This window comes from Drosophila pseudoobscura, chromosome X (assembly GCF_009870125.1).
Source record: "Drosophila pseudoobscura strain MV-25-SWS-2005 chromosome X, UCI_Dpse_MV25, whole genome shotgun sequence".
Classification (NCBI taxonomy): domain Eukaryota; kingdom Metazoa; phylum Arthropoda; class Insecta; order Diptera; family Drosophilidae; genus Drosophila; species Drosophila pseudoobscura.
The window spans coordinates 620612-748896 of NC_046683.1; the positions used below are offsets into that span (position 1 = coordinate 620612).

General features: G+C 49.7%; 13 protein-coding genes across 19 annotated transcripts; 4 read left to right on the plus strand and 9 right to left on the minus strand.

Moving 5' to 3' along the window:
* Window positions 1-23512: 23512 nt before the first annotated feature.
* LOC6901050 (protein valois-like) lies at window positions 23513-25219 on the minus strand. The gene has a single exon (XM_002134493.3). It carries the CDS (start codon window positions 25103-25105, stop codon window positions 23966-23968), a length of 1140 nt encoding a protein of 379 aa, XP_002134529.2. The 5' UTR covers window positions 25106-25219; the 3' UTR covers window positions 23513-23965.
* A 587-nt stretch (window positions 25220-25806) lies between these two features.
* Rip11 (Rab11 interacting protein) lies at window positions 25807-38402 on the minus strand. Of its 5 annotated transcripts, none has more exons than XM_033384227.1 (7): window positions 30519-30673; window positions 30202-30346; window positions 28053-30112; window positions 27382-27536; window positions 27149-27309; window positions 26662-26697; window positions 25807-26137 (listed from the first exon to the last, which is right to left on the minus strand). In XM_033384227.1, the coding sequence occupies exons 3-7, from the start codon at window positions 30001-30003 to the stop codon at window positions 26131-26133; spliced, it is 2310 nt and encodes a 769-aa protein (XP_033240118.1). In that variant the 5' UTR covers window positions 30004-30112; window positions 30202-30346; window positions 30519-30673; the 3' UTR covers window positions 25807-26130. The 5 variants fall into 5 exon arrangements, 4 of the variants coding, with proteins under 4 accessions (XP_033240118.1, XP_033240116.1, XP_015042230.2 ...); XR_004470435.1 differs by lacking the exon at window positions 30519-30673 and adding an exon at window positions 38023-38402 and having other exon boundaries at window positions 25887-26137; window positions 26413-26697; XM_033384225.1 differs by lacking the exon at window positions 30519-30673 and adding an exon at window positions 38023-38402 and having other exon boundaries at window positions 25887-26137.
* A 62-nt stretch (window positions 38403-38464) lies between these two features.
* Window positions 38465-39859, plus strand: Nup35 (Nucleoporin 35kDa). Its single transcript, XM_001354355.4, has 2 exons — window positions 38465-38773; window positions 38836-39859. Exons 1-2 carry the CDS (start codon window positions 38623-38625, stop codon window positions 39675-39677), a joined length of 993 nt encoding a protein of 330 aa, XP_001354391.2. The 5' UTR covers window positions 38465-38622; the 3' UTR covers window positions 39678-39859.
* Hou (GID complex subunit 8 homolog protein Houki) lies at window positions 39760-41007 on the minus strand. Its single transcript, XM_001354354.4, has 2 exons — window positions 40666-41007; window positions 39760-40502 (listed from the first exon to the last, which is right to left on the minus strand). The coding sequence occupies exons 1-2, from the start codon at window positions 40781-40783 to the stop codon at window positions 39943-39945; spliced, it is 678 nt and encodes a 225-aa protein (XP_001354390.1). The 5' UTR covers window positions 40784-41007; the 3' UTR covers window positions 39760-39942.
* Window positions 41008-41151: 144 nt separating this feature from the next.
* Ing3 (Inhibitor of growth family, member 3) lies at window positions 41152-43706 on the minus strand. Its single transcript, XM_002134492.3, has 2 exons — window positions 43479-43706; window positions 41152-43411 (listed from the first exon to the last, which is right to left on the minus strand). Exons 1-2 carry the CDS (start codon window positions 43576-43578, stop codon window positions 41289-41291), a joined length of 2223 nt encoding a protein of 740 aa, XP_002134528.2. The 5' UTR covers window positions 43579-43706; the 3' UTR covers window positions 41152-41288.
* An 850-nt stretch (window positions 43707-44556) lies between these two features.
* fu (STKc_STK36 domain-containing protein fused) lies at window positions 44557-52374 on the plus strand. Of its 2 annotated transcripts, XM_001354351.4 has the most exons (5): window positions 44557-44604; window positions 48753-48998; window positions 49085-50472; window positions 50542-51116; window positions 51186-52374. In XM_001354351.4, exons 2-5 carry the CDS (start codon window positions 48888-48890, stop codon window positions 51545-51547), a joined length of 2436 nt encoding a protein of 811 aa, XP_001354387.3. In that variant the 5' UTR covers window positions 44557-44604; window positions 48753-48887; the 3' UTR covers window positions 51548-52374. The 2 variants fall into 2 exon arrangements, with proteins under 2 accessions (XP_001354387.3, XP_033240119.1); XM_033384228.1 differs by lacking the exon at window positions 44557-44604 and having other exon boundaries at window positions 48750-48998.
* On the minus strand, window positions 44602-48612 carry LOC6901048 (C-mannosyltransferase dpy-19 homolog). The gene is made up of 8 exons (XM_015186743.2): window positions 48522-48612; window positions 48361-48460; window positions 47974-48235; window positions 47565-47886; window positions 46022-47494; window positions 45753-45946; window positions 45519-45644; window positions 44602-45453 (listed from the first exon to the last, which is right to left on the minus strand). The coding sequence occupies exons 2-8, from the start codon at window positions 48404-48406 to the stop codon at window positions 45249-45251; spliced, it is 2628 nt and encodes an 875-aa protein (XP_015042229.1). The 5' UTR covers window positions 48407-48460; window positions 48522-48612; the 3' UTR covers window positions 44602-45248.
* On the minus strand, window positions 51497-53813 carry LOC4814392 (zinc metalloproteinase nas-7). The gene is made up of 4 exons (XM_001354350.4): window positions 53585-53813; window positions 53343-53516; window positions 52840-53276; window positions 51497-51761 (listed from the first exon to the last, which is right to left on the minus strand). The coding sequence occupies exons 1-4, from the start codon at window positions 53772-53774 to the stop codon at window positions 51594-51596; spliced, it is 969 nt and encodes a 322-aa protein (XP_001354386.2). The 5' UTR covers window positions 53775-53813; the 3' UTR covers window positions 51497-51593.
* Window positions 53814-79481: 25668 nt separating this feature from the next.
* On the plus strand, window positions 79482-82062 carry phtm (cytochrome P450 enzyme phantom). The gene is made up of 3 exons (XM_001354349.4): window positions 79482-80003; window positions 80069-80217; window positions 80540-82062. Exons 1-3 carry the CDS (start codon window positions 79607-79609, stop codon window positions 81929-81931), a joined length of 1938 nt encoding a protein of 645 aa, XP_001354385.4. The 5' UTR covers window positions 79482-79606; the 3' UTR covers window positions 81932-82062.
* A 504-nt stretch (window positions 82063-82566) lies between these two features.
* On the minus strand, window positions 82567-87542 carry Cyp18a1 (Cytochrome P450 18a1). The gene is made up of 5 exons (XM_001354348.4): window positions 86509-87542; window positions 85148-85269; window positions 84573-85002; window positions 84182-84446; window positions 82567-83688 (listed from the first exon to the last, which is right to left on the minus strand). Exons 1-5 carry the CDS (start codon window positions 86900-86902, stop codon window positions 83280-83282), a joined length of 1620 nt encoding a protein of 539 aa, XP_001354384.1. The 5' UTR covers window positions 86903-87542; the 3' UTR covers window positions 82567-83279.
* Window positions 87543-102023: 14481 nt separating this feature from the next.
* CCKLR-17D1 (Cholecystokinin-like receptor at 17D1) lies at window positions 102024-123639 on the minus strand. Its single transcript, XM_002134489.3, has 5 exons — window positions 122796-123639; window positions 109073-109273; window positions 108655-108969; window positions 104454-104787; window positions 102024-104376 (listed from the first exon to the last, which is right to left on the minus strand). The coding sequence occupies exons 1-5, from the start codon at window positions 123262-123264 to the stop codon at window positions 103953-103955; spliced, it is 1743 nt and encodes a 580-aa protein (XP_002134525.3). The 5' UTR covers window positions 123265-123639; the 3' UTR covers window positions 102024-103952.
* On the plus strand, window positions 105176-106923 carry Cyp308a1 (Cytochrome P450 308a1). Of its 2 annotated transcripts, none has more exons than XM_015186741.2 (4): window positions 105176-105306; window positions 105361-105907; window positions 106027-106487; window positions 106554-106923. In XM_015186741.2, the coding sequence occupies exons 1-4, from the start codon at window positions 105248-105250 to the stop codon at window positions 106828-106830; spliced, it is 1344 nt and encodes a 447-aa protein (XP_015042227.2). In that variant the 5' UTR covers window positions 105176-105247; the 3' UTR covers window positions 106831-106923. The 2 variants fall into 2 exon arrangements, with proteins under 2 accessions (XP_015042227.2, XP_001354383.3); XM_001354347.4 differs by having other exon boundaries at window positions 105361-105903; window positions 106005-106487; window positions 106554-106922.
* Window positions 121815-122717, minus strand: LOC26532636 (mitochondrial import inner membrane translocase subunit tim13). The gene has a single exon (XM_015186739.2). It carries the CDS (start codon window positions 122316-122318, stop codon window positions 121830-121832), a length of 489 nt encoding a protein of 162 aa, XP_015042225.2. The 5' UTR covers window positions 122319-122717; the 3' UTR covers window positions 121815-121829.
* Window positions 123640-128285: the final 4646 nt, after the last annotated feature.

Genomic DNA, 128285 nt, shown 5'->3' on the forward strand with positions numbered 1-128285 from the left:
CGCAAAATTTAATGATGTAACCATCATGATTTTTTGCGAAAATCGTGAAAAAATGGATGTCCTTCATTCCGATTTCAGTCGATTGGCAGGACTCTCCCGATCACGGAAAGACATGCCTCGCCCAGATCGGCCGCCCTATTGCAGAGATATAGCGTGCAGAAGAAACCAGTATTTCAATTATACGCCAATCTTCGGTAGGCTATATCTCAGACAATTAGAGCCAGATCGGTGAAGGACCAACTCTCCCAGGATCGCGAGGATCCAGACTGTCGATCGGTGTCAAAATCTCGACTTCGAAAATGAGGCCGATTTTCGCAAAATTTAATGATGTAACCATCATGATTTTTTGCGAAAATCGTGAAAAAATGGATGTCCTTCATTCCGATTTCAGTCGATTGGCAGGACTCTCCCGATCACGGAAAGACATGCCTCGCACAGATCGGCCGCCCTATTGCAGAGATATAGCGTGCAGAAGAAACCAGTATTTCAATTATACGCCAATCTTCGGTAGGCTATATCTCAGACAATTAGAGCCAGATCGGTGAAGGACCAACTCTCCCAGGATCGCGAGGATCCAGACTGTCGATCGGTGTCTCGCCCAGATCGGCAGCCCTATTGCAGAGATATAGCGTGCAGAAGAAACCAGTATTTCAATTATACGCCAATCTTCGGTAGGCTATATCTCAGACAATTAGAGCCAGATCGGTGAAGGACCAACTCTTCCAGGATCGCGAGGATCCAGACTGTCGATCGGTGTCAAAATCTCGACCTCGAAAATGAGGCCGATTTTCGCAAAATTTAATGATGTAACCATCATGATTTTTTGCGAAAATCGTGAAAAAATGGATGTCCTTCATTCCGATTTCAGTCGATTGGCAGGACTCTCCCGATCACGGAAAGACATGCCTCGCCCAGATCGGCCGCCCTATTGCAGAGATATAGCGTGCAGAAGAAACCAGTATTTCAATTATACGCCAATCTTCGGTAGGCTATATCTCAGACAATTAGAGCCAGATCGGTGAAGGACCAACTCTCCCAGGATCGCGAGGATCCAGACTGTCGATCGGTGTCAAAATCTCGACTTCGAAAATGAGGCCGATTTTCGCAAAATTTAATGAAGTAACCATCATGATTTTTTGCGAAAATCGTGAAAAAATGGATGTCCTTCATTCCGATTTCAGTCGATTGGCAGGACTCTCCCGATCACGGAAAGATATGCCTCGCCCAGATCGGCCGCCCTATTGCAGAGATATACGTGCAGAAGAAACCAGTATTTCAATTATACGCCAATCTTCGGTAGGCTATATCTCAGACAATTAGAGCCAGATCGGTGAAGGACCAACTCCCCCAGGATCGCGAGAATCCAGACTGTCGATCGGCATCAATATCTCGACCTCGAAAATGAGGCCGATTTTCGCAAAATTTAATGAAGTAACCATCATGATTTTTTGCGAAAATCGTGAAAAAATGGATGTCCTTCATTCCGATTTCAGTCGATTGGCAGGACTCTCCCGATCACGGAAAGACATGCCTCGCCCAGATCGGCCACCCTATTGCAGAGATATAGCGTGCAGAAGAAACCAGTATTTCAATTATACGCCAATCTTCGGTAGGCTATATCTCAGACAATTAGAGCCAGATCGGTGAAGGACCAACTCCCCCAGGATCGCGAGGATCCAGACTGTCGATCGGTGTCTCGCCCAGATCGGCCGCCCTATTGCAGAGATATAGCGTGCAGAAGAAACCAGTATTTCAATTATACGCCAATCTTCGGTAGGCTATATCTCAGACAATTAGAGCCAGATCGGTGAAGGACCAACTCCCCCAGGATCGCGAGGATCCAGACTGTCGATCGGTGTCTCGCCCAGATCGGCCGCCCTATTGCAGAGATATAGCGTGCAGAAGAAACCAGTATTTCAATTATACGCCAATCTTCGGTAGGCTATATCTCAGACAATTAGAGCCAGATCGGTGAAGGACCAACTCTCCCAGGATCGCGAGGATCCAGACTGTCGATCGGTGTCTCGCCCAGATCGGCAGCCCTATTGCAGAGATATAGCGTGCAGAAGAAACCAGTATTTCAATTATACGCCAATCTTCGGTAGGCTATATCTCAGACAATTAGAGCCAGATCGGTGAAGGACCAACTCTTCCAGGATCGCGAGGATCCAGACTGTCGATCGGTGTCAAAATCTCGACCTCGAAAATGAGGCCGATTTTCGCAAAATTTAATGATGTAACCATCATGATTTTTTGCGAAAATCGTGAAAAAATGGATGTCCTTCATTCCGATTTCAGTCGATTGGCAGGACTCTCCCGATCACGGAAAGACATGCCTCGCACAGATCGGCCGCCCTATTGCAGAGATATAGCTTGCAGAAGAAACCAGTATTTCAATTATACGCCAATCTTCGGTAGGCTATATCTCAGACAATTAGAGCCAGATCGGTGAAGGACCAACTCTCCCAGGATCGCGAGGATCCAGACTGTCGATCGGTGTCAAAATCTCGACTTCGAAAATGAGGCCGATTTTCGCAAAATTTAATGAAGTAACCATCATGATTTTTTGCGAAAATCGTGAAAAAATGGATGTCCTTCATTCCGATTTCAGTCGATTGGCAGGACTCTCCCGATCACGGAAAGACATGCCTCGCCCAGATCGGCCGCCCTATTGCAGAGATATACGTGCAGAAGAAACCAGTATTTCAATTATACGCCAATCTTCGGTAGGCTATATCTCAGACAATTAGAGCCAGATCGGTGAAGGACCAACTCCCCCAGGATCGCGAGGATCCAGACTGTCGATCGGTGTCTCGCCCAGATCGGCCGCCCTATTGCAGAGATATAGCGTGCAGAAGAAACCAGTATTTCAATTATACGCCAATCTTCGGTAGGCTATATCTCAGACAATTAGAGCCAGATCGGTGAAGGACCAACTCCCCCAGGATCGCGAGAATCCAGACTGTCGATCGGCATCAATATCTCGACCTCGAAAATGAGGCCGATTTTCGCAAAATTTAATGAAGTAACCATCATGATTTTTTGCGAAAATCGTGAAAAAATGGATGTCCTTCATTCCGATTTCAGTCGATTGGCAGGACTCTCCCGATCACGGAAAGACATGCCTCGCCCAGATCGGCCGCCCTATTGCAGAGATATAGCGTGCAGAAGAAACCAGTATTTCAATTATACGCCAATCTTCGGTAGGCTATATCTCAGACAATTAGAGCCAGATCGGTGAAGGACCAACTCCCCCAGGATCGCGAGGATCCAGACTGTCGATCGGTGTCTCGCCCAGATCGGCCGCCCTATTGCAGAGATATAGCGTGCAGAAGAAACCAGTATTTCAATTATACGCCAATCTTCGGTAGGCTATATCTCAGACAATTAGAGCCAGATCGGTGAAGGACCAACTCTCCCAGGATCGCGAGGATCCAGACTGTCGATCGGTGTCTCGCCCAGATCGGCAGCCCTATTGCAGAGATATAGCGTGCAGAAGAAACCAGTATTTCAATTATACGCCAATCTTCGGTAGGCTATATCTCAGACAATTAGAGCCAGATCGGTGAAGGACCAACTCTTCCAGGATCGCGAGGATCCAGACTGTCGATCGGTGTCAAAATCTCGACCTCGAAAATGAGGCCGATTTTCGCAAAATTTAATGATGTAACCATCATGATTTTTTGCGAAAATCGTGAAAAAATGGATGTCCTTCATTCCGATTTAAGTCGATTGGCAGGACTCTCCCGATCACGGAAAGACATGCCTCGCACAGATCGGCCGCCCTATTGCAGAGATATAGCGTGCAGATGAAACCAGTATTTCAATTATACGCCAATCTTCGGTAGGCTATATCTCAGACAATTAGAGCCAGATCGGTGAAGGACCAACTCCCCCAGGATCGCGAGGATCCAGACTGTCGATCGGTGTCTCGCCCAGATCGGCCGCCCTATTGCAGAGATATAGCGTGCAGAAGAAACCAGTATTTCAATTATACGCCAATCTTCGGTAGGCTATATCTCAGACAATTAGAGCCAGATCGGTGAAGGACCAACTCCCCCAGGATCGCGAGAATCCAGACTGTCGATCGGCATCAATATCTCGACCTCGAAAATGAGGCCGATTTTCGCAAAATTTAATGAAGTAACCATCATGATTTTTTGCGAAAATCGTGAAAAAATGGATGTCCTTCATTCCGATTTCAGTCGATTGGCAGGACTCTCCCGATCACGGAAAGACATGCCTCGCCCAGATCGGCCGCCCTATTGCAGAGATATAGCGTGCAGAAGAAACCAGTATTTCAATTATACGCCAATCTTCGGTAGGCTATATCTCAGACAATTAGAGCCAGATCGGTGAAGGACCAACTCCCCCAGGATCGCGAGGATCCAGACTGTCGATCGGTGTCTCGCCCAGATCGGCCGCCCTATTGCAGAGATATAGCGTGCAGAAGAAACCAGTATTTCAATTATACGCCAATCTTCGGTAGGCTATATCTCAGACAATTAGAGCCAGATCGGTGAAGGACCAACTCCCCCAGGATCGCGAGGATCCAGACTGTCGATCGGTGTCTCGCCCAGATCGGCCGCCCTATTGCAGAGATATAGCGTGCAGAAGAAACCAGTATTTCAATTATACGCCAATCTTCGGTAGGCTATATCTCAGACAATTAGAGCCAGATCGGTGAAGGACCAACTCCCCCAGGATCGCGAGGATCCAGACTGTCGATCGGTGTCTCGCCCAGATCGGCCGCCCTATTGCAGAGATATAGCGTGCAGAAGAAACCAGTATTTCAATTATACGCCAATCTTCGGTAGGCTATATCTCAGACAATTAGAGCCAGATCGGTGAAGGACCAACTCTCCCAGGATCGCGAGGATCCAGACTGTCGATCGGTGTCTCGCCCAGATCGGCAGCCCTATTGCAGAGATATAGCGTGCAGAAGAAACCAGTATTTCAATTATACGCCAATCTTCGGTAGGCTATATCTCAGACAATTAGAGCCAGATCGGTGAAGGACCAACTCTTCCAGGATCGCGAGGATCCAGACTGTCGATCGGTGTCAAAATCTCGACCTCGAAAATGAGGCCGATTTTCGCAAAATTTAATGATGTAACCATCATGATTTTTTGCGAAAATCGTGAAAAAATGGATGTCCTTCATTCCGATTTCAGTCGATTGGCAGGACTCTCCCGATCACGGAAAGACATGCCTCGCACAGATCGGCCGCCCTATTGCAGAGATATAGCTTGCAGAAGAAACCAGTATTTCAATTATACGCCAATCTTCGGTAGGCTATATCTCAGACAATTAGAGCCAGATCGGTGAAGGACCAACTCTCCCAGGATCGCGAGGATCCAGACTGTCGATCGGTGTCAAAATCTCGACTTCGAAAATGAGGCCGATTTTCGCAAAATTTAATGATGTAACCATCATGATTTTTTGCGAAAATCGTGAAAAAATGGATGTCCTTCATTCCGATTTCAGTCGATTGGCAGGACTCTCCCGATCACGGAAAGACATGCCTCGCACAGATCGGCCGCCCTATTGCAGAGATATAGCTTGCAGAAGAAACCAGTATTTCAATTATACGCCAATCTTCGGTAGGCTATATCTCAGACAATTAGAGCCAGATCGGTGAAGGACCAACTCTCCCAGGATCGCGAGGATCCAGACTGTCGATCGGTGTCTCGCCCAGATCGGCAGCCCTATTGCAGAGATATAGCGTGCAGAAGAAACCAGTATTTCAATTATACGCCAATCTTCGGTAGGCTATATCTCAGACAATTAGAGCCAGATCGGTGAAGGACCAACTCTTCCAGGATCGCGAGGATCCAGACTGTCGATCGGTGTCAAAATCTCGACCTCGAAAATGAGGCCGATTTTCGCAAAATTTAATGATGTAACCATCATGATTTTTTGCGAAAATCGTGAAAAAATGGATGTCCTTCATTCCGATTTCAGTCGATTGGCAGGACTCTCCCGATCACGGAAAGACATGCCTCGCCCAGATCGGCCGCCCTATTGCAGAGATATAGCGTGCAGAAGAAACCAGTATTTCAATTATACGCCAATCTTCGGTAGGCTATATCTCAGACAATTAGAGCCAGATCGGTGAAGGACCAACTCTCCCAGGATCGCGAGGATCCAGACTGTCGATCGGTGTCAAAATCTCGACTTCGAAAATGAGGCCGATTTTCGCAAAATTTAATGAAGTAACCATCATGATTTTTTGCGAAAATCGTGAAAAAATGGATGTCCTTCATTCCGATTTCAGTCGATTGGCAGGACTCTCCCGATCACGGAAAGACATGCCTCGCCCAGATCGGCCGCCCTATTGCAGAGATATACGTGCAGAAGAAACCAGTATTTCAATTATACGCCAATCTTCGGTAGGCTATATCTCAGACAATTAGAGCCAGATCGGTGAAGGACCAACTCCCCCAGGATCGCGAGGATCCAGACTGTCGATCGGTGTCTCGCCCAGATCGGCCGCCCTATTGCAGAGATATAGCGTGCAGAAGAAACCAGTATTTCAATTATACGCCAATCTTCGGTAGGCTATATCTCAGACAATTAGAGCCAGATCGGTGAAGGACCAACTCTTCCAGGATCGCGAGGATCCAGACTGTCGATCGGTGTCAAAATCTCGACTTCGAAAATGAGGCCGATTTTCGCAAAATTTAATGATGTAACCATCATGATTTTTTGCGAAAATCGTGAAAAAATGGATGTCCTTCATTCCGATTTCAGTCGATTGGCAGGACTCTCCCGATCACGGAAAGACATGCCTCGCCCAGATCGGCCGCCCTATTGCAGAGATATAGCGTGCAGAAGAAACCAGTATTTCAATTATACGCCAATCTTCGGTAGGCTATATCTCAGACAATTAGAGCCAGATCGGTGAAGGACCAACTCCCCCAGGATCGCGAGGATCCAGACTGTCGATCGGTGTCTCGCCCAGATCGGCCGCCCTATTGCAGAGATATAGCGTGCAGAAGAAACCAGTATTTCAATTATACGCCAATCTTCGGTAGGCTATATCTCAGACAATTAGAGCCAGATCGGTGAAGGACCAACTCCCCCAGGATCGCGAGAATCCAGACTGTCGATCGGCATCAATATCTCGACCTCGAAAATGAGGCCGATTTTCGCAAAATTTAATGAAGTAACCATCATGATTTTTTGCGAAAATCGTGAAAAAATGGATGTCCTTCATTCCGATTTCAGTCGATTGGCAGGACTCTCCCGATCACGGAAAGACATGCCTCGCCCAGATCGGCCGCCCTATTGCAGAGATATAGCGTGCAGAAGAAACCAGTATTTCAATTATACGCCAATCTTCGGTAGGCTATATCTCAGACAATTAGAGCCAGATCGGTGAAGGACCAACTCTCCCAGGATCGCGAGGATCCAGACTGTCGATCGGTGTCAAAATCTCGACTTCGAAAATGAGGCCGATTTTCGCAAAATTTAATGAAGTAACCATCATGATTTTTTGCGAAAATCGTGAAAAAATGGATGTCCTTCATTCCGATTTCAGTCGATTGGCAGGACTCTCCCGATCACGGAAAGACATGCCTCGCCCAGATCGGCCGCCCTATTGCAGAGATATACGTGCAGAAGAAACCAGTATTTCAATTATACGCCAATCTTCGGTAGGCTATATCTCAGACAATTAGAGCCAGATCGGTGAAGGACCAACTCCCCCAGGATCGCGAGGATCCAGACTGTCGATCGGTGTCTCGCCCAGATCGGCCGCCCTATTGCAGAGATATAGCGTGCAGAAGAAACCAGTATTTCAATTATACGCCAATCTTCGGTAGGCTATATCTCAGACAATTAGAGCCAGATCGGTGAAGGACCAACTCCCCCAGGATCGCGAGAATCCAGACTGTCGATCGGCATCAATATCTCGACCTCGAAAATGAGGCCGATTTTCGCAAAATTTAATGAAGTAACCATCATGATTTTTTGCGAAAATCGTGAAAAAATGGATGTCCTTCATTCCGATTTCAGTCGATTGGCAGGACTCTCCCGATCACGGAAAGACATGCCTCGCCCAGATCGGCCGCCCTATTGCAGAGATATAGCGTGCAGAAGAAACCAGTATTTCAATTATACGCCAATCTTCGGTAGGCTATATCTCAGACAATTAGAGCCAGATCGGTGAAGGACCAACTCCCCCAGGATCGCGAGGATCCAGACTGTCGATCGGTGTCTCGCCCAGATCGGCCGCCCTATTGCAGAGATATAGCGTGCAGAAGAAACCAGTATTTCAATTATACGCCAATCTTCGGTAGGCTATATCTCAGACAATTAGAGCCAGATCGGTGAAGGACCAACTCCCCCAGGATCGCGAGGATCCAGACTGTCGATCGGTGTCTCGCCCAGATCGGCCGCCCTATTGCAGAGATATAGCGTGCAGAAGAAACCAGTATTTCAATTATACGCCAATCTTCGGTAGGCTATATCTCAGACAATTAGAGCCAGATCGGTGAAGGACCAACTCCCCCAGGATCGCGAGGATCCAGACTGTCGATCGGTGTCTCGCCCAGATCGGCCGCCCTATTGCAGAGATATAGCGTGCAGAAGAAACCAGTATTTCAATTATACGCCAATCTTCGGTAGGCTATATCTCAGACAATTAGAGCCAGATCGGTGAAGGACCAACTCTCCCAGGATCGCGAGGATCCAGACTGTCGATCGGTGTCTCGCCCAGATCGGCAGCCCTATTGCAGAGATATAGCGTGCAGAAGAAACCAGTATTTCAATTATACGCCAATCTTCGGTAGGCTATATCTCAGACAATTAGAGCCAGATCGGTGAAGGACCAACTCTCCCAGGATCGCGAGGATCCAGACTGTCGATCGGTGTCAAAATCTCGACTTCGAAAATGAGTCCGATTTTCGCAAAATTTAATGATGTAACCATCATGATTTTTTGCGAAAATCGTGAAAAAATGGATGTCCTTCATTCCGATTTCAGTCGATTGGCAGGACTCTCCCGATCACGGAAAGACATGCCTCGCCCAGATCGGCCGCCCTATTGCAGAGATATAGCGTGCAGATGAAACCAGTATTTCAATTATACGCCAATCTTCGGTAGGCTATATCTCAGACAATTAGAGCCAGATCGGTGAAGGACCAACTCTCCCAGGATCGCGAGGATCCAGACTGTCGATCGGTGTCAAAATCTCGACCTCGAAAATGAGGCCGATTTTCGCAAAATTTAATGATGTAACCATCATGATTTTTTGCGAAAATCGTGAAAAAATGGATGTCCTTCATTCCGATTTCAGTCGATTGGCAGGACTCTCCCGATCACGGAAAGACATGCCTCGCCCAGATCGGCCGCCCTATTGCAGAGATATAGCGTGCAGATGAAACCAGTATTTCAATTATACGCCAATCTTCGGTAGGCTATATCTCAGACAATTAGAGCCAGATCGGTGAAGGACCAACTCTCCCAGGATCGCGAGGATCCAGACTGTCGATCGGTGTCTCGCCCAGATCGGCAGCCCTATTGCAGAGATATAGCGTGCAGAAGAAACCAGTATTTCAATTATACGCCAATCTTCGGTAGGCTATATCTCAGACAATTAGAGCCAGATCGGTGAAGGACCAACTCCCCCAGGATCGCGAGAATCCAGACTGTCGATCGGCATCAATATCTCGACCTCGAAAATGAGGCCGATTTTCGCAAAATTTAATGATGTAACCATCATGATTTTTTGCGAAAATCGTGAAAAAATGGATGTCCTTCATTCCGATTTAAGTCGATTGGCAGGACTCTCCCGATCACGGAAAGACATGCCTCGCCCAGATCGGCCGCCCTATTGCAGAGATATAGCGTGCAGAAGAAACCAGTATTTCAATTATACGCCAATCTTCGGTAGGCTATATCTCAGACAATTAGAGCCAGATCGGTGAAGGACCAACTCCCCCAGGATCGCGAGGATCCAGACTGTCGATCGGTGTCTCGCCCAGATCGGCCGCCCTATTGCAGAGATATAGCGTGCAGAAGAAACCAGTATTTCAATTATACGCCAATCTTCGGTAGGCTATATCTCAGACAATTAGAGCCAGATCGGTGAAGGACCAACTCCCCCAGGATCGCGAGGATCCAGACTGTCGATCGGTGTCTCGCCCAGATCGGCCGCCCTATTGCAGAGATATAGCGTGCAGAAGAAACCAGTATTTCAATTATACGCCAATCTTCGGTAGGCTATATCTCAGACAATTAGAGCCAGATCGGTGAAGGACCAACTCCCCCAGGATCGCGAGGATCCAGACTGTCGATCGGTGTCTCGCCCAGATCGGCCGCCCTATTGCAGAGATATAGCGTGCAGAAGAAACCAGTATTTCAATTATACGCCAATCTTCGGTAGGCTATATCTCAGACAATTAGAGCCAGATCGGTGAAGGACCAACTCTCCCAGGATCGCGAGGATCCAGACTGTCGATCGGTGTCTCGCCCAGATCGGCAGCCCTATTGCAGAGATATAGCGTGCAGAAGAAACCAGTATTTCAATTATACGCCAATCTTCGGTAGGCTATATCTCAGACAATTAGAGCCAGATCGGTGAAGGACCAACTCTCCCAGGATCGCGAGGATCCAGACTGTCGATCGGTGTCAAAATCTCGACTTCGAAAATGAGTCCGATTTTCGCAAAATTTAATGATGTAACCATCATGATTTTTTGCGAAAATCGTGAAAAAATGGATGTCCTTCATTCCGATTTCAGTCGATTGGCAGGACTCTCCCGATCACGGAAAGACATGCCTCGCCCAGATCGGCCGCCCTATTGCAGAGATATAGCGTGCAGATGAAACCAGTATTTCAATTATACGCCAATCTTCGGTAGGCTATATCTCAGACAATTAGAGCCAGATCGGTGAAGGACCAACTCTCCCAGGATCGCGAGGATCCAGACTGTCGATCGGTGTCAAAATCTCGACCTCGAAAATGAGGCCGATTTTCGCAAAATTTAATGATGTAACCATCATGATTTTTTGCGAAAATCGTGAAAAAATGGATGTCCTTCATTCCGATTTCAGTCGATTGGCAGGACTCTCCCGATCACGGAAAGACATGCCTCGCCCAGATCGGCCGCCCTATTGCAGAGATATAGCGTGCAGATGAAACCAGTATTTCAATTATACGCCAATCTTCGGTAGGCTATATCTCAGACAATTAGAGCCAGATCGGTGAAGGACCAACTCTCCCAGGATCGCGAGGATCCAGACTGTCGATCGGTGTCTCGCCCAGATCGGCAGCCCTATTGCAGAGATATAGCGTGCAGAAGAAACCAGTATTTCAATTATACGCCAATCTTCGGTAGGCTATATCTCAGACAATTAGAGCCAGATCGGTGAAGGACCAACTCTTCCAGGATCGCGAGGATCCAGACTGTCGATCGGTGTCAAAATCTCGACCTCGAAAATGAGGCCGATTTTCGCAAAATTTAATGATGTAACCATCATGATTTTTTGCGAAAATCGTGAAAAAATGGATGTCCTTCATTCCGATTTAAGTCGATTGGCAGGACTCTCCCGATCACGGAAAGACATGCCTCGCACAGATCGGCCGCCCTATTGCAGAGATATAGCGTGCAGATGAAACCAGTATTTCAATTATACGCCAATCTTCGGTAGGCTATATCTCAGACAATTAGAGCCAGATCGGTGAAGGACCAACTCCCCCAGGATCGCGAGGATCCAGACTGTCGATCGGTGTCTCGCCCAGATCGGCCGCCCTATTGCAGAGATATAGCGTGCAGAAGAAACCAGTATTTCAATTATACGCCAATCTTCGGTAGGCTATATCTCAGACAATTAGAGCCAGATCGGTGAAGGACCAACTCCCCCAGGATCGCGAGAATCCAGACTGTCGATCGGCATCAATATCTCGACCTCGAAAATGAGGCCGATTTTCGCAAAATTTAATGAAGTAACCATCATGATTTTTTGCGAAAATCGTGAAAAAATGGATGTCCTTCATTCCGATTTCAGTCGATTGGCAGGACTCTCCCGATCACGGAAAGACATGCCTCGCCCAGATCGGCCGCCCTATTGCAGAGATATAGCGTGCAGAAGAAACCAGTATTTCAATTATACGCCAATCTTCGGTAGGCTATATCTCAGACAATTAGAGCCAGATCGGTGAAGGACCAACTCCCCCAGGATCGCGAGGATCCAGACTGTCGATCGGTGTCTCGCCCAGATCGGCCGCCCTATTGCAGAGATATAGCGTGCAGAAGAAACCAGTATTTCAATTATACGCCAATCTTCGGTAGGCTATATCTCAGACAATTAGAGCCAGATCGGTGAAGGACCAACTCCCCCAGGATCGCGAGGATCCAGACTGTCGATCGGTGTCTCGCCCAGATCGGCCGCCCTATTGCAGAGATATAGCGTGCAGAAGAAACCAGTATTTCAATTATACGCCAATCTTCGGTAGGCTATATCTCAGACAATTAGAGCCAGATCGGTGAAGGACCAACTCCCCCAGGATCGCGAGGATCCAGACTGTCGATCGGTGTCTCGCCCAGATCGGCCGCCCTATTGCAGAGATATAGCGTGCAGAAGAAACCAGTATTTCAATTATACGCCAATCTTCGGTAGGCTATATCTCAGACAATTAGAGCCAGATCGGTGAAGGACCAACTCCCCCAGGATCGCGAGGATCCAGACTGTCGATCGGTGTCTCGCCCAGATCGGCAGCCCTATTGCAGAGATATAGCGTGCAGAAGAAACCAGTATTTCAATTATACGCCAATCTTCGGTAGGCTATATCTCAGACAATTAGAGCCAGATCGGTGAAGGACCAACTCTCCCAGGATCGCGAGGATCCAGACTGTCGATCGGTGTCAAAATCTCGACTTCGAAAATGAGGCCGATTTTCGCAAAATTTAATGATGTAACCATCATGATTTTTTGCGAAAATCGTGAAAAAATGGATGTCCTTCATTCCGATTTCAGTCGATTGGCAGGACTCTCCCGATCACGGAAAGACATGCCTCGCCCAGATCGGCCGCCCTATTGCAGAGATATAGCGTGCAGAAGAAACCAGTATTTCAATTATACGCCAATCTTCGGTAGGCTATATCTCAGACAATTAGAGCCAGATCGGTGAAGGACCAACTCTCCCAGGATCGCGAGGATCCAGACTGTCGATCGGTGTCTCGCCCAGATCGGCAGCCCTATTGCAGAGATATAGCGTGCAGAAGAAACCAGTATTTCAATTATACGCCAATCTTCGGTAGGCTATATCTCAGACAATTAGAGCCAGATCGGTGAAGGACCAACTCTCCCAGGATCGCGAGGATCCAGACTGTCGATCGGTGTCAAAATCTCGACTTCGAAAATGAGGCCGATTTTCGCAAAATTTAATGATGTAACCATCATGATTTTTTGCGAAAATCGTGAAAAAATGGATGTCCTTCATTCCGATTTCAGTCGATTGGCAGGACTCTCCCGATCACGGAAAGACATGCCTCGCCCAGATCGGCCGCCCTATTGCAGAGATATAGCGTGCAGAAGAAACCAGTATTTCAATTATACGCCAATCTTCGGTAGGCTATATCTCAGACAATTAGAGCCAGATCGGTGAAGGACCAACTCTCCCAGGATCGCGAGGATCCAGACTGTCGATCGGTGTCTCGCCCAGATCGGCAGCCCTATTGCAGAGATATAGCGTGCAGAAGAAACCAGTATTTCAATTATACGCCAATCTTCGGTAGGCTATATCTCAGACAATTAGAGCCAGATCGGTGAAGGACCAACTCTTCCAGGATCGCGAGGATCCAGACTGTCGATCGGTGTCAAAATCTCGACCTCGAAAATGAGGCCGATTTTCGCAAAATTTAATGATGTAACCATCATGATTTTTTGCGAAAATCGTGAAAAAATGGATGTCCTTCATTCCGATTTCAGTCGATTGGCAGGACTCTCCCGATCACGGAAAGACATGCCTCGCCCAGATCGGCCGCCCTATTGCAGAGATATAGCGTGCAGATGAAACCAGTATTTCAATTATACGCCAATCTTCGGTAGGCTATATCTCAGACAATTAGAGCCAGATCGGTGAAGGACCAACTCTCCCAGGATCGCGAGGATCCAGACTGTCGATCGGTGTCAAAATCTCGACCTCGAAAATGAGGCCGATTTTCGCAAAATTTAATGATGTAACCATCATGATTTTTTGCGAAAATCGTGAAAAAATGGATGTCCTTCATTCCGATTTCAGTCGATTGGCAGGACTCTCCCGATCACGGAAAGACATGCCTCGCCCAGATCGGCCGCCCTATTGCAGAGATATAGCGTGCAGAAGAAACCAGTATTTCAATTATACGCCAATCTTCGGTAGGCTATATCTCAGACAATTAGAGCCAGATCGGTGAAGGACCAACTCTCCCAGGATCGCGAGGATCCAGACTGTCGATCGGTGTCTCGCCCAGATCGGCAGCCCTATTGCAGAGATATAGCGTGCAGAAGAAACCAGTATTTCAATTATACGCCAATCTTCGGTAGGCTATATCTCAGACAATTAGAGCCAGATCGGTGAAGGACCAACTCTTCCAGGATCGCGAGGATCCAGACTGTCGATCGGTGTCAAAATCTCGACCTCGAAAATGAGGCCGATTTTCGCAAAATTTAATGATGTAACCATCATGATTTTTTGCGAAAATCGTGAAAAAATGGATGTCCTTCATTCCGATTTAAGTCGATTGGCAGGACTCTCCCGATCACGGAAAGACATGCCTCGCACAGATCGGCCGCCCTATTGCAGAGATATAGCGTGCAGATGAAACCAGTATTTCAATTATACGCCAATCTTCGGTAGGCTATATCTCAGACAATTAGAGCCAGATCGGTGAAGGACCAACTCTCCCAGGATCGCGAGGATCCAGACTGTCGATCGGTGTCTCGCCCAGATCGGCAGCCCTATTGCAGAGATATAGCGTGCAGAAGAAACCAGTATTTCAATTATACGCCAATCTTCGGTAGGCTATATCTCATACAATTAGAGCCAGATCGGTGAAGGACCAACTCTCCCAGGATCGCGAGGATCCAGACTATCGATCGGTGTCTCGCCCAGATCAGCAGCCCTATTGCAGAGATATAGCGTGCAGATGAAACCAGTATTTCAATTATACGCCAATCTTCGGTAGGCTATATCTCAGACAATTAGAGCCAGATCGGTGAAGGACCAACTCTCCCAGGATCGCGAGGATACAGACTGTCGATCGGTGTCAAAATCTCGACTTCGAAAATGAGGCCGATTTTCGCAAAATTTAATGATGTAACCATCATGATTTTTTGCGAAAATCGTGAAAAAATGGATGTCCTTCATTCCGATTTAAGTCGATTGGCAGGACTCTCCCGATCACGGAAAGACATGCCTCGCACAGATCGGCCGCCCTATTGCAGAGATATAGCGTGCAGATGAAACCAGTATTTCAATTATACGCCAATCTTCGGTAGGCTATATCTCTGACAATTAGGGCGAGATCGGTGAAGGACCAACTCTCCCAGGATCGCGAGGATCCAGACTGTCGATCGGTGTCTCGCCCAGATCGGCAGCCCTATTGCAGAGATATAGCGTGCAGAAGAAACCAGTATTTCAATTATACGCCAATCTTCGGTAGGCTATATCTCAGACAATTAGAGCCAGATCGGTGAAGGACCAACTCTCCCAGGATCGCGAGGATCCAGACTGTCGATCGGTGTCAAAATCTCGACTTCGAAAATGAGGCCGATTTTCGCAAAATTTAATGATGTAACCATCATGATTTTTTGCGAAAATCGTGAAAAAATGGATGTCCTTCATTCCGATTTCAGTCGATTGGCAGGACTCTCCCGATCACGGAAAGACATGCCTCGCCCAGATCGGCAGCCCTATTGCAGAGATATAGCGTGCAGATGAAACCAGTATTTCAATTATACGCCAATCTTCGGTAGGCTATATCTCAGACAATTAGAGCCAGATCGGTGAAGGACCAACTCTCCCAGGATCGCGAGGATCCAGACTGTCGATCGGTGTCAAAATCTCGACTTCGAAAATGAGGCCGATTTTCGCAAAATTTAATGATGTAACCATCATGATTTTTTGCGAAAATCGTGAAAAAATGGATGTCCTTCATTCCGATTTCAGTCGATTGGCAGGACTCTCCCGATCACGGAAAGACATGCCTCGCCCAGATCGGCCGCCCTATTGCAGAGATATAGCGTGCAGAAGAAACCAGTATTTCAATTATACGCCAATCTTCGGTAGGCTATATCTCAGACAATTAGAGCCAGATCGGTGAAGGACCAACTCCCCCAGGATCGCGAGGATCCAGACTGTCGATCGGTGTCTCGCCCAGATCGGCCGCCCTATTGCAGAGATATAGCGTGCAGAAGAAACCAGTATTTCAATTATACGCCAATCTTCGGTAGGCTATATCTCAGACAATTAGAGCCAGATCGGTGAAGGACCAACTCCCCCAGGATCGCGAGAATCCAGACTGTCGATCGGCATCAATATCTCGACCTCGAAAATGAGGCCGATTTTCGCAAAATTTAATGATGTAACCATCATGATTTTTTGCGAAAATCGTGAAAAAATGGATGTCCTTCATTCCGATTTCAGTCGATTGGCAGGACTCTCCCGATCACGGAAAGACATGCCTCGCCCAGATCGGCCGCCCTATTGCAGAGATATAGCGTGCAGAAGAAACCAGTATTTCAATTATACGCCAATCTTCGGTAGGCTATATCTCAGACAATTAGAGCCAGATCGGTGAAGGACCAACTCCCCCAGGATCGCGAGGATCCAGACTGTCGATCGGTGTCTCGCCCAGATCGGCCGCCCTATTGCAGAGATATAGCGTGCAGAAGAAACCAGTATTTCAATTATACGCCAATCTTCGGTAGGCTATATCTCAGACAATTAGAGCCAGATCGGTGAAGGACCAACTCCCCCAGGATCGCGAGGATCCAGACTGTCGATCGGTGTCTCGCCCAGATCGGCCGCCTTATTGCAGAGATATAGCGTGCAGAAGAAACCAGTATTTCAATTATACGCCAATCTTCGGTAGGCTATATCTCAGACAATTAGAGCCAGATCGGTGAAGGACCAACTCCCCCAGGATCGCGAGGATCCAGACTGTCGATCGGTGTCTCGCCCAGATCGGCCGCCCTATTGCAGAGATATAGCGTGCAGATGAAACCAGTATTTCAATTATACGCCAATCTTCGGTAGGCTATATCTCAGACAATTAGGGCGAGATCGGTGAAGGACCAACTCTCCCAGGATCGCGAGGATCCAGACTGTCGATCGGTGTCTCGCCCAGATCGGCAGCCCTATTGCAGAGATATAGCGTGCAGAAGAAACCAGTATTTCAATTATACGCCAATCTTCGGTAGGCTATATCTCAGACAATTAGAGCCAGATCGGTGAAGGACCAACTCTCCCAGGATCGCGAGGATCCAGACTGTCGATCGGTGTCAAAATCTCGACTTCGAAAATGAGGCCGATTTTCGCAAAATTTAATGAAGTAACCATCATGATTTTTTGCGAAAATCGTGAAAAAATGGATGTCCTTCATTCCGATTTCAGTCGATTGGCAGGACTCTCCCGATCACGGAAAGACATGCCTCGCCCAGATCGGCCGCCCTATTGCAGAGATATAGCGTGCAGAAGAAACCAGTATTTCAATTATACGCCAATCTTCGGTAGGCTATATCTCAGACAATTAGAGCCAGATCGGTGAAGGACCAACTCTCCCAGGATCGCGAGGATCCAGACTGTCGATCGGTGTCTCGCCCAGATCGGCAGCCCTATTGCAGAGATATAGCGTGCAGAAGAAACCAGTATTTCAATTATACGCCAATCTTCGGTAGGCTATATCTCAGACAATTAGAGCCAGATCGGTGAAGGACCAACTCTCCCAGGATCGCGAGGATCCAGACTGTCGATCGGTGTCTCGCCCAGATCGGCAGCCCTATTGCAGAGATATAGCGTGCAGAAGAAACCAGTATTTCAATTATACGCCAATCTTCGGTAGGCTATATCTCAGACAATTAGAGCCAGATCGGTGAAGGACCAACTCTCCCAGGATCGCGAGGATCCAGACTGTCGATCGGTGTCAAAATCTCGACTTCGAAAATGAGGCCGATTTTCGCAAAATTTAATGATGTAACCATCATGATTTTTTGCGAAAATCGTGAAAAAATGGATGTCCTTCATTCCGATATCAGTCGATTGGCAGGACTCTCCCGATCACGGAAAGACATGCCTCGCACAGATCGGCCGCCCTATTGCAGAGATATAGCGTGCAGAAGAAACCAGTATTTCAATTATACGCCAATCTTCGGTAGGCTATATCTCAGACAATTAGAGCCAGATCGGTGAAGGACCAACTCTCCCAGGATCGCGAGGATCCAGACTGTCGATCGGTGTCAAAATCTCGACTTCGAAAATGAGGCCGATTTTCGCAAAATTTAATGATGTAACCATCATGATTTTTTGCGAAAATCGTGAAAAAATGGATGTCCTTCATTCCGATTTCAGTCGATTGGCAGGACTCTCCCGATCACGGAAAGACATGCCTCGCACAGATCGGCCGCCCTATTGCAGAGATATAGCTTGCAGAAGAAACCAGTATTTCAATTATACGCCAATCTTCGGTAGGCTATATCTCAGACAATTAGAGCCAGATCGGTGAAGGACCAACTCTCCCAGGATCGCGAGGATCCAGACTGTCGATCGGTGTCTCGCCCAGATCGGCAGCCCTATTGCAGAGATATAGCGTGCAGAAGAAACCAGTATTTCAATTATACGCCAATCTTCGGTAGGCTATATCTCAGACAATTAGAGCCAGATCGGTGAAGGACCAACTCCCCCAGGATCGCGAGGATCCAGACTGTCGATCGGTGTCTCGCCCAGATCGGCCGCCCTATTGCAGAGATATAGCGTGCAGAAGAAACCAGTATTTCAATTATACGCCAATCTTCGGTAGGCTATATCTCAGACAATTAGAGCCAGATCGGTGAAGGACCAACTCCCCCAGGATCGCGAGGATCCAGACTGTCGATCGGTGTCTCGCCCAGATCGGCCGCCCTATTGCAGAGATATAGCGTGCAGAAGAAACCAGTATTACAATTATACGCCAATCTTCGGTAGGCTATATCTCAGACAATTAGAGCCAGATCGGTGAAGGACCAACTCTCCCAGGATCGCGAGGATCCAGACTGTCGATCGGTGTCAAAATCTCGACTTCGAAAATGAGGCCGATTTTCGCAAAATTTAATGATGTAACCATCATGATTTTTTGCGAAAATCGTGAAAAAATGGATGTCCTTCATTCCGATTTCAGTCGATTGGCAGGACTCTCCCGATCACGGAAAGACATGCCTCGCCCAGATCGGCCGCCCTATTGCAGAGATATAGCGTGCAGAAGAAACCAGTATTTCAATTATACGCCAATCTTCGGTAGGCTATATCTCAGACAATTAGAGCCAGATCGGTGAAGGACCAACTCTCCCAGGATCGCGAGGATCCAGACTGTCGATCGGTGTCAAAATCTCGACTTCGAAAATGAGGCCGATTTTCGCAAAATTTAATGATGTAACCATCATGATTTTTTGCGAAAATCGTGAAAAAATGGATGTCCTTCATTCCGATTTCAGTCGATTGGCAGGACTCTCCCGATCACGGAAAGACATGACTCGCCCAGATCGGCCGCCCTATTGCAGAGATATAGCGTGCAGAAGAAACCAGTATTTCAATTATACGCCAATCTTCGGTAGGCTATATCTCAGACAATTAGAGCCAGATCGGTGAAGGGCCAACTCCCCCAGGATCGCGAGGATCCAGACTGTCGATCGGTGTCTCGCCCAGATCGGCCGCCCTATTGCAGAGATATAGCGTGCAGAAGAAACCAGTATTTCAATTATACGCCAATCTTCGGTAGGCTATATCTCAGACAATTAGAGCCAGATCGGTGAAGGACCAACTCCCCCAGGATCGCGAGGATCCAGACTGTCGATCGGTGTCTCGCCCAGATCGGCAGCCCTATTGCAGAGATATAGCGTGCAGAAGAAACCAGTATTACAATTATACGCCAATCTTCGGTAGGCTATATCTCAGACAATTAGAGCCAGATCGGTGAAGGACCAACTCTCCCAGGATCGCGAGGATCCAGACTGTCGATCGGTGTCAAAATCTCGACTTCGAAAATGAGGCCGATTTTCGCAAAATTTAATGAAGTAACCATCATGATTTTTTGCGAAAATCGTGAAAAAATGGATGTCCTTCATTCCGATTTCAGTCGATTGGCAGGACTCTCCCGATCACGGAAAGACATGCCTCGCCCAGATCGGCCGCCCTATTGCAGAGATATAGCGTGCAGATGAAACCAGTATTTCAATTATACGCCAATCTTCGGTAGGCTATATCTCAGACAATTAGAGCCAGATCGGTGAAGGACCAACTCTCCCAGGATCGCGAGGATCCAGACTGTCGATCGGTGTCTCGCCCAGATCGGCAGCCCTATTGCAGAGATATAGCGTGCAGAAGAAACCAGTATTTCAATTATACGCCAATCTTCGGTAGGCTATATCTCAGACAATTAGAGCCAGATCGGTGAAGGACCAACTCCCCCAGGATCGCGAGGATCCAGACTGTCGATCGGTGTCTCGCCCAGATCGGCCGCCCTATTGCAGAGATATAGCGTGCAGAAGAAACCAGTATTTCAATTATACGCCAATCTTCGGTAGGCTATATCTCAGACAATTAGAGCCAGATCGGTGAAGGACCAACTCCCCCAGGATCGCGAGGATCCAGACTGTCGATCGGTGTCTCGCCCAGATCGGCCGCCCTATTGCAGAGATATAGCGTGCAGAAGAAACCAGTATTACAATTATACGCCAATCTTCGGTAGGCTATATCTCAGACAATTAGAGCCAGATCGGTGAAGGACCAACTCTCCCAGGATCGCGAGGATCCAGACTGTCGATCGGTGTCAAAATCTCGACTTCGAAAATGAGGCCGATTTTCGCAAAATTTAATGATGTAACCATCATGATTTTTTGCGAAAATCGTGAAAAAATGGATGTCCTTCATTCCGATTTCAGTCGATTGGCAGGACTCTCCCGATCACGGAAAGACATGCCTCGCCCAGATCGGCCGCCCTATTGCAGAGATATAGCGTGCAGAAGAAACCAGTATTTCAATTATACGCCAATCTTCGGTAGGCTATATCTCAGACAATTAGAGCCAGATCGGTGAAGGACCAACTCTCCCAGGATCGCGAGGATCCAGACTGTCGATCGGTGTCAAAATCTCGACTTCGAAAATGAGGCCGATTTTCGCAAAATTTAATGATGTAACCATCATGATTTTTTGCGAAAATCGTGAAAAAATGGATGTCCTTCATTCCGATTTCAGTCGATTGGCAGGACTCTCCCGATCACGGAAAGACATGCCTCGCCCAGATCGGCCGCCCTATTGCAGAGATATAGCGTGCAGAAGAAACCAGTATTTCAATTATACGCCAATCTTCGGTAGGCTATATCTCAGACAATTAGAGCCAGATCGGTGAAGGGCCAACTCCCCCAGGATCGCGAGGATCCAGACTGTCGATCGGTGTCTCGCCCAGATCGGCCGCCCTATTGCAGAGATATAGCGTGCAGAAGAAACCAGTATTTCAATTATACGCCAATCTTCGGTAGGCTATATCTCAGACAATTAGAGCCAGATCGGTGAAGGACCAACTCCCCCAGGATCGCGAGGATCCAGACTGTCGATCGGTGTCTCGCCCAGATCGGCAGCCCTATTGCAGAGATATAGCGTGCAGAAGAAACCAGTATTACAATTATACGCCAATCTTCGGTAGGCTATATCTCAGACAATTAGAGCCAGATCGGTGAAGGACCAACTCTCCCAGGATCGCGAGGATCCAGACTGTCGATCGGTGTCAAAATCTCGACTTCGAAAATGAGGCCGATTTTCGCAAAATTTAATGAAGTAACCATCATGATTTTTTGCGAAAATCGTGAAAAAATGGATGTCCTTCATTCCGATTTCAGTCGATTGGCAGGACTCTCCCGATCACGGAAAGACATGCCTCGCCCAGATCGGCCGCCCTATTGCAGAGATATAGCGTGCAGATGAAACCAGTATTTCAATTATACGCCAATCTTCGGTAGGCTATATCTCAGACAATTAGGGCCAGATCGGTGAAGGGCCAACTCCCCCAGGATCGCGAGGATCCAGACTGTCGATCGGTGTCTCGCCCAGATCGGCAGCCCTATTGCAGAGATATAGCGTGCAGAAGAAACCAGTATTTCAATTATACGCCAATCTTCGGTAGGCTATATCTCAGACAATTAGAGCCAGATCGGTGAAGGACCAACTCCCCCAGGATCGCGAGGATCCAGACTGTCGATCGGTGTCTCGCCCAGATCGGCAGCCCTATTGCAGAGATATAGCGTGCAGAAGAAACCAGTATTACAATTATACGCCAATCTTCGGTAGGCTATATCTCAGACAATTAGAGCCAGATCGGTGAAGGACCAACTCTCCCAGGATCGCGAGGATCCAGACTGTCGATCGGTGTCAAAATCTCGACTTCGAAAATGAGGCCGATTTTCGCAAAATTTAATGATGTAACCATCATGATTTTTTGCGAAAATCGTGAAAAAATTGATGTCCTTCATTCCGATTTCAGTCAATTGGCAGGACTCTCCCGATCACGGAAAGACATGCCTCGCCCAGATCGGCCGCCCTATTGCAGAGATATAGCGTGCAGAAGAAACCAGTATTTCAATTATACGCCAATCTTCGGTAGGCTATATCTCAGACAATTAGAGCCAGATCGGTGAAGGACCAACTCTCCCAGGATCGCGAGGATCCAGACTGTCGATCGGTGTCAAAATCTTGACTTCGAAAATGAGGCCGATGAGCCATGTTTTTCCGTGATCGGGAGACTCTTGCCAATCGACTGCCATCAGAAAAAAGGACATGAATTTTTTCACGATTTTCGCACAAACTCATGATGGTTACATCATTAAATTTGCCAAAAATCGGCCTCATTTTCAAAGTCAAGATTTGCATTTGATAAAAATACTGGATCTGGTCGGGAGAGTCCTGCCAAGGATCAAGGATATTTTTCTGATCAGTGTGAGCCATGGCACGCCCCGATCGTTTCCCGCATACAGGATACAGCAAGGTTGATTTTTTTTCCAATAGTTTTATTCATCAAAACTTAGTTTGACATAAATAAATAAATAAGAAGAACGACTTTTGTATCTACTATCACATCCTATGGACCCCCCGAGAGGACGAGGAGCTAGGGTGGAATCACCCGCGGAGCATGGCTCATGATGACGTGGCGGTAACCGAACGCCAGATCCGAAGAGCCTGGGATCTAATCCAGGAAGTTCGTTTGCGATATGTTCGGTGTATGAACTAGCACATCTATATACTGCATTAGTGCTATACAGTATCAGAATCAGAACTCCAGAATGTTTTAAATATTTTATTTCCTTAATTAGTTTCAGACGCAAAAACTAGTTTTAATCGTTATTGTCATCGTTACGTTACATATTCTGCAATTTAATAAACATTTACTTGAAACATTTGCGATTTCTGTAGACATTATTCGTTTTGTTATGACCAGCACCTGTTTTTTGAGGTGCCCATATCAGATCAGTCTTATAGAAGGAGGCGCATCCGTCGTTTATAAAAAGATTGAATCATGGGTTTTATTGAACCTGATGTAAACAGCCAGTTTATCAGACTTTATTTTAGAGCTTAGCCCTGTTTGACTCTTTACGATAAGGCACAATAGAACAACTAAATAGTTTTTGCACTGGAGGCTCTGAGGGATCAGATCACAGGCATATTTTAGAGCTGAGTGATTCCTGTCCGCTTTTACGGATCATTCTCAAAAATGTAGGGATAATGCAATACAGGTTTAGTCGCCGCAATCCACAGCAGAGTTGGCGAGTTCCAGTTGATGAATGGCCATTTTGCGGCCGTGTCCAACGGTGAGGAGTGTGCGTGAATCGGTCCATATGGCGTCCGTTTGGCGCTTGTGGATGTTTTCCTTGGTGTAGATAAATTCGGGTTTTCCGTCTTCGTTTACTCTGGCGATCTTCACGGAAGCGGGCATATTGCTCATGACCGCCAGATGAGCTCCATTGATCTCGAGCTGTGACACGATGCCGTTCTCAAAGCATTGGATCGTCTCCTGCAGCTTGCATGGCACACGAATGTCCGCTATATGGACATTTCCATCAAAGTCCCCCAGATATACGTGATTTTCGCCCTGGAGCTCTGAGGGAGCGGCCCAGGCGGCGCAAGTGAAGCTCAACGCACGATCAGCGTCGTTGAAGAGGGTCGTCGAAGAGGGCGATCCTGCACGGGCATCCCATAGGCGGGAGCATCCACTGCGATCGCAAGTAACGAACTGGCTGGCAGTGATAGCGGGCGTGGCCAGGCCCGAAAATTTGTCTGAATGTGAGACGCGAGCGTGATAGAAGCTTTTCAGACCGGCTTCGATAATAGACCACATTTTCAAGTGCCCACTGGCACACGCGGACACACACTTTTGTGGATCCGCTTTGAACACGCTCATGTGGCTAATCGGCGAATTGTGGGCTACGGCTTTGTCCAGTTCGAAAAGAAAGAAAGGGTCCTTCGAATTATAGACGGCCGAGCGTGTTGACCATGCCTGCAGTTGTGTGTCTCCCGGAGCCACCAGCAGCACATTGTTGTCCGCATAGCGTACAATGTTGACGACGTGATCCGATTGCAGCTTGAAGTCCGCATTTTCGACGGTCATGTGACCGACGTTACTCTCCGAGTAGCCAAAAAACATACCCCGCCAATCGCATCCATGGCGACGGTTGGTGGCGAGCACATACTCCTTCTCCTCACTAATGGCAATGCTGTCCCAACATTCGTGCAGCTGGGGCGAAATATTGGCCGGCTGTGCACGTACATCGGCAGCATTGAGATTTGGATACTCCAGGTTGCCGGCCAGGTTTTTGTCTGCCGGTGGCTGATGGTCACCAGGCGTACGGTATACTTCTGATAATTTTTGCGGAAACATATTTACAGCAAGTTAAAGCAATTAAATTAAACAACAAAACAAGCAGGAATGGAAAAATCGCGCCAATTTAGTGGAAGTGCAAAAGCAACAGCTTTGTATGCCGGCGCTTATTGATTATATTACGGCTGATGGTCCCGAATGCAACCCTAAATATCTTCTGAGGGCGCCACAACGATAATTATTTAAACTTTAAAGAATCGGACGATTCCAGAAGGGAAGAGGAAAGCAAAATATGGTAAAAGTATCATGATAATACCCAACTTTCCGCTGCAAAATCAGGTAAGAATCAATGAGTGGTGATTGTATATTAATATTAAAAATGTTTTTATTCTGGTTTGGGGGGTGTATATATCAATAGGTAAAATCATTTTATGTATCAACATATTTCAACTGCAGCGACTCCTCTTTCTCTTTTCACTTAATCGCTAAAACATAAATAATTTAGGGCTTACTTCACTAAAAAAGGGTAGCGCCGCTTCCGCTTACAAAATTTGACATACATATGTATAAAAGGAAGAAACAAAAATAAGAACAAACAGACAAAAAAAAAAAACAAATACTTTTGGGATAATTTCAATCAATCGATCAATCGATGGGGACAAACAATCCAATTTGGGGTAAAACAAATCAAAAATTGCCGTCTCTGGCGATCGTTACATAGGTTACATGGTATATGGTACAAATAATTTAATTTAGTTTACGGTTTATAGTTTATGTTCGGAGTACGAGGGGAATCAATTCAATTATCAGTTTTAAAAATACATCGCCTCCCCCTTGTGTCCCTCTTTTCCTGCTTAAAATCTATGTGATTGCGTGTAAAATTTAGTTTTTCTTTTTCTCAGATACGAGGAGTACTTAAATTAGTGTAAGAAAGCACTTGAATTTCGCTGTTTGGCGACAAAGGCAACTTGGTGTTTCATTGATTTACATTTAATACGCAATCGCCACTGCAACTGCAACTGCAACTTCTCCACGGACCCGCCACGCGGCTACTGGAATCTGCTGTATCTGCTGCGACGACACTCTCAACCACTGCAAGACAGAACCAAATTCGGGGATTAATATCACAGATGTTCGGATAAAGTCAGGATCGATGAATGCTACGAACAGTACGAACAAGAGGAGAAGGAAACCATCAGAAGACCACCAACAACAGTTAAGCGAAAGAGAGAGGAGAGCCACAAACAGAGATGCGAGATGCAGGAGAGAGATGTTAGACAGAAAGACTGAGAGATGGCGTGGGGATCGTGGCCCCCTTGGTATGGATAATGTGCAACAAACACTTGGGCGACAGACAGGACGCTTACTTCATCCTCGACTGGACTTCAGTGGAGGCTGGGGCTCCATCTGTTATGTTCCTTCTGGGTGTACTGCCGGGACTTCTGGTTGTCTGCTTTCTTCTTTGTGTCGCGCATTGTGGTGGTTACTTTTTTGTTTTGTTGGGGTCGTTTGGTGGTTCTGGTTGTGGTGTAGTTGTTGTTGTTTTTGGGGGTCGTGGTGGTTAAGTGCTACTTAAATGCAACTTTGCAACATGCACGGCGGCGTCGGCCACTTACTTTAGAAAGTCATTCATATTGATGTAGTTTTTATAACTAAATATAAAAGAGGAGAGAAATCACAAAAATGCATTCGGTTAAAAAAACAGAAGAAACGAACGCAACAGAAAATTCACGTGTGGGTTTGTGTGTGTGAGGATAGTGGCTAGTGGAAGGTGAAAGGTGGGTTTACGAGTGGGTGGGTAGGTGGATGGTTGGATTAGACACAAACAAAGAGCACGAAAAAGAGCAAGTGAAAGATCCAAGAGATCTTTAGGTCCCCGTGGGAGGATTGTTCTTTTTTCCATTTTTGTTTGGTACAAAGGGAAACCAACTTGGAAACAAAATCAATTTGAAATAAAACAAAAATATATAAATTTCGATCTGTAGCATCGTCCTGCACTCCTTTTACCTCCTAGGGAGAGAAGGCAGGCGGATGCCCTTTAAGGAGAATGAATGCAGTGCACAGGAGCGGGCTTTGGCAAGGCCACAGACAGGGACGACGAACCTTTTGGCGGAGGTGGTGCGCGAGTAAGGGTTCTGCAGGATCTTCGGGTGCGTCTCCATCACTCGCAGCAGCAGATTGTCCAGATAATCCTCCAGTTCCTTGACGCGCTGCCGCTGCAGCAGAGCTTCGTTCTCCATGCCATTGGCAATCAGCATCAGCTCCTGCGGAACAGTTAAGATCGGATCGGAGTTTAGAGATTGCAGAGTCCAAAGAGAGAGAGAGAGAGAGCTTACCTCCCGCGACTTTCCCTCGTACTTCTTCGCCAGCTGTGCCGAGATCTCCGAACGGCGTTCCGCGTGCGATCCCCCGGACTTCTCGTGGCCGATGATGATTCGCTCTGAGGACTTGGGACTCGGCGAGTTGCTCCCATTGTCGTTGCTATATTTTTCTGTGTCGGAGAGGGAGAGAGAGAGATAAAGAGGGAGTGTTAGTTTGCAACTGAACTCGGGGCAGGACACGCGGATGAGTGGGGGGGTTTTGGGTGCTCGGAGCCATAAGCTCCAATGCAAAATCACTGGCGGATGCAAAAACAAAACGGAAACAACAGAAAACAAAGATGATAGCAGGACAAATAGGACGGAGGAGGAGGGATATAAAGGATGATGGGATGATCGGAAGATAAAGGGAAATGACGCTTCAGAGCAGAATGACGCGCGACAATGACAAGAGCGTTGACTGGAAATAGCTTGGTTCGGTTTCGGTTTCATTTTGGATTTTGGATTATGGATTTCGGGATCCGCCAGCGTTTGCTTGTCGCACTGCACCCTATCGCACTCCCTGCCCGCATGTCCGCCGTAGAGTGAGAGGAACACTTCAACAGAGGAACGGATTGTCTTGTTCTTGGATTGGTTTGGATCGGTTCAGATCTGTTCGGATCTGTTCGGTTCGGGGTACAACAGCTCACCTCGCTTATTGCCGTATTTGAACTTTCCCAGACGCTTTTCCCTGCCGTTGCCAGTGCCGCCGCCGTTTGTTTGAAACTCCTTGGGTGACTGTTCGGGCGTTAGGAAATTGTGCTCTGGCTCGAGTTCTAGTTCTAGTTCTGCCTCTGGCTCTGGCTCGCCATACTGCTCCTCCGCTATCTGAATGTGCCGCTGTTGGTGCGGCTGCTCCACCTCCTCTATAGACGTGGATCGCTTGGCAAAGCTGAGCAGCCTCTGGTCCTCCTCCCACCGCTTGGCCTCGCGCCGCCGCTGCTCCTCCAGTAGCTCCTTCTGGCGCTGCTCATCCTCCAGCTCCTGCCTGAGGGCCGCCTCTTCTACGCGCAGCCGCTGCTCATTCAGCCGCAGCTCTGCCTCCAGGCGGGCGTCTTCCTCGGCTCGCTGCTGGCGCGCTTCCTCTTCTGCTCTCTCTGCCCTCTCCGCCTCCGCCTTGAGATCCACCAGAGAACGAGGCTGCGGCTTCGGGCGGGTCGTGGGGGTGGGGCTAGGCTTCACCACCTCCACATCCACATCCAGATCCTCCAGCTCTGGCTCATCCGCAAAGATGGCTGTGCTATTGCGCTGCTCGAACTTTGCAAAGCTCGCGTTGAATTCGTCAAAGTTGCGCTGCTCCACGTCTGGGGAGAAGAGCGAAGAGGAGGTCACAGTGGACACAGATGCTACTGGGACTGGGACTGCGACTGCGACTGAGGCTGGGACAGAAGTTGGAGCCCGAACCGAAACCGGAACTGGGGGAGCAGCTGCCTTGATTGTCTTCGGCTTCGGCTTGGGCTTGGGCAGTGGCAGTGGCTCCTCCTCGTCCTCATCGCTGTCCGAGGAGCTGGACGAGGACATCGATGGAGGAGGGAGCGGTGGCGGTGTCTCATCCACGCTGGCAGGGAGCGGAACACGCGATTCCCAGCTGCGGCGCTTGAGGGAATCACTGGTCCCGATCTCCAGGCCACCGTACAGTTTCGTGGCCCACTCATCCTTGTCGTTCTCCGTCGTCTCTTTATCCTTATCCTTCTCCTTCTGCATCTCATTTTCCCTTCCTATCTTCGTCTCCTTCTGTTTCTGCTGCTGCTGCTCCTTTTCCTTTACAGCCTCCTGCTGGTACTGCTCGTCCTTCTCCTCATCCAGCTGGAGCTGGGGGATGCGCGGCGGCTTCGAGGGAGGCGGTAGGGTGCGAGCGCGGACACTGAAATCGAGCTCAAGCTGTTCCATCTCCGCATCGATGGGCGGATCTTCATCGAGCGTCTCTGGCTTTTTGTTGGGCTTACCTCCATGATGGACCTTTCCCACGCCGTTCCCGATTACCAGACCATTGCCCAGTCCGTTGCCATTGCTCAGCAGGGGCGAGGGGTTTCGTGGTGCAAAGTTAGGCGCTCCTCCCCCCATGGTGGTGGGTGGCGGCTGGAGGCCAGACCGCTGGATGTTCAGGGAGCTGCCGGAGCTCTTGTGCGACAGATTATCGAACACGAACTCGTCCTCGTCCTCGCTGATAACGCCGGGATCGGCCTCGCCCGCACGCTGGCCTCGGCGGCGGCCGCTGCCCCCTTGGCCGCCGGTGGAGCTGTTCGGGGTGCCGATGCTGACGAAGGAGCCGCTGAAGGAGCTGTTGTCGTCGCCGCCGGCGTCCGGGTGCTTCTTCTTGCTGCGCAGATGCAGCTTGGAGCTGAGCGACCCCGCCAGCTTCTTGATGCTCTTCCGCTTCTCCCCGTTGCCGATGGAGAGGAGGCTGCCGCCCACGGAGCTGGCCAGCTGCCCGATGGAAGACTTGTGCTTATCCTTCTTGCTGAGGTCTGTCAGGGAGCCCGACTTGACCACGAACCCGATGCGCACCTCGAGCTCCCCGCGCTCCTTGTTCTTCTTCTCCTTGCCCGGCTTGCTCTCCAGCTTGAACCACTTGGAGCGCGGCCTGTCGTACACGTCCATCTCGTTAAGGGGAAGTGTCGCCTGCCCCAGGAACTCGTCAATGCCCAGGTTATTGCGGTGCAAGCAGGTGAGCGTCAGCTCTGCCCGATTGCCCTGATCGGGGATTTTTCTATTCAAAACAAAGAGAAGACAAGATAAAGCATAAAGGATACATAGGAATCTGGATCTGGATCTGGATAGGGATGTCATCCCACTTACAGCTCGCACTCCTCGTTCCAGTTGACATTGGTCTCCGACTTGTCCTTGACCGACGTCTGGTACTTCTCCTTACCCAAGGCGATTGTGACGAAGCAGTTGTTGGTGCCATTCTTCCCCTTGGTGAGCAGACCCCTCGCTCGCTGCACTGTAACGAAATGGGAGAACGGGGATTAGCTCTGGATCGGAATCAACTGGATTACGGATTTGGGATGGGATGGGATGGAATGGCATCTCGTGCAGAGAGAGAGAAAGAGATCCATGCATAAATGTAACTGGAGGAATCGTCGCTGGGTGCAAAACAATGCTGGGATTGAAACCTTGGAATGCGAATGCGAATGCCAATGGAAGTGGGGCGTCGAGTGGGAGTTGGTGCCAAATTTTGTGCGGTGGCTGTGCGGTTGCGTGGCTTTCATATCTCAGCCTCTGCCCCGCTGCCGGATGCCGAATCTCGAGGTCACGAGGCGCTCGAGTGAAACTTTAAGTTTGCTTTCGGGTCTCATTTCCATTTCCAGTGCCGTTTCGGGGAGTGAATCACTCGAGCGGGCGCTGCAACAAACGCTGGCTTAGATTTTTGCCATCATTTCGGCAGAGACCTCGCGCTGGTTGTGCCACTGGCACTGGCTCTGACTCTCGATCCAATTGCGAGCCTCCGCTGTGTGTGTGTTCTGCTCTCTGCTCTCTGCACAGTTGCCGGAAATGGAAATTTAATTGAAAACGAAGACGCCAGAGGGCAGACGACAGCCAGATGGCAGGGCGACAAAAAATTAAGTCATTGCCAGAACAGACTTTCAGACAGCCACAGAGGTTCGGGCCAGGCCAGGCCAGGCCAGAAAGGGCCAGAACGAGTCTATTTTTAGGCTTGTGCAGTGGCGGGAATGGCGAGAATGGAATGAACTCCAGATGCGGAACTCTTAAAAGCCTCCCCATGGTTCGATTTTTCGATTATTCAATTACGGAGCATAATCATGCTTTTGCGCAATCCGATGTCGCTCCCCCCTCTCTCCATCTATCCGGAGAAATTGCGCCAAAGTTTCATAACAACAAAAACAATTACGGGGCAAAAGCGGCAAAGTGAAAAGCGTTTGCGGCGGCGCTTACCTCCGTGTGCATGAGCAGACACGAATATGTCGCTTTAAAATACATGCCACATACTATGTACATACATACATATGTACATATGTATGTAAGCATGTGTCGCATGTAAACTAGAAGAGTAACATCACATGGCAGATGGCAGATTTCGTAATATTTTTCCAATTTCCGTTAGGATTTTGGGGAGCGACACTTGGCGGGTCGGGCAGGGGTAGGGGCAGGGGCAGGCCCCACCTGCATCTCCTCTTGAGACTGTGTGGGGCCCGAAGGGTGGGGGGTACGCCGCCTCATAATTATTATCGCATTAACAGTTTTTCCTTCCATCTGCCGCCCGTTAGCAGACATTTTGCTTTGGCCAGCAAATTCGCGTCGCGGGAATAACTTAAGCCAATTTGGGAAGTTTTCTGTCTCCTCTTCACTCTTTTTTTGTTGTTGTTTTTTTTTGTTGTTTTGCTTCGTCTCCATAATTGAGGTTAAAGACGATCCGAAACAGACAAGAAGTCTAGGCGCCATAGATAATCCACCATCCCCGCTCTCATTACAGCTACTCCGCAACTCCCCCTCCCCGTAACAACTTGCAGAGACTATCGATCGACAGCAATAATCGGCCCCGGCACCGGCACCGGCACCGGCACCGGCCCCATGCTCATCTTCAATCTTTCTTTTGCTCTTTCTCCCTCCCACTGCCTTCGCCGACCAACGGTAACCGGAGTGAACTGTAATAGACGAGAAGATGGATGGATGGATAGGCTTTCAATGGCTGTCAATAACCCGCCGGGCGGCGTCGGCGGTGGCGGTGGCGGCTGCAATTTTCCGCAATTTCGAGAGCGGTGGCTCATCAGCGCGAGAGACATGCAAATCCAGAGATCGATGGACTCTTGTATGAGCAGCATACGTACATACATATTTACACACACAAATGAGTGCATGCCTACATATGTATGTACATATGTATGTGAATATGGAAAGGCGTCGCGTCGTCCCCCCACCCCGAAAATAGAAATGCCAAATGCTAAATGGCAAATGGCAAAAGGTAATGAAATAAACATGGTAAACAGCGCCAAAAAAGAAACGGCAGAAGATGGAACGGGCTGAGGGAGGGGCGAGGCGCGATCCACCGTTAAGTCGGTCCGCTTTTCTGGCAACCTCTCTCAGCCGCCGCACAGTGGGTCAAGAGTGCTGTTCAGCGGTCGGACACTCTCCTCGAACCATTGTCGAATGTGTGCGCTGAGCTGATCAAACCAACTGATTAATGCCGGCCCACTGTGTGCCGAGACGTGGGGGCATTGCTGCGCATTTAGCATTTAGTTTTCGCTTTTCGTCGCGCCACGGGACCCCGGCCTGGTGCGGAGCAATGTGGGCCGCCGCGAGCCGCGAAGCCCAGAGCTTTGTGAATGCTTCGATCTGATAGAGACGCGATAAAAGTACTGCCAAAACAGAAGCCCAACCACTTTTTGCACTCATTCATTCCTCAATTAAATTCGCGAGAGGCAGAGGCGAGGGGAAGGGACGGGGAGGGGGAGGGGGTTTCGTAATTGAGAGTTTGTTTGGTCCGAGAGCAAATAGAGGGCCGACTCGCTGGCTGGCTGGCTGGCGTCATCCACGAACGTAGGTGCTCCCACACTCACACACACACACACTGATGAGACACTCGGGTGGGGGAGGGAGAGCGAGAGCGCTTTCATACGAGAAGGTCGAATCGAATTGCTTTCCATGTTGGAGGATCCTCCTTCCCCCCGAATAAGTATCTCCCGGAAATAAGCACTCGTATTCCATTCGTAAGCTATTACTCACTCGGAAACAAAAGGTTTTACGAGTATTAAACATAAAATTTGATCCAATTGCAATTATCTAGCAAAACATAGAAATACAAGACGACACGAGTCCCAGTCCCAGTCCCAGTCCCAGTCCCAACACCTCCAGTGTTATCTCTTGTTCTTGCGCAGGGATCAGGAATCATCGATTACTCATTCCCATGGAGCCCCACACCACTACAGCGATATCTATCGGGGAAGGTGACTGACTCATCGTTCTTTCTTGTTGCTCTTATGGCCCAAATTTCACACCGAAAACTCCAAAAATAACGGCGGCTCAGCAAAAAGAGAAATTGACAGCGACCAGTGGAGTGGAGTGCTCAAGTGTATCGTTTGTCCCCCCGGGAACTTTGAATATACAAAAATACATATCTCGATCATCGTATCGTATGGATAAGAACTGACATATACATAAGATCTATAAGCTAGGTTTCGTTCCGTTTTCCTGTCGATGACGACTATTGTTTGATAAATACATAGATAGAAACAATAGATAGGTAGATGTCGGCTGCACCTCATTTTGTCGTCGTGGGCCCATTGTCATCGCATTTTGTTAACCTTTGTAGCTCTTGCCTGTTTGTGTGCCTATGTGTGAGCAGAGGTCAACTGTTGGGTTAATTAATTTCAATGAAATCATTCTCAGTCTCTGCTCAGCTCTGGTCTGCCGTTTGCTCTCCATTTGATTTCCTCTCCCCTGCTTCTGCACCTGGGGCTACCGCAGCCGTAATTCCCCGCAACAAATTCACCCGCAGGTGACCACAATTCTCCACTCATTTTCCCCAAAGAGAAAATATCCAAAGGTATGGGAAAACGGTTTTCTTCATCTCCGAACACAAATCATGCCATCTCTGAGTCATGGCGATAGTATTTTTCCTCCATGAGGAAACCAAATTTTTCATGATCTGTAGTTCCCCTCTCTTTGGCAGATACACACGTACAAATATAGGGCACCGATCGGATCAGTCTAAATGTCTATATAGGGAGCGGACAATGGAGGAGAGGAGAGAACCTTAACCAATCATCTCTCCATCCCCCATTCCCTGCCTTGCCCCATTATAAATGTGGAATTCCCAGCACGCACTTTCCGAGAGACTCTTTTCATGTTCCACTTTTTCTGCTTTCGGGCTACCTCTTTTTGTACGCGTGTGTGTGTGTGTGTGTGGGGGGGCGTGGCAGCTTGCCAGCATGCCAGAGAAAGACACAAAACAGACGACGGCAACAGTGTGCTGTGCTGCCGCCGGAGGCCAATGCTCCTCGGGGGCATCCACACGCATGCTAATGAGGCAACTTCATTCCGCACTTGGCAGACCCTCTCTTCGGAAAGACTAGGATCAATTTTCCATTCGACTTTGAAGCCAGAACTCTGCTCTGCACTGCTCTGCTCGTCTCTGGGGTTGCCCTGCCCTGCCGTGCCCTGGGCCGCCCCTCAGATCAACGGAAAACGTTGGTCGGCCAGGCCAAGAGAGTCATGCAAGTGCCAGCTCTTTCCACAGGGATCGTCGAACTGTGTCCTAATCCGCGCAGTCCGATACAAAAACACTGCAGCATTACCACCAATAATTAAGCGAATGCCATTCAATGTTGCAACTGCAACAGCACAGCAAAACAGCAACAAAAAATGGTTCGAATCGTGCGAAAATTCGAAAAAAAATCAAAGTTTTATGTATACCGAATAATTCCCCCGCCCGATTCCCTGAAAAATGGTATGACGATTCTCTGAAAATGTCTGCAGCGGAAAAACGGAAAGATTTTACCACACAGAGACGATTCCAGTATAATATATCAATCATGCACCATGGATCCAGCTATAGGAACGGCTTTTCGGGGGGTATCTCCCCCCCACCCACAACGAAGCTCGCATTTCATTCTCGCTATTTACACGTGCATTAGTATTATTATTATTATTTTTATGCAAAAACAATTTCTTTCGTTTGCTGCATTTTTCAGTGGTTGTGCGGTTTCCGTTGCCGTTGTTGTTGGCCGAAGCGAAGACAAGGCGAGATTTTGAAATTGTAAACATAGTTTTTCCCTCCCCAAATGAAAGACATGAACACGATGGAGGGTGGAGGGTTGCGGTATTGGGGATCATTGCATGCTTTAAATATAAATGCAAAGAGGCAAAAGTATCTTGACTCGTCTGCTCCCATCCCAATCGCAGTGGCGGAGCCAGTGCCAGAATGCATATGCATGAGGGGAACAGCAGGCAGAGGTGAGAGTTGGGAGATGGCTACCGGCGGTGCTGGTGCTGGTGCTGGTGCCGTTGCCCAGGCAGGCAGCTGGCGGCAGCAATTGGCCGCAAGGAATGTGGCCAGCAGCTTCACAAGCTACAAGTCAACGCAAACTGGAAAATAATCAATTGGAGACCCGCAATCGTAGAGTCAGAGAGGGGCAGTCGCAGTCGGAGTCAGAGTCGGAGTCGGAGATGCGAACCCAGACCTGTTTTTCCCCTCCATCTGTTCTCTTTCTATCTCCCTCTCCCTCACACACACTCTATCCCTCTTCTCCCCTGGGCGAATGGCACGAGTAAATGGGTCGGGCAATGAAACGTAACTGTTTCGCACAAGTGCATCGCGAGAGCAACATTAAAACGGTCCACAAAGCAGGGTGGTGGTGGTAGAAACGGAAAGAAGTGGCACGGAGTGGACGGAGAGAACGGAGGGAGCGGGAAGCCACAGAGGAAGCGATGGGCATATAAATCAGAGCAATCTAAGGACGCTATCTCCCCTCTTACGTGACCAAAGTGCACTCTCTCTCTCTCTCTGTCTCTCTCTCTCCCTCTTCAAGAGGGCTTTTATCAGAACAATTTCCTTATCAATCCACCCCACCAACACCAACACTTAAACAAGAACAACAACGCATTCCTGCATTTATCATTTTCTCATATGGATGGACGAGATGGTGCTCCATGCAACCAGAAACGTGGCAAACCAAATCCGAACAAAATCGAAATTAATAACGGAAATGTGTTCGCTTGGGTTTGCTTGGCTGCCCGCCGCATTGCACAATATCCTCGGGAAAAATTCAGGTGTGTGTGCGTGCTTGTGGCTAAGTGAGTGGCCGCAAAGAATTTACGGCTAAAAATAACGCACGCAATTAGACAACTTGGAGGTGGAGGCCCGGCGCCCATGGGCGCAGAGTCGATATAAAGGCCGGGCCGCAACTTCCCCCAAAAGCAGGCGGACAGAGTTCCTTGTGGGGAGCGGGAAGGGTTTAGACTCGAATGTCGAATGATCTAATAGTTTGGAGCGACGGGATTTCTGTTTCAAAAACCGTCAAAAGCTCCAGACTGCGAAACAGCTGTTTTACCGAGCCCGAGGCGTGCGCTCATCTCGAGTGCAAATATTGACACGAGAACAGATAAGTCCCACTCTGTGTGTGTGTGTGTGCAAAGAGAGGGAGAGAGAGAAATAGTACAAACAAGACCTAACGAAGGAAACCAACGTACGACAACAACAGCAACAGGAGGGAGAGAGATTGATTTGTTTGCCATTCGACGTGTGACGTCAATGCTCTGCTGCTGCTGCTGCTTCTGCTGCCGCTGATGGAATGAAGCAATGCGAGAACTGTGCAAACGGCGAAAAGAGACAACAGAAGACAAAAAGACAGACATGATTGAGAGACGACGCAGAGAACAGAGCTGATAGCTTGGACAAGTTCAAGGTGGAAAGGCAGACGTGGGAGCAGCTCAGAGACTCCATTGCCGATCTCTCCCCTATTATGCTACATACATATATGTACATATATAAATACATATGACATCTCTCTCTTTCTCTCTCAAACTAACTGTTTATTCGTGAAACTTTGATTCAGCTTCAATGTTTCACACCCACACACTACACCTGCTAACTGTGCGTGTTTACTTATCGAAATGAAGCTCATCTCACATTGTGCGCTACCTGTTTCTGACTATCTGCATAGTTTACGTTCCTGAAGCTTTTGCAACAATTTATGAATCATTTGCTTGGGCCATTTAGCTACATATGTATGTACATACACATATGTACATACACATATGTATATACTTTATACAAACAGAGAAACAAACTGAAACACATACCCCTGTGAATTTTACTTGTAGTTAATTACTCGATATTTGTTTTCGTAATTATGAACAAGCGCGACACAGAGAGAGAGAGAGAGAGCGACAGCTCTTTCTGTTTTGGTCACGAGTAGCGCTTGAATATTTTTGCACAAATTTCTCATTGGAATTCAGCCCTGAAAAAACAAAACAATGAAAACATAAGCACCAGCGCAGGGCTGCATTGAAAGCAGCAGCAGAGGTGTATGCGCAAGAATGCGAATCAGCAAATGTGGGTACAGGGGAATGGGGGAGAGAAAACACCATCAGCCATTAACCATTCCGAATGATCGTTGCGAATTGAATAGTAGACTTCCCTATGACAGCAGCTCTCTGGGCTATGAGTAAGCAGCGGAAGGATAGACGGACGGACAGACCGACACAATCTTATCAGACTAGCACTCGCTCCACTCCACTGATAGAAACAAAACACGAAAAGCAGAGCCAGAGGTGGCTTCTCACAGTCAAAAGTAATGGGGCAAACTGTGGAAAGAGAGCACCGGAGACAGAGGGGGATAGAAAAAGTGAAATTTCAAATAAGATGTCGGAATAGGTACAAGAGCTGACTGAACTGAAGGCCTCGCAAGAGCACAACAGAAACGACTTAACTGTTGTCTCTCCGTCATGACAATATTTAAGCACACACACACATGCAGGAACAAATGCAAGCAGCGGACCAACACAAACACACGCACACAGAAACGAGTTTAATTTTTAATGCGATTTATTTGCCATACTAAAAAAAAATTGTGGCAAAATCACGACTCGACAAACGACAACGACTAGTACGGGTGTCTGTCGGAGTTGGGATCAGATCGGATCTGATCACCCACTTACCCGTTACATTGCAGTGTGTGGGACTCCACATGGCACCCTGTATCTCGCTGCGGAGTGTTGATGCACTGAAAATTGTTTACTTTCCCAGGACCTTCTCTCGACCAGTGTGACGCCTATGTCCTATGTTTTAGTTGTTGCCAGCGTGTGTCGTCGTCTGTTTGTTTTCTATTTTTATGTTCTGTCACACAAAAATAACAAAGGCTGGCGTTAGACACATTCACAGCAGAGCACACGATTTGTCTTTACAGTTTTTGTGTTGCCTGCACGCACCACGAAACTGTGGAAAAATGTAAATTTTTTTTTAAAGAGTTAAAAAAAAAAGGAGAAAGGCAAGAAGGCGCAAAGACACGCGTGCCCGACCGAGTGCGTTTAAAAATTTTTCGGAATTGAATGTCAATACGGGTAGTGGTGCGGAAGCACCGATTACACTATCGATATCGGCCACTATCGTGCATTGGGTGCGCAGAGCTGCTTTTGACTCATCGATACTTTTGAAACCATCGACTAGCGACTAGCGGCGGATCAGATCCTGATCTTTCGGCGGCTAACTTTGTAAATTTGTGTATATTTTTTTGTGTTGTGTTTAAGCCAACCCGTAAAATGGAACCCATGACTCTAGGCAGTCCCGTCAATAGCCCCAACAGCAACCAGGGCCAGTACCTGCCCCCTTTCCTAATGGGGGATCCGCAGACCATGACGCCGCACAAGAGCACGCTCTCTCCAAAGCCGGGACGCTACAACGTCAGCTTCGGTAAGTGGCCTCGAATTTCCGGCATTGATAAACCCTAACTTGGAGCTCTTCCCCCCATGCAGCGACATCTCCAACCAGCTCATCTTCGCATGACTTCAACCGCTCCGGGATCAACACGTTCTTTGGTCCGGCAGGCGGCGGTGGTCCACATGGGTCCGGAGGCCATGGCTCAAGCTCGGCCAACGTGTCCCTCCACCAAGCCGGGCCGCCGACCCAGGGACTCTTCGAATCACTCCGGGAGCAGCAGCACACACCGCACCGCCAGCATCTGAGCATTTTGAATCAGTCGCAGAACCTGAGCCTGAACCTGAACCAGAGCTACCACAACAACGACTCGTACGTGGCCAACTGCAATACCATCAACACATCAATTCGGGGCCTCTCCTCGCCGATGGGCGCCAGGACGTCGCCCCTGGTCGGTTTGCAAGGAAATGGCGGTGGCGGTGGTACCCCACGGCCTGGCGACTTCTGGGTGACCATCTTCGGCTACGTGCCGGGCAACAGCTCCATGGTGCTGCAACACTTCACGCTCTGCGGGACCATTATGGAGGTGTCGCATGCCCCGAAAAACGGCAACTGGATGCACGTGCGTTTCTCCTCGCGCATCGAGAGCGACAAGGCGCTGAACTTCAACGAGAAGGTGATCGGCGGCAACGTCATGGTGGGCGTCACCCGGTGCACGGAAAGGACTATTGTCGACAAGGAAAACTGCAATGCGTCGTCGTCGACGTCGTTTAACGGTGGAGAGCAGGTCCAGAGCCCGAAATCGCCCAAAATCCGTCCCTTTGTCCAGCAATCCTACAAGTTGGCCCAGAATGATGCGAAGGTTGTGCCGGCCAAGGACGTGCCCACGAAGAGCAATGGGCTGGTTGACAAGGCCATGGATCTCCTCTTTGGCTGGTGAGGCGCTCGAACAGGAACAGCCCCTTCTCGGCTCGGATGCTCCCCATCCAGATCTTCCCCAGAAAATGCACTCTCCACTGGAGTTTTTTGTGGCCAGGAGACGGCCCGTTCCTTTAACTTATTTACTTCTTAAACACTGCGTAAATCCTATACTGCATACATACATACATATTTAAAAAAAAGATACAATAGAAGTGTGTATTAACTGCGCGGCGGCGGCAACGAAGAGACTACTACTGCTCCTTGGGATGTGGGATGTGATTTTTCTACTTGGGCTCGAGGTGCGCCGTCTCGAGGTTCTTCATCTTGGGGTAGCTGATGGAGCGGCTGTCGAGCTTGGACTGGGCCCAGAGGATGACCTTCAAGAGGAACATCATCTTTGGCGTGGAGTCCTCGCTGTGCTCACACCGCAAGATAGCCGAATTGAGCTCGCTGGCGATCTTCTGCCGATAGGACTGCTCAAGGAGGTCGGCGAAGGGACTCTCCTGGGGCTTCTCGAAGGCCAGCAGGGCCAGGGTCCGCTCCAGCTCGAACATGGCCTCCTCGCCGGACTCCGAAAGTTTGCTCTGGGCGAAGGCCAGGGCCTCCTCCACCTTGCCGGCGCGAATCAGCTCGATTAACTGCAGCTGCTGCAAGTGAAAGAACAAGTAGCGGTCGCCGCCTAGCAGCTCGGGATGCAACTGATTCACCAGGTGGGTGGCCTCCTCGACCCGGCCCGCCTGCACCGCCTCACGAATGAGGATGCGGTCGTCGAGGCTGTTCAGCTCCACGCTCGGCTCGAGGTCGGCTTCGTGCTGGAACTTTTCGGCAGCCTCCTTGAAGCCCTCTGCAAGGGAGCAGCCACAGGCGAAACGGGAAACGGAATGAAACGAAACGGGAGAAAACGGGAATAATCGATGCAATGGTACGAGCACGGCACAAAACGCGTGGGCGGGAGTTATGTGTGGGATGTGGAATTTAGATGCGATGCGTAGTTTCCTTTTCCTTACCAGTGACCAAGTAGTTCATAATCAGGCGATTCATGTCCGCCTGCTTGAAGGGGAACTGCTCCAGGCGCTGGAGCCATTCCTCCTTGCTGATGGCTTCGGTTTTCTCATTGTAGCTCATTTTCTTGCTTTTGCGTATCTTCACAATTTTCAGGCCGTTGCTGGCTACCGTCGTTGGCTGTACGTAAAGCCCACTGGATCTCCTGTTGTTCTCCGGGGACAAAGCTGCTGCGGAAGCGACCAGAAAGAAGAGTGACAGTGAAAATTTTCTTTCGTGGGTGGGGGTTGCAAGCAAAACACAAAAGAAAACCTAGGTCGGGGCTGGCAGTGCAGACTGCACTGCGCAGAAACCAGGTGGCCACTCTGGCCGCGCAGCCTATCGATAGCTATCGATTGATGGAGAAGGAAGTTTGAAAATGTCACCGCTATTAAAGTCACGGCCAAAGAGACTACCAAACATCGGGATTTCTTCTTCCTTTGCGCACCTGCTACTGTTTATTGTTGTTTAATGCTAAGTTCTAGTTTTTTTTATTGTGTACGATTTATTTTCTGGTAGACATTGTTGAAATACTCTAGCGTCGCAGCCACCCTCTACCACGGAAGGGCGCCAGCAACCTGAGTCAGCCTCAGTTCTTGCGATTGCCCCTGCGCCGCATGGTGGCGGTGCATTTGGGGCAGAACCACTTGCCCTTTGGAGGCTGGGTGATGCCCACGCAAGGATAGTGGAACCACTCGAATGGACAGGCGTCGTTGTCGCAGGCCACCATGTCGCCGTATGACACCTGGTTGCAGGTGCAGTAGCGAGGCTCGTTGGGATCGTACGACCACTCGCCTTCGTTCGGCTGCTCCAGGACCATTCCGATCTCGCCGATGTTGAGGTTGGAGCCCGGCACCAGCGTCGTGGACGTCAGACCGATGGCCGATGCCACGTTGCTCACATTAGTGGCCATCGTTGTGGTCACGTGACTGGCGCTCATGCCGCCAGCGGCCTGCGTGTTCAGGGCCTGTGAGCAACCATGCTGAGGCATACCCATGCTGGAAATACTGGCGTTGGCAACGGCGACTGCTGCGGCTGCGGCAGCAGCAGTCGAGAGCATGTCCACGGAGTCAACGCTCATGGAGGAAGACGAAGAAGCAATGGAGTTGCCCGAAGAAGAACCGGCCAGAGCCGTCTGCACAGCAATTGAAGCGGGCATCGTGGCAATAGTGGCACTCAGCTTTTTCTTATTCTGTTTCTTGTCCTGGTGGTGGTGATGGCTGCTGCTACCGTGGCTGCTGCTGCTGTGGTGATGATGGCTGCCGTGATGGTGTTGTTGCTGCTGCTGATGGTGGTGGTGCGATGTGGCGGCGCCTCCTCCGCTAGCAGCCGTGACCAGTGCCGATCCCGTACCCACTGTCGCTCCTCCCGTTTGCAGGCTGCTCTGTCCGGCGTTCGACCAGAAATCGGTGTTGGTCCCAGCCCCGTGGATGGCCTCGTAGCTGGCCTTCAGGCTCGCCGTGCGCCGGCCCTGCTGCATCTGCTGGGTGGCGACGATCGCCTGGCTGGCGGCGGCCGCAATGGCGCTGGAAGCCGCTGTTCCTCCGCCCAATTGCTGCAGATTATACGTGACTGTTGTGTTGTTTTGTGTCGTATGCGAACCGTGTGCGTGGCTATGTCCATGTCCATGGCTGTGGCTGTGACTGTGGGTTTGGTTGTGGCCATGTCCGTGGCTGTGTCCATGGCCGTGGCCATGCCCATGGGTTGGAGCTGCTGCTACTCCAGTCGATGATAGGGCTGCAGCAACGGCCACCGCCGAACTGTTGATCACACTGTGACCCGAGTGACCCGAATGACCCGAGTGCTGGCTGAGATTCGTTGGCAGCTGACGTTGGACCACTGAGGCACTGCTGACCAGCGAGCTGTTGCCCAGACTGCTGCTGGCTGCCCCAACCACACCGACACCTCCGATACTTCCGACACCTCCGACACCCCCGACACCTCCGACACCCACGGCCACTGGCAGAGTGAGGTGCGTGGCGGTGATGCTGTTGGTTACGTGGTTGCCGGCCGCCACATGTGCGGGATGAACGGCCAGGCCAGCGGCCGCAGATGTTGCTGCCGAGACCGAGGATGCGACGGCACTGACGGTGGGCAACGAGTGGTTGAGATTGGCCCGCTTCTCCGGTACGGGCACGGTGCAGATCGTCTCGCGACGCTTCTCCAACTTGCGATGCCGCTGACTGCTACTCAGATGGGAGGTGGCAAGGCTGGTGAGGGCGCTGCCGCCAGTGACGGAGCCAGAGCCAGAGCCAACGCCAGAGCCAACGCCAGAACTGGCGAGGCCAAAGTTGGTCGGTCCCGTGCCAATGCTGCCTGTGCTGGTGATGATTCCGGCGGCACTGTTAATAGAGCTGGCCCCGTAATAGCGGTTCTCCTTCTGGTTCATGCTCAACAGCAGGGCGGTGGCGGCCGTCGAGTTGCCGTCGAGCTCGAGTGAACGCCGCTCGAGGATTTCGGTGATGCCGTTGTTGTCGGCCTCTAGCTCGCACTTGAACTTAAAGAGCTCGCTGTCCAGGCGGCGTAGGTAGCGTTCGACGAGCTCGTGTATCTGGGTGGCAATGGCCACCTTCTCGTCGGCGTCTTCCATTACCTTGAAGTACTCGGCGCGCAGGCTGTGAAACTCGGTGTCCATGGACTCGTGCTGCAGCTCGTCGCGCTTGCACTGCTTGAAGAATAAGTGCGACTTTTTGTCCAGCGAGTCCATGTTGTCTGGATATCAAAGGAAGGCAAGGGATGTTTAAAATTTGTGGGGTGTTGTTTTTTCTGCGTTACCCACTCTGCACGGCCAGATCAAGCTCTCGCATTTCTGTGAAACGGTCGCGCAGCTCCTGGGGCAGATGCTCAATCATCTCCAGGTAGTCTTCCAGATATAGCATGATGATTGTTTGTTTTCTTAAATACCCCCAAATAATAATATTTTCGATTTATGTATTCTCTGAAAGAAAAAATGCGTCTCACAGGCAGTGTGAAATATACCGAAACTCTGTCGCAAGCTATCAAATATACCGTAAATATACTGACGAAATATTTGTGTTAAAGCGGCATCATCTGACTCGTTTTTGATATTCGGTTAAATATTACTAACTAGCTAATACTCTCAGCTCTGAACTCACAATTTTATTTGATTATCAAATTAATTTCCTACAAGACTGGTTAAATGTAAGTTTTCATCTTTATTGCATTGCTTATAAAATAAGGTACAAGCTAAAACGGTCTACAATGATTTCCAATAAATTAAGTTTTGTACCTTGTAACTACACGCTAACGACAGGTTTGCTACATATTAACTACATTTGTATGTAATTACCAAACGCGACACCAGAAGATAAATGTTTCAAAAGTATAAGCCCCATGAAAGCGCTAGTGTGAAAAGCCTCCGTTTTCCACTTTCTGACGTGCCCTTTTTTCCGACAGTATTGAACAAATTGAGATTTTGATGACAAATGATTATGAATTCGATGCAGATCACCAATTTGTATTCGATATGGCCTGGGACATGGCTTTAAGTGGCATTTCTACACGGCTTCTACATTGGTGCACTGGACAAGAAGATGGGTCCATAACTTAAAATATACTGGAAAATACTAAAAAACTACTATCAAAAAGTACACAATTTGCAAGGTGTGTGAGCTAGACATGGTGCTATCTATTCAAAAAGAGCGAAAAAGAGAGCCATAACCGATTTGGAGAGAGAAAAAATAGCCAAAAAGCGTTTCGAAGAAAGCAGTTATGCCATCGATACTATCGACTAGATGCGACCGGTGCGCGCCAAAGAGAAATATAGTATTTTGCAGCAAAATATGAACACTAATGCAACTAAAACTAAAGCCAAACAAAAATATATTTATTTCCTTTAGAGTTTTACATAACATTTTGTCCGCACAATAAGCACATCTATATAGGTATGTATTTTCAATTTTATTTGTAATCTTATACTTTTTGCTGCTGTTGCTGCCAGGCAAATACATTTGTTGTGGCTGCTTTTGGGTTTAAGTTCGGCGCACGGCTGGGCTACGCTACTACTCCTTACCATATACCATCCATATACTACATTCTCGACAGCGCGTGTCCACGTCCCTCAAGTCTACTAATTTTGTCGTAAATTTAAATGTAAAAAGCTTAGCATAAACTTAAACTTAACGAAAGTATTTAAAGTTTAGAGTCGTAGTCCGTAGAGCTAGAGTAACTTATGCACAAGGGTGGCACGAGGGCACAGGGCACAAGGGAATGATCCAAACGAAATAGAGTCGAAGCTGCTTAAATGCAATCCAGTCATTAGCTATCGGAAGGTGCTTTGCTATCTTTTGGTGTCGATCCATACATCAGGGACTGGGGCTGGCAGAAGGCTGCAAACGGATGCAAACCATAGAAATACTAAACGTAAACGTTATACATAATACATAATAGATAATCATTCACACTCGTCGTACTCGTACTCATACATAATAAAATGCTAGTTCCTAGTCACAATCTATGTAAAACACAGTCGATTCTCCCCCTCCCCAACCCAACCCGTCCAGTCCTCCCAGCCGAAGCGAGACCGACCTCACATGGCCATCTCGGGCATCTTTGCGTGCTTCAGGATAATCTGCACGCTCTGCGAGAACATCTTGATGATTCCATAGTTGTCGTTGGTGTACACCTTCAGGAAGCTTGGCACCTGCTTGTGCAGCAGCTCGTGGCAGAACTGCGGATACTTGCGATTCGCCGGCTGCTTGTCGTCCCATATCGACAACAGATCGCAATCGTCGCTAGAAATGCGTATTAGAATCAGCATCATCATCATCATAAGATGGATGGAAATAGAAGCACTTACCGCACTTCGTTGGTGCACTCGTCTAGTGATATGATCAAGTACTGGATCTTCAGTTCGGCGCACTGCTTATAGATATCCGACGACTGCTGTCGACTGTACACCGAGTACGCGTGCTCTGTCCGGTCTCTGTTCAGCAAACGAGTAGGAATAGAAGTAGGAATAAATGTAGGAGTAGAGGGATCACATCAATGAGAAAGAGATAGAGACAGATAGGGTGTTGAAAGGAGTACTCACGCCATTTGTCGCATCTCGAGATGCGCATGATTCACGATGGGTCGCCTGGTGGTCAGATGGACAGTGCCAATGATCTCCACGGGGCCGGCAAATACAGCATCGCGTTCCGTGTTTAGCTTGATCCATTCCAGCATGCTCTCCAGGTCGTCAGCGTTGTGCTCATATTTCGTAGGGAAGTATTCCTCGCGGATGTTCTGCATACACATGAAAATATTGTGTAAATGGTTAGGACAGAGAGGTACTGGCTCGAGGGGAGAAGCTGTACTCACCACCATTCCCGGATCGAACATGCTGAGAAGGAAGACGGCCAGCGAGACGGACCAGAAGATGTTCCGCTGGCGATGGTACCACACCTTGGAGCATATGGTGGGGGCTATCACACAGCCCTGGGTGAAGCTGAGGAAGAACAGTTTGCGCACGGCCAGGCCGAGTATTGTGAAGACGAGCATTTGCAGGAAGCTGTACATATAGTGCATGTTGAAGATCTGCGTGTTGGCTGTGGGCACCACGCTGCTGCTGCTGCGGCGTGACGGAGTTTTTGCAGTTGCATTTGCATTTGGCTTTGGCTTGGGCGCCGCCCCCGCTCCCGCCCCCGGCGCCTTCTGGCGCCCGTTTCCAGGCGCCGGCATGGCTTTCTCTTCGGTGGCGGACATGGACGGCTGAGTTTCATCAGTTTCATGGTGAACTTCGTCAGCTTCGTGGACTACTGTTTCTGTATTAACATGATCTGGCTCTTGATCTTTATCTTGGTCTGGCTCTTGCTCGAGTGGTTCCTCCTCTTTGGTATCCATTGTGGCAGCGGTCGCACCTTGCTGCCGCTCCTTGCGCTGCTTGTCGCTGTTGCGGTGGATCTGGGCCTTCAGCCGCTTGATGTTCTTTATGAAGTCGTCGCGGGCAGGAGGCTGCTGCTGCTGCAGCTTGGCCTTTTTGAGCTTGTAACGCTCGTAGTCGTGGTCGCAGCTCTCGAGCATCTTGAAGCACTGTTGCAGCTGCTGCTCGGTCTGCTTGTTGGACATGTCGGTCATCGAGACGTGGTGCTCCTCGAGGAAATCCTCCAGTACGTAGTTGCGGGCCCGCTCTCGCTGCTCCTGGCTGGCTGTCGTCGGCACGTTGCTCTTGCGCCACTTCCGGAAGAACATGGCCAGCATGACCACGCCGTACATGCAGTAGGGCTTCACGATCAGTGTCTTCACCAGCTGCCAGAGCTCCGACCAGGCGACGCGGGCATACAGCGGATTGCAGGCCGAGAGGTTCGTCACGAAGTTGACGTTCACCTGGAAGGCCCAGTGGGCCCACAGGTCCCAGTAGTGCACGTAATTGTTGTCCTGCACATTCAGCACCCCAGTTCGCCGAAGCACGTCCACCAGCTTCTCCTGCATGCTGCCAGCAAAGACTAGCGCCAGCAGGATGAACTTGAACGAGAAGTAGTCGCTCTGCAGCGGATCGTTGACGTGCCGTCGACTCCGCACTTGCCGCACCACCGTGATAAGGAAGAGGCTTATCGACACGCTCAGCTGCCAGGTAAACAGCAGCTGGCTGTTCCCATGCGACAGCACGAAGGCTATCGCGTTGCCCAGCAGGTGCGACAGCGAGTAGTCCAAGGCGAACGCATTGGCCACATTCGTAGGCATCGTGTTGATGTTCCACGAGGTCATCACGATCATGATCTGGGTGGCAAAAATAATCGTGGAGAACTGCCAGGAGAGCAAAGCGCAGGCGGTGAACATCGACAATACAAATATCTGAAAGAATCGGATCAGTATCGATCATTAAGGATATGCATACGGAGCATACGGTTAAGCCAAACAGTACCATGAACAAACGCGAGCTGTGCTTCTGCCTGTGGATGACACGCCCAATGCAGATGCACAGATAGAACATCTGGAGGAATATGAAGGGGAAGGCAAAGTTTTCGCGCGCCACCGGCCGCTCGTATATCTTCGAGACGAAGCTGTGGAACATTAGATACGAGATAACCCCGTAGATGCCTCCAAAGACATTCTCGCTGAGCAGCGTCCCGTACAGGTAGAGGACCAGCAGGGTGACGCCACCCATCAGCCAAACGAACTCGAAGTAGAACTGCATTGGCTGGAGTATGGGATTGTAGCCGGATCGTACCAGGTGGAAGAAGTAGCTGCCACACCACAAGAGAAACATTCGATTAGATAAGATTAGATGATGAGTATGCGGGGTCGGAAGTGGTGTTGGGTGTGTTACTTACGCTGCAACCAGCTCGGGCAGGACGTAGAAGCGTTGCAGTACATTCACGCTGTTCGGATACTCAATGTCGGTGACGTTCTTGAGCTGCTCGTAGCCGTGCCAGAAGTCTGGACCATCGACCAGCTTCTTGTAGAACGTATAGTAAAGGGCATCCTCGCGCCGCAGCAGCGCCTCGCGCTCCAGCTGATTGAGTGTCTGGATGCTGGTGCGAGTCTCAAAGATTACGCGCACATGCTGCATATACAGGAAGAAGAATCCCGAGCCTGCACGTGAAAAGGGAAAAATCAAGGTTTACCTTCGGCTGACTTCGCTGCAATGAGGGGTGGTGGCGGGGCAAAGGCCTAGGCCGGCCGCAGCTTTTGATTGAGCAGAGGTGCAACTGACTTACCAATTAGCGCGGTGGAGAGAATGATGTACAGATTGGGCTCGCGCATCGTGCTGCGTTTGCGGTTATCTCGTTATCTTCTACTACTGAGTCGCTGCAGAATCTGTGTGGTGTGTCAATATATCAATCATTATTTGTTTCACAATACCGCCGCCTCTCCTTACCAACCAAACTGAGAGACACACAAAATAAAAATCAGCTGTGCGCTAGAGGTGGCCCACCTGCCGATACTCACTCGCAATTCCTCGCTATCGATTTTGTCCAGCCGCCTACTTGTGCATGAAAAACTGCTGCGGGGAACTGCGAATTGTGATTCCGGTGTCCTAAATCCATTTTTCCAAATGATCGTGATTCCAATTATTATTGGTATTATAGCTTTTGAGCCATATTTTCAGATATCCCGTTGTTCCTCATCGCTGCCGTTGCCATATCCGAGTACAGTGCCAAACATCTGGCCACACTGCTTCAGCGGGGGCGGCATCAACAATTGATTGGAAATAAAAACATTTAATTAGATTGAAAGGAACACGATGAACCGCTACGCGGTCAGCTCGCTGGTGGGCCAAGGCTCCTTCGGCTGCGTGTACAAGGCGCAGCGACGAGACGACGAAAAGGTTGTGGCTATCAAAGTCATTTCGAAGGTAAGTGCCTGTCCTGTGCGCCTCTGCCCCTGCGCATCGAGTGGGATGCAACAAGTAACCACCCCCAACCTCTGCTGCTATTCCAGCGTGGGCGATCGAATCGAGAGCTGAAGAACCTGCGCAGGGAATGCGACATTCAGGCGCGCCTCAAGAATCCGCATGTCATCGAGATGATCGAGTCTTTCGAGTCGAAGTTTGACCTGTTCGTGGTAACGGAGTTCGCGCTGATGGACCTTCATCGGTATCTGTCTTTTAACGGGGCCATGGCCGAGGAGCATGCGCGCCGTGTCATTGGTCATTTGGTCTCGGCCCTGTACTATCTGCACTCCAATCGCATTCTGCACCGCGACCTGAAGCCGCAGAATGTCCTCCTGGACAAGAACATGCACGCCAAGCTCTGCGACTTTGGCCTGGCACGGAACATGACCCTGGGCACCCATGTCCTCACGTCCATCAAGGGAACACCGCTGTACATGGCCCCCGAGTTGCTAGCCGAGCAGCCGTACGACCATCAGGCGGACATGTGGTCTCTTGGGTGCATTGCCTACGAGAGCATGGCCGGGCAGCCGCCCTTCTGCGCCACCTCCATCCTGCATCTGGTGAAGTTGATCAAGCACGAGGACGTCAAGTGGCCGAGCACGCTGAGCAGCGAGTGCCGCTCCTTCCTGCAGGGCCTGCTGGAGAAGGACCCCGGCATGCGCATCTCCTGGACGCAGCTGCTCTGCCATCCCTTTGTCGAGGGCAAGCTGTACATAGCCGAGGTCCAGGCAGAGGCTGCCCAGGCCTCGCCCTTCATCAATCCCAAGGCGGCCGTCAAGGACCACTCCAGGCGTGGCAAACAGTCCAGCCAGAAGACGGCGGACCTGAATGATGTTCTGGCGGCACTGAATCTTGGTGACATGGCCAACGAGAACCTGAGCACCTCCCGCGACAGCATCAACGCCATTGCCCCCAGCGACATCGAGCAGCTGGAAACGGACGTCGAGGACAACGGGCATCGCGTGCTCGTTCCCTTTGCAGATGTTTCTTTCAGGGAGATGACCACCGCTTCCCCCACTTCTGCAGCCGGCGGCGCCGCCGAGGGTCCGCTTGTAAACTCGCAGACCTGCTTCGTGAGCGGAAACTCTAACATGATACTGAACCACCTGAACGACAACTTTCCCGTTGAAGTGCAGATATCAGGGGCTGCTCCAAGTGGAGGTGGAGGTGCAGGTGCAGGTGGAGGTGCCAGGAGTGTGGCCGCCAAGCTCAAGGCTGCCCTCAACCTGCGGCAGTCGTCGCGCAGCAAGGACCTAGAGAAGCGCAAGCTCAGCCAGAACCTGGAGAACTTCTCGCTGCGTCTCGGCCAGAGTATTGACTCTGAGGCGCACCGCAAGACCACGGAAATGCTCACGGCCCAGGAGAGGAAGTCCCGCGACAAGGATCAGCTGAAGCAATCGATGCACTCCACCAACGAGGAAAAGCTGAGCAGCGAGTAAGTGAACAGATCCATGAGTACACGAATATTCTAATCTGTGTCTGTGCCTTATGTCTGTATTGGCAGCAATACCCCGCCCTGCCTTCTGCCGGGCTGGGACAGCTGCGACGAGTCGCAGAGCCCACCGATTGAGAACGACGAGTGGCTGGCCTTTCTGCACCGCTCCATACAGGAGCTGTTGGACGGGGAATTTGACTCGCTGAAGCAGCACAATCTTGTCAGCATCATCGTGGCGCCGCTGCGCAACTCGAAAGCCATTCCCAAGGTTCTGCAGAGTGTGGCCCAGCTACTCTCCCTGCCCTTCGTGCTGGCCGAGCCACTGATGCTGGTGGACCTCGACCTAATCAGGAATGTCTATGTGGACGTCAAGCTCGTGCCCAACCTCATGTATGCCTGCAAGCTGCTACTCTCTCACCGCCAGCTCTCGGATTCCGCGGCCTCTGCTCCGCTCACACTGGGCTCCCTCAGCCGCACCATGCGCAGCATCCCGGAGCTGAGCGTCGAGGAGATGAGCACTGCCTGCAGTCTGTACGAGCTGGTATGCCACTTGGTGCATCAGCAGCAGCAGTTCCTCAGCCAGTTCTGCGACGCGGTGGCCATTCTGGGGGTCAACGACCTCTTTCTCAATTTCCTCACCCACGGTACGCATAGCATCCTGCTATTCGCCTATCCTTGCAAGTAATCCCCAATCCACATCCAATCTTTTACAGAATTCAAGCACTCAGACTCGGACTCGAGCTCGGTGCGGCTGGCGGGCTGCATGCTGGCGCTGATGAGCTGCGTGCTACGCGAACTGCCCGAGAACGCCGAGCTGGTAGAGAAGATAGCATTCAATCCGCGACTGCGTTTTGCCACGCTGCTCCAGAGCCGCCATCAGTTGCTGCGCCAGCGGGCCTGCCAACTGCTCCGGCTGCTGGCCCGGTTCAGTCTCCGCGGTGTGCACTGCATGTGGGGCGCCGACCTGAGGGGCGCCCTGCAGGCACTGGCCGACCAGCAGCTCTGCCCTGCCCTCCGTATAGAGTCTGCCCAGACACTGGACGAGCTGAGCCAATTCAGTTTCTTTGTGGCCTAGCAGCCCACTGCTTTATTTCCATCAATCCTTTCTAGCCGTAGCCGTCCTAGCCGAACACGTCCTGGAAGTAGTCGAGCAGTTCGTCGATGTAGCTCCCGAAGCGGTCGAAATTGAGCAGATATCCCTCGTTGCAGTCCTGCTCGTACATCTCATTCAGCTTCGAGATGTCTTTGTCGGAGAGACCACGCCGCTGGCCCAGAGAGGCGTATGGATCCTGCAGGAAAATTGTAAGACTTAAAAACAGATGGGACAACAGGATAGGATAAAAGCAGAGAAGGAATACAAAAGGAATCCCTAAAACAGTTAATGATTGTGACCCCTCCATCGTTCTATGCGATGCTCCTCTACGAATAGGTTTTACTTAACTCTCTGCTTTCTATAGAATACCCTTGATTTAGATTTTATGCAATCGGCATATAAAGAGCGGTCTATTTTAGATATGTTTGTGGCGATTTAGTATAAATAACTAAGGATTCAACCATCTGTTATTCCCGTAGCAAAGCCATTATACCCATACATCTATGTTATAAATCAGAGATCGTAGGGATTCTAAATTTTAGAAATCAGAAATTAATTACCGATTTGTATGCAATTCGAAAATAGATATCAGAAGTAATTTATTTTTTAATGTTTAATATAAAATACTCCGAATTAATGGATCAAGTTGTCAGCGAAGCGGAAAATGATGAAAGGACGATATAGAAGACGCCTTTACGTCTGAGTGAGTGAGCAAACTGGAATCCTATTTTGTTTAAAATAACAACAATAAATCGAATATTCGACTAATGGAAGCTTAACGTTGAGAAATGTAAGCTCTCAGAATGAAAGTATTTGGCCTATATATGTACATTGTGTCCTTTAAGGACACACTGCATACCAAACGAAGGTATTGAAGTTTAGATCACAAATATACAATATATCGGCTTTCTATAATAAAAACTAGCGGGTCCTGCCCACATTGTGATTGCACGGATAAGAAATGAGGATATCAAACAATTGATTGGTTCGTCGAAGGAGAATAATATCTCGAGTTCGGAGCTGATCTCAGCTGATGACAATTTCCTCTTCGCTTTGAATTAAATTTTTAGGTTAATTTTAATTTCACTGTCATTTTTCTCTGAGTGTAGGTAACTTTTTTGGACTTTGGTTTTTTTGGTAGAAATCTATTTCCTGCTTTATCGCAGCTTTGCAGCTGTCCTGTACTGGGAAGCTGGGCAGCACAAGCTATATCTCCTGTTGACTGCTGACTTGCGACTGTTGCTTTCTAACAAAAAATAAGAGGAATAACTCACCAGTGGTTCAATGGTCGCCTTACCGTTCTTGCTAAATGCTCGGGAGCTGTAGTGCATGACGCTCTGGTAATCGTACTCCACGCCGAAGTTGGTGATGTGCGTCCGGGCGTACTTGTTGAAGTTGTGCGCATGCCCGTCGAGGATGTTTTCCCAGTTAATCTTCACGTATTCGTCCCGTTCCGTGGCGCTCTGCTGGTGGTAGAAGCCCAGGGCATGGAGCAGCTCGTGCACCACCACGCCGTGGGTCACGCACTTGGGGGTGTTCAGGTTGAGCACCTGACCTCCCTGCCGCCGGCCTACGCTAGACCAGCAGCCAGAGTAGTTTCCCTTGATCATCAGCCAGTGCTTATCGCCCTGCTCGTACGGCCGGAAGCGGATGCAGGTGCGTTCGTGGTACTCCTTAAAGCCCTTCAGTATGACCATCGTCTCGTTGGCAGCTGTTTGAACAATGAATCAATTCAAATCAATGGAATGAATATTCTTTCAAGATCGAATGCACGCACTGAAATCCTGCGGATCAATGTAGAAGGGTATGGCCGCCTCGGGCCAGGTCAAGCGTTCGTTCAGCAGCCCGTTTCGCAGCAGCTCCCGGTGTAGCATTATGTCGCCCTCGAAGAGGCCGCAGTGCTCCCAGATGTTCGTGTCGCTCTCCTCCGTCCAGAAGTTGAAGGCAGCACCTGAAAGAGGTCCTTCCCTATTAGTGGCTGGTATCTCCTGGTACTTCCCCCCCAGTCCCCGGACCTACTGTTGTGCCTGCGCAGCATTTGCATATTGGCGCCCCAGCGCGGTGCGGGTGGCACTGTCGGATTGAGGCGAGGGCGAGCTGCTTTTCTTACCATTCCCGCTTCAAGCTCAGAGGAGGAGCCCAGGGTCAGTGTCACTGTCAGTATCAGTGCCACTGTCAGGCAGCGAGTGATAAGCGAGCTTCTCGGCATTGTGTGACCAAAAGAAACGCCGGCTGGGCCGCACTGTCGCTTTTATATTTGGGCCGGGCCCCAGCTCACGCAGCGCTCAGGGCGGCGTCGATTGGGGCAATTTCAATCGAAAGTACGCGTACTCTTTGGGGCTTGGGGCTTGGGGCTTGGGGCTAGGGAACCGCCCACGCTCACGCCCAAGCCCAAGCCGCTGGATTTATGCATAACGGATTTATTGTCACTGGCGTGTTTTGAGCACTGGCTGTGCTCTCTCTTTCGGCGCCGCGTATTCAAATTGGCCGCATTTACGGCTTTGGATTTTAAAATTTAACTGGGATATTGGGTTATCAGTGGCAACGGTGTGCGCATATGAAAATAGCACAGTCACCCGATCCAAACCGAACCGATTCGCCCCTCTGACCGGCGCCCATGCCACTTGCTCTTGGTTCTTGCCCGTGGCAGAAAGAGGTGGGAAAGGGAGGTGGCTTCTCACCTGCCTGCAGCGGATAGAGGAAGTTCTTTGAACCGATTGATGGGATGTGATGGGAGGTGGCATCTGCCAGATACAGATACCAGATGCCAGATGCCAGATGCCAGATACCAGTCGATACGAGTGACAGTGACAGTGGCAAAAGTGAACGCTAACCGCAAACCAGAGATGAGATGAGGCTTCTCCCTTTCTCTGACCCAGACCCGGATAGGTGCTGAGCACTTGAGCAGTGGGTCGGTCAGTCACTGCAGCCAAAGTGGGTCGGCGCAGCAGCAGCGGCAACAGCATCGATGAACTCTACTCTTGATGCTGGGACTGGCACCCACAAGATCCAAAGAACACGAATCCACTAACCCACTGACGAGGAGAGAAGGCAGACGCAAAGGAGACAAAGGAGGCAGAAGAGGAGGCCAAATGAAATTCTGCCTCCTTTTCGTTTCTCTCTTAATTTATTCGGCTTCCTACGACTATGACTGTTTGGCCTGCTGCAATCTGCAATCTCCAATTACCGGCGAGTGAGTGCCACACATTTCTTTCTAGCTGCAACTAGTTGCAGGCAGCAGGCAGCAGGCAGGCAGGCCCGCAGCCGATGGGGCTGCACTTTCACTACGAAATTGCACCAAAATCTAAGACACATTGCAATGATTTTGAGAACATTCTGGTCATGGCAACTGGAAATGCCCGGCCAGCGGCGGATGCAACAACTGTGGCAACTGCAACTGTAGCAACGGCAACGGCCACGGCAACGGCAACGGCAACGGCAACGGGGGCAACGACTGTAAAACACTTTTGACGTACTATCTGAGATGTACTTGATCTTTGTCGAAAACTTGACACACTTTTTTCGGTCAACGGCTGGCAAAGCAACGACTCCTCCCTCCCCCCCCCCCCCCCCCCCCAGCCAAGCAGCAGCGGAATCCACAGCGGAAAATTCGAGGGAAATCGCTGACGCAGTCGCGTCATCATCAGCACCGTTCAAATGCAATTTTCAATTGAGAAAGTTTAGCGGCAGAGATTGCAAATTTGAGACAAGCGCTCAAGCAGGGCCCGGGCACCGGCATCCACTATGCAGCCGCTTAGATACATACATATGTAGATACAGAAGATACAAAAGATACAGAAGATGCATAGTTAGATGCCTCCGCGGAGCGAGACCGGGTCTCTTCCTAGAGGCGGTAATTGACTTCCTGCAAGGCGCTGAGAACGTTTGCAGTCATTATGGTTGCATGCATCAATGGGGGGTGGGGGTTCTGCAGTTGCTGTTGCAGATGCTGATCTTTCCAGTGCTCTTGGTCTTGGCACGGCACGGACATGGACATGGGCTGTGTTTGTTCTTGCTTTTTGTTTGTTTTTCACTTTTGGCCGAAGGCTGGCAGTCACTTTCTGCGCCAATGACCCAGAAAGAGTCGCTTTGCACAGCCATTGAGGAGGAGGAGGCAAGCAGCTTAGTGGCAGCCTGCAGGAATGCGCACTAGCAGCACCTCCTTTGGGGGGAGGGGTTAACTTCTCGCCAAAAATCATTCAAGAGTTGCCGATTTCTCCACTTCCTTTTGGCTGACACAAAACTGTCATCAAGATATCAGCCAGCTGCCTCTGCTGCGGCTGCGGCTGTGACTGCTGCGGCTGTGGCACATGCCACAGTGCAATCCAATCCATTCCGCAATGCAGAATCCAGAGTCCAATCCCATCAATGGGAGATCCAATCAGCAGAGGGACAGAAAGGGCAAAGACACTGGTGGACGGATGGAAGCTTAATAGACCAGAAATGTTTGGCTTTCCATCAGGAAAGCTGCCTTGCTTTCCACTATTACGGCACCAAATGCAAAGTGCAGCATTGGCATTGGCAACAGGCTGCCCCCAGAAGCAGTAGCAGCCAAAGGCGCGGAGCAAAAATGAAATCAACATCATCACGCGCCACACGGGCCCCACAAGCAACACTTGCTGTTGCAGCAGCAGCAACAGCAGCAACAAGCAGCAGCAGCAGCAGCAGCAGCAGCAGCAACAAGCCAAAAGCAAACCCAAATCCAAATCCAAGCTGAAACCCAAAACCAGTTGCGGCAGTTTCCTTCCGGAATCAATTATTTTTCACTTTGCTGATATTTCACGTTCATGGTCACAAATTTGCAGCGGCAGCAACAACAACATGCAGCAGTGGCCGTTGTCAGCAGTCAGTGTGTCAGTAGTGGCTGTGGATGTGGCAGCAAAAGCAGCGTCACGACTTTGATTGCCTCGTTTTGTGAGCTGCTGTGTGTTTTCTGTTTGAGTTTGGGATTGGTTTTGGTTTTGGCTATTTGGCTTTGGCTTTGGCTTTGGCTTTTTGCTGCTGGTTTGCTGGCACGCTGCAATTTTACACATTTTTCGATGCAGTTTGCTGCGGTGGCTGTTGCCTTGTTTTCCAAGTGCTTTTCCGATATTGCAGCCGTTGTTCGCTGCTTCCCCTTTTGCTGCCTGCTGCCTGCTGCTTGCCACTTGCCGCTTTAGTGACATTTTGGTCGAGTGGTTGGCTGACGGCAGACGGACGGACTCCACGCCGGACAGACCGGTAGACTGGCGGACTGGGTAGACTTTTCCAAGAAATTTCTACCGTCAATTTAACATTAGTTTAATTGGTGAAATTGGTTTTGATTTTTGTGTTTGTACCTCGGATTCGGACTCGGACTCGGATTTGGATTTGGTTTTTGTTTCTGCTTTGTGCTGCTGCTGCTGTAGCTGCTCTTTCTGTTTTGGTCCCAAACGCATTCGGCGAAAGTATATGTATGCCCATATGTGGGCGGCCCGAGGGGCCTGATTAATTAGCCGTCTTTGTGCACGCATCTGGTGCTGGCCCCACTTCCACTCCCCCACCCAGAAAGGGGTGGCAGCAAACTGCCCCATGGTCAAGGCTGATGGTCATCTTGAACGTGGGATATGATATGCTATATGGCATCCACAGTCCTTCCGATTGCCATCCTCCACTTCGGCTGGGTTCTGGTTTGCTCAATTGAATTTCTCTCAATTTCCACTGGTAGGATGGAGGGAGGGAGAAGGCTTCGCACAGCGAAACGAATCGAATCGAATCGAAACGAAACGAAAGACTTAGGCAACGAACTTGCTAGAAAAGCTGCAACAATTTGCAAGCAGAGCGAAAGTTATCCCCGCCATTGATTGATTACCAACTTTCTACTCTCCAAAGAGATTATAATATCTGCAATTTGGAAATAATTCTGAAGCCGAATGGGGCATGCAGCAGGCAGCAGGCAGCATGCGCTTGGAGGCAGGCTGTTCAAATGCTGCCGCAGAGCGAAAGCAGAACATTTCACTTGAACATTTTCTGTGGCATCGAGTGAGGCCAAAACCACATCCACTGCCACATCCAGAGACGGAGACATAGAAATAGTCGGTGCGGAGTGCTGAGAGTGCCGGGAATGCCCCTCGTCTGACGTGCCGGCCCCTGCTTCTGCCGCAACTGCAACTGCCACAAAATGTTAACGAACTTGGCGTGCATGAATTACAGGAGCAACTGCGGCATCGCTTTGCCACATCCGCCTTGCAGTGACTGTCCATTCAAGCGGCTGCTTTTATGTTTCGCTTTTTGCATACGGCAATCATTTCTGTGTTGTCTTTTTCGTACTGCTGTGCCAAATCTGAAAATGTGGCACACGGCTCTCCTCTGGGCATTTGGCATTGAAACATCGTGGCGCCTGCTGCTGCTGCTGTTGCAGTTGCTGTTGCACTTGCCTCCCAAATGAGCAGCAAAGTTCACCTTGACTAACCATCGTTCGGCCTATGGCCATTGTCTGAGCCCGAGCCCGAACCCGAGTCTGCCCCATTTTGTGCATTTTTCGGCGGCTGCCCCCAGGCTTGGCCAGGCATTGCGCATACGCCGCGTGCTCCGGCGATCAGCTGTTTCGCCTGCTGCTGCGATTGCTCTCCCTCTCTTAGATCTGGCAAGTCGGTCTCTGGGGCTCTTCGCCTCTTCGGCTACGCTCTTAGCGTGTTGACGCTCTCTTGAGAGTGAAGAGCCAAGAGAACGAACAAACCCAACATCAAACACGAAGCAGTTCATACGAAATCATCAAACCCGAAGTCAGCCGAAGCTGAATGATAACAATCACACTCAAAAAATAGCAATCACACTCAGACTCGACGACTTGAATGGCTGACGGGCCGGACGCCGGACGGCGGACGGCTGTATGGGAAACTTTGTGAAAATGTGGAAACACTGTGGACCACAGCAAAAAAGTGTTGAATTTTATTTCTGCAGTTAGGAAAACCCCTATTCAAAAACAAGATACCCATTCAGCTAAAAATATATGATGAACAAAATATGTATATAAATACATATACATATGTATATGTATATCGTTGATAAGACGATGCAAAAGCGGGCTGTTCGTTCGGCAACAGATCGGCAACAGGCAGGCACTGCACCGCCACGGTGGTTGCTGCCACCTCTGCCGCCGCTGCCACCAGTTGCGTCTGATAACAAGCCGAATGCCAAATGTATGCCAAATCAAGTGCATTGAACTCGAGCGGGGCCACGACTGCTGCTTGCAAAGGCAGAGGTAGTGCCACTGGCAGCGAAGCCAGCTGCGGCAGCGACTGAAGCTGCGACTGCGGCAGCAAGAGCTGGATAAGCGGCGGCGGCAAGCAGGATAAACTTCGGGGCAGAGCATCCTGCCGCTTTTCAAGCGGTTTTCATGCCGGTTGATTGCTGCCGCTGCCCCTGTCCCTGCTGTTACTGCTGCCGGCGTTAGCGCTGACGCAGCAGCAGCAGCAGCGGCAGCGGCAGCAACACTAGCCAGCCAGCCAGGTGCCGCTGATGGTGCTGCTGCTGGCTGCTGCTGGCTGCTGTTGCTGGTGCTGGTGCTGGTTGCGAGTTCAATGACATTTCACCTACTTGTATTCAAATTCGAATAAAAATTGACATAAACATACTGCCGCTGCCGCGCTGTAGTGTGGCGCGCGCTGTAGCACTGTTGCATGCGAGGTGCAACATTTGGACGTCGAAATGGACGAGGACATGCCGTAGCGCGATTGTATAATGTACAATACCTCCACAATGAACTGTCCATCATCTGCGACGCCACTTTTACTTTTAGGACACTGTTAGCTGTTTCCGAAACGGAAAGATCAGCATCCGAATCGGCATCGGCTGACAGCTGTAGGCAAATTTATAAGCAAAGCAAAGCAAACTTTCTAAAGTGTGAAAAAGTAATGAAACAGAAAAAAATAAATCAGAAGCATTAAAATTAAACAAGAACTCGCGGTGCGGCTCGTAAACTGTTGGCTGCTGCTGCGCGGAGAATCTGCAGCTCCAGCAGCGGAAGCGGCAGGGGCAGCAGCAGGAGCATCAGGGGCAGGCAACACCAGAAAGAAATTTGTACGGCCTATCTGAAACGATGGCTTGTTCGGTGTTGTTGTTTTTGTTGCTGTGGCTTGTCGTTGTTGAGGGCCACCGTCTACGATGCGGAGCTGCCGCAGCCGCTGCCTCCTCCGCGGCCCCTCTAAGTGCCCCTCTCTTATTAATTTTTTTTGTAAATTTTATTTTTTGTTGAGATTTTGAGTTTTGGAGTCGGGTTTTTGAGGGCAATTTAAAAGTTGTCGAGCTGCGTTGTCGATTGTCTTTTTGTCCGTCTGTCTGTCTGTCTGTCCGTCTGTCTGTCCGTCTGTCTGTCTGTCCGTCTGTCTGTCCGTCGTGTGTATTACTGTATTACGGCTTTTTCTGTTTGGCCAAAAATGTACCGTTGTCTTCTTGGCCAGATGTGTATGTGGGCCCTGATTTGTATAGGCCTATCGTGAGATGATGAGATCGGGTTGGGCCGCAGACCGCAGCCGCTGGCTTTCTTCCGCTCGATCAGATCCGCTCGTTGCAAAGGGCATGGCATGGGGAAAAAGCGTGCCACACTCGAGAGCCACTTGTGCCTCCTCTGTTGCATTTGCACAATCAGTGTGAAGTGGGCGTGGCTGATTGCTTGCCAATTTGCACTGAAAATTGCGGAAAATTGTTTTCCCTCTGGTGCCAGGTGCCGGGTGCTGGATGGAGGCTGGGGGTTTGTTTGATTTGCTTTAATTGAATCGAGAGATGAATTGAAATGTTTTTTGCTTTTTGCTTTGCTTGGTTTGTGCGGCGCTTCAGTTTTTATTTGGTCAACACAAACAGGCGCAGTGGCAGAGGCGATGGCGATGGCGCAGAGGGCGTGAGAGGCGGATACAAACAGACAGACGGACAGAAGTGGGGTGGGGGGTAGCGGAGCGGCGAAGCGCGAAATTTCTCTTCCTTCTGTGTTCCCGGCATGTGTGTAGGTGTGTGTAGGTGTGTGTGTGCGTGCGGGAGAGCGAAAGCATCGTCATGACCTACCTTCAGAAGAAGGCCTTAAACCGACTTAAATATGTATATTCTGAATATGAAATGAATTCGAGCAGAAAGGCGCTCTCCCAAGAGCGAGAGTGTTTGAGTCTCTCTGGATTGTTCTGTGGGGAATGATCGTATTCTATCCATGCGATCCAAGCTAGATACGATACCATGAAACGGCTGGCAGCCTTTTCTCCTGGCACCCGGATCGGATCGAAAGTCTCACCCGCTGTGCAAGTCTGCAGCACATTCATATTTAACAACTTTCGGAGATGCTTTCACTTCCATGCCAACAATTTGGCAGCTGCTTGCTGCCTGCCGCTCCCAGTGGTTGCTTCTTCCGTATGAAGAGGCAGCAGCGGCAGCAGCAGCAGCAGCAGCAGCAGCAGCAGAGTCTCAGCTGCAGCATTTGCATGCTGCATCCGCATGGACGCTGTTTGACTAGCACTTTGGATGGTCCAGCTAACAAGCTGGCTGACTGGCTGACTGGCTGAGATGCAACGAAAGTGTTGACACGCGGCCATCCATCCATCCATTCATCCATCCATATGCTGATAGGAAGCTGCTTCCCTGCGGCTTCCTATTCTGATGATGCTGCAGCAATTGGTCGTGTGTGTGGGCTTCTATTGCCACAGAAGACGAGGGCTCGCCTGAAGGCAGGGCAGGGGGCAGGTGCAAATCCGTCCCAGAGGCAGAGGTAGAGGCAAAGCTCAGAGCCCACAGTCAAAAGCAAAAGCAAAAGCAAAAGCAACAACGTGAATGTGTGGATCATTAGCATAAATAATGGTGAAAAATGAACACACAGACACACACACAGGGAACACAGGCACTTGTCTACGTGTATCTGTGTGGTGTGTGCCTCTGTGGCTTTGCATCTGTATCTGTCTCTGCGGCTCTGTCTCTCTGGCCGTTGTTATGCCTGTGTGGCTGTGTGGCTGCGTGCCTGTGTGCTGTCTGTATCTGTGTGTGTTTACAACACACATTTCAAAAGTCGGTGACTGTGGCACTGAGTTAGTAGTGCGTTAAGTCAACGAACGCAGTCGCGCAGACGCCGACAGCGGCCACGACAGCAACGGCAACGGCGGCCACATCGACGGCGGCTGAGGCTGAGGCTGCGGCTTTGGCTGTGGCTTTGGCTGTGGCAGCAAGAAAAAGCTTTGACTCAAACTGGCACTGGCACTGGGAACTGGGAACTGGCAACTGGGAACTGCCACTGGACGACGTCGTCGTCGTCGGCATTGCAATATAAACGCACTTACAACTTTTCCGCCTGGCTCAAATCCCGGGCTGTTGCTGGGACTAGGGACTGCGACTGGGGATGGGTATGGGGGATGGGGGACTGGGGACCGGGTTTGGGTTTGTTTTGCTTCGCTTCTTTTGCGCTGGCTGCGGCTTTCACAAACGTTGCACGTTGCCTCATGGTGCCGCCGCTGCCCGGTCGGTCGCTCGGTCGACGCATGCGCCGCAGCTGAGGTTTTTGGTTTGGATTTTCGGCTCTTTTTTCTGTGTCTGTCTGTGTCTGTGTGTGTGTATTTTTTTAGCAAACTTTTGAGTTTATTGAACCTTTCACGGTTCTGGGCTGGCTCTCAGCTGGTCGGTGGTAGCTGCTGCTTCTGCTGGTCTGCTCTGGTCATCATTATTATCATTCATCATTATTACCGACCGACCGACCCCATACTCATTATCATTACCGCTCTACGCGGTACGCTCTACGACAGACATCACATCACATCACGCACGAGACTTTCTCCGCAGTCGTCAGCCGAGTATCCGAGTGTTTGCCTACTGCCCCGCCCCCCTGCCGGGAGTGGAATGGAGTGGACTGGCGTCGTAGAAGAATCTGCAGTTTTTATCGATTCGGTCTAGATCGGCGGCAGGACAGTGGGGATGACAGTGGGGGTGGCAGTGGGGGTGGAAGGCTGTATATTGACTGATTCTGGCGCCTTCTTCGGTCTGGAATTCCTTGTTTGTTGTTTGTTCGGAACTGCTGCTATCAGCTGCTATCAGTGCCCAACTGAAGTGAACGCTCCAGTGACTGTCAGCCAAAAAGTCGGTCAAAATGTTCACCACAAATATTTGAGCTGGCCAACGTGAGAGTTGGAGTCGCAGCCCCCAGCCCCCAGGAAGGGAGTAATTTAAGCTTTTGTCTGCGTGATAAGCAGAGAGCTTCCCCCATATTATGGAGGGTCTCCTCCATATTACACAACGTGACACAGGGGCCCTTTGCGTGCATCCACGTGACCGTTTTCGCGATCAGATTGTGGGGGGCAGGGCACAGGAACCGAGAGCCGCTGCTTCAGTATCTGATGAGGATCAGAGCCTATTCAGCAGTCGGATGTCGGTCTGATGAGGTCTGGACATTGGATATCGGACAGTCGGTCCCGCAATCGATTATGTGACTAAGTGAGTGATGGAACGGACGGACGGAACGGACGGACGGACAGAGATTCAAGTGTCGTTACAGACAAAAAGAAAAAAAAAAGGTTGAACACACACTCATACACGAACAAACGGACATACGGACATACGGACAGAGAGTAGAAAAAATTTCACCGCTTTAACGTTAACGATCGCTGCACGTTCAAGGGCCTTACGTAAAGACTGATCCAATACGAAACGAAACGAAACGATCCGATCCGATCCAACAATAATGAAGCGCGGCCGCATTAAGGCTTAGAGCCCTTTGTGCACAATGCGCATGAATTTAATTTGATTGTTGGATATTGTCCAACCAACGCCCCAGCAGCTAGCTATCCATCCCAACCCATTATATCGTTAAGCGCACACCCCCCACAGCAGCAGCTCCAAGTAGCTCCAAGCTGCTCCAAGCTGGTCTCCAAGTGCCAGATCAACGGCCGAACTGGATCTAAAAAACTAAATTATAGTTTGACGATTTAAAATTCAGTATTTTCCATGTTTTGCATAATACAAATGCCTACCAACGAAATGATACAAAACGACAGACAAATCATTAGACAGAAATAAATGTAACTGGTGCTTGGATGCGCGCCTGCAATGCCTATGCCTTTGGCTGTTTGAAGGGTATATCCACCCGATAGTAAGCCCAGAAGAACGACAAGAACGTGGGAAGATCGGGATCGCCAATGTCCAAGCAGGATCGGATCTCTTCTATATCCCAGGAAAAAATACCACCATGCATCGGTACAGTCGGGACACCTAGAGGCAGAGGGTATCAGGCAGTCCGTACCTTCCCCTCTTCCCCTCTTCCCCCTTCCTCCACCGCCAGGGCACTTTTTCGGGTAGTAGATTGTGACATGCTTTTAGGGTCGCCCCCGGCAGTGGCAGTGGCAGTGGCACTGGCACTGGCACTGGCAGCTTTTTAGGCAATATTTCTACTTTGCATAAGTAGAAATTTTTTTTTTTTTTGTAGTTTGGCTTGGATTGGTTTGCCTTTGTGTTTTATTTGCATTTCGTTGCCATTGCGGTCATTAATTTTATTTATTTTCGGTTTTTAAATCAAAACTGGTTGTTGGGCTGTTGGGATGTTAGGCTGTTGGGCGCTGGCGAGTGTTTGCTGTTGTTTGTCGTTGAGTCTCTCGACTGCTCTTGAGTTTGGGCCATGGTTTGGGCCAGGGCTTGGGCTTGGACCTGGACTTGGTTTTGGGTTTGGGTTTGGGGCGCTGTCAACATTCATAATTTGTCATCGAATGCGTTTGTAATTTGAAGTGATTAAGCATTTTTGTATTCATTGGTTTTTTGATTTTTTTGTTTTTTTCTGTTTGTTTGGCTTGGTTTTTAATTTTTTTTGGGTTTCGGCCGACTTAATTTTAGTTTCTGTTTGTGTGCATGTGTGTGTGCATGTGATTTTTGGCTTTTTTTTATATAGGTACATATATTAAGGGGCTTTGCACTTTCTCCAATTAAAATTAAATTAAATAATCGCTTCGGGTTGTGACTGTGTAACTTTGAAAGGGTATTGGATATTGGAAATGTGCCAGATATTGCCACATGTGCGAGCAAAACGAAACCGTTTAACAAGCAGCAGATGGGATATCTTGGGTTTGAGAAATTTGTTTGACGAAATTATACATTTTTCGAGTAATCAAAGCGCAAAGATTGGCGAACCCTAGATCCCAGACAGCAATAAGCCAAGGGACTGACTGACCCACATCCGCATTGAGTCTGTCGCACGGCTCTTATGATGATTTATGATTTGTCAGTTTCAGCAAACGGTTGGAAGGTCTGTCTTCTACCCAGTGAAAGGCATTGCCAAGGGGAACACATGGAACAGTAAGGAGACAGGATCCCATGACTATCTCAGTCCATTCCTATTTCCAATCCGAGTCATTCCACATATTCAGAGTCACAGTCAGAGTCAGAGTCACAGTCACAGTCACAGTCAGAGTCAGTCCAAGCAAGGCTCAGCACAGCACAGCACAGCACAGCACAGAGTGGGTTGAACAAACTTTGCAAAGAGTGTGGATACAAATTAAGCGCTTGAATTATCGTTTTGAAGGCCATTTCGGTATGAAAATGATCGCCGAACGAGGCTAGGCATGCGCAATAGCGGAGCTGCTGCTGGCCACTCGCTCGCCGCTTGCCGCTTGCCGCTCATTGAGCGAACGTGAACGCCAACGCCAACGCGTGAGAAGTCGATGGAGAGCGATCCGATGCGGTGCGGTGTTATGGTGGAGGTGGAGGTGCTGCGAGGTGACGCTCAAAGTGCACAAAAGTTCAATAAACTAAAAAAGTGTCTTTTAAAACAGGTAAACACACAGACGCATACACCATACACACACCCAGCGACAGATAGACAGATATACCCGGTATGTATGCTTAACATGTGTGTACATTGTTACTGTTGTTGCTGTTGCAGTAAGGTGTAAGGCAAAATGCAGTTCTTGTCAAGCAAGCTGCAGGGGGAGCAGCTCCACTCGTCGCCACCGCCACCGCCACCGCCATCACAGCCACAGCCTCGAGTTAGCCAAGCGAACAGCCCAGAGAATGAGAATAATATGTATATCGATCCGAACCCAAATCCAAGACCGAATTCTAATCAAAATTCGAGTTCGAGTTCGAGTCCGAGTCCGAGTCCACGTTGCGTATGCGCGATGTATATAGTGTCTATAGCCCACACAAAACACAAGATGCGTGACCGTGGCGGGATTGGGGTCGGGGCCTGGGCTGGAAGGGGTATTCCGCAGTCGAGCAATGGCATTCTGGCCAGCGAGTGCAATGACTCCCAGTCCACCCTCTACTGGTAGTCGCCGGCGCATGGCGCATGGCGCATGGTGGGCTGCAGCTGTGCGCACATTTTGAAAGCCACTAGTCTGAGACTGAGACTGGCAGAGATTACCCGTTTGGCCAGCCTTCCCCACCATTGACTTCCTGCACAGGATAGGATACACATGGTCCAGCCAGCGGTTCAGCGGTCTGGTCGTTCAGTTCAGTTCAGTTCAGTTCCGCTCTGTTCAGTTCAGAGGCCGAGACGAGACCCCATTCGAGTGTCATTTGTCTTCGCCAAGTGGCAGAGTGGCAGTGCACAATCGATTCCGATTCCGATTCCGAATCGAGCCGAAACTTTCTCGCTCTCGCCAGGTGAAATGCCTCATACTGCTTACTGCCACTCTACCCATCTACCCATTTACCCATCGCCGGCAATAAGTAATCAGAAACCAAAAGACATCATCATACAACCCATCAACCTTTATGGTTCCACAAAGAATCTTGGAGATGGGGGTGCTGCTGCCGCTGCTGCTGCTCTAGAGGTTTTTGAACTTTAGCTTTCGTTTTTGTCGGCCTTCCCCAGCATCAGCTCCAGCTCAAACTGATTTTGACTTTGATTCTATACGTATTCGAGTATTGTATGAAGCGGCACTGACAATGGTTGCTGCTTTTATGCCTGGGACGCTTTCTATTGGCCATAAATCGATTTCCAAGGGGCTGTATCTAGATTCTAGAAGGGTGCTAAATGATATTTTCATATGCCTAGGCTTTGACTGCGGCTGCTCTCCCAAGCTCACAGATGTTTCGAGTAAAATATTCTCTGCGTCCCAGCCCCAGTCCCATTTCCAGTCCCAGTCGCAGTCGCAGTCACAGTCCCCCGATCGTGCTCCAATTCGGCTGACCTAAAGCTGAGAGGCAGATTGCTTTCATATTCAAAGTTTCGTTGGAAACCAACCCGAGACCCACTAAAAAGTGAAGAAGCGAGAGTTGGCGATGACGTTGGCTCTGACGGGGCTCTTGACGCGGCTTGGCTTTCTAATTGTTGTTGCTGCTGCTGTTGCTGTTAGCCCACCACCAGCTGGGAGCTGCTGAGCAGCTGAGCAGCTGATTAGAAGTTCCAGCAGCGGACAGACAGACAGCCCAAGCGATTGGCAAAAGTGCCGCTCACCAACGACTGAGACGACGACAGCGACGCCAGCGGCAGCGGCAACGTCAGCTGCGACTGCGACAGCGACTGCACGTTGACGACGACTGGGCAGCAAGCTGCTGCTGGGTTTGTCTTGGCTTTGAGCCAAGCGTTGAATAAGTATACGTATGAGGTGGGTTCGTTGACCGGCAAAGTTTTTGAAGTTTATTGCTGCGTTTGGTCGCTGTCCGCTTGGCCCCGCTTTCGGTACATGGCAAATATGCAACCAGGAACAGAGAGTCCACAAAACATAGCCGTAGCCGTTGCCGTAGCTCTCTCTCTCTGCCCCCCGCCCCCTGTGGGACATCTTGCTCTCTCGTATGAGCCGCTCAGCTGTTCCGTCAGCTGTTCTAAGTGACGACAACACCAACACTGCCGACTGCTTCCGCCTTGGCTCCGTTCAATGCCTCGTCTGGGCCGCTCGCTGCCTTTCGCCTAACTAAACACTCGCGGCGGGCGGCGCTAAGATCGGACCGGACCGGACCTGGACCGGACATCGTGTTGAGATGAGATAGGGAGGCAGATCAATGAACGTCTCTTTCGGATCAACAATATCAAACTGTATGGTGTGGTGGCTTCTCGGTGGCTATTTTTGGAGGCGGCGCTTAGATATTTTTGGCACGCTTCTTCTTCCGGTGGCGGCGTCGCGGCGTCGACGACCCTTTGGTATTTACTTCCCCTGTGTTTGCCTCGCCACCCACCCACACAAATGTGACAATTTGTATTCGCTTTTTATGGGATTTTTTTTTGTGGTTTTTGGTTTTTGATTTTTGATTTCGATTTTCAGTTTCAGGGGTTGACAAACCCTGCGCTCTCTCGGACCTGCGATCAGCTGTTTGTGCCCGCTGTTTGCTCGCCATCGTTTCTGCTGCTTCGTTTCTGCTTATTATGTAACTCAAAAAGTCAACGCAATCCAGAGTGTGATTTTTTTGTAAGTTTATTGACTGCACAGTTCGGTGTGTGTTATTTTGGGGGTTTTTGTTTTTGTTTGTCGGCTTTTCTGATGCTGCAGGCATCGAAGTCGACGCTGGCGCTGGACCATCGATTGATGAAAGTTTTCGACCCTCGGATGGCAACGGTCTTGGTTCCCGATCTTCGATCTCCGATCCCCTTGTCCCCTGTCTGCCCGTCCAGCGAGAAAGTTACCCGAAAAATAAATATTAACAAACGACAACAACAAAAGCAACAACAGCAACAATAACAACAGGCTACAACTGTGACAGCGGCAGCGGCAGCAGTCGAAAAATTCATTGAATACGGCATAAAGTTTATTGACTTTTGATCCCAACGCATTATTGTTGGGGTGGGTAATGGTTATTTTTTGTGTTTCTTTGCATTTTTTGCCAGTTTTCTTGTGTTTTTGTATTTTTGTTGCTGCCATTCTCTCTGGCTGCTGCTTTTTGCTGCTGCAGTTGTTGTTGCTGCTCATAATGCATACGTAACGGTATCGACAGGAAGTTGTCGTTGCTGCTGCCGCTGCCGCTACCGCTACCGCTGCTGTGGATGCGGTTTGCTGTCGCAGGAGTTCATTCAATGCCGGCTCCCGGTTCCAGTTTCGTGCTGTTGTTGTTGTTGTCGTTGTCGTTGTCGTTGTCGTTGCCGTCGCCGTGTCGGTCTTTGATTTGATCGGGGTCGTTGCCGGGTTTGTTGTGATTCCGGCCAGCGTGCAGCACGTGCTGCGTGCTTGCTGTTTAGCGGCCTCAAGGTTGGCGAGCGCGCCACACGAGGAAGTCCCCAAGTTGAATAATCTTTGGGACATCCATACGGGGTGTTCCAATAGGGCAGCCCTTATATCGTTGAGATCTCTGATTGCGACACGACATATCGCTCATATTGCTCTCTGTGGCTGTGTTTGGCAAGTTCGTGCCATTGAAGTCTTTCGTTTGCATGGCGAAAAAACTGTGAACGGAGCGCTAAATGTTCTGGAGCGTTAGCTCCCATGGGAGGGAGGGAGGTAGGGAGGTAGGGAGGCAGGGAGGGAGATGTCGAATCAGCTCGAGCCCGTTGCCAACGCAGATGGACTTCGTCTCCGTCTTCGTCGCTGTCTCCATCAACATCTCCAGCTCTATCTCCACTGCGGTGTTATCCCATCTTCCATCTCCCTTCTTCTGCCAGCTCCCGCTTTCTGTGTGGAGTTTTCTGGTTTGGCAGCTGCTGCTTCTCGGGAACACTCACTCTCACGCACACACACGCAGACCGTGCTCACCAGCTCCGTCATCGCGGTGTCTTCGTCGCCGCGGTTCTGCATTTGTATATGTAGGTCTACGTCCGATTTTACTTTCACTTTTAAAGGTTTACGAACTTTTCTGTTTACAAGTCAACGTAGCTGTTGCCGGCAACGCCGACGTCGGCGTCGACGACGAATACACTGTTGCGCACATTTCAAATGCTTCTTACACACATACTCACACACACACACGCACGGGCCGAAAGATAAAGCAGAGAGACAGAGAGACAGAGAGAGGCCAAACCGTGACAGAGGGCCGAAGGAGGGAGAAGGAAGGAAGGCACGAACCCACCTGGCGGCTAACGTACAGTGGGACCCGTGCGCACTCCCTCAAAATGTGGGCTCTGCGTACAGCGTTCGCGCAGCCAGGGCCCACTTTGCCACTGCCTGGCTGTTGGGGTTGAGTCATTGAGTCTTCGTGGAAGTGTGCGGCGTGTGGCGTGTGGCGTGCTTGTGTGTGCACAAGGAAGTCGCTGGCGCTGGTGCTTCAACTTCCTTGGCATTGAAGCAAGGATTTTGGCCCCGCCATGCACTCGCCTCGGAAGTGACAGCAGCAGCAGCAGCAGAAGCAGCGACGCTGGCAGTAACAGAAACAGCGACAGCGAAAGAAACTTGAGCGAATGTGTTTGTGTGTGCGTGTCTGCGTATGTGATACCAATGCTGTTTTTTAGTCGGTCGGTCATTGACCGTTGCGGCTGAGACGCATTGACGCCGCTGCTATTGGCATGGTCGATGTCGCGGATGTGCTGCTGCTGCTGCTGCTGCTGCTGCAGATGCTGCTGCGTCGCTGTCGATGTTGCTGTTATCCTGCCACCTAACTTGGGCAAAAGCTGCCGGAGAGAAAGGGAGAGACAGAGACAGAGACAGAGAGATGGACACGTGAGGGAGTGGGGGCCAAACGACGGCCCAGCACTGATGACGACAACATTAGCTGTTGCTGTTTCTGTTTCTGCTTCTGCCGGGGCTACTGCTACTGCTACTGCTTCTGCTTCTGCGCAGCTGCAGCGGCAGCAGCGATGTTGTCGTCTACCCAACTTGTTGGACAAGTTGACGGCCTACGTGAGTGTTCGCCGCGTTTTGTGCATTGCATTGATTTGGAGTTGGAGGCTTGTGCGTTTACGTTTGCGTTTGCGCAAAAGTCAATGAACTCCCGCTCCCGTCTGATGCTCGGATCGGATCGGATCTGATCGGATCGGATCTGCCTGCAGCGGCGGAGAAGCAGTTGCCGTGGGGGCGTCTCGCCGATGCTGCTGCTGCTGCTGCTGTAGCTGTGGCTATGTTGCTCTCGCTCCCGCTGCTGCTGCTGCTGCTGCTGATGCTGCTGCTGATTGTGTGTGGAATTCGCACCAACACCGATGCATTTGGGAATGTAGGTAAGCCACTTGCCAGCCAGCCAGCCAGCCGGATTGTTGTTGCTGTTTCTAACCTTTTTGCAATGCATTAGGCAACCGCCTCACTGTCAACACCTGCCCCACCTACCCCGCTGGCGCAGCTCTAGAGCTCCAGCTCCATAGTGGCCCGCTTAAGTGCATTGATCTCTCGCCATTGAGTCCGACCAAGCGAATACTTGGCTTCACTCCGGATGGTCGCGTGTGTGCGTGTCCGTATCGGCCACTGACTCTCTCTGAGTGTGTGTGTGTGTGTGTGCCTTTTGTGTGTGTGTGTGGGGATTGCATGACAAAATGTCGTTGGCACAGTGACCGGAAAACAGATTGACTTAATGACAGAGTTTTTTTTGTTTTTCAAAATCAATGCTTCCTCCTGCTCAGCCCGCCCCTGCCCCTGCCCTTTCCCAGGCCCCTGCCAATGCCCTGCTCTTAGAATGCAAGCCAAGTATCTGCTGGTGGAGGCCGAGTCAAGCCCCTCTTTTCGATCCCATACGTTCAGATGAGTGTGGGCGGCGGCGAGGCAGAGCTGGCGGTACTTTGCTGCTGCAGCCATAGCCTACGGTTGTAGGCCAGCGGTCAACGACCGGCAGTCGCAGCAACAGACACAGCCGCAGCCACAGCGGCAACGACAAAAAGTAGCAGCCGCCGCTTTGCGGCAGAAAAAAAAACAGCAGCTCGGCTCCAACCAGTTGAACGACCCACTGAACCAACTTGTCATTTGACCATGTCGCCGAGAGCTGCTGCACCGTCACCGCCACCGCCACCGCCACCGCCAACACCGATTCCATTGCTCCAGCCGATCCCCAATCCCAATCCCAATCCCATATCCTGAGACGGGAGGCAGTCATAATTAGCTTGCCCCATGGCACCTTTGGCCATTACCGTTATGAGGCAATTACACACGCATCCCTCTCGGAGTCGGAGCCAGCTAATGGCCTTTCAGCAATTTGTCAGTGCCATCGCCACCTTGCCACCTTTCCAGCTTGTCTGCTTGGAGTCTGCTTTGAATGCAGCTCGATACGGACCCGTATAGGACCCGTAGCATACCTCTTGGCGTTCATCCGCGGGATGTGCGTTCTGAGCTCCAGTTCAACTTGCGGTGCTTTTCTTCCCTGTAAAGCTCTGAGAGATGGGGAAGGCTTTGAGGGAAAGTACCTTAAGAAATCAGAGCTCAAAAGCCATAAACATAACCACGGGCATAAACACAGATCGAGCTCAGACTCAGAGATTCGGATATTGGAAACTGAACGGTGGACACTCCGGTTCCTCTCGACTCCCGACTCCCAACTCTCGACTCCCGACTCGCGCCTTCCAGCCTTGCCCCAATACCAATTTTCCACATTTCACGATGAAGTTGCAGATGCAGCCGCTGCCGGTGCTGCCACAACAGCGGGCTATTAAATTTGGCCTCAAAAAAGCAGCGTGGCAACATCGAAGCCTTAGTTCTGCGACCAAGTGAAAACCTGGAGTGGCTGCCAGTCCCAGTCCCAGCTCCAGCCCCAACCCCAGCAGTCACTGCGGGGTCAACTGCAATAAAATTCCGCCTGGGGTCAGTGGCGTCTATGCATTTAATGCAACATTGTTGAAGCCCCAGGGCCATGCGATCCCAAGAATGGGAACCCCATCGTGGTGTGGCGGTACGGCGGCACGGCGGAGCGGCAGAACTGGTTGCCTAATGTATCAATTACTGCGCCACTTTGCCACTTTGCATTACGCTCCGGTCGGCTCGGCACGCGGCCAGTCAGAGATGCGTGCGTGACCCACTCACGGTGGCAGGTGTGAAGAGCCGCACCAAACACGGCTGTGGCAGGAGCGATGGTGATGCTGCTGAAGCTGATGCGGTCACGTGTCTGCGACGGGCTGTGGGACATTACGTTTTGGGCAATGGCAACGGTCCTAGGGCTAGCAGCAGTCAAAATCATCGAAGCACCCACCACAATTCTGTCCAGGCTGCGGCTGCGGTTGGGGCTGCGGCTGCGGCTGCAGAATTTGCATGCGGGGCATGAATCGAGCTGAATCCCAACTGCATGCTGATGCTGATTAGCATGCACCGACCGACAGTCAACAGTCGACAGTCGACCGTCGTTTGATGTTTGTCACTTTATATAATGCGACGCATTTGTCAACGCATGTTGTTGCTGCCACAGCAGCAGCAGCAGCAGCAGAAGCAGCGGCAGAGGTTCAGTGCTTCCCCGTAGTTCAGGGCTGCAGCTCGATCTACTCTCCCCATTCGATGGAGACCCCCTTGCTAGGGTAGGAGCAGCTCCATCTACATGGATGGACGTGCTTGACTCGTGCCGTCTATCCGTCCGTCTGTCTGTCTGTCTGTCTGTCTGAGTTATTCAAGCGTCTCCCTCCCATTTAAATCGAAATTTGTCGCCGTAATTGAATTGCCAATTGCCAATCGGTGGCATTGTAATTGCTCAAGCGCAATTCATGTAAATGAAAAATGGAAATAGAAGTGATCGAGATGAGATGCGTTAATCTCCGCCCCCTCTCATTAGTCGAACCGCCCCCGTCTCTCGCAAACATCCCCACCCCCATATTCTATGCCTCCCTCTGCTCTCAAAGCGTGTTCAATGCGAGTCCGTGGAGCGTTACACAGTCAGAATCAGAATCAGAATCAGAATCGGCGAGTTTCATTGAGCTTGTCAGTCAGCAAGTCGCTCGCACGATAGATCGATCGATCGATCGATCGATCAACCGATCGATCCTGGCACTGGCACTGGCATTATCCAATGCCTAGTCCAAGGCCTGAGTCATATTTACAATTTCGAAATTATCATATTATTATTATAGAAGCTATGCGAGTGCGTAATCCGCGAGAGAGATCCGATCCGATTGGTTGGATGCGACTGCGACTGCGACTGCGTTGGGTAGGTAGTTTTCCATCTCGATCTTCTAATGCCCGGCAGTGCCCTGCCCTGCCCTTGCCCTCGTCGCGACTGACCTTCGGATGTTTTCCACTGCCCCAGTAGGAAATGTCCATAAATTTTCTGCTGAGCCACAATGACGCTACAACCTTGGGGGATTTCTCATTTCTTGTTGTAAGAGGTGGCTTTAGAGGCTGGCTGCCGGCTGCCCCATCCGAGAAGAGATCCAAGAACTCCAGCGAGCTGCCAATGGAGCAGAGACAGGGCAGAGCTCATAAGATCAATGAACGCTTTCAATAGGAAATCGAAATTGAAATCGAAATCTAAAAAATGAAATGAAATCACGGCTCTGTCTCTGTGGCTGTGTCTGTGTCTGTCTCTGTCTCTGTTGCTTCGTTGTCATCATCGCTCGTCTCCAATTCCATTGCTACTCGTATTTTGGTTTCTGTTTAAAGTATCTCTGGTATCTGGTATTTGGGTATCTGGGTATCTGCTATTGATAAATGCCATAATTAGTGGGCTGGTTATTAGCGATTATACTTCGATTCAGTTTCGATTCCATTCAGTTCCATTCAGCTCTCGATTGGATTTGCCGCGGCACGCGGCATCCACTCGATTCGTTGACCCAAGCGATGCAGAACCTTGGAATTAGCATAAAACGTTACTGTTGCTCTCTATCAGCTCTGACTGGTTGACGACTGGGACTGGGACTGGGATTGGGGATAGGGGATTGGGACTCCATGGGGATGGTTTGCTAATGGTTCAGACGTATCAGTATCATGTACTCCCATGCGGCTTAACGGCTTAAACTGGACCCTGGCCAAGATCTATGTACTTCCCCCTGGCTGGTTTTTCTTTCGCTTTCGATCAGAAATCACAAATCACAGTTCAGAAATCCCCGCAGCAATCATATATTGGATCGCATTGAGAGAGTCACATGCGCTTATTCGAGTATTCTTTGCGATGACTTCATTAAGGCGCCAAAACGCACCCCGATGTTGCCTCAGAACGCGTATCTTTCAGATCGCCATAGCCACTGTTTGTATCTGTGAGCGGCAGGCAGTGTGTGTGTGTGTGTGTGCGCGCTGGGCAGGTGTCGAAACAATGTGTGGAGCGCAACTTAATTAGAATGTTGCCACATTTGTGTGTAGAGCCAGCAACAAAATCTCTCAAATAAAAATGTCAGAACAAGTTGAGGAGGCAATTTGTCAACCGGCAACCGGCTGCTAGACACGCGGCCGGATCCCGTCGCCCCATCCCCTTCCCAATGCCCCCACTTTGCATTCGAAATGCATTTTCTTGCATATGAGAAACCGAAAAAAACTGAGCAGAAACGAAAACAGAGGCAAAACAACACTCAACCGCCAGGCGACACAAATTTCCGTGAGCTCACAAATTTTTTGATTTTGGACCGGGCCCAGGCCCCCCCACTTGGCCAACTAGTGGGTCGGTGGGCTTGTGGGCTTGTGGGCTGGTGTGTCCATGGATCCGTTCATGCGCAAGGTTTTTGATCGGGTCGGTTTTGAGTCAGTAGCAGCAACTGATCTATGGCCATTGGCCACCCGCTACCAGCGACAGCAGCAGCAGCAGCAGCAGCCGTGGGGTGCATTGCTCTTAAAATGGCTCAAAAGCCGTTGAACTGCTGGCTACTGCTTAGACTTCAACAGCCGGACCGGCGGCCTGTCTCTGCCTCAGTCTCCGCACCGGACAGAACTCAGGCTGCTGCTGCTGCTGCACAAAATGTTGTATGCTAATTCCAGCAGCCCGCAAAAACTCTAGACACCCAAGAACCTGGCTCTAAGAACACTTGGCCAAGACTCGACCCATCCATACCCCACATTCGATGGGATGTGGCCTTGAAGTGGGAAGGAAATGGGGCAACGAAGAGGTAACTGTCCCTCCATCATCACTAATCTACTCTTCTCTCCTCTGCGCTCCCCTCTGTGGGTCTGGTCATGCTCATGGTACCCTCTGACTGGGTGATACTTCTAAGTCCGGCTAAAAGACCTGAGCTACGGCTGAGACTGTGACTGTGGCTGTGGCTGGGGTTGTAGCTGTGGCTGCGGCTGCGGCTGTGGCCGTTGAAATCGAGAATGAAATGAAAATGTGACCAAATGTAAATTATTTTAATTGTATTGCCGCTGCTGCTGCTGTTGGTGCTGCTGTTCTTAGATTCTGGCAGCTACTGGAATCCACTGGCACGTTCTTTTGGCTGTGACTGTGACTGTGACGACGGCTGCTGTTGCTATTTCTATTGCTATTGCGCTGTGTTGGAGGGGTTAAATGAACGCTCGCTTGGTCTATGAAAGATGTCAAGGTATCTGTAAAATTTGTATTTGATTTCGTACGCCAATCACATCCACTTTGTACAAACAAACGAGCGCCAACACTGGAGCCGCGCAGCTCGAATACACAGACACACACAAATCACAAGTCGTCACAACACACATGCACATAAACACACAAAAAACATAAAGCAATCCCAAGCGACTAATTAGGCAATTGGACACCCGATGTACATACACACTTACATACGTCTGATGGAGGTGGAGGAAGATCTGTCGCAGGGGAGGGGGGAGGAGTAGGAGCTTTCCAACGCACACTCTTTTGGGTCATGTGTGGGTCTGTTGGTCTGCAGGCTGGTGGACGGGATCGGACTTTATCCCCGTCCCACTGTGTGTGTGTGTGTGTGTGTACATATGTATGTATGTATAAGGCGGTGTCTTTTTTTTATTTCGTCCAGCTCGACAAATTCCACAATGGCATGGCATAGGGACAAATTAGCTGTCAGCTACACTCAGAGAAAAAACTGTAGTACTAAAAAAGGGGAAACACACACACCCATCCGTATTTCAATTAAATATTCGGATTTTCAATACAAATCTAAAGAAAATAAATAGAATTCAAATAGTCGAATCTAAGTATAAAAAACTTTAATATATTCAATTTGTAGGAATTGATAATTAATCGAACTAAGCAAAAAAAATATATATATTTATTTCGATAATATATTAGTGTACAAATGTAAGTGAAATTAGTTTAGCTTTTGACAATATCCGCTCTCGGTGACAATATAATGGCATAAATATTCAATTCTCAGGGCTCTTTTTTTCTCTGGGTGTGTGGGAATCCGAGTGGGAAATAGCTGACAGCCGGTGAAAGGGCACTCTGGAATGAGTCTTGCGGTTCTGGTTCTGGGGCTCAACCTTGGAGATGCTCCATTAATGGCGCAAAATAATCGGACGCAGCACATTTTTTAGGGGGTAGCTTGAATTACTCGCACCATTCCATTCCGCTCGCAGGTTGTGTGCCATATACAACATAGCTCGACATACTAGAAGCGGCAATATCAGCAGCAACGCCACAAAAAAAGCCAATCAAACACACGGGCACATTCACATGAACATGCACAGGCACAGGCACATGAACAGGCACACGAGATGTTTACACTCGGGCATAAACATCACCAGCGAGAGCGCAGTGTGAAAATTGGGTTAAAAAATAAAGCACGCAAACTACCTTGACACATTTTCCCCGAAGCAGAGTGGAGTGGAGTGGAGTGGAGTGGAGTCAATGTGGTCAATGGATGGTATGGCATGGGGTACGGCTTGGGGCTGGATGTGCGCTGGACTCTTTCGAAAGCACAAAGCAAACAGTGGAAGCGCAGAGGGGAAGCAGGAACAAAGCCAGAGGTGGAGGTGGAGGTGGAGGTGGAGATGGAGATGGAGGTGTGGTCTGGCCATCTATCCGGCATTCAGAGAGTCGAGCTGAGTGTCCCGTACCTCATATCAATAATCTGTTGCAACTGTAATAAAAATAGCTTTACGAAATATACGAGTATATATTTCAATGTGTGTCCGTCTGTCTCTATTTGTAAATGATAAGGGAACGCGAATACACGCCACGTGAGCTGTAGGCTCCGACCATACCCGTACCCACATCCATAGCTGCCCCCGATTCCAGTTCCAGTTCCAATTCCATTTCCAATACCATCCCAAAATTTCGTGTGCGGTCCGCTGATTAGACGCAATATTGTATCAGTGCAAGTGTAAGTCATGCCCAGTGGAGGGTGGGGCGGAGGAAACTGCGTCTTGCGCAGCAATCAGCATGAGCCCTCTCCATTCCCATTCCCATTCCCATTTCCAATCCAATCTCCATTCTCTTTTTCATCTGCTAGAACCATCCTCGGGTGCCATCATTGCCACTGGGTTTATTGACCAGACGCGCGATCACATACTCGTACCACTTGGCCACTCGGCCACTTGGCAGGCCAACGATTGCGAAAAGGTTTAAAAATAAGTCAGAGGAGGGGGGCTGGGGCTGGTGCGGGGGCCCTGTATAGGCGGCGTTGACAGCCAGCATCCGCTCGTCGGTCGTCGCTCAGGTTCATGTCCTTTCGATAGGATATTGCCCTGGCAGGCCAATGATCTTGTCGTCTGTTGAACTCGCCTTTGGGCCTCAGGAGCATTGAGTGTCTAGATTGGTTGCAAGAGGCTGCTCTGCTCTGGACAGCAACAATAAAAAGGTTCGGCGACTGCCGCATTCGCACTCGCACTCGCCCTCGTACCCTGCCAAGTTCCATCTGCTATCCCGATGCTCCTCTGTAGCAGGCTGGCCCTTTGCCGAGAGATGCAGCGGCAGTTGCAGTTGCGGTTCATTGGCAGGGCAGACTGTTGGGGCTGTTGCCACTGCAACTGCCACTGCCGGCGGGTCATTAAAATGTAAAGGTAACTTCAAAGTTAAATGCTAAAGCTGTATCTGAGCTGGAAATGGAGCTCTAGAGTCGTTGCCATGGCGGTCGTACATCTTCTTACTGCTGCTGGTGCTGCCGGTCCTTTGTGCCGGTCGCATGGCGAGGAGGAGTCAATGGCCTGCGGGTCTATTTTAGCACATGCCATTGGCCCTGAACTTGTTTGCTGGCCTGGCCCCTTGTCCAGGCCTGTGACTCCACTCCACTCCACTCCACTCCACTTGCATAGTTCCATCTCCCATTGTCGGCCTGCCATGACTCAGTTCTGGATTCTGGAAATCCCTGCCGCTCCAGGGATCTCAAGGGATCGATCGCGCGTCGCGTTGCAGGTAACAGGTTCTCGAATTTTCGCAGGGAAAATCCCGTCATGACATTGAGGAAACAGAATAACGTCCAGAAAGAAACGCTTGGGGACACTCTTTGAGGCAATCATTTCTGTGGGCATTTTCAAATCTTTTCATGAATGCCCTTGGAGATTTCGCTGGTAGGCTAGGTAGGAGAAAAGCTAATAAATTCAGCAGCAGCAAGAAATTCGAAAGAACAAAAACGCAAATTTCGCAGAAATAGACGATGGCCGATGGAAAGGGAGCAGTGACAGTGGTAGCCGCAGCCGCAGCCGCAGCCAATGGAATAAATGTATCTTTCCAAATCGAATCGGCCTTAATATGCATATATCTGTACCCACATACCTATGTCTGTCTGTCTGATTGCCTGAGGTGTGTGCTGTGTGTCCCATCTATATGCATGTTCTCATGAGGACTGGGGAAAACCCGATATCTACCCGATCTACCCGAAGATGATCGTAAGTAAAGGCCGGCGGTCTACTACAGGCCAGAAGGGCTGCTGAATACCCTCTGTTAGCAGGTCTAAGCCGGAGAGATCATCACTTCCGCCGCTATAGTCCGATTCCGATTCCAAATCGGATTCCAAATCCGATTCAGCGTGTGTGCGACATCTGTTGGGTGTAATGTATGTGCATCTGATTTCCCAGCATTGATTTGATTTTCAAATTTTACTTTCGCTCCCTGGAAGATCCCATAACATCCCGCCCGCCGAACCTCTCTATCGCCGCCTATCCCGCAGCGAACCCGAATGGAACTCTGGACGGACTGTTTTGTTATTGTCAGATATTGCTGATGTTGCCGGCGATGGCCTTCGCCGGTTTCTCCGTTGCTCCGTTGCTCCGTTCCTCCTTTCCTTCGTTCCTCTGTGTTTCTTTGGTTCCTCTGTTCCTCGTTGCTGACGCAGACGCAGACGTTTGCATTTCTGGCCGAGACTCGTTTCAAATTCTAAAGAAATTCCAGTAAATGATGAGCATTGCTGGCGACTGGACGCTTCGTGGATTCGAGAGGGATTGAGCGCCACGATTGAACCACCTCTTCCTGTTGGAGAGCAAGTGAAAAAAAAAGTGATCCACGATGTCGGCGTCCTTCGCCACCGCCTCCGCCTCCGCCTCCGTCTTCGACTGGCTGCCCCTGTCGGGACACAGTTTTTGCCTGCTGGTGGTGCCCGGGCTGCTTATCCTGATCATCCTCTGGCTGTGCGACCACCAGTACGACAGAGTACTGGGACGTCCGCCCCCAGGGCCCTGGGGTCTGCCGTGGCTGGGCTACCTGCCCTTCCTAAGCCGCCGGGCACCCCACAAATCGCTGCAGGCTTTGGCCCGCCGCTACGGGGGCATCTATCAACTGCGCATGGGCAGCGTGAAGGCAGTGATACTCTCGGACGTGACCCTGGTCCGGGAGTTCTTCCGCCACGAGGTGATGGCGGCTCGGGCGCCGCTCTACCTCACACACGGCATCATGGGCGGATATGGTAAGGATATGGATATGAACACCTGCCTTGCGCTTGACTCTGACCAACGTCTGACTGTTCTGCAGGCATCATCTGCGCCGCGGGTCCCATTTGGAAACATCAGCGTCGAGAGCTTATCGATTGGCTGAAGGCATTGGGGATGACACGGCGACCGGGAGAGACGCGGAGCCGTCTCGAGCAACGGATCGGGAGGGGTGTGGACGAGTGTGTGCAGGTGAGTGCCTATGCCTCAGAGTGACTAAGCGGCCAGTTCCTCGAATGTAGAAGGCGAATGTCCAGGTCCTTCCCCTGGGCACAGTGAGATCGATCAATTATTCTGTGTTGTGTGTTCTTTCGGCGGGGAATGTGTAAATGTGAATGCCAAAAGAATGAATGAGTGAATACTCACTTTCTGCTGTGGCTATCACTTGCTAATTTCTTGCGTGCTTTTTTGCTTCTCCCGCTTTCCATTTGTTTATTCCTTCATTCGCTTCTTCTTTCCCTTTCGCTTTCTGACTCTGCCTCTGACTCTGCCTGCGCCACATTCTCCATCAAAGCTGTACGAAACGGATGCGGATGTGAGTCCTTCGTCGGAGTTCGACCCGGTGCCCGCCCTCCAGCACACGCTTGGGAATATCATCAACGATCTGGTCTTCGGTGTCACCTACGAGCGGCAGGACCCCGATTGGCTGTACCTGCAACGACTGCAGGAGGAGGGGGTCAAACTGATCGGCGTCTCGGGCGTGGTCAACTTCCTGCCCTGGCTGCGACGTCTGCCGTGGAATCGGCGCAACATATGCTTCTTGATGGAAGGCAAGTCCAGGACGCACGCCATCTACGACCGCATCGTCGAGAGTTGCGAGAACAGGCTTAAGGAGCTGCAAGAGCAATATCAGGAGAAGCAGCGCCAGCGCCAACAGCAGCAGGATCTACAGCAGTACCAACAGCAGGACCCACAGCAGGATCCAGAGCCTGAATCTGGATCGGAGCAGAGTCTGCAGCAGAGCCCAGAACAAAAAGAGGAGAAGCCAGTAGCAGCAGCAGCAGCAGCACAAGAAGTGCCCCATGAACAAGTCCCAGCAAAGAAGGAAGATCAAGATCCGAATCAGCACGCAGAACAGAACCAAGTAGGGGACCGGGTCACCGAGCATGAACAGAAGCAAGGCCCTGAGCAAGAAGAGGATCAGAAGGGGGAGGAGGAGGAGGACGACGACGACGACGACGACGTGTATGAACCTACTTGTATCCTGGAGCATTTTCTTATCAACCGAGTGCCCTTTTCGGAGCTATACTGCGACGAGCAGCTGCGCCATCTCCTCGCCGACCTCTTCGGCGCCGGTGTGGACACCTCCCTCGCCACGCTCCGCTGGTTCCTGCTCTACATGGCCCGCGAGCAGAGCTCCCAGCGCCGTCTGCACGAGCTGCTCCTTCCCCTGAGTGCCACGCCCACACTGGAGGAGCTGCAGCCGCTGGCCTTCCTCCGGGCCTGTATCTCGGAGGTGCAGCGTATACGCAGCGTGGTGCCGCTAGGCATTCCGCACGGAGCCGAGCGGGACTTCACTGTGGGAAAGTACCGGATCGCGGCCGGCAGCATGATCGTCTCACTTCAGTGGGCCATTCACATGGACCCGGCGGTGTGGCCGGAGCCGGAGCAGTTCCGTCCGGATCGCTTTCTCAATGCCGAAGGACACTACTCGGCGCCGCCCCAGTTTATCCCCTTCCAGACGGGCAAGCGCATGTGTCCTGGCGATGAGCTGGCCCGCATGATGCTAACCCTTTTCGCTGGACGCATCCTGAGACGCTTTCACGTGGAGATGGTCCCCGGCTGCGATGCGGACATGGAAGGCGAGTGCGGCATCACCTTGGCACCCGCTCCCTACAAGCTGCGCTTCACGAAGCTTCCGCCCATGGAATTGCAAGTGGAGGAGCAGCCACTGGTACAGGCCTAGGGCTAGGAGAGAATGAGATGGAGTGATGGCTCTTTTTTCCCTTCTATGCATACATATTAGTGTGTTTTATTTTGTACTTAGAATCTTTTGAAATATATTTGCTAATTGGTGAAGTTATCCTTCTTTATCAATGTTTTGTTTTCATTAAAATACTATAAGAAACCAGGAAGCAATAATCAAGGACCGCAGAATCATTCCCTTGGAATGGCCGCACAGCAGAATTAAATGCTCTAGGGATACAATATTATAGGAAAGAATACAAAATGTATAAATATTCTACTAATGGGGCTCGGGAATGTTGTTCACGAATTAATGTCCGCAAATTTGGGGAGTAGGGATTTTTAGCATTGCATATTTTCATATTAAATTAAAATAGAGACGCTTTGTTTTGCTTGCTAAAAATTCAATTATTATCAGAGAAGAATATGCATAATAAGGATATAGAATGTTACTCAGGGATGGGAAATTTCTTCGAATTTTCCGTTTTACTTTTCCTCCCATTTCCCAACAGTTTCCGATCTGTGTTCTGTTGTGAGCACACAGATCGTTTCAGGACCGAATAATGGCTTTTGTGAGCCTCTTTTGAAAAGGTTAAAGCTTCTGTGTTTCTTCTCAGCTTTCATTGAAAGATAAAATTGTTTATACTATAATTGTATTTTATTTGATTTATTTTCGAATTGTTTCCTATTTTGTTGTGAGCTTGTAAGACTAAACCACAGTTTGTTTTGTTGTTTGGACATTAAGCTAGGACTAATGCTATGAAATAAACAAGAACCTTAGCTAACCCATCAGCTAAGGTTGCCTAAGCCAGCTGGACGACAGCAAAACATAGCAATAGCATACAAATAATAATAATAATAATATTAATTAATATTAATTAATAATAATAATAAAAAAACATTAACGATAGTGGATCGTAACTAAGGTATTCATTAGGGGGTAGAACTACAATTAATTGAACACAGCTTCTTGGGGGTGAAAGAATAGAATTGGTTGCAGTCGTCGATCTGATGGTGGGTGCATCAGGGCATCAGGACATCAGGGCATCCGGGCACTTGGCGCCTTCCTTCTCTTCTGCATGGACACGCGAGTATCCTTCGAGTGGCTTCCTGCCACACGGGGGAACCGGGTCACGTCGTGAAGACAGATTACTAGCTAATTTATACGGCAATAGCTATAGTCATCGATGCAAGCGGCTTAACGTGCTTCTCTTGGGTGGCATTTGCTTTTGCTTTTGCGTTTGCGTTTTGTGTGTGTGTTTTGTGGTTTTTTTTATATAGGAACAAAACCGTGCTCTTCATCCAGGCCGATCCAAGCCGATCCAAGCCGATCCAGATCGCGCGCCCTATCAATTGGAGCCTACGTTGCGCATATGGTGGGGATCGGTGGCAGTGGGTGCCAGGGGGCGACGCTTGAGGCACACTTTGAATGCCTCCGGCGTGATGGTGGCCCCCACGTTGCCCTTGAGACTGGGCAGCGGCTGGCCCTCGGGCAGGGCAATGTCAAAGCAGTGCATGAACGAGGCGAAAAACAGGAAAAGCTCCATCTTGGCCAGAACATCGCCCAGGCACATCCGCCGTCCGACTCCGAACGGTATGAAGTACTCTGGCTTGCGCACCTTGCCCTCTGTGTCGATGAACCGCGAGGGGCGGAACTCCTCGGGCTTCTCCCACAGATTGGGGTCCATGTGGACACTGTTGATCAAGGGAATGACATGGGAGCCGGCCGGTATGGTGTAGCCATTCAATTCTACATCTCTGTAAAGCGAATCAAGTAGAGGAAAAGGGAGATTGTGATTAGTAGGAGCGTGCCACAAATGCCAGCTGATAATCGCTGGTGGTTGCTGATTACTAGCAAAGCAACCACACGCGAGCTATGAGGGGCTGGTGGCTGGACTGGGGTATGGACTGGGACTGTGGCTGGGGCTGCGGCTGCGGCTGGGGGCCTACAGTCTAATCTGCTAAGCCAAGTGCGTGTCCAGAAAGTGGGCCACTGCGCCACTGGTGGCCAATGGTGATGGAAACGGAGGGGGACAATGAAAATTCCGCATTGAATGAAAAGCCACGACAATGAATGGCAATCGCATGGCATAGCGTAGATCAGAGATCTTGGTGTGAATGAACGGACTTCGCGTAAGTGCGTAAGCATTTCCAAGGGGCTGCCGATGCTTTCATATTGTGAATTGGATTGGGAACTGGGGATTGGGGACTGGGGGTTGGAGGTTGGGGGTTGGAGAGCTTGAATGCTTACCTTGTGGGTGAGTGGGTTGTGGCCAACGGCACAATGCTGGAGCGGCGCATCGACTCGAGGATGGTGGACTCGGTCACGGGCAGGTACTGAAGGTCCTCGATGGTGGGCAGGCGGTGGCGTCCGACCACCTGGTCCAGCTCGTCCTGGACGCGACGCATCTCCTTAGGATTGCGTAGCATGAAGACGTTGATCCAGAGCAGGGTGGTCTTGATGGTCTCCATGCCAGCTGAGAAGAGGTCGATGATCACCTGGACAAGTTGCTCCTCTGCAAGGAAACGAACAAGGATATGCGTGAAAGGATGCTCAGGATGGTCAGGGCATTGCACGGCGGGAGTTGTTGTTCTGAGACAGGGATTCTTGGCTGGGATCTGGATCTGGATCTGGCACTCACCGTGATTCTTGCCATCGAAAAGCTCAGCGTCGGTGCCCTCGGCCTTGGCCTTCTCGATCTCGCATAGGTAGTAGTCGACCAGGTCTCGGACGTTGTGCGGATCGAAGCTGCGTTTGTGGTCATCGATCACGTCCTGGTAGAACCGCTGCATCTCGGCCCGGTTCTGGGCAATCTTGTTCTTGGCCGTCGAGATGCTGGGGAAGCACTGCATGGTGGGTATGTAGTCCACCGTGTGGATCTCCCCGAACAGTCGCATGCCCTCCTCGATCAGGAAATTGAAGCGCCTGAACTTTGGGTCGTCAATGCTGAACCGTGTGGACATCATCAGGCTGCAGATCACGTTACTCACGGCCACTGAGATTACGGGCGACAGATCAATCGGCTGGCCGTCACTCGCGTGCAGATGCCCGATGAACTCGTGCACTTCCGTCTATACGAAGCAAGGAGAAGGAGAAGGAGAAGGGGAAGGGAGAAGCAGAAGGGAAGCGGGGATCTTTAGAGATTTCTGTTCTGTTCGCCGGGGGGAGGCTACGAGTATCCTGTGGGGGAGTGCAGGGGTCGGGAGGTACACTCACCATGATGCGCTTCTGCATTTGCTGCTTGCCATTGCCCATGTAGGTCATGCCGAACTGCCGGAGCTTGTCGTGCAGAAAGCGGCGCTGGTCCTTCCACAGCTTCCCAGTGCTGTTGATGATGCCTACGCGCAGAAAAGGACGGAAAGAGAGGAAGGTAGAGGCGGTGAGTGATTGTCTTATGATCGGTTTGGGAGGAGGCGGCACAGAAGAGCGCTTATCTTTCTTTTTCTTAATTTGTGTAATTTTTGTCGTGTCGTGTTTTATTATCATTTAATTGAGGTAGGCTCTTTCTCTCTGCTCTGCTCTCCCCTCTGCTGCTACCGGGGGTGGGGAGGAGGATGGGTCGTAATGGTTGCCCTACTTTTTGAGTATTGTTTGGGTTCAAGCAAAACGAAATACCAGAAAAGAAATCCCATCCCAGCCGGAGATCAATATATAATGAACAACAAAAACACTCAAGCAAACCCAAAAAACAAAAAACAAAGCCCAATACAAAATACAAAAATTAAACAAAAAGAAAAATGGTTATATGGCTATATGGTTATATGGGGAATCGGCAACCATAAGGGAAAAATTCTGCAATGCATTATCATTGGAATAAAATAAGTGCAGCTTAAGCTGCAAAACGAAACAAAAATAAAATACAAAACAAAAATACAAAAAGGGAAAGAGTCGAAAACGAAATCAAAATACAAAATTAAAAATTACAAATAAAAGCCGAAAAGAAGAGAGACAGAAAAGAAAGACAAAATAAAATCAAGTAAACGGCCCCAACAAAGAAATGCACGCGGAATTTCTTCGGTTAATCAAGTATTAAACATTTTGTCGTATTATTATTTTACAATTTTCGACCTGCTGTTTCGTTGTTTCACTGTTTCGAATTTCGCTGTTTCGGCTGTGGCTGTGGCTGTGGCACTTTCGAGCTTAATTGCACCTTCACTTTGTGGCAGAGGCAGAGGGCCCCAAGTCTTCTTCTTCCTGCTGGAAGAGGCTGTAAGCCTCAACTAAAGGTGCATCTCCCCATCATCTCATATGTAGTCTGTAGTCTGTAGTCTGTAGTCGGGATTCTTTATGTAGTATGTGGTATGTCGTAAAGGTTCAGCTCGAAGGGACTCATTTCCACAATACGCGAACGAGCACTCGTAAAATAAGGTAGGTGCCGCCGCCTCATATCCGCTGGCTAAGCGAAAGAGTGTAACCCAAAGGTCGCCCGGGATTTAGGGCCTTCTGATTTTCGATCAATCAGATTAAACAGCTCGATTTCTGTATTGCTCACTCCCCCTTGTATCTGTATCTGTGTCTGTATCTGTATCTGAGTCTGAGGTCTTAAGTCCTTTAGATCTTGTGTGTTTAACACTCACCATAACCGTTGAGGGTTTGCATGAACGGAGTGTCCGGTCGTCCTGTGAATTCCTCACGCCGGAAGCACTCGCGGATCATCTTGTAGTCGCTCATGACGACGGTCAGCTGGCTGCCCAGACGGGTGGAGAAGAGCGATCCGTACTGCTTGGCCAGCTCCATGAAGCGGGTGTGCTTCTCGTTGCCCATGAAGAGCAGGTAGCCGATGACGGGGAGTCCCCAAGGGCCGGGAGGGAGCTTGCGTAGCTCGCGGTAGTGCCGCAGCATCCACTGGAGCAGGCTGACCAAAGCAAGGAAGCCGAGGAAGACCATCAACAGGTGCTGGGCGCCGGCGTCTTGCTGCTGGACCTGCAGCTGCCGCAGCAGAAACTTGATCAGATACGAGTCGGCCAGCATCTTGTCGCCTCTGTAGCCTCTGGCTTGGACTTGACTGGACGGACGATTTCACGGTGATCGATCTCACACGGAGATCCTAGGGTCCTGGGATCTTGGCTTTGGTGTGCGATTTTGTTCTCGATCTCGAGGATTGCAGTGAGTGCGGCGGGCGTTCAAGTGTCTTTTATTTGTTGCACTGCTCGGCCATTTGTCTGTCTGTCACTTTGTATTTTACTTGCGACTTGGCACTTAAAAAAATGTTTCTCAAGTAATGTCTGGGCCAAAAAAAATTTATAATTAAATTTTCTTTTCTTTTTGGGAATCTTTGGAATCGCAATATATGAATTGCTTTGGTGGTGTTGAAAACAAAAAATTGCTGCGTGCTCGGGGCGCTGGTCGGAGACGGAGACCCGGAGACGATTTCGCGTCGAGCGTTTATAAATTTCGACTAATGGCTCGACCGTATGTCCTTGCCACTTTTATAACAATTCGAGCCCGCTTCGAGCGAGCGGCAGAGCGCCGAACGAATGATCGACGGCGGCGGCGCGGCTCGGTCTCGGGCTCTGTCTCGCGGCTCGGGCTCGGCTTCAAACCCCAAACCCCAAGCGCCTTTGTTGTTTTCGTTGTCCGCGCGGCCGAGATATTGAAATATTGAGGCATGCACAGTCCCTATACCCACCAATATCACCACCGCCGTCGCTGATCGCTGATCGCTGCTGGCGTCGCTGTCGTCGTTGGCGTTGTTGATTGGGATTTTGAGTGGGATTCTTATGTTTTGAGTGCTATGACTATTTGTATTGGGACGCATAGTCATCACACTCAATTTGAGTGAGACAGCAAAAGAGAGGCCGAATGCTCAGTTTTGCGTTTCATGGAATGACTTCGAGAAACCGAATTGAGCCGAGAGAAAACGAAGCTTGAGCATCGCTGCTGGCGTCGCTGTCGTCGCTGTCGTCGCTGACATCGACAGAACTCCAAACTTGAAGAAGCCCCAACGCAGCCTAAGCAGCAGCAGCCGCAGCGGCAACGGCAAAGACAGCGGCCACAGAAACAGCAGCTGGCGCTCGCTCCCGCTCCGGACTCCACCCGTCTGTCTATCCTCTGCTGCTGCTACAGCTTCAATTTCACCGCCCTGCCCCCGCCATATCAAAGCCCACCTCACCTTCCCCGACCACCCACCTCCCGATGCCAACATCGTGCTCATGTCAGCCTGAGAGAAGGCTCTCTTCTATCCGACCCCCGGTTTCCCACCTTCCACTTCCCCGTGCTTGAACCGCTGATGCTGGCCCCCTCCCTCACCCATCCACTCGCTGGCTGATTTTGGGCTCTGCAGACGAAGCAGCGCCAACGGTTCAACAAGTTTCCAAGCATCGAGCCGCAGACAACATGCTTGAGCCAACATGTTTGAGAGACGACGCTACACATGCTCCGATCTTTTGCCCGCGCTCTTTCCACTCTCACTCTCTCTTTCTCTTCCATCCCATCGCTGACTTATCAATGAAACGAATGGCTCCGATAAGACGGAGAAGACTCACTTTCAACACTTGCACTCCACACTGCACCTGCTCTTGCGATCCGATCCGATTCCATTCGTTCTAATCTGATCTGATCCGATCCGATCTGATCTGGATTGAATTTTGGCGTCCAGTGGTGAATTGTCTTCTTTATAAATTGTCGCGGGCCACAAGGCGGAAGCTGCTGCACTCGTTCATTTTGTGGATGTCTCACCAAAAGACTGTCTGCAGCTCATTGTTGTTGTGGCTTCTGTTGATCTGTTGTCGGAATCGAAGACACAGAATTCCGATGCAAAATTTGCATTTTGGGTCAATAGCGAAGCCTTCATCGAGTTATCTAAGATCTAGAGCGGAGACTCTTCTCCGGTGCGCTTGAAAATGGCTTGCAAACTGGGATCTGATCGGCAGGTTAGGGCTTTACCTGGACTCCATTCCCCTACACTCAATCAAATCAATTAAAATTGGTGCTGATGCTGGGGCTGGGGCTGATGCTGAAGGTAAGGCTCTGATCTGACTCTGAGGTCGAATGTGTAACGCATTAAAGCTCAAAACGTAACTAATAATCTGAAACAAACAACATCTCAGTCCCCCCTAGTCCGCTGCACAGTCCCATCGAAGAATCGAAAGATCATATTTTCGAAATTGAAATTCAAATGCATGCATTTGTAATCAGTTCTGCAGAAGTTTCTGTTGCTTTGATTTGGATTTTATTTTGGTTCGGATTGGGTTTAAATATTCATCTGCGAAGCCAAGAGCAAAAGAAACGACCAGAGCGATAAAGATGCCGGTTCTTTTGGCTAAAGGACAAGGTCCGACCCTCAGCATTGACGTCGAAATACGGAAAATACGCACAGAAAAAAGCGGTACAGCCAACAGGCCAAGAAATTTCGAAATATTTGTACGAATATGCATATGAAAATGTTGGCATTGGAATTGGATTGGACAAGAGATTGGACAACAACACATGACAAGGCAAGACAAGACCATTATCGGAATGAAAATGATGTTGCGAAGGTCGTGGTCGTGTCTCTCTGGAAGCCCTAGAAATTTCTGTGCCTTTGACCCCATTCTCAAACTCTCAAGAGAGATCGGAGGCGGAGGCAGAGGCAGAGTCAGAGTCAGAGTCAGAGGCAGAGTCAGAGGCAGAGGTAAAGCTAAGATTGGATCGAAAATTGGATGCTTGGGCATCAGTAATCGAAAGGTACATGATTATGAGATCACTGTATCTTGCATATTACAAAATTCAAACACCTTTTTGACAATGTTGTTTCAGTACGTTCTCAGTGTATCAATTGTGTTCCAGAATTCAAATACTGACTTCCAAGTAGCATAGGGTGAATGCATAGCTATGATCCGGTTGTGGCTGCGGACTGGTCGCAATATCCAGAAAAATTTCAACCAAATATTTATGCAAATTGCAACAGATTATACTTTTTGTATGTGTTCTGTTGTTGGTTCTATTCTGAACAATTTATATAATTTTCGCATCGCCTATGAATGCGGCCAATGAACTAATTTGCATCTGCTAATATTTTTTGTATTTTCATTAGAATGCCCATCATTGGCATCGGTCATCGGTCATTGGGCATCGAGCATCGAGCATAGCGAAATAATGCTCGGAGAGGGGGAGGGGATGCTTCGATACTTCCAGTTCGGAATTCGTTAGAAAGAAGTCAGTGATCGCCAGAGAAATCTTGGGGCTCACAGCTTGGCCTGTCGAGAATCGCAGTCCCAAATGTCAGCTGCGAGTATCAAGGCCAACACGAGCCAAAATATGCCGTCCATATTCCATTTGGATATTGGGGAAGGAGCGGATAGGGAACGTAGCCCAGAGGGAAGGGCAATGGCTGCAGGCGAACCAGAGACCAGAGATACAGGTACAGATACAAATACAGATACAAGCTGGGCTCGAGATTGTGAGATACAGTCATTGAACTCGATCTCCAGTTACAGCCTAGGACACTTCAAGTGGCTCAGGCCAGAACATCAGTCGGAGATACATCCGCAGCAACAGCCGCAGTCGTAGTAGAGCTAAAATATTGCCTAGGAAATCAAAAACAAAGCACTTGAAACAGAGACAATGGCCCAGGAGGTCAATGACACGGGGGAAACAGGACCTGTCCACTCAGCAGCGCTCAGCAGCGCTCAGCGGAGTAAGGATTAACGAACAGAGCAGAGAAATGAAAAACGAGAACAGGAAAACTGTTTCATATCATACCTCGTGCTCTCTCTCTCCATGGCCTTGAGTGCGGTCATTGGCGCTGGGTTTGACTCCGAAGAAGTTTCCAGGAACTGCTGCCGAAAGGCTAATGACTGCTAGGCGAGATGCCGCAGAGATGCGCAATGCGAGAGGCGAAACTCGGTTGAGATGGTGTCGGATCTGGAGGTGGAGGTGGAGCCAGACGCAGGCAAGCAGCAACAGGCAGCATGCAGCAGGCGTCAGGCATCAGGCATCAGGCGGCAGGCGGCAGCAATAGTTTCCATTGGCACTGGTCTGGGCGTACAGTCACGAAATGCCTGGGCCTGGGCTTGGGTTTGGGTTTGGGTCTACGTCAAGGATATGACTCAGTGCAGAAATATGTATAAAATCAGGAAATCTGAAGACTGCTCTAGTGATGGCAGGGCACCAGAGTAGGTCTGGAATGCGGTGCTGCGGTGATGCGGTGATGCGGTGATGCGGAGCCTGCAAGCAGATAAACGTGCTGTGCTGTGCTTCCGTTCCAGTCACCAGTCATCGGTTCCAGGAATCGTCGTGGGCAATTCCCACTACTGCTATCGACTGACTGGTTTGGCGCTCTGGCTGTCGTTCCCTGAGGCACTCGACGCGTGCACTCGCACTCGCTGCACGCAGGAGTCGAAAATAAGAAAAATCATCATTTGATCATTATTTGTGGGACCGCACTTCCGATTGATAACGAGACTTGCTCACTTTCTGTCTCTAAGTACGCAATTTTTGATTTAATTTGATATGCATATATGTATGTATGTACATGTGTATGTATGTATGTACTATAAATAACGTGATTTCACTGCTGTCACCTCCCCTATCCCCCTTGTGGCGCAGCCAGCGATTGTGAACGCAATTATTTCATTATTCGTATTCCAATGCTGATTACATTTCTGTGCAATGTTCTGTGTGGCGCATTCCGACAAAGCGGCATACTCTTCTTTGCGATTGAAATCTGCAGCCCTTCTCCAGGGGGTCTCCCTTGGCTCCTTGAAGCATCGACATCGAGTGGAAGGGTGGGATGGGATCCCCAACCAAAAACGGAGCCTTCTATGCGCCGCGCTGCCTGAAATTGGATGGCGGAGAGAGTATCGCCTCTTCGCTATCGGCTGTCTATCGCCTATGCACACGCGTTGCTTTTTGTGTTCCTTCCCACTCGTGATGCAATATTTAGAATTGTTTTGCCCCCTCGCCCCTCGCCCCTCCCTCCTTCCGCTGCTGTCCGCGCTGTTTTAGTGCGCGGCGCGACCTTGGGCAGCCGAACAAAGCAGCATTCTATACTTAAGCACAAAACGCAATAAATAACAAATTTGCCGCAGCACCAACACCAGAACAAGCACCGGCATCAGCCAAAAAATACCCGGTATTAGCTACCAAAAGTCGAGACTCGAGATGGGGGAATGGGGATTGACGAACATCCCCACATGCCAATTAATTGCAATCCATCCCAGAGAGAGCTTAGAGTAGTTTCAGTACGGAAATAGCCAAACAATAGGCATTTCGATTATTAAGGGATACGATACTCATTATTCGCCAATTAATTCCATATGTATGCAGGAATTGCTCGTTAATGCAGCTAATGAATATTTGGGCGTGGACGTGGGCGTGGGCGTGGGTGTGGGAAGCGCAGTTTAGAGCAGGACGAAAGACATGGCATATGTAATTAATAGAGATTTATATTCATGTTTTATGATCTATGATTACCTAAACAAAATGCAGCTTAACGACAGAACAGGACGGACAGGACACACAATGGCATATTTTATTTATCGTGCAATGAAAACTTTCCACTCGAATGTGCCGATTGCTGCTGCTGCTGCTGCTGCTGCTGTTGCATGTGCATGTCATCCAAGGTTAATTCCATTTAAAATTAGAAAAAAACAATTAAGATTTAATGAATAAATGATGCAGGCAATAGAGTCGCTCTGAAGCCCTCTCGCATGCTGGCCACAGCAGTGGCAGGGGCAGAAGCAGTGGCATGGCAGATAGCGTTAATCCTGGCAGAGCTCTCCACAATGTTTCGGGATGACTCTGGAACCCTTGGACCCTGCCTGGGGAATGTTCTGCGCTGTTCTGTGTTCTGAAAACATTCAGTGGTCAGGTGCAAATAATTTCTGCTGTGCTTCCCGAAAGTTCTACGCTAAAGAATGCGTAAAATAGTCCTAAAAGAGCAGAGCAGACCCAAGCAGCACACAGACACCCACAGAGGCACGCTGCTGGTACTGTTGCTACTGCTGCTGCTGCTGTGGCACATGAATATGCAAAACAGCAACAAAAACAGCAAATAGATTGTTTTCATCGGGCTTTGGCTATTGTTATGGCTATGGCTTATGGTTATGGTGCTCTTGAACTTGAAAAAGCTACACGAATTCCTGGTAAGCCACGAAATCATAAACAACAAAGAAGAAAAGAGAAAAATACATACATACATATGTACGGATACCCACACATAGAAATAACTGCGAGCCTCATGACAACGCAGCTACTGGCTAACTTGGCCAGAAGACGACGCAGTAGCCATTGTGCCACCCCCGTCACACCACCGTCACAGCGCCCCTCGTGCTTCTCCACCTCGCTCCCATGCTCCCTCGCTCCCACCTTTTCCCATGAACGGTGTCGGTGTCGGTGTCGGTGTCGGGTGCCTGTGATCTGGACTCGGCCGAACGGGAATGGAATGGAGTGGAATATTATGAAATCTGCGACGAAAACAAACATAAATCTTGACCACTGGCCGTCTGTTCGTCTGTTCGTCTGTCCCTCCGGCGCTGGATCGATCGATTTGCGTATCATCTACATATTTTTGAGTTTCTTCCCCCACGCCCCCGGCTCAGTTCATCCTTTTGGCCTTGAAAATTCATTAGTTCCCATTCACTCGCATTCATTCACCCTCGGATGTCGCGATGTCGCGAGTGACGACGCAGAAGAATCTGGGAGGGGGGTAGAACCCAGAAAGACAGAAGCAGAAACAGAATCAAAAACAAAAAAAAAAGAACACTACCACTCGAGACAGCTTGATAATTTCACGGCAATTGAGGGGACAACAGCAATGTGAAGAGGTTCGGTTCGGTTCGGTTCGTGCTGGCATGCCTGCCCTCTGTCTATCTGTCAGGTGCGCTACTCGGAACACCGAACCGTAATGGCTGATAAATATCAACCCATCATCATTAGGGAGAGCCACTGATCTACAACTATTCGGAATATGGATTATTTTTTCTCGCGACAGACTTGATGCACTCCAGCGAAGATCCTGTCTCTCATCGGATCGGATTCTGAAATGTGTCTATATATGCCAGAATGTCTACTAAGACTCGGTTGGAAGATGGAAGCCTGACCCGGACTCGGAAACGGACACGGAAACGGAGACCATGGCGTACCGTGCCCGAGTCTCTAGTAAGCGGCTATTTTTCCATGAAGGGCAAAAATGTTGTTTTACGTAAGTGCCTGTCCAAAAACTGTGGCCACTGGGGACTGGAGTGGAGTCATTCATGGCGGGCGTGAAAGACCCACCCGGAAAGCGCAGTGTTAGCAGATTTCGCTGGCGTAGGCCCCTTCTGTTTGCAATCACGTTTCCCAGCTGCTCAGATTTCTGTCTTGAATCAAGAGAACTCGGATACGAGCCCCACACCACACACCACTCACTCCAGCCCCATTCAAAGCGAAAATTCTCTGAATTCATTGAACCCGTCGTAATGGCGGGAAACAAACCTGGAAAATCGTATGCTCTTCATGATGTAACTTTTGTTGCCTGGGAGGCCCTGGGAAGGGGAGAAGGAGGAGGAGGCAAGAAGAACAACCACAGTAGCATGACCGTAAATATGCGCAGAATGTGCGTGCTGCCGTCGGCTGTCGACTGTCGGGGAGTGGAGTGGAGTTCATTAAACCATCAACGGATCGATTGTTGACTGTTGACGATCGGTTCGTAAGGGCCCGGCTGAAACCGAAAACAAAAAAAAACTGCGACTTTTCGTGTTCTACCAAACGCTCTCAATCGATCGATAAACACAGAAAACGTTCGACAACAACAGAAGAGTCAGAGCCAAAGGGCCCGACCACCCGCTCGCTCGCCGATCGGAGGCTGCGATCGAGAACGGAGAAGAATGGTAGGGAAGTTCGGGGCAGGGCAGGCAGGGGCGGAACATTGTTCAACCTGTTGCCAGCCTGGTGACTGAAGCTGGGGCTGGGGCTGACTCATGCCATGGGGGAGCCTCCCAGCCCTACGCAATCTCTCAGCTGTGCGTGTTTACTACGTACGACACGCGGCTGAAGCTGAAGCAGAAGCTGGAGCTTCGGAAGTTCACGGAAGTTCTGTTCGTATATCTTTTATTGGGATTATGGGATTTCGGGTTATGGGCATCGGCATTCAGCAAAAAATTGTTTTGACTGAAAGGAAAGCAGAGAAAGCAAAGAAAGGGAAGGTGGATCGCGCTAACCTTCTCAGGTGTCAAGCTCTTTCGTTCTTCCAGCAAAGTATGTTCAGTATACCACCTACAGATGATGAGATGGATGGGGTGGTGGTGGCAATGACCTCTGGGCAGGCGCGTCTTGACTACGACTTTTCGAACGGGTTCGAAAAATTCCAACGATTTCAACGAAACAGTCCCGGCTGTGATCCCCATCCCCATGTGTGTGGTGTGTGGTGGTGGGTCCGAAGAGTCTCATTATAATTACCAAATGAGCTGCCGCCGATTATATAATGCCAAGCGATGCGCCACTCCATAGACGAACAACCTTGAGCGCGTACGCTGACATCGCTCCGGCCCAGGCATCATCACCATCATTGTCATCGTCATCATCATCATCATCATCATCATCATCAATGGCTCCGTTGAGCTGAGCTTCGGTTTCGAGCAAGAGCATGAGCTTGAGCATGAGCATGAGCTTCAGTGGCCAGAATTGGCAACACGTCGATGCGGCTTCAATCTCAAGCGGTTTCGTTGATCATTCTTGCTGCTGTGGCTGTGGCTATTCTGGCTATTGCGCCATAGCGGGCTGGAATGGGGTGGTCTGGTGTGGTGTGGGTTGGCTCTCGGGGGGTGGGGGGCTGTGGGTTCAAGCACCTTTGGGGTGGTAACTGGCCTGCCGCTGGAACTTACTCAAGAATAAATTTAAATATTCCACCTGTACCTGTATGTATATGTATCTATACCTGTGCCTGTGCCTGTATATAATCTGTATCTGCTCAAGTCCTAAGTCCGCTCAATTTGCGTCAATTGGTTTGGCTAATGGAGGAGGGGTTTCACCATCCCTATCCCCATCCCCATCCCCATCTCAATCACCATCTTCGTCACGATGATCAAAGGCAGCGATCGCGATCGGGCCACTGATAATAACAAAAGTATAGAATGCAAATTCTTTTTTTGGCAAAACAAATGAAATTCAATTTCATTTGAGATTCCTGTTTCCCCCCAAAGTCGAAAACAAAACAAGCTTCTGCTGGCCAGATCGGGCAGATCGGGCATACTTGATTTGGCACCTGTGAATGAGCCCAGCCCCAGCCCGCTCGTAGATTTCCGGATTACGACCGACCTGCCAGCCATCTGCGAAATGCCATCAGCAGACTTCTATCGTTCGAATTTTGAATCGCGCCAAAATGAACATGACTGAAATGTTCTCTGGGTTTTTTGCCACATTCTTTGAATGGCATAGTGCTCGTTCCTCATCCCCATCCCCATCCCCATCCCACAACCGCATGGAACCAGATCGGACTTCTTGAGTGTTCGTGCTCCATTGAAACTTCTCGTATCAGGCAGATTGTAAAAACTATCCGAGAGGAACATCAAACTGCCACAAGAACAAAACAGAGACCGCGTGGACGAACGACAGTAGCGCGTTCCCCCCCCCGCCCGTGCCACATCACAATCGATCCCAATTCCCCCACGGCTGCGGATACGAGTATCTTTATCTGTATCTGAAGTGTTTACGTTTTGCTTCTGATAGTTTTTTTTTATAGGTAGATTTTGGCATTCAAGGTTACTCTTGTTTTCATGTCCATTGACCTATTTGGTTTTACAAGCATGCAAATGAGCTTCGGCTTGGTCGGGAGGGGGAGCTAGAGGCGTTGCTTTTGTCAGTTTTTGGTGTTTTCGGGCTTTGATTGTTGCGTTCTGGAAGCCGCCTTGGAAGCCCCTTTGCCACTGCGTGGGGCCAACAAACGGTCAAAGGAATCGAATCTGTTGGCTGTTTGCTGGAAATGCCTTCCCCTAAGCCATTATCGGGCCTCCATTTGCTGCATCAGCGAGAACTGGACGGATGGTCATTCCCATTGCATTGGAACTGCGAATTTAGGACGCATTTCGCAAGCCTCGCATGAGTCAGAGCTCTAGTCCAAGACTGGGACTGAGACTCGTACTGGCTCTAAAAATGGTGCTCCCTTAGTCACCGTTGTCAATCAGTGGATTATGCAATGGAGGCGGGGACCGAGCAAAGTGCACAGCCCAGCACAACATAAAGCTGCACTCACTCACTCACCGTAGGCACGTCGCTCCGTTTTCGCAGACGGGGCGCAAATCACGAGGCTCTGGTGTGGGGTGTGTGTGGGTGTGGGGTGTGCACCACCGTTGACCCCACAATAGAGCACAGCCAGTGCCAATTGAGTGGAAGCCAATACTTGGAGGATAATGCGAGCCAGATCAGTGCCACAACCCAACCGCCACTACACTACGCGATCTCCAGGGTTAGTTGCGACATTCTCGGTGGGAAATGCTGCTATCAAGCCAATGGCTGTTATCTGGCCGATTGGCCGGTCGACGAGTGCGAAAACAAATCGCATCAACTGCGTCATAGACTGCCTGAGTAATTTGCCTGAAGCATCCATCGGATGCTGGAGAGACAGCGAAAGCGAAAGCTGGGCAAATAGTATCCTTTTAGCCTTAAATGAAATGTGGGTGGGCATTGCCATTGCCCAAACATACCCGTATAAGTAAGAAATATGTAAGTAATTGAATGTTCTCTGCGGGCAGCCAGTGCGAAATGTTGCAGCCTCTTGGAAGAGGCTGAGCCTGGATTCCATATTAATTTGTTTGCTCTCCCTAATCGGATTAAGTCGACATGTGCACTCGCACAATAAGCACAATACGAACAACATAAAAAGTGCCTTGCATGCAGTCAGCCATTTAATTGAATTTATACTTCAATTTGGATATTTTTGGGGCATTTAGCATTTTTAAGCCCCAGAGGTCTGGCGCACCGGTGCTTCTAATCTGATTTGATTAGGTGGATCTGTCAGCTGCACTTGCAATTGCAAATGCAATCATCACATGCTATTGCACTTGTACAATATGTGATAGGAACAGCAAGGGTCGGTCTGACTGGACGAAGGACCTTCAAGCGAGCGGTGCCTCGTCAGCAATCAACATTACTAATACGCAATGATGAACGACGCCATCATCAACTAATCTTTTCTTTTCTGATGTATTTCTGTTTTGTTTTACCTATTATATTTTGTACCTATTATAGATAATGCATGCTAATAGCTACATATTATGTCCGAAGAATATCCTTAAAACATAAACTTAAGTTTTATTGTGGGATTTTCGATTCTACATAATGATTTCCATTCTTCCAAAATGATTACGGTGTGCTTCTGGATAATTATTACTTGTCGTAGTGCTAAATGAAATGTGGTAAAACGCAACACATTCATATGGTTCAAGAAGCACTCAGACACGATACGATATGAAGTCATTCATTCAGAAATTCATTCTACAGGCGATCGCTGATCTGCACTAAGGTTCTGGTCTCGGCTAAGCCAAGACAGGGTTCCGCAAACATCCGCTTGGGGCGGCTGTAAGAAATATGTAGAATTGCCATATGTCGTATATTCTTGCCTATATTCAGGCCGATTTGGGCTGGACTTCGTAACCGTTTTCTCCAGATATTGTATGTTTTGCTATTGACAGTACGCACCCACTCGCACCTTTATGCAATGTGCCTGTTGCCACATATGCGAGTCGAAATATGTGCGAGTATCTGCCAGGCCCATTTTCGAGTAGGCCCGAAAACTTTCACCCAATTTTGTAAGCATTTGCAGAGTGACAAGCACTTGAAATTCATGGATCACAGGCGACAAATTGGAGTAATTCGAGTTCGCTCGAGAAATCCAAAGTTATATGTATATGTGGTATTGTATAGCTGTCGACAATTTCGCCTGCCTCGCTCGAAGCGAAGGTCAACTGTACGAGCAGCCGCGTCGCGAAACTTCACCCAATCGCCGGGTAGCGGAGCATTTCGAAATTTAGCCAGATAATCAGCAAAATTAATATCCAATACGAAACCCGTTCCAGCTGAGACCCCGTTAAGTAAACCGCTCGCCGGCAATTGTATAATTTTTGGGCAAAAAGGGCGCGTGCATTGCGCAAAGCAGCCGTTGCCGTTACCAACATCGATGCGATGCCATCGCAGACGTTACAATCCCCAAAAAATAAAAAGGAACAAGAAAATACAAAAACCACGACCGAAATCTGGTCAAGGTCGATGCCAATTCGATTTTGGGCAACTGTGCGTATACTTGATCATAGCCTAGACAAACACACCGTTAGGCGTCTGGCGCTAAGCGCTAAGCACTCGGCTCAGTAGCTCAATTAACTCCAATTCGATTGTGGTTTTAATATTCACAGTATTTGCTATTGTAGGTTGTTGGTTGTTGCTGTCATTGTTGTTGCTATCTGGCTTTGTTTGCCTTTTAGCCGCCGCCGCCGCACACCACATCCAAAGCGACCGTTGCCCTTACGTCCGTTGTCGTCAGCTGCTACTCAGCAGCTGGTTTCGGTGTGCCGATGCTCGAATACCCTCTATCAGGAATCGGACAATGCAGGAAGGGAGCTCCCGCTACGCTAAAACGTTATTCGTCATTACGTTATTGTAAGTACAATTGTGTCGCATGTAAGATATCTCACTGTTCTATTGTCAGGGTCTCAGTCGGAGATTCCTGATGGATAGAAATGGAAAATACAAAATGGACACGAAAATGGTCAAAATTGAATGTGCTCCTTTCTAGTGTAAGCTCCCCAATGTATGTCTGTATACTCTATGCCCATGCCCATGCCCATGCCCATGCCCATGCCCACGCTTACCGTGTACCCCGAGTCATGGTCCCGGCTTAGTGGCAGTGTCGGGCAAATTGCATAACCAAATAACCAGATCCGGCGGCCGAGCTCTTTGGCTGTAAATGTAATTTAATTTTTGTATTTTCGGCCGGGCACGTGTGCTATCCCCCAGAGTCAGCGGTGGAGTTATCGAAATGGTATTTGGATCCGTTATGAAGGAAGGAGTGTCCGAAAGGGGGCTAGTGAGGATGAACATGAATATGTCCGAGTACACGCAGTACATCCATATGTACAGTGAAAGGTCGACAGGGTTTCTGAATAATGATGAGAAAAGCGGGTTCTAGTCGGAGTTTAAGGGGCTTCTACGATTCAGTTCGTAGAAGCGGAGTACAGTGAAGCAATCAATTTTATCTAGCAATCTAGCAGCTGAACATAGGAAACGCACTCGAGTTTAAATCGTTTAAACAAAAAGACGAAATCCACAAGATCCCACTCCCAATCCACAAGTAACCGCAATATTACGTACTGCTTAATCGAACCATCATTTATCTGGCTTGATTAAATGGGTCAAGTCAATGCTTCGAGAATCTCTACAGATGTTGCTCAGCTTAGGAACGACAGCTCCCTCGTACATCAATAAAGTTGTCCGACGAGTCATCGATGAAGTAATTTTTTGTTAGAAAACCCTCTGTGAGCGGTCCGCGTCTGTGTGAAGTAGGAGTGGTGCCACAGCCCAAACTCCCCAGCATCAATCTCTGGGACCTGGGACCTGGGGGCTAGGACCTGGGGCCATCAGCAACTCTGACACTTGGTAAGCAATAAATACTTCATAAATTTCTTTCTATTCTTGTCCGGCAGTTGGCAGTTTTGTCGGAATGGCCTGGGAATTTTCGCCAACGGACCAGTTGTTGGTTATTGCCAGCCAGTTGGGGCACAGACGAACAGAGGGGGTTGGGGGACTGAGGGACTGGACGATTGGGGGATGCGGGGCTGGAAGCCGACACTGATCGTCCACGCCAAGAAAGGCGTACGTGACCCGACAAGCACGCTCTACTTGGTCAGTGGATGACTGTCAGTGCAGTTGACCATGATCTGATTGAAAGTCAAAATGGGCTTACGCCCTCAGCAAAACTTCTGCAAGGCATGGCTTGAATACCTGATGCCAGACAGGCAGTCCGGATTTCGGAATGCATTCAGGGCTGTCTCTCTCTATCTCAGTCATTCCTGGGGCCGGTTCGGATGAACTAATGCTCGTAGTAATCGAAATACAAGAATGATGTGTTGCCTGGACAGTTGTTGTTTGTGGAGGCGCTCATTATACGTTATAGTAGCGGTATTTGTCACGTACGGGCGCCACAACGAGCGCAAAGCAGCTAAGGAGGCTCAGGCTAGCGCGAAGCCCACCCTCATGGGACATTCCCCCTGCTGTTACGAAAGGTCATCCAATGAGACCAGGCCATGTGCTGTGCTCCCTGGGGCTGGAAGTACAAATTCAATCGATCAAATCCTTCCACCCTCCCCATTTACTGCTCAGCCAAGCCTCGTTGTTGGCTTGATTCCGCATGCAGTTGGGTGGCTACTCAAAGCCAACTGCAATTATCCATTCTCCATCAGTAGTAGGTACTATCAGCAATTACACATTGGTCAGTGGTGGGCCACTGCGCCGTGGGGTAGAAAATCATGAGTGATTGGTTCGCCAGACAAGTTTCGAACCTGGAAGGGACTTCCTTGCTACAAGGATCGCAGTTTGCTTGCTGCGATATGTGGTACATCAATCAGAGCCGCCTCAGTTCCTTCTCCTTGGTGGTGCCTCGACACGACCATCCACCGCAGTGGTTGCGTTGGTTGATTGCGTGCGATTCATTTGTTGTCCTCCGAATGGAAATTGATTTATCCTGACCGATACAGCAGTGCTGGCATGTTCGGACTGCCCGCCCACTACCCACTCCCTTCGCATTCCATCGATCCGTGGAATTCTGTGGAATCCTGTGTCCTGTACGAGCTCGGAAACAGTCAAACATTCTACCTCCCAGGGCCATTTGTAGCTCGGCCGCCATTATTAATTATTACCCAGTATTTCTTTCCGCAAAGTATACCCATTCGTCTGGAAAGACGCAATCAACTTATAATTTTATTATATAAATGGAAAATAATAACTGAACTCATATGTAGAAGGACATTTGAGGTAAGTGATATTTTGATATTGAGGTGGTATTTTGAGGAAAATTTGTATTTTCAATTAAATTTCAATATAAATCTGAAAACGATTTTTGTGTCATATTTTGTATTATAAAAATACTTAGTTCTTAGGATTCCTGATTCTTCTCAGTGTTTTGGTGAGTGGGTGGTATTCATGTAAAAGTTCCGTAGAAGTGTTAGACTTCGAGTAGCAGGTATTTTAAAGTCGTTTTCAATTAATTAAGGTTTGTGGCATCGGCCTAGCTCGAGTCCCCCTCTAGCTAACAGCGTTCCCTCACACATGGCCCCCCCATGTCATGTGAGGGTGCTGCAAATGGTAGGCTTCAGGTCTTCAGTCTCTGTGCCTGACAGCTCAGTGACGGCCAGACCAGGCCAGGCCAGAGCAGGGCTGGGCAGGATGGCTAGTTGCTCTGGCTCGCTGGTTACGGAGCTGGAGCTCATCGCATGCTGCAACGAAATTAATTCCCAGCTCATTAGCTGCAAATGGCCAGCCTATGTAGGGGGTTCAGGGGGGTACAGGACTGCTGTAATCTCCTGCAATTCCTGACGAGCTGCCAAGCCAAGTCCTGTGGTCATTTGCTTGCCTTGTGTCCAACACCCACCCATGTATACAAGCATAGCTGTATAGCTGTCTACCTGTATGGGGTACCATTATTCCGTCTGAGGCCATCTCTGAGCTAATGACGACGCAAAGTCAATCTGGCAGGTAATCAATTAGCTTCTGAGCTCGACTTCGGCACCGGCTCCGGCTCCAGCTCCGGCTCCGGCTCAGGGTTCGTGTTCCTTCTACGGTTTCTGATGGGGCGGGGTGTTTTCGGGGCATGCAAAGGTCGTCTCTGGTGATTATTAAGTGAATTCGGTGTGTGGTTTCTTTGATTTTATTTTAATTTATTTGCATAAAAACATTTAGAGACGACCATATTGATATTAGAATACTCGTAATTGCAATTGTCAAGTTCGTTGAAGTGTACAGGAGCAAAAGAATTCACATATCTCTTATATAATATGTATTTGTGTCTGTCTGTGTGGGTGAGGTGGGTGGTTGGGTTGTTGGGTGGTTAGGTGTGTGTGTGCATGTATGTATATGTTCCTTGCAGGTTGCACTTATTTTAGAATATTAATTACATTTAATGCATTTTCAGCTACAATCAACTACTTAGAATTGAATTTCACATTTATTTGAACGAAAGAAACGTTGTTGTTTGTGTTTTTGTTTGGTTTTGTTTTGCTGTTGATTGACCCTAGAGCGGGCACCCATCCAACTGTGATTTATCTATGCATGAATCTTTATATGTATCTAAATATTTATGTTTATGTTTACCCTGTAATATCAGCCTGCGACCAGCCTTGCCCCACCCCCCATGGGAGGTCGGAGGTTGGAGGTTGGTTACATGTCAAATGCATGCTTCAGTGAAACCTGGCTGTGCGTGACAATAAGTAAAAGTGTTCGCTCTCGGCGGAAGGGGTACGGGAAACGGTTAACGGTTAACGGTTAACGGTTAACAGGAAAAGGGGTAAGAGTAATACCTTTAGTGGCTAAATAGGACAATTTAACAACGCTGTATTACCCTTGGGCCCTGTATTTCCTTTGATTTATTGATTGATTGATTGATTGCATACACACCCATACGAAATACATTTATGAATGTATAGGAAAACGTGTAGCAGGTGTAAGCAGGGGTTAAGTCTAACAATTCACATTTAACAACTCGAATGATAGTAACTCTAGATTCACATTTAAAACATTAGTTGCACATATTGTATGCATATTTAGTAACAGCGGGAAGGGAGGGGACGCCCATACGTAGAAAAGATAACTAGCATACCCACTCTTTAGGTAGGTTCATCCATCCACCCATCCACCCATCCGTCTATCCACGCACATTTACATTCACAACGCGGTAGAGTCGTTGACAACCACAGTTCCTTTAGTTTAAGTTTCAGTTTCGTTCACATTGCATCATCACATATTTTGCTGCCTGTTGGGTGGACACCTCGTAGGGACATACTCGTTCTCGCTCCTACAGCGACTCCGTCTCCATTACCTTTAACTGGCGCCGCTCGGACTCCCTGCCACGAGCGGCGGCTCAGAGGCGTGGACTCTCCAGAATGGTGTGGCTGGACATGACCGAATTGGCCAGGGCAATCGAGTTTCCGGCCACGGACAGGTTGGTCTCGTTCTTGGAACGTCGCCGCCAGAAGCATAGGCGGCCCCCATCGCACATCCGCACCTTGAAGGTGTCCACGAAGGCGCGTCGGAAGCTGGCGTTCATGAAGCAGTAGGTGATCGGGTTGCAACAGCTGGATGAGTAGGCCAACAGTTGCAGGAAGCTGATGGCCGTGTAGTCCACATACTCGTACACCACAGGTCCGATCAGCATCGTCATCGTGTTGATCACGTACAGCGGCGTCCAGCAGATGAAGAACTCCAGGACCAGCACGAACAACATCTTCACTACCCGCTTCTTACTCTCCAGGCTCTTGCTCTCGTTCGAGCGGCGTGGCACGATGCTAAAGGTAAAGGGGTACATTCAAATTGGTTAATGCGGCTAATGCAGCTCAAGAGGATGCAGGGGAGGATGACTTACCTTCGCAGCCCCGCTTCTGTGATGCGCAGGCTGGGCTGCGACAGGGATTTGCGCCGCGACTCGTTGTCATTGCCCATGCCCATGCAGATCTGCTGGTGCTGCAACTGATGCCGCAGCCGTTGGGCCCGACTGCAACAGTCGCCTCCGCCACCGCCACCGCCCCCGCCTCCGCCGCCGGCACAACCGTTTATCGGCGGGAGCTGAGAGTGGTGCTGCTGCTGCTGCTGCCGCAGGGACTTCACGGATGCACTGCGCATGCAGTAGAGATGCCTGCGCCCTTCGCAGGCGCCCCCAAGGAGCTTCCTCTTGCTGCCGCCATGGGAGTAGCTGTCCGCTGCGGAAGAATCAGATTTGAAGAATATAGAATATACCCGTATAGTTAACTGCCTAAATCACTTACACAAAGTGTATGCCTATTTTATGTACCTACAGTACATCAATCACAGCACTTAATGAATGAATATAGTCGGAGAACCTAGCATGCGGTTCTCCAGCACGCAACCAAAATGCGAAGACACTGAACATGCAATCAGTGCAGTCACGATGCAATCCCACAATCCGACAATCCGGCAATCCGGCAATCTGGTGCTTGAAGCGAACACGTATAAGCACTTCGAGGCTCGGCTGAGTGTTCATTCCCATCTGGAATCGATTCGATGCTGCTGCTTCTGCTACTCCTGTTACTGCTTCTGCTTTTCTTTTTGGGGACCCTGTGGCGACGACTGGCCGGGTCAAACAGCCACTGGCGACGCCGCGTAGTGTCCGGTCCCCAAGGCTGCCCGCTGGTGGGCAACATGGCCAGCTTTGCTCTGGGTCAGCGGTCATATGGCGAGGTCTACGAACAAATATACAGGTGAGCAGCAGCGGCGTCGAGTGACTCAATCAACCTTAGCCGTAATCTGATCAGACAGCATCCAGAACTGCGCTACGTGGGCTTCTATCGTCTGTTCAATGAGCCCGCCATACTGGTGAGGGACCAACGGCTGGTGCGCGAAGTCCTCGTTGGAAGCAGCTTTCTGAACTGTGCCGACAACGCCGTTAATGTGGACGCCCAACGCGATGTCCTTGCCACCTGCAATCCGTTTATTGCCAGCGGCGATCGCTGGCGGATACTGCGCGCCGACCTGGTGCCCCTCTTCACTCCCAGCCGGTTGCGTCAGACGCTCCCCCACGTAGCTGCAGCTTGCCAGCAATTGCAGGAGTTTGTCGGAAGGCGTCTGACCGGCGAGCGCTTCGAGGCGAAGGCGCTGGCCACCCGGTACACGCTCCAGGTGATTGCCTCGGCCGTCTTTGGCCTGGATGCCCATTGCCTGTGCTATGACGAAGATCAGGAGAAAGGAAGCCAGTGGCTGCAGAGACTGCTGCCGCTCTTTCAACCCAGTGCGTGGAGCCTGCTCGAAACCATTGCACTGTTGCACTCGTCGCGCCTCGCGAACATTCTGCAACATCGGTGGGTAAGGACATAAATCTTGTGTTCATTCAGCTAGTAGTTTGGAGATGTTATTTGAGGGGGCACACTCACGGCTTAGCTCTACGCCTTCAACATTTCAGCTACGTGCCTCTTTCGCTGCAGGACTGGCTTTGTGCTCTGGTGCGTGCCAGGAGCGGAGCCAACAACTTTCTGCACTGGCTTGGGGACAAGCAGGGAGAACAAGGAGACCTGGCGGGACACGCCACCACCCTGCTGCTCGAGGGGTACGAGACTTCGGCCATGCTCCTCGCATTTGCCCTCTACGAATTGTCTCGCAACGAGTCCGCTCAGCGTCGTGTGCAGACGGAGCTGGAGGAGGTGGCACAGCGGCATGGCGGTCTTCTCGTGGGGCACGCCGCGCTGGCGGAGCTGAGGTATGCGGAAGCTGCCCTCCTTGAGACACTGCGCCTTCACCCGGCCATGCAGGCACTCCAAAAGCGCTGCACCAAATCCTTTACCTTGCCACCACAAAGGTCGGACACGGACACGGCTGTTGGAAGTCATGGCAGCATTCAGGTTGCCTTGGGTACGGTCTTGGTGCTCCCAGTCCAGGCCATACATATGTAAGTCTCTCAACCCACAAGCAGCTCCAATCTAGATATTTGTACAGCAATCTTTCGTATTTTTAGGGACCCGAATCTCTATTCCGATCCGCTAAAGTTCCAGCCAGAGCGCTTTATGGACACGTCTCCGATGGGCTGCCGTTTCCTCGGCTTCGGGGCCGGACCTCGTATGTGCCCGGGTATGCGGCTGGGACTGGCCCAGACAAAGGCGGCACTGGTTACCCTGCTCCGGGACTACTCCTTCTCTCTCGCAGATCAAGCTCAAGATCCGGTGCAGGTCTCGCCGCTCACCTTCCTGACGGCCAGTAAGCACGGAATTTGGCTGCAGCTCCAAAAGCGATAGCGCCGCGCCGCGTAACTTCTTCTTCTTTTTGTCTGTCCTTCTTCCAATTAAATAAATCAATCTCTAGGAAATCATTGGCGGATCAGCTGGGTTGGCCGAAAAAGAGTGTTTGTGCATCGACCCCAAAACTTATACTAACGCCAGCCTGAAGTGGGGCACAAATGAGCTTGAGCGCGCAGTGGCAAGCAATACACGGCTGGCTCTAATTACATGGCACTAGGATATGCAAATTGCCAGCTCGGATCTGGTGGCGGAGGGGGGGCATCTGCCGATGCACATACTGACTCGCGGGACGGGCCCAGGCCATGGCAATTTACGGCACGAAATTATCAAGGCAGTGCCCGTAAACGAAGCGAAAAGATTAAAAATTAAATCAAATTTATTGTCACATGCCATTCGCCAAGTATGTGAAAATGTGCAACCCCTAAATTTGGATGCCCAGCAGCGGGATGAAGGCCCTTAACGAGCGCTTAAATGCTGTCTCCTGCATAATTTACGGCACTTAACTTGACCCTTTATATTTGGGACGGAGAACGGAGGAAGGAGACCGAGGCGATGGTAGCTTCTCGATTGTAAAGGTCCTGGTTCCGTCCCGTCCCGAGCAGGAAGAGGAGGTCAACCACCTAAGCAGGATACGAGTAAGAGCAGAGCCAGCAGCACTGAAACGACCTCAACCGACTGTCCTCTGTCCTGTGTCTCATGTGCTGCGATAATTCATTCTAATTCCGAGGGAGGACACGGCTCCGAAATAGAAGTAAGGTCCTATGCTAATGCGCAATTTTCATTTTCCATCCTTGGAACCCACATACAGAGACTTTATCGAGTCTGGCCTGCTATTCCTTGAGGACTCAACATGGAACCCCTTCATGCAAATGAGCCCCTGTGGGAGGTTGCTACCATCACGTGCCCAAAACGCGCTTGATGGCTGGAGCCCCAAGCCTTTAGATCTCTAAGATGTTAATTGGACAGTTGTGGGGCGGCGATGTACAGGAGCTGGTAATATTTGATGACGACAGCTCGTTGTACGCTGTGCAACAAGTTTGCCCAAATTTCTCCAGAGAATCGTTGACTGGAATCTCGGGAGATTTACTGTACCGGCGGAGCATTCACATCAATTCACGTGTGCACTCATAGAACACGTCGCGTCAGTTACAATTCAATAAAGTGTGGTCGGTATATACTCGACTTTGCTGAATACATTGTAATACATGGAAATGGAAAGAACGCTGTGTGGGTTGGGTTGGTTGGGTGTTCAAGGGGAAACGAATTAAAGCCGAATTGGAGGAATCGATTTTCTGGAGTATCGGTGCTTTTTCTTCAAGCACAATCATCGGATTATGCTTATTTGCATTGAGAGAAGCAGCGGCACAAATCCCAGACAGCCAGCATCAGCCATCACCGATGGGGAAGCGCTCTTTAATCTGTCAAAGTGAATGTAAATGAATGTCGAAATGCTCGAAGCCTTCGCCCGGTTATTGCCTCTGCACGCATTCTTGGCAACACTTCTCTAAAACTTCTTCTCTCTTCTCGCCTCGACACTTCAGCAGCCCCTCTCTCTTTATATCTGGCTCATTCACACTCATCCCGTTATGGCTGCCTCGGGCCCCAACGCCATTTCGGCTCTGCTATCGCATCCACTGGGGGATGTGATGGGAACGCATTTCGTGCGTGGCAAACTTTGCATGTAAATTGTGTGTGACGCAGGCTGGGGGCAGAGACTAATCCCGAATGGCATCCTGCCGGGAACAGTTCCCACTAATTTAAGTTTGACTTGCGGCATGGCACGGCACCTCTGCTGCAATCTTTGAACGCTTTGTCACTCACCGTAGTAGTACTGGGGAGTGCCGAACTGCTGCTGCTGCTGCTGGATCCCTGTTTCCAGGGACTGGCTGTGGCTGCCATTGGAGCGCCTCTGGCTGCTGCCGGCCGGACCGGGGCCGGGCACTTCAGGTCCACTGCTGCCGAAGTTCATGGCCCGCTCGTTCCGCATGCTCACGTATAGGGTGCGGGTGATGAACAGATAGGTGAAGCTCAGCGCCAGCAAGGGAAGGACGAGGAGGGCCAGGTCCAGGAACAGGTTGTAAGCCCGCTCGTAGTTCAGGCTGTCGGCGGGCCACTGCTCGCGGCATTTGCGTAGCCCTGAAAGAACAATCAGTCAGGTCAGTGCCATGCGGTTCATTGCTGTTGGTTTTTGGCTCTTGGTTCTTGGCTCTTTTGGCCCTGGCTGTGGCGAGACACTCACCTGGGCGACTGGTCGGCATCAGCTGGCTGAAGAGCGCTATGGGGGTCATGCAGAGCAGGCTGCCCAGCCAGATGATGGCGATAATTTTGTTGGCGTGGTTGATCGTTTGCCAAGTCCGCGACCTCAGCGGATGGCAGATGGCGTAGTAGCGCTCGCAGGATATGGCCACCAGGGTCCACGAGGATACGGCCACAGAGGCGGCTGCAAAGAAGCGGAAATGAACAATTACTTGAGCGAGAAACTTTATTTGATAAAATCATGGGCCCTCCCTCGTGTTTCGAATAATTATTTATCTGTTTTATGGGCATCCATCTGTAAAGTTTTCACTTTTATGCCGCTCATTTTCGGGATATTGATGACATTTCCGAATAGGCATGCGACCACCATCCTCCGTTCCCCCCATTAAGTTTTATTCGCTGAATATTTGGCAATTGTCACGCTTGGCCCGGGCTTTCAATGAATAAAGGACCCAACGCCATTCAACGCAAACGGAGGAATAATTAAAATGTTAATGTCTTTTTCGGTTTTGGTTTTGGATTTGGTTTCTACTTGTGCCCCGAAGCTCGCCCTAGAGGATTCTGATGCTGATGTTGGCGGCACTGATACCTAAAGCGGAGCATGCCGGCGGCTTCTCTAATGAACCCACGGAAGAAGAAAGGCATTTAATCAAAGTGGCAACTGTTGTCGCAATGGCAGCCCCCAGTCCGCAGTCCCCAGCCCCCAGCCCCCAGCTCCCAGTCCCCCTTCCATTTCCATAACCGAGCTTAAAGCGGATGTGACTCCCGCTTACGCCAATATCCCAATGCTAATCCGAGTACCAGCAGTCCCAAAGCTACGAGTATTCGCCATCAGCATCAAGAAGGAGCATAATAAAAGCCAACGCCAACACAGCTCGCATAGCTCTGCTCTGCGAATGGGTTTCGTTTCGTCGTAGCCCAGGGATGGGATGATGAAACAGGCCAAGCTCATTAACCAAATTAAATTTAGCTCTGTCGCAGTCGCTTGGCTGCGGGTCCACGGGGTCCACGGACAGCACACCCTTTTACGCATACCCGTACCCACCGTACCCGTACGGACATCATCAGAATATGCGGCTCAGTGCTCAGAGGCCGAAACAAAAATGGCAATTTTATGGAAATTTTGAAAATAGAATCTAGACCAAACCGAGAACCAAAGCGTGCGGGAACGGAACGGAACGGAACAATGAAATGAATGAAGCAAAATAGCCCCCTGCTCGCAGAAGAGGGCCAAGTGCCCCACCTATTTACTATGTACTATGGGCAAAATTTCGGTTCTTTCGGTTTTTAATCTAGATTTTAACTTCAAGTTAAATTTTAAAATGTAGGTATTATTTTTTGTAATTTTTTTTTTAACTATTTTGATAGTAGGGGTAATAGGGTCCGTCCTATAGTTCTATAATCTAATCTATAATCTTCAAACTATACGAAACTATATATGTATATTAAAAGGTATTCTCTGAGAGAACTCCCATAAATTTTTTATGTTGGATCATACTGTTATAAAACACATCGGTCTATCAGACAATAAAACTATTGCAAACACTTTGACCGTTAGTAAATAATTTAAAAATTCTGAACAACAAAAACAGACGAACAAAAAAGGACATTATTGCCCATAGTGCAATGGCGGAATGGGAAATTGAAAAACATTGTTGAGGAGCACTCGACGCTGGTCATAAATACGAGTACCATGTCGTACGAGTATGTCGGTTTCCTGATTGAATGAACGTCAATAAGAGTCGAGAGCATTGACTTGGACATATGTAACTAATATTTGGGTAAAATATCCTGCAGTGCCGCTGCTCAGCAATTGGTATGCTTTCCCCGCCAATTCGCATTCCCTTTCATGACACATAAATCGCACAAGTCGCCGTTTACCTGCCAAAAATTCCTCTTTTGCTCTTTTTATTTTACTTTTTTTTTCTGTTTCTGTTGTCGCAGCCACAAAATAGGCAAAAACCAGAGGAGCCAGGCAAAGTGCTTATGAGAGTTCGAGTATGTCAGCTGCAGAGGAATCCACGAGTCTGAGCTTTGATTTGCAGATTGAGGTCTGGCCATCGGTAGAGCCTCCATGAAGAGCCTCCTCTGCGCCCCAGTGTATCAGGCTTTGTGGATTCCGTTCCCATTCCCCATTCCGTTCAAAGCAAACCCTGGCAGCCCGAAATTGTATGCTCAGCGTGTTCAGGTGCTCAGGTGCTCAGGTGTTCAAATCCATCTTGGGTCAGCAAATCACAATTCTCCGACAGAGTCGCACAGCTTTGTTTTCCCTTGTGGTTGCCCCTCGACTTTTTGGTCCACGCTCCATGCTACATGGACAAACTTCAAATGAGTTTTTCGTGCAGAAAAATATATGTACTCGTAAATATGTACATAGCTTCAGCTTCACATGTGTGTTTGTCGCACATTGTGTGAGTATCGCATTGGAAATTGTCGAAAATGTATTCCGTGTGCTCCGTTTTCTCACCGTAAGTCTAACAATTAAGGCATTTTGTTGCAAACGAATACGAGCCTGGGGTGAGAGCTGTCCGACTTTGTAATTGTATCTTTCATAATGTATTGCATTTGTGTCCTCAGTTTTGACTCCCGCAGGCAATCCAAGCTGCACAAACACATGCGTACTCTCTGTCTGCCACCTTTGACATTTTTAATGCTGCAAGCAATCCAATCCCCCATCCACTTAAATCCAATTAAATTAACAGCCACACCCCCGTCTAAAAATCCAATTGAAACTGCAGGCCGTCTTCGGAATTATATTTCGAACCATCGCCCACGGAGTGGGAGATGCAGCCTTGCTTTAAACGGATATTTCATAGAGAATAAATTTGTTTCACGGTTTTCATGGCTTCTTATTGTGCTGTGGGTCAGCGTGCCGGCGATGAATCCCGTTTGGCAGCTATGCAATTTGGTGGGCTTCAGCAGCAGCCCGACCAGGAGGTGAATGCTGCTACTCCTGTTGCTCCAGTTGTTCCAGTTGCTTCTGTTGCTGTTTGTTTTTGATCTCTTTCAGATTTCTGCACTCTCGACGGCTGTGGGGTCAATTTTCCAATTCAAAAGTGGCATCTAATTAAGCCGGAAACCGCAAAAGTAGAACCAACAAGCCGTCTACTGCCAAGACCCCAGGGATGCGCACCAAACGGACTGGACTGGACTGGATTGGAGTCCAATTTCTTGCGGATGGGCAGAGGTCTGGGTCTGACGGACAGCTGCAACTCACTTGCCGAAGAACGGTGGCTGCTTGTGAAACTCGTGCCTCGGGGCAACAGTACATGAAGATGCTGACCCATCTCTGGTGCTGGGAAGAAAAGTTTCTGAACCGCATCTAAATAAGATAGAGCATCGAGTGCGGTCGTTCAAAGAAAGCCATGCCCTGAATGAGTGCACGACAGAGCAGAGCTTCTTATTTGGGATTCCGGATTGCGAAACCAAAGGAATAATTTGAGTGGCAATCGAAAATCGGCCAGACTATACCGGAGTCGGAGTCGGAGTCGGAATCGGAATCGGTGTATGGATTATAATTGCTTTAGATCCCACCTGATGTTTCCCAGCTGACTGCTGTTCTGGCGGACTGAATTTCGAAACGAATCCCAACAGCAAATAAGCGCAAACATGGAAGGGAGAGCAGTGTGTTGGGCTACTCGCTGCAGGTATCAGCAAACGTGCTACCGCAAAGCGTGCTGTGGCTGGCAGCATCATTTGCGTAGTCATAATTCCTTGCCACATGTTTGTGTCCGTTTTTATGAGCAGTGAACATCAGCAGTAAACATCAGCAGTAAACACATGATAACTATAAATAAGCTGTAGAAAAATACCTAACCACTCTGTGGGGAGCTTGAAGGCTTTCGCTCTACAATATCTGCCACCGGGTCACTTAGCTGCTATTTATGAGAAGTGCATTAGAAGGCGCTGTTAAAATGCTGTTTTGATTTAAATACAGTAAATTGTTAAAGGATTTTCCAGACCGGGGGGTAGTGTGCTTAAATATAAACTCTCTCTATAAACAGACATTGACACGGATTATCTGCGTCCGATTGCTGCGTATCCGCATAAAGCAATCCACTTGGATCCAGCCATCATAAATACATAATGTAATTTATTTGCGAAAATTGCAATACAACAGCTTCATAAATTATTGTTATCAAATTTGAAATGACTTTAAGTGTTAGATGCAAATCGATTTCATCCATGGCCCATTTCAATTTCCATGCTCATGCCCATATCCGTTTCCATTGCCATTGCCACTTTCAATCCCACCCAAAATTTGAATGCGAATCCGAATCAGTGTGCGGAATCTAAATCAAAATCCAAATCCAAATCCAAACCCATCTTCCTCTCCATTCTTCCCCTCCCTCTGGTCGTTCGATTTTGATTTAGCGCCCGTTTTCCTCTCAATGACAATGAGTCCATATGTCCTGCTCGCACTGCCAAATGGCACTTCCCTGCCAGTTACATAGCTCCCAGCCATAGCTGAAAGTGGATTTTTATGGACTAGTCCCAATGTTTGTGCCTCCTGCGCCCCCCCTGTGCGTGGCAGAGTCTCCAATAAAAATAATTCCAAATTTGAGACAACAATAAAAAATTGGCTGGCTGGGCAAAACTTTGGCCTGTCGACGCACGACTCAAGATTGAAATGAAACAAAAAAGGCAGAGAACTGAGCCCGAACTCAATTCAGCCTCATTTCTCTCTATAAAAAGTGGAGGGTGCGACTTTCGACTTATGTTTGCTCTGTGCCCATCAGGACATAACCAGGAGGACAATCAATCACTCTGATGCTCGGAAGTTTGGAAGCTCGGATGCGCGGATGATCGGATGCACTTCCTATGGTGCCCATCAACCAGGGAGGAGAAAAAACTAAATACTGAACATAACAGAACGAACACCCGACTGTCATGGCAGGGATGAAAAAGCAACATTCGAATGCTCCCACTGGCAACGGGTATCGGATCGTCGGTCCTTGGTCATTGGCAGCAGAATCGCTCATTCCCCATTCCATTTATTTTTATTGTGTGTGCTTTTTCTGTTTGAACTTTGCCTGCTGCTCGTCCTGCAAAATTCTGAAATTATATAAAATATTGGGCTCCATTGTTTTTTTACGTTTTAATACAGAAAGTTATTGCTAACCGAAGGGAGAGCACCAACTGTGACGCCCCACGACCCTACCTCCTAGCCCCACGACCTGCGGCTGGAGAGCAGTCAAAGGACATCGATAGGGCGGGGCCGGGGCAGACGTCGGGACTGGGGCATCGTTATTTTATTTTGTTTTCAATGTGTTCTATGTGTATGCTTTTCTACAGCAATATAAAAGAGCTATAAGCACACTGAAGACCCTCAATCGGAATGAATTTGTGAGGAAAATTGTAGAACACAGCAAATTAAAATGTCTAACACAGCCATTGGCGGATCCTGGACGGGAACGATAAATAGAGACAAATGGGGATGGGAAACAGGGAAGAATCTGGTGAGAGTGGGGTAGGAAGGGCTGCCTCTTAATTGAGCTTCGTAGCCAGATCGAATAATGTGATGTGACTTTAGCACTGTGCCCTTGATTGGGTTACCGGTCCTTGGACAAGGACCTGGTAAATGACCTGTAAGGCAAGGAGCTGGCAAAGGGCTGCACTCCCTCCTGCTCTGAGCTCTGAGCTGTGAGTGCACAATTCAGGAGATTGAGGATTGAGGAAACGAAAAAAAGGGGTCATTGGCTTTGTTCAAATCGTCCTTTATACATGCATCCTGGCAAGCAGTGAGGCCAGGACGAGCCCTACTCCGAAATCAACTTTTAGCAGAACTTCATTCGGTATGCATTGCAATTGCAATTGTTGACCTGTTTATGCTCCATTTGCCGTACAGTCGAAATGTCGTTGTCCGGGCCAGAGTTGGAGTCGGAAGGCGACACAGGACACAGGGAAATGTCCGTCAAGACTGGGCACGGATTTCTTGAAAAAGCCAATCAGGAAATTCCTGTCGTCGAGTGCACACCACAAGGGCGGTGAGCGCAAAGAGGTAATCCAGAGATCATTCATGCCTGTGCCGGATGTCTGGCAACGCAATATGAGTAGTCCACCCTTAAACCCTTCCACCCTTAGATGAGATGTTTCGCAGAGATCTGGGCGGCTCACAGACTGAAGTGCTTAGCCAAGCTCAGAGTGCAATCATGTTTTTCTGGAAACTTTTGCAAAGAAAGCCCAGCCTCCCTCTCGAACAAAGTCTTATCCTTGGCCTGCTCGGTCAATGCAAACTATAAACAAGCTTTGTATTCGCAGCCCGGGACTGGGACTGGGACTTTGACTGGGACTGGGACTGGGACTGGTACGGGCATCGTTGAACAGAAGTCAATGGCGTGCTCCTCGTCGTGCCTGGCTACTTAGGCACGGAATAATTGTTGCCATGGCGGTGTCCACTCGTCCCTTCAATGTTCAGCTCTCATCACTCCATGGCTCCACTCGGCCCAGGCTCCGTCATGGTCACGCCATCGGACATGGGGAGACAAACTTTGAAATTATGTCCGCAGTAATACATTTCTTTTGCAAAACAAACTGAGAGCCGGGCGGGGGAGCACTCGGTGGGCGAAGGCACTTGACCGTCTTACTGCGATGCCCCGAAAACAACAACAACACCAGGTTGACAGCTCTTTGGCGTTCAGCATCGCTTATCATGATGATATTGTACATACTCCTCCTACTACTACTCGTTTTCGTTCTCGTTCTCGTACCCGTATTGCAAATACATACATAAGTAATATTAATTTCGGATAAAGGGCTGTCAAGGTGTCGCGTCCTCCCACAGGCAGTCCCCAAAGGCAAAGGAAAGGCAACGCCAATGGCAATGGCAATGCGAATGGCAATGGCAAAGGTAGGAGTTCAAATTCTCAAATGCAAAGAAAGTTAAAAAGTTGCGTCTCATTTATATTCCTTTTGTGGCATGTGGCGCAAGAGCAAATTCTTTGTGTCATTCCATTCCCCCCACCCCATTCCGCTCCACTCCAGTCCACCCGCTCTTTGGCTCCTCCCTCGCGCCACATTAATTCTGCTGAAAGTATATTTCACTGCGGCAAGTGCCCGCCCGCCTCTCTCAAAACTCAGCACACAAATTACTCACACTGAGGGTGCGTGGGAGTATGCGTGGGAGGCCACTGATGAGAGTCCAGATCGAGGAGGACATTCCACAAAGGCAAATGCAAAGGCAAAGGCAAAGGCAGTCCGGGCTGTGTCTCCGAGGAGCTCTGGAATCAATTATATGACCACCACAAAAAGCACTTGACTCAGGTGGCAGCAGAAAGTGTCAGAGGAGAATGCCATGGCCAAATGGAGAATAGCACTAAAGGGCGGGTCACATTTATTAGGATCACATTTCCATTTTACACTTCACCTTTCTCACTTTGTGGGTGTATGCAAATGTGATGGGCAGTCGCCTTATCCATTGTTTGCTGATGCAAACAAATTCAACTTTTCCGTTCGACCAGGACCAGAAGCAGGAGCAGGAGCAGGACCAGCACACGGAATGATTGGTGCCACACGGCCAATCAGTTCGATCAGCGAGTTTTTCCCTATTTGCGAATATATTTAAATAATGGATAATCGATTTGCATATGCATGGTGTGTATTGCAGTAATAACATTCGATCAGCCCATTTTTTTGTGGCCAGCACAGATATTAGCTCCGATGGCATCTGCAATGGAGGACGCGTCAGAACAGTTGAAAACTGTCAGATATAGTAGGTTCCATGTTGCTGTTTGCCTTTGCCCCCCACGCCCACGCCCCAGCGATTGGTCTTTCTCTTTGTGCTTAGATTTTGTCATTGCCCGAGGAATTTCCCAAGGAATTTCAATTGGATTCGGAATTGGAAAATACGCGACTCATCATTGGGTGAGCATAGCTAATTGCATACTCTCCGTTTCGTAATAAAATAATGCCCCACCCGCTGGGAGCGTAGAGTTCCCACACACGGGGAGGTCCCAAACACGTCGAAAACAAAATGAAACGAAATGTGAAATGTGAAATGTGGCTTAGCCAGCATTAGCGAGGAAATAAGCGGCTCTGCTCTTGCCTGTAGTTTCCTCATTTTCCTTCAGGTAAGCCCCAAATCTGCCCCTCTGCAAATGCCCCGCAATTGTTGCGGGGACAAGGACAAGGACAGGCTTGGGCGCGAGGACGAACTTCAAAAAAAAAAAATGATGATGGCTTTGGCTTTAGACGAGAAAAAACAAATCTTGAAAATGTTCCGCGCTGCACGGGGCGGCTGGCTGCTCACGCTCGTCGCATTTCCGCCTGGTTAACTCTGATTAAAGGGAGGCAACAAAACCCGCCCGGAACAAGCCTGCCACAAACAAAACAAACCCTTCAACCAGAAAGAAAATTCTAGGCCCCCAGCCCCAACGCCCCATGGCATGTCTGAGTACGCGGCCTCAGCGCGGAAAGTATTCTCGGAGCGTTGCGTCGTCGCAGCAGCACGAACCTAAGTAAGGCGGCAGGGCGTGGTCGCTTTGCTGTTTAAGAAGGAATACCGCTCGGCCTGTCGACCGTCTCCACGCCACGCCACGACACTCCACTCCGCATCTCAAAATATTCAATTTATGTTGGGTGATGATGAGGATAGGGTTTGGCAGCAGGGGAGGTCCGACTGATTGCACACTCCGCCCACGTCAAATTTACCGCTTTACCCTAGAGTCTACAGTTACAGTGCAAAAAACTGAGTGAGTGAATGGCGCATGGGAGCGCGCTCGTGTTGCCTGTGCTCTCCGTGTGGGTGGTGTATTTGAACAAGTGCGTGTGTTTGGGAGAGATGATGAACGTAAATAACATTTTTCTGTCCGCCACCCGCAACCCACTCGACCAACCACATCACATTGAAGGGGAGTGTAGTTATTTTTTTATTCCATTTCATTTTTCCACTTATGGCATTTGCTCTTAATGCTGCATTTACCTTGGCTACGCCGCCATGCCCCCAGCCACCCTCACACACACTCACGCATGCGGCGTGTATGCACAACCTTGCTGCTAGTGGGTCTGTGTGTATGTGTGTGTGCATGGAACTTTGCCCCTTGCTACGGTCTTAGTCTCGTGAAGCAGTTGCACAAAGTGCATTGCGGGATGCGGCCAGGCCAGGCCATCCCTTCTACGTCTCTGTCTCTGCCACCAGCTCCAACAACACTGTCTCCCGTCGCCTTCTGCCCCATGCCTGCCACTCTCGCCTGCCACTCTTTTCGCCAGCCTTTGCCTTTTGCCTTGGTCTTTGCCTAATTAATGACTACGATGGCGACGACGAGGACGACGAGGACGACGAGGACGACGACGACGACGACGACATTGCGCTGATTTTGGTTACTTAGAGATGAAATAGCGAAAACCAAAACAGCAAAGCAGGACCAGCAAAGCTGACGATAGAAGAAATTCAATTAATCATTAATTTGCTGGGCCGTCAGCGACTTGAATGAGCACCCGAATGGGAGGCGCAGCAGGAGCCCAGCCAGCCGGATCACGGGTTCAAGGTAGTGCACGACTTTAACCTGGGACTTCAAGCGGGGGCAACACTCTGGGGCAACAAGTGAGGACTGTTCGATCTCACAGATTGAACACGCAGTGAAATCAATACAAGCTTAATACAAAATCTGGCTGTCTCACAAAAATTAGCGGGTACGCTACGCTGTCGTCAGAACAGAGACAGGACTGGAGGAACTGGAGAGTGGAACGAGCTGCTCTCAGATTCTGATTTTAATCCGAAATTGAATTCACATTCCAGATTCTTTTTCGACTCCCACTCCCACTCCTGCTCCTGCTCCGGGACTCACGCTCACGTGGCGTTGGCATCGTAATTGAATTGGCAGCTCAGCAAGTCAGGAGAAGGACGTGGAAAAGGTATCTAGATGGGGGCGTGCGACGGAATCGGAAGCGGAGTCGGTGTCAAGGCGGCGAAAATTGGTGGGAATGCCAATGGCCACGACTGCATAATTTCGACAATAAATCAGAGGGGCGTGGTCCAAGCCATGGATCGCCATGGATCCTAGAGCAGGGGTGGGCAAGGCATTGCACTGAGCGCTGCACCTTGACATGATGCCCATAAATTGGGCTGACAGCTTGGCCAGCGCCAGCGATGACATTTATAAATTTACGAGCAAGACGATGCCGTCCGTGCAACAGATGCGAGTCGCTTGGTCGCTCGGGGCTGCAATGGTGCCTGGCGGGGGATAGGGGAGGCGGGACGCGATAGCCGTATTCGGCTGCCAAAGTGTTTTTCTAACAAATTGCCATTTATATGTGCACGTGTGCGAGTGTGTGGTGGTGTGTGGATGTGTGGATGTGTGGGTGTGTGGGTGTGTGTCTCAAAGGAGGCGTTCAAGTTGTTTGCCAGCTGCTATTGTTATTATGTTGTTAATAAGTTAGACGTGGAGCCGTCGAAACCGTAATATGAATGCCAGGCGCAGGCAGGAGGCATCACTCGAGAAGCACACAAGAAGCAGAACACATGAAGCAGGAGCAGCGCCGAACACAAACTTGCAGAAAGACAAACACCAGAGCAGCGTCTGAGATGACTGGGTCGTTTGCGACGAAGGCGGCACAGGAAACGGAAACAGGCCATGAAACTGCACACACACACACTTACACCGCCTTCTGGCGGATGTAGTAGGACGTGTAGGCGACGTGACTTTGACGTTGCATAGTGGAATGAATGAGACACGGACGCTTGCCTCAGACTGTCTCAACCTGCATCAGGATTAGTATCGGCTATGCCACACTGTGCCGCCTGTATGCTTTCGCGTGAATTGCCCTGAAGACGCTGGGTATTTTTCTGGCACCAAACACCCAAAGCAACCAAAGCACCCAAAGCACCATCTCGTTTAGAGTCTTGAGTAATACGCATTGAAAACGGGGATTTGCCTGGGCCAGAGTCTCTGATGCTGCACTGCCTTGGCTTAGACTTTTGGGGGGGCCTTTGCACGGGTTAGCAAGTCATCGGATCGGTCTTTTGTGTCTCGGATACTTGAGAGCCTCTCAGCCTTGCCTGACAGACGAAGGAACATATGAACATCCTCCCATCCCATTTCCCAAGACCAAATCTCTCCCTTCTCCTCTCTCTCCTGCTCCATAGTTCATAAATGATGCGCAGATAATTAGAATGTCATCTCGCATGCACTTTGATGAAATAGGCAGAGTATCTCCACCGGGAGGGAGGACCGACTTCAGAGCTGAGCTGAGCTGAGCTACCGAGCAGACCATCAAGTTTCCCCAACTGATAAGGCCTTGTGACAGGTGTCAGGACCGTTTCTCAAAACCCACGGTAACATGCGGCAATTGGGCGACTCAACAGCCCCGAAACTCGGGAAAGCGAATGAGATGGGATGGGACAAGAGCATACATAGCTTTCATACAATAAGCTGACTTCATGGAAAATACTGTTTATCTGACGATCAATCTAGTAGATGTAGGTTTCTTCCATACCCAAAGCAAACAGCACACAGCATACATCCGAGGAGCACATCCCCCGCAGATGAAGCCACCAAGCCGAAATTTATGTGTGCGAAGCGTGTTTTAAAAGCGCCCTGGACCCAGAGGAGACAGGGACATGGGGACATGACCATGCGTATGAAATCTCGGGTCAGTCATTGGAATTAAAGGTCTTTAAAAGACCCCCACGTCCCATTGGCACTGGGTGGCCCAGGTGTAGAAGGAGTGTATGTGGAGGGGAGTGTGCATACTTAATCTTCCGAGCCCTTGAAAAGTCCATAATGACGGCATCCTTGTTGATACCCGTCGGTCGTTAGTTGGGTCCTCGTGCTCGCAGTATCATCCAGCCACTGCTCCCACTGCGATATACTCGTAGAGATATGGACACTTGCACACTCGCCACACGCCACACGACATAAAAAGCGGGCTTTGGCCGGACGAGTGTCAACAGAGGAATGGAGGAGCTCAAATGTGGGCCACGCCCTAAGGCCCAAGGGCCGGCGGCCTTGAATTATGATTTAACCTATAAATAAACGCGGAAATTGTGCGTGAAGTCGATGGAGGATGGAGGATGGGGAGCAGTTTGCTTAAGTGGAAAATCGACGTGCATCAGCATGCCATCAAAAGTACTGAATTCGAGTATGGTGCATCAGAAAGTTATGGGACTAAGACGCTTCACGCCTGTATGCAGCACTCCAGCACTCCCCATGTCCCCATTTAGAGTCTAGGCGTAGCCTGTGCATCCTGCGTCACAGCTCCTGCGGCTCCTGTTGAACTCTGTTCTCGCATGGCCTCGACGACAAAGGAGCATTACATTCGGGCTAGACAAAGTTTTGCGAGCGTTTACGAAGAAGGCGCCATTTAAAGCGTGCCAACTTGCTCGATGCTTTCTCTTTGGGTTGCAATCCTTTTATAAAGTTTGCTTATAAAATACGTCATGTTTCAGGTGCCAGAAAAGCTTCAGGGTAAAAAGGGGGAGCCGGGAGCCGTATCATTTTCAAATTGCCGACTCCACTCTATTTTTCATTACCTTCAAAATGAATATTTCCTACCTAATCTTTCAATCTTTCGTTAGGTTCAAGTCCACTGCAGATCATCCGCCATAACCGCGACATCCAACAATCAATTCCAAAGAGACAATCCGTCAATTCCATGATGGTCTCGTGTCCCATGGGCCATGCACCACAGTACCTTATCAAAACGGAATAGCTATCCCTCTCCCCATTCCCAACAAAAATCCAACTCCCATTGGCATTTGCTTCGTAGCCGAGTTTAACAAATATACATAAGCCTTTTAAAATTTAAACTTTTTTATTGTCCGATAATGAAGAAGAAGCGGCAGCGGCAGCGGCAGCGGCAGCGGCAGCGGCAGTGGCATTTGCTAGGTGGCGTTGCTGCTGCCATTGCCTGCGGCGGAAGTATTGCTGCGACACCCGTTGGACCGACTTCATGAAGAGATCCGCGCAGTTGGAGACGCAGTCCCGCTCAGAGGTTGTTAGCCTGGGGCCCGGCCGCACGATGCAGATTCTGAAGCAGCGATGCGTCATCTTCTTGATCAGCTCCTGGACATTGGCCAATAGTATCTGTTGCCTGATATGTTTAAGTTGACCAGAGTCGGGTTTCTTCAACGTCTCCTGCTTTGGCTCCATGCTTGCCCAATATATAGTCTCCTTTCGGATTCGGATTCGGATTCTCGTACCGCTTGACAACTTCCAAGCTTCCAGTTTGCAATGACCGGATCGAGTGGCCTGCTTTGCGTGAATACTTTCAGATTCAAGTTCTGCCGTCATTTTGACATTCCTTGCACAAATGTAAAGTCTACTTGGTTCTCAATTGGTTTACAGATGACACACATTGACGATGGGTACTTCGGTATTGATTTGTTATCGAACGCATTCAAATTAGATTCTAATGATATTTATGTAGTAGGGTATTCTGTTCCATTAACCGATGTCAGCATAGGGTACAGGCCAGTCGCATATGAACCATACTGTTTTGTTGTATTTATGGAAGTGGGAATAATGTAAACATCCATATGGCGAGAGAGTGTCCAGTGACTGTCGGCAGATGAAAGGAACGAACGAACGAACGAACGCTTAGGTCTGCACAATCCGTAGCACTCCGTATCTTCGTATCTGGGTTTCAGAAAGAGAAACAAACATACGCGCTCTACTTGCTTGCATGTGTGTGTCTGTGTATAGTTCTGCGTAAATACATATTTGCATGCCAGTATGCTAATAGTTGGCCAAAAGTTATCCTGGACTTACCCTGGGCAAACTGGATGAGCTTGCAGAGGAACTCGCCAAAGATGAAATGGCGCAGCAGGGTGCCCACCAGGGTGACGGGCATGCAGAAGACCCCCAGCAGGATGTCCGAGATGGCCAGGTTGAGCAGAAAGACATTGGTGATGGTGCGCATGCGACGGTTCTGCACCAGGGTGAGCACCACCAGCAGGTTGCCCACGACGGCACAGAGCAAGATGATCGAGTAGCAGGGTATCACCCAGATTGGCACATCCGCACTCACCTTCGCCACTCCGCCACTCCGGTGGCTGTGGTTGCTGCTAGGTGCGGCCGCGTTGGCAGTGGGGGCGGACAGTGTGCTGGACAGTAAGCCAAAGCCTGGCCGGGAGCCAAGGCCGTCCGCCTCCAGAGCAAACTCCAACCCGTTGCCGGTGTAGTTGTAGCTGTAGTTGTACAGATCGATGCCACTGATGCTCAAATCTTGTTCCGCCATCCCGCTGCCACTACCACTGCCACTGCCTCCGCCACCCACGCCTCCCGGAGAGCCCCCATAGAGCTCCTGGGCAGCATAGGTGCCATTGAGCTGGAGGACGGCATCCGTGGCCAGCGGGGCAAGCGCGGACAGCAGCTGGCGAAGATAGCGGTAGAAGGTGCCAATCGTGAGGCTGTCCCTCGGATCTCCTCGGATCCTCCCTTGCTGATCACTTGAATCGGCTCTCGCTTGCAGCAACCTTGCACTCGCGACGCGACGCGACACTGAACAGCACAAAGGAGTCGAAAAGTACGCAAGAAAAAATGTGGGGAGCGAACCTCCAAGAACGGACACAGAACTCACGGTGCGCGGCGTGTCTCGTGCCTCGTAGCCTTCGTGGAGCACTGAGGCGCCTTCTGTGGCACGCAGCCGGCATCGGGAGCCGCAACATGTTGGCCACACAGCGGCTGCGGCCAACTCACCACAGCCACAGGGCAACATGTTGCCAAAGGACTTGTTGCTATGACCGCCGACCTTTTGGTCCTCTGCTGCTGGCTTCGAACGGGACCGCCGTCGATGTTCTGCTGCAAGGAATGGCCGGATCTTGGCCGCAACTGGCACTTGTCACCTGCAAGACCACCCAGGTCACCCAGGACTACCACACGTCATTCAATTGCAATTCATAGAGTACGAAAGAACGAGTGAACAGGCGGGACAGTTCTTTTGCATACTCTTGTCAGGGTAAACGACGACTGATTAAGACCGACAATGTTTGGCAATCAGTGGGCTTTGACATTCGCAGCTGAATAATTTGCATGTCCCCCTGGGGAGAGTCTCTTCGTTCTGGTTCTGGCTCTGATTCTGTTTCTGGTTCTGCGTCTGGGTCGCTTCCTTCCGCTCTCCGGCAGAGCATAACATTATCATAATCAGTGCTTGGGGTACCTCGGGGTAGCTTGGGGTAGCTCTCAGAAAGGAAGCAGGCCACATTTGTCAACTTAATTAGCGCACTGCCAACGGAGGAGCTGACTTCCACTCGCTTACACCTTTGCCTCATTATTTAAAGACCGCTTTTCTTTTTGTTTGCCTCCCGACACCTTTCGGCTTTCGCCTTGTCTGGTCCTGGTGGCTTTATAAATCACACAGCAACTCGAGGACAGAGCACCCATTAGGTGGAACTGAAGTAGCTTCCGAAGTGAAAGTGAGAGTGGAATTGCGGTGTTACCCCAGCAGCCTCTCTCTCTCGGCCCTGGCCCCTGGCCCCTGGCTCCCGTCCCCGAAGCCATGTGGCCTCACTGATTTCCATCCGCGTGCAGATGCCAGACTCTGCCACAGAGCCGAAATTTATTTTGTTTCCCCCAGTAGCCCCAGGAACTATTCCCAGATGAACTCTTGCCTGCTACCCACATATTCGGCAGCCAACTGCACACTTCACTTCTGTTTCTCGGAGCTACTCTTACACTATGTGATTGTGATTCACGGTTCACAATTCCCGGTAACTTTTTGAGTTGGTAGGAGCAGCCCACTTGCTGAATCTTATGAGAAGTTAACTCCGGGGGCCGTACATAAATGGGTTCATTCCGTTCCGTGATCATTACTGTGTAAGAGCCTCCGGCTCGCCGAAGTTCTGGGATGCTTTTGGTGTTTCTTTATTTTTTGTTGTTGTATATTTGCCTAAATTGATTAATTCAATTTGACTCTTGCGGGGCCGCGAAAGACAAACTTTGCTGGGAATATAAATAATGCCACAGCATTAATTAAACTTGCCAGAATCGGCCCGGGCCAGAGCCCCTGGCCGAGAACATTTGGTTTGGGTTGCTTTCGCCTGGTTTGGGTTCGAGTTTGAGCTTGGGTTGGCTGTTCACGGTCTCCATTTATTTATTTATCTTGGACTTTAATTAATTTTAATTATTGTATTTGCATTTGTTATGGCTTGATGCTCACGATGCTCCAGCAGCAGTATCAGCATGGCTTTTGTTGTTTTAAACTTTATGGAGTAATTCCCGGCCATTTCGATTCATTTCCACTTTCCACTTCCCTCAATGTTAATGCAATTCAGATTCAGGTAGGTCGAAAATTACACTGCTGTCGCTTAATGGCATCATGCGGACCGGCATAAGATATTCAACGACGCAGACACAGATACAAATACTCGCCCGCGCACTCGTACCACTAATAATGAGGAGCATTTGCGAGATACTCCGTGAATGCATAATGAGGACGAGGTTGCGAATGCCATTGAATAATGAATTAATCGCCCCCACCCAGCTGCTTGTTCCCGTGATCCGCAGGCATTTATTAACTATGGGTGTCCTGTTTTCGTGTGCCGCCCCCACCGACACTGCACTCCTGACAGACAGGCTTAGAAAAACACACACAAAAAATAGTTGGCTTTGGCTGAAAGTGAGTGGGAATTTACTCGCCCCATGAGTTTCCGCCCATTCCCCATTCGACGACAAAAGTTTTTTGGCTTGGACCAAGCTGAAGTTAAAGCCTAAAGTTTCTCGTCTTTAGACCGTGCCAAGTCTCGTCCTCGTTTCGCCTGACTTCCACTCAGCAACGTATAAATTGCCGGCACACTGCGATGCAAGGCAACGACAACGGGAGGGGGAGGAGGAGGAGGAGGAGGGACACAGCACACAAGGATGGGTCATAAAAACTGTAAAGTGTTTTGTACTCGTAATCGCACTCGTACTCGTACTCGTACCCGTACATTTGGCAGCCGACGCTTTAAGCGAGTTCGAGTTGCGCGAAAACGGGCCCAAAGGCACGCGACCATAATTAGACTAAAAATGGCATTAAAGATGCTGGAGGATTGCTGTCCGGCTGCCGGGATAAAAGCAGTGGGGGGCCAGCGCTTTTCCGCTACGAGAGCAGGTCCAGACCCAGACCCATCCCTATGTGCGAGTGCGGAAGTGGGCGTCGGTTGGGGCTGCTGTTCGTTGCTTCTTGTCGGCTTAGGCGTGGCATCTGCGTCTCTATGTCCTTCTGCTTAGCATCACAGTCAGCATTAGAAGTGGACACAGCCAAGTGCAGCTTTCTTAGGGACTGTGCGTGTCCCGGACACGGACATAGGCATCGGCATCGGCATGGGCCTGGGTATGGGTAGGCATGGATAGGGCGCAGGATAGGCACTGGAGAGAAGAGATAATTATGGGGAAATGCTTTGGATTTTCCGGACACAAATGGATATTAAATTTTTCCTGCTGGCCCCGGCTAATGGAGTGCCCATCTGTGCCCCGGGACTGTCGTTGGACCAGTGGAAAAGGTGCGATTCGAAGGTGTGCTGGCCCTCAAAGAGGTTCGGTTTGCCAAGAAGACGAGAAGACCTGAAGGCGAGAGGGCGAGAAGGCGAGCTGCGTAAATGACTTACCATTTTCCCCATTTTAGCATTTGGCTTTTAAAATAAATATCATTAGGTAGTTAATTTTATATTTGCGCTGTGAAGTAATTAGGTTTACCGTTAACCGTTTAGGCCGAGTCCCAAGTCAATAGCGGACACGGTGAGTGGACTTCACCTGGATTGTGGCTGCCACAGCTCGCTCTCTGATGACTCGGCTCTGCGCTTTCTGGATAAGCTGTGTACCCGCCGCAATCGCAATGGAGGCAATGGGCTGCCTTCCAGACAGAGCATCAGAGCCTAAGCCGCACTCGGATTCGGCGGTGGTTCGCTCCCGTTGGGTGGGTTGATGGTTGGGTGGCTAGACACGGAGAGGTTTTTGGTTTATTGACTTGGGCGCCAAATCCTTTTTGGCTTTCCCTCGAAGTTCCGCGGCGACGCCGAAAACTTTTATTTAACTTTTCCCACTGTTTTTCACTGTTTCTCCACTCCGCCCCCTGGCAATATTTTACGAGCATTTGCCCTTGCTGCTGCTGCTGCTGCTTCTGATGCTTCTGTTAATGCTGTTGCTCTAAACTCAAATTACGTTGAAATGAGCAATCTTTGAGCATCTTTGTTTTCTTCCTTTCATGCTGTTCATTCCCGGGCTCTCATTTGTTTGGAGGCAATGGCGCTAAACACATAAATCGAGTCAGCTCGCAACAATAAACCCGGGCCCGGTCCCGAGCGTGGGCACAGCGGAAGAGGCAATCTCCGATCTGCTCGAGGTGAAGCCAATAGGCAACAGCCAACTGGCAACAGACAGCAGCAACGCACAGAAAAAAGCAACCACTCACTTAGCCAGTTAATTAGCTGAGCTGCCCTGCGATTGATTCGAGCATGGCCAAGGGCTAGCCGAGCAAGTGGCAATAGGAATTGTAATGGTAATGCTAAAGGTAAAGGCGATAGGGCAAGGGCGGGTGTGGTGGTGTGCTGTGGTAGTGGCTATGGTCCCAGAATTCCTGGCGGCTGACCTATGCAAATACCAGGAAGGGCAGACTTAGACCCAGACCCAGACCCAGACCCAGACCCAGACCCATGCTCAATTGCCAGAAGGGCCCACTGGCAGCTAGGAGCAATATTTGGGTAAATAAAAACGTAAACAGCTCACTCAATGATTACACTTTATCCGGATTAGATGGACCACCAGCGTCGAACCAGAGCCAGGGCCAGGGCCAGGGCCAGGGGCACGTTTAATAATTCAAAACATCTGGCAACTGGTTGGCAACTCCTCAAATATGGATGAGATGGGATCGAATGGAAGAGAAATTGTTGAGGAGGCTCCATCGATAGACATTAATTGAGCAATCAGCCAGAAGACCACAAGAATAGGGCGGAGACCAGGAATAAACCTGTTCCATCACTCGTTCAGTCTGATTTCTGGCTCTGGAATACGGAAATACGAATATAAATTGTTCGGACTCGTACTTGGAATCCTCGTCCTCCTTTGTGGTTGATTTCTGATTGGCCCCCAACTTCCCCACTGTCTTCTGAAAAAAAGGCCAGATGGCATCAGGTATTAATACCTGCAACATGGCTGCCATTTGTCTCGGGATTTATTTTTGGCCGGCTTAAGTAAACGTCGGTCCAGCCAGTATGTTTTTCTCTTTAGAATGATTAATATTTGTGCACGCCCCGAATCAGAACAGAACCTTCGGGGGGACAA

Excerpts from the sequence above, each read along its gene's own strand:
- Cyp308a1 (XM_001354347.4), top strand. The coding sequence starts at position 105,248 with ATGGCCAGCTTTGCTCTGGGTCAGCGGTCATATGGCGAGGTCTACGAA. Across the intron at positions 105,307-105,360 it reads GTCTACGAACAAATATACAG|ACAGCATCCAGAACTGCGCT; the intron begins GTGAGCAGCAGC and ends TAATCTGATCAG. Across the intron at positions 106,488-106,553 it reads CCAGTCCAGGCCATACATAT|GGACCCGAATCTCTATTCCG; the intron begins GTAAGTCTCTCA and ends TCGTATTTTTAG.
- phtm (XM_001354349.4), top strand. The coding sequence starts at position 79,607 with ATGTCGGCGTCCTTCGCCACCGCCTCCGCCTCCGCCTCCGTCTTCGAC. Across the intron at positions 80,004-80,068 it reads CGGCATCATGGGCGGATATG|GCATCATCTGCGCCGCGGGT; the intron begins GTAAGGATATGG and ends ACTGTTCTGCAG. Across the intron at positions 80,218-80,539 it reads GTGTGGACGAGTGTGTGCAG|CTGTACGAAACGGATGCGGA; the intron begins GTGAGTGCCTAT and ends TCTCCATCAAAG.
- fu (XM_001354351.4), top strand. The coding sequence starts at position 48,888 with ATGAACCGCTACGCGGTCAGCTCGCTGGTGGGCCAAGGCTCCTTCGGC. Across the intron at positions 48,999-49,084 it reads CTATCAAAGTCATTTCGAAG|CGTGGGCGATCGAATCGAGA; the intron begins GTAAGTGCCTGT and ends CTGCTATTCCAG. Across the intron at positions 50,473-50,541 it reads GAGGAAAAGCTGAGCAGCGA|CAATACCCCGCCCTGCCTTC; the intron begins GTAAGTGAACAG and ends CTGTATTGGCAG.
- LOC6901048 (XM_015186743.2), bottom strand. The coding sequence starts at position 48,406 with ATGCGCGAGCCCAATCTGTACATCATTCTCTCCACCGCGCTAATTG. Across the intron at positions 45,645-45,752 it reads CTCGAGATGCGACAAATGGC|AGACCGGACAGAGCACGCGT; the intron begins GTGAGTACTCCT and ends TTTGCTGAACAG. Across the intron at positions 45,454-45,518 it reads GAGTGCACCAACGAAGTGCG|CGACGATTGCGATCTGTTGT; the intron begins GTAAGTGCTTCT and ends ACGCATTTCTAG.
- Ing3 (XM_002134492.3), bottom strand. The coding sequence starts at position 43,578 with ATGCTATATCTGGAAGACTACCTGGAGATGATTGAGCATCTGCCCCAG. Across the intron at positions 43,412-43,478 it reads GCTTGATCTGGCCGTGCAGA|ACAACATGGACTCGCTGGAC; the intron begins GTGGGTAACGCA and ends TTTGATATCCAG.
- Rip11 (XM_033384225.1), bottom strand. The coding sequence starts at position 38,053 with ATGTGGAGTCCCACACACTGCAATGTAACGG. Across the intron at positions 30,113-30,201 it reads TGGAACGAGGAGTGCGAGCT|AAAAATCCCCGATCAGGGCA; the intron begins GTAAGTGGGATG and ends TGTTTTGAATAG. Across the intron at positions 26,698-27,148 it reads CGCACCACCTCCGCCAAAAG|TTATAAAAACTACATCAATA; the intron begins GTTCGTCGTCCC and ends TTTTATATTTAG.
- LOC26532636 (XM_015186739.2), bottom strand. The coding sequence starts at position 122,318 with ATGACGGCAGAACTTGAATCTGAAAGTATTCACGCAAAGCAGGCCACT.
- Hou (XM_001354354.4), bottom strand. The coding sequence starts at position 40,783 with ATGAGCTACAATGAGAAAACCGAAGCCATCAGCAAGGAGGAATGGCTC. Across the intron at positions 40,503-40,665 it reads TATGAACTACTTGGTCACTG|AGGGCTTCAAGGAGGCTGCC; the intron begins GTAAGGAAAAGG and ends GCTCCCTTGCAG.
- Cyp18a1 (XM_001354348.4), bottom strand. The coding sequence starts at position 86,902 with ATGCTGGCCGACTCGTATCTGATCAAGTTTCTGCTGCGGCAGCTGCAG. Across the intron at positions 85,003-85,147 it reads AAATGCAGAAGCGCATCATG|ACGGAAGTGCACGAGTTCAT; the intron begins GTGAGTGTACCT and ends TGCTTCGTATAG. Across the intron at positions 84,447-84,572 it reads TTTCGATGGCAAGAATCACG|AGGAGCAACTTGTCCAGGTG; the intron begins GTGAGTGCCAGA and ends GTTTCCTTGCAG.
- CCKLR-17D1 (XM_002134489.3), bottom strand. The coding sequence starts at position 123,264 with ATGGCGGAACAAGATTTGAGCATCAGTGGCATCGATCTGTACAACTAC. Across the intron at positions 108,970-109,072 it reads GATGCCGACCAGTCGCCCAG|GGCTACGCAAATGCCGCGAG; the intron begins GTGAGTGTCTCG and ends TTGTTCTTTCAG. Across the intron at positions 104,377-104,453 it reads ACAGAAGCGGGGCTGCGAAG|CATCGTGCCACGCCGCTCGA; the intron begins GTAAGTCATCCT and ends CTTTACCTTTAG.
- Nup35 (XM_001354355.4), top strand. The coding sequence starts at position 38,623 with ATGGAACCCATGACTCTAGGCAGTCCCGTCAATAGCCCCAACAGCAAC. Across the intron at positions 38,774-38,835 it reads ACGCTACAACGTCAGCTTCG|CGACATCTCCAACCAGCTCA; the intron begins GTAAGTGGCCTC and ends CCCCCCATGCAG.
- LOC6901050 (XM_002134493.3), bottom strand. The coding sequence starts at position 25,105 with ATGTTTCCGCAAAAATTATCAGAAGTATACCGTACGCCTGGTGACCAT.
- LOC4814392 (XM_001354350.4), bottom strand. The coding sequence starts at position 53,774 with ATGCCGAGAAGCTCGCTTATCACTCGCTGCCTGACAGTGGCACTGATA. Across the intron at positions 53,517-53,584 it reads AATGCTGCGCAGGCACAACA|GTGCTGCCTTCAACTTCTGG; the intron begins GTAGGTCCGGGG and ends GACCTCTTTCAG. Across the intron at positions 51,762-52,839 it reads AGGCGACCATTGAACCACTG|GATCCATACGCCTCTCTGGG; the intron begins GTGAGTTATTCC and ends ATTTTCCTGCAG.